Source organism: Chenopodium album, chromosome 12, assembly GCF_948465745.1.
Source record: "Chenopodium album chromosome 12, dcCheAlbu1.1, whole genome shotgun sequence".
NCBI classification, from domain to species: Eukaryota; Viridiplantae; Streptophyta; class Magnoliopsida; order Caryophyllales; family Amaranthaceae; genus Chenopodium; species Chenopodium album.
In genome coordinates this window covers 54,796,004-54,940,182 of record NC_137845.1, presented here as the reverse complement: position 1 = coordinate 54,940,182, position 144,179 = coordinate 54,796,004, and the positions used below count along the sequence as shown (strand labels likewise).

The window sequence follows — 144,179 nt, the reverse complement described above, 5'->3', positions numbered from 1 at the left end:
CTAATTAAACAATTAACTTACCCATGTATTAAATTGTGACTTGTTAGTAGTTATAAATTTATAATAACAATAATGTCCATTTAAAAGAACTTTTGCTATATTTTATACAGTTTTATTTTTCTGGTAAGAAGCCCCATTAAGCAATTAACAATGATTATGCCCAATCGTTAATTATAAGTTGTTACATACAATGGATTGCATTACATTAGTATAACCACCGGATAAGTATCAAACTTATAGATCGAGAAAAGGATTGGATAAAAGCTCTTTGTTCACTTTAGAATTGAATATATTAATATTACTCCATTTAATTATCTTAAATACAAATTCTTATATGTAGCTGGTTACACTGTGTGATTAGGGTTGCTTATTCAAAAGCTACTTATTCCTAGGTTACTCGATCCGTCAGGGATTACTTATTTAGGGGTTACTCGGTCGGTCAGCAGTTACCCTCACACAGAAAACACGCTAATTGACCGACTGAGCAACCCCTAAATAAGTAACCCCTGAATAAGTAATCCGGCGAAAACATAAGTTCCATTATTACCTACAATAAACACAAGTATGAATTCAATGGCCATTACACTATTTGCCAGATGGTTAAATGGTAAGACAAAGTATAACATATTGTAACTTGTAATGGTGCAAGATATGCCTCTCTACAACTCTACCCTCTCATTATATGAGAAAGTATGTCTAGTAACGCGACTCATTAAATACTTCAGTGGAAACTTGTTTGTACTAAGTTATATTTTTGGTAACAATTGGATACCAACAAATACTAAATTTTGATTAGCACTAATAAAGCTACATTTTGATACTAAATAGATTTCAATTAAGCACAATATTTTTCATAGTGTTCATAACTATTGGTGTAGGGGTGGCAATGGATCGGAGGTGGGTCGGGTGATGCGTCATCCGCCTCCATCCGCCAAAAATCCATCCATCACTCGACCCATCCATCACCTAATTTTCCTTCATCCACATCCGATCCATCCGTCATCCATGGATGAATCGGGTGGATCGGGTGATAATTCGGGTGAAATATATATATAAATACAACTTTGCACTTTAATAATTAAAATTGAGATTTGAAAAAAAAAAATGATCAATAAATAAAACTTTTATACATCCTTCTAATACTCGTTCCTTTTTACTAAATTAAAAACAAATGTCAATTCCTAACACTACAATAGACAATAATTTATTAAAAAAATATTTTTTTTTATTTTTTTTATATATAAATTTAACGGGTGGATGGATGGGTCGGGTGATGGATCGGGTGCTGGGTTGGATGTATCATCATCCGTATCCGACCCGATCCGTCACCCAACCCATCCATCATCCATCCGTCATCCGCTTAAGTTCGGGTTTTCATCCATATATTTGGATCGGGTGGATGGTTATCCATCGGGTTTGGATGATATTGCCACCCCTATATTGGTGTCCTGTTGAGCTCGATTTATTTGTTGTTTGCCAAAACTTGTGTATTCTATGTTATTCCGCTCATTTCCCAAGATCAATGGAATATGGGATACAAAGCTGACAAGGGTATTGTTTGGTCTACCTTGTAGTATATTCAAAGGTAAATAGTTAGAGTTTCAAACCGACTATTTATGGCCAGGATGTTGTACTACCTCCATTTCATATTATTTGCAACGATTGAACATTTTTTCTCTCTACTTTATGTCAAATCGTTGCAAATAATATGAAATGGAGGTAGTATTTTAGTTAATAGTGCTTGTAACATTTGAGTTAATAGGGCTTCTTTGTGTAGTTCGACGAACTTAGCCATAGTTAATACTTCTTATATTCTTATACGTAGTATTAAGCATATGTCCAAATAAACAACATTCACTAGAATCATCAAGTATTCTCATTATTTACATAAGGCTAAGCAACAAGCATAAAGAGGTTGCTAACTCCATAACTCTACTTTTTTCCTGTTTTTGGCACAAGTACACTTACAAAACTACAAAAGTACTCGAGTAGAATGTTGTTGGAAGATTAATTCAAGTTGTTGAGATCTTGAAAAATGTACACACTTTATTCGATAGAAGAATGTGAATAAATTTGGTTTGCTGGTCAACTTAATATTTTGAAGACCAAAATTGGTCAAAATAAGTTGTTTATGATGTCAAATAAAATAGAAATATGCTACTGACTTTTGACAATTATATGTAGCGTAATTTGTCAATGACATTGTACCTTACGCGTTTATACCCCATTAGTTTATAAGCCTAAATTGTTGAAATAAACTATTGAGTTTGAGTACATCATTTTCTAATAGTCGTTAAACTTGTTTATGAAAATTAAACTAAACTTTATAACTTGCTTATAACTACTAATACCATTGGTTACGAAGGAAGTAAACAACTGTCGATATCTTTGGTCAACAACGAGCATAATATTATTGGTACCAGCAAAGTTTAGGAGGTTGATATTTCAAATGTATGAAATTAAATTTTACTTGCCTATTAAATGTATATATTTCCATAAATATTTCATTGTCGTAATAATATACTACATCCGTTCCCGAAAGAACGACCTATTTGGGTTGATTTTGCGGGTATTAAGAAAGTTAAATAAAAAAAAGAAGTAAAAATATATTGGAAAGATAATTTTACATGGGGTTTGTAAAAAAGTAGAGAGAGAAAGTAATAAAAGTACATAGAGAAACAAAATTTTATATGGGGAAGCTAATTTTGCACAAATATTATTGCAAATTGGTGAGGATTTTAATGCAAATGGGTCATTCTTTTTAGGACTAAAATTAGGCCAAATGGGTCGTTCTTTCGGGGATGGAGAGAGTATGTTGCTTTTGGTACTTACCATTCAGCCGACGACGATGTCAATCATAATTAATTATTGTTTAGAGCAAACTCATTAATTAATTGATTTGAGTCATAAGTTGGTTTAAATATTTTGATTTAAAGGGTTATGAATCATCATATATAATAATAACTAATATATAAAGCTAAACTTTTAGCCAGGTTACTAGGCAGCGACACTTGGCGTTCCAACTTTTCGCCAAGTGTCACGCCACGTTAGATAGATTTAAATAGATTTCATCAGATAAAAAATTAGTTTAGAATTCTATTTGGATAGAATTTTAGGATAAAATTGTAAGCTTAGAGTTTTATTTTTGATAAAATACCAATATTTTAGAGGTACAAATCATATAACTGATATATAATGCTAAACTTTTAGCCAGGTCACGAGACAACGATACTTGGCGTTCAACTTTTTGCCAAGTGCCGCGCCACGTTGGATAGATTTAAATAGATTTCGTAAGATAAAAAAGTTAACTTAGAATTCTATTTGGATAGAATTTTATGATAAAATAATATACTTCACAATCTAATATGAAGTAGAATTTTATTACTATGTAGACCTGTCAATTAGGGTCGGGTCATGAATCATCTTGTATTGGGTCATTTCAGGTTACGAATTAAGAAATGTTCAACCCTTGCCCAAAGTTTTGGGTTCGAATCAACCCATCGTGCTTTGAATATTTATTTTATTTAATTTATTTTTTATTATTTAAATGTATTAAATCGAACATTTTGTAACTAATTTTATATCAATGAGATGTTTTAAAATTTGACAAATAGATTATAAATTTATCTTAAAATTCAATAAACAACCCGCACATCGCACAGGGCACAAAACTAGTTTTCAATATTCCTATTCGACTTTGATTTCTTGACATGTAAAACCCTTTTAGAAGTTTAGTGAGTCATATTACTTTCAATAATTTTCTCCTATTGGCATGTAATAAGAAATTAAAGACCGATACAAATCATAAAACATTTTTTTTTTCTAATATAATCTAAATTATCCGTTCCCTATATGAAAAATATTGCATTTTAGATTTCATTGTGTAGATAAAAAGAAAATAAGATTTTTTTTTTCTTTTTAGCTTTTAGATTTTAGAGGAATTTAAATTGTTCAATTGTCACATCATCATCATACAAACCCCTCACCTAGTAAGTTTATTATCAACAATATATAAGATTTTTATGCATTGGGGTCATGGGACAACTGTCAATGTAACGGTACATAATAGGGTTGCTTAAACACTTGTCAAATTGTAAAACAGAAGGAAATAAGAACCGATTTGTAAACACAAACCTCTCCTTTTGTAACTTCCATCAATAATAAGGATTTTATCCATAAACTTGTAAAAAGGTAAAACAAACCTCTACGTGAACTTAAGGCCTAATCTGATTTATTGAACTGAGCTGAACTGAGCTGATTGGAACTGAACTGAACTGAACTGAATTAAACTGAACTAAAGTAAACTGAAAATAAGCTGAAGAGAACAAACCCTTATTATTGTAAATGTTCTAACATTGCTAATTGGGTTGCCTTCATATAAACATATACTATACGTGGCAAAAGAGAAATCATAATTATTACTCCCTCTGTCCCTAATTGTTTGCTCCACTTTCTTTTTTAAGGTGTCTCTAAAAGATTGCCCCATACTACTTTTGGCATGTTTTCCCACTTGCACTCTCTCTATCTCTCTCCTCATTGATATTTGTGTCAACCCATGTGCACCATTTTTTGCCCAAAGCCTTAATAAAGTAGATTTATAGTTTGGGGCAAACAATTAGGGATAGAAGGAGTATTCAAAAACAATAATAGTATAGATATGCGAGAGAGACGTTACAATCTAGTAGATGACATGTCTGAAACAATGTCTCTTTGTGAGGCAAAAGTCGTCTAATTCTTTGATGTGGATTAATGATATGACAATTTCACTTATTATATTCCTCAAGGAAAACGTGGGACATTACTAGTTTGTTTCTTTGTGCTTAAAAGCGAAAAAAATGAATAAAATTTGTGTAGTATAGTAAAAAGCTATCTCCTCAACATGTTCCCGTTCCTTCTTGTAGCAAACACTAACCAGGAGAATGAGGAGAGAGCACTTGTTGAAAGTAATTCTTTTTAACAGAAAATGTGATTACAATAATACAGTGGTACACCAAATTATTATACTAGTATGTACTTAGAGACATTAAGACATTAACACACTAAATTATTAACATAGTGTTGACAGATTATGATATTGACCGGTAGATTTTCTCTATTTTCTTTCATTAGGTCATAGGTCTCAAATTCACCGTCTATGCTCTCTATTTCCCTCCATTGTTCCTTCAATTCTCTCCAACATATGATAGATGGAACTTTATTTTTTTTATATTAAACAATTGAGTATATATTAATAAATTTGCCTCTTATTATGTTATGCAATTACAAAAACATAACAACGATATAATTCAGCACTATTCCTCTTCACATTTAGTTTAGCTTAGTTTATTTTATTCAGCCAGTTTTCTTTTGATATTTTTGTTCAGTTCAATTCATTTAACAAAAAAAAGGCTTTTATAACTTAAATATCTTAGATTTAATTTCTTCTCCCCTCCTCACAAAGACACAAATTGGCTTGGCAAAGAGATTGATTTAATTACTGTGATAGGTAGGCCAATTTTAGAATTTGTATAGTATAATGTACCTACAAAGGAAAATAAGAATATATCAAAATACTTTGTTTCTTTTGGTTCTACCTACATTTCGGTGGTGGGTGGTGGTTTTTGCCTTTTTGGGGTAGGTGAGTAGTTTCAACTTTCAAGTGGTGGTTCTATATTTGATCATGGAATCTCAAGTTTATACATGTAAATTTTAACACTAAACAATGCAATGCCAGATTTTAAACTTTGAAGCAAAAGAAAATATTAATAAATGAACACTATCAAGACATTGCCCAAACTTAAAAGCTAGTTTATGTTATTAATACAACAGTTGAGGCTATAAGTGTTAACACTAAAAATGGTCTGATGCAATTTTGTCAAATTATCGGGCTATTAAATAATTTTTTGTAAGGATATAAGTATTTCGTATGATTAATATCAACAAAAATACTTTGGAGTACTAATATCAATTTTATCAAAAAAACTTTACAGGTCTTATTTCACTTGGGGCCATGTGCGATCGGCCGCCCTGTACATGCTTAGAACTTGATTAATACCCATTAGCGCAAATAAAATTATTTACCATTTAACACGTTATAATATTATTTTTTTCTACTCTTTCGATATTTATTTATTTATTTATTTTTGTTCACCCTTTGGGATAATCCGGAATTGGGGCTCGACTGGAAGGTTAGGTTGCAATCCCCTCCCAATTATTGTTGTAGAGGATTGAACACGCGGTCCTCCCAACCAAGTGCAGCCCCAATCACCATTGCAGCAACTATCAATTTGTACTATCTCGAATTCATAATACTCAATTCCTTCATCCCCCAAGAATCCATCCGTCATCCAACCCATCTATCACCATTTAACTTTTCATCTACATCCAACCCATCCATCATTAGCGGACGAATCGGGTGAAATAAAATACTTAAATACACCATCGTTTATTTATAATACTAATATACATAAACTAAGAATTTGATATGTAGTTGACAAAATCTTTAAATTTCCCAATATTCACATTATTATACAAAGTGTAAGTAATATTACTGCTATATATAAAGTATTTGCTTGTGCAGTACTACAAGTAGGTAAAAAAAACATTTGTAAATTATTAAAAATTTTAAGTGGATGGATGGATGGGTCAGGTGAGGGATGGATGACGCTCCACCCAAATCCGACCCGATCCATCCACCATCCATATAAAATCCGTGTTTTGTCAGGTTTTCATCCATAAGCTTCATAAGCTTTTGAAAGATTATTATATACCCAAATCAGAACTCAATAAGATCAAAAATTTTAATTTTACTATTGCTATACTCTGATAAACATAAGGACCGTCAAATTTGACTTCCGACAATTTTAAGTACGAAAAGTAAGTTCTATTGATCCTTCAGGTGTACAAAATGGAAGGTATACCAATGTATGGTACGTGGTATACCTTATGTTCGACAATTTATTGGAGCACGTCTCTTCTACATCTATCATGGATTACTCGTATGAGTTTGTGGTACAATAATCTTGTTTCAAGGTAATTCAGACATAAACTTGCATCCTTTTGTACATGTAAGTATCTAAATAGCCAATTCGTACATAAACTCACATAATATCAACTTCAAATAATGCAAATTTCTATACTCAAAAATAAATGCAAGAGATGGTACACTCCCTTACTCTGCTAGGGAAGCAATAATGTAAAGAAGGCGGTATTTGCCTGTACAAAATGTTAGTGGTAAAAATTGTTGTATAATCAATCATTCATCTCTATGTGAAAGCCATTGTTATTATTTTGCCTTCCCTTTCGATAGCTGAGACCGTCTCAGCAATTAATCTCCTCCAAAATAATTGCACCCCAAAAAAGATTAATTCATATTTACTTAATTTCCCATATTAACCCAAAAATCCTCAAGATAACAGTCCTGTTTCCAAGTCCTCAGTTTCCTCAGCATCTTGTGTTAGCTCTTCGGACCTCTTAGCCTGGTGTTTCCAATCGGTCCTAATCAACGTGTATATCATCATGAACATACACGCGGCTTGAGCTGCAGCTAGCCCAAACCACAGACCAATGAACCCAACCTTGAGCCAAAATGCCATTGCAACAGCAACAGGCAAGCCAACCAAATAGAACGCGACAAGGTTTATTTTAGCCCCGATTTTAGTCCTTGCTGAACCTGTCAAAACCCCACAAGCAGCTGTCTGAGGACAGTTTCCGATCTCACAGAATCCTAAAACAGGAAGTGCCACAGAAATTAATGACAGAATGTCAGGGTCTGAAGTGTACATCTTCCCCCAGATTGATCTCACCACTATAGTTAACCCGAAAGCTGTCACACCCATAGTTAACCCTGACACTAACCCAAGGACAGCCAATCGTTGTGCCTTACTTGGCTGGCTAGCGCCCAACTCATGGCCTATACGTGTTGATAAGCCCATGCTTAGCGCGTGTGGAAAGACATACAGGAGCCCTGTTGTTTGTATCAGTATCCCCATTGCCGCGACACTGGCCTTAGGATTCTGCAACAGTCCACAGAGAAAGAGCATAATTTCATACCACCACCATTCTAAGCACACAGATAACACACTTGGTAATGCTAAACTTAGCACCATTTTCCAACCTTGAAATGGGGAGAAAAGAGTTAGACCGTGCCACGGCTTAGGCTCCATGTTCGAACAGAGAAGGTAGATGAAGATACTGAGGTCCAAGTTAATGGTGTTGCACGCCGATCCTAGTGCAACACCTTTAACACCTAATTTGAGGTATATAACAAAAAAGTAGTTGATTGGAAGATGTAAAACTAGGCATATTGTAGTAGCAATAGTTAATGGTTTTGTGATGCATTGTGTCCTAAGGAAGGACCTTAAGGGGTGGAGGTGAACCTGAGCAATGAGCTCGGGTATGGAGAATCGCAAGTAGAGTTTAGCAACATCGATTATGTCTTTGTCTTGGCCAAGAAACAAGAGGATAGGCTCCATGTTAAGCCAGAGGAAGGATATTGCAATCGCGGTAAGTAGTAGTAGGCAGAGTGTTCTTTGAAAGGTTTGGCTAATAACTGACAGTTTCTTGGCCCCGAAAGCTTGACAGCAGATGGGTTCCATTCCCATGCTCATGCCTTTTATGACTGAAAAGCCGGTGATGTTGGCAAAGCTGATAGCTAGAGCTCCTCCTGCTAGTGGCGCGTCTCCTAAATGGCCGAGGAATAGCATAGATATGACAGATTTCGAGTGGAGCAAGAGTGTCATTGTTGTTACAGGACATACAATTTTGCCAAGTGATCTCAGGTCCTCTGCAAGCTGCATCATTTTATACAAAACCATATTAACTTAAGCACACATCACATACATTTATTTGTGCATTATATCAATTTAAATTGTGTAGTATGTATTATGTAACGATTGCAAACTAATGTGAATTTCTTTCTGTTTTCTTCATTCATCTCATCATTTATACACCTATATTAATTGACTATTATGGATCAAAGAAAAATTATTTTTTTGACTAATCTATAGTAATATTCACTTTAATTCAGTTATTTGGTACCATGTTAAGTGGGATGAGAATGTTGTTGCCCATAATTTAGCCCGTCTATTACCCATGTCTATTAACCATGTAAGGTTTCTTTGCATGTATGTCTTGATGGACAAATTATTAATATAAGACGCCTTTGGTTTTGTCTTAAAAAAAAAAAAAAAAAAGGTTACTGACATAAGTATGTAACTTGGAATATGAAATGGATTCCTTAGTTTCTTTGGACAAGATATTGTCTAGGAAAACAAATATTTTTCGTAATAGGAAGAAACTTAGTAGCATGTAGAAAAAGAAAATTCAAAGCAATCAAATTTTTAGATCAATTAAAGTCAAGGAAAATCAATAATTACTAATTGGAACTTCCTATCTAAATGAATAAACTTAATATGGGTGTATATAGCTTGCAACAAACATAGAGAGATTTATTTTTAGTTGGGCAAAAACTTTGTTAATTTAAGGTTGAACAACGTAAGCACTATTAACTCTATTCCAGCATTTTGATAACATGTTGTAAGTTGTAACTTATACAATGACCAAGTCATGACCAAGACTTGAAAACTGTAATAAGTGATTTTATTATACAAATTTACCCTCTTTGATTAGACTGCATTGTTTCTTAATTACAAGATTTTTGTACCAATTTGGTTTACAAGATCAACCTAAGCTACTTAAGATAGAGAAGGCAAGAGTGAGGTCGGATAGGGAACTTCAGTCCAATACAACGTATTATAGTTTATTTTTTTTATTTTTTTTTTTTTTTTTTAAGGCATTATACTAGCCATGTAACACCAAGGAAGACATGAATGTTTATGAGTATCTTCGTGATAAGCTAGATTCCAAACTGCTTATAAATAAACTATTGACACAAATAATATGCTTGTATAATAAGTTGATATTACATTCTGGTACTTATTTTTATATTTTTGGTCAAACTTGGTATGTGAATAATGCTGAAGTCAAATTATTACATGCAGGAGACAATGTGGCGTAAATGATCTAGGATTTCTTATCTTGAGAAAACGCTAATCAATCATCTAATTGACCAAAAAAATTTCTAAGCAACTAGTAAGATAGCTGTGGTCACATGCAACAGATCCTATTTGCCTCCACTTTGCATTGTTTCTTGTACTCGACGATGTGATGCTTACGTGTAGATTATTAGATTTCCAACTGAGTACACTATTTTATTCTTGAATTTTCATATTTTTGCTTAGAATAATCTCATGTCTTAAAAGTCAAGTGTACAAAAATACTAACATAGGAGTTAATCGATTCTTCCACGTGCTTAAGGCTAAATGACATCATCTGGTTAATCATCATCTTTAGGTTAATTATCTTTCACTCTTTTATTTAGTTAATGATAAATATTAATAAATTGATTTAATTATTTGACAGTTTGACAACTAAAAAGAACGTACTACGGTGTTGAGTATACACGATGATGTGTCTTATTTTAAACCCAAAATAACTATAGTTTGTTTCAATAGATATATACCAGTATATTGTCTAATATTAGTTGCCTAACAAGTTAGGCAGATAGACTTTCTTCTATATATATTTATTAAAAGACTTTAATTTGTAATTTATGCATTTGAATTTGATGTTGACCACTAACTTAGTTGTCCCATCAACTAAATAAGTTGAATAATTTAACATGTTAGCTTTAGCAAAACATTTAGTATAATATCTCCCATTTATATGCTTTAAAGAACACTTAGTATTGATTTAATATAGGATTTAATATATAATCAACTAACTAATTAAGTAATATTGCTAAGAAACATATAATGGGGGGGAAATATAGAAATTCGATGCCGATACTCTTGCTTGAAAAGGGTTGGGAAGAAGGAAATTTGTGTGTATGGATTTAATGGTGTTATTCTCTATAGGTGGTGGGCGGCTCTTTTTGGGCTCTACTACTTCTTTTGCTGTAGCTTCTTGGCATCTTATGGCCTTTATACAATTCTGTTTGTATTTGTGAAGATTAAATTGAAAATTCCTAGGTCACAAATTCGAGCTCCATCACACCTATATTTAGTTGGGAGTAGAGGATTATCTTACTTTCTCCCTCTACTCTCAAGCAATGACTAACGTAATTGAACTGACTGACCAGTGAGAGGTGTTGGATTAGTAAATTTCCTTCTTACCCAAAAAAAAAAAACATAATACAAACAATTTTATACATACATGTTAATTTTTTAAACTACATGCAACAACTTGATTTTTGCACCATTCACATATTAGATTTGCTTTCTAATTTTAATTAGGGCGAGTAATGCATAAAAGAATGTGAATTCACAATGTCGGAATGGATAAACTATGTTATTACGGAATATGTAAAATGTTGTCGGATTAGATTCACGTACATTTTCAAAATGTTCACTATTTTTTAACTAATACGACATATAAAGATTTTGATGATCAAAGTTAAGTATCATCAATTATAAAAGCCAAATTGTTACATGTATTTAGAAACGAAATATCTATGATAAGATTCCTTGTGTATATTAGAAAAGAAAACAATGATAAGCAACCTTTTTTTTTTTTTTTTGTCAAACTAAATTTACTTATTATTTTTTTCGATAATACAAGATGGAAAATATAGTAAATCATAAGTTAAATTCAATTATGTATTGTTAGAAAATGTCTCAGTAACTAGTTTGGTAATTTGTTTACAATATTTTCTAAAGTTGATTAGATTTTAATGTAGTACCAATATATTTTGCAAATGTTGTTATATACACTTGAGTGTACAATGCATCTTAGGTATTTTTTGCTTATTTTGAAGATTAAATTAAAGAATGATTATAGCTCATTCAATCATTAAATGAGCAAAAAAATAATAACCTTAGTGCATCTTGCTCTATGTGTATATAAAAATCTCTCCATTTTCAGAAATTTTGAGATGAAGGATAACCAATGCAATTAATATAATTGTCAACAATTCACCATTTGTCTTCTAAAAAAAATCACTATATGTAAAATTATCCTCTAATAAATATATATATATATGCTACGTACGAAATCATTAGGAACACTGTATTTGATAGGTACATTGCACAGAGATTAAAAATTGTTTAACTAGTCTTCATACAATGAGAAATATTATGATGCGGTTTAATTCTGCTAAAGATTTTATCTTATTAGTTACTAATCTAATGCCAACACATTGAAGATCTTCAAATTTTCTTACCACTTATTTTGTTGCGTAGACAAAGCCACATATTATAGCACAAAATTTGTAATAACTCCATTTCTTAATTATTATTTGCAACAAAGAAATCTTTTATGTCTTATAAATAATACCCTTTTGTAGCAAATAATAAGAAACGAAGGTAGTTATGCTTTGAGTCTCCACGTTACTTATAAGGACCAAATGTATGTCCACAAGTACACGGAAAAGAGAGTAAGAGACATTTTCATGATACTCCGTATTTGGCAAAATGGTAACATCATTTACTAATCTATTCATATCACTAATACAAAAGTTTAACTTTTCAGGCATGAATGAATAATTGAATACTTGCAAAACAAGTTAAAGCATATTAACTCTAAATTATGTGGTAAATAGTTCATTAGTTTGGTCTCCCCCTAAGTTTTTTCCCCAATTTATGCCATTAGTTGCACCAAATTTATTATGTTGACTTTGTTAGGGGAAAAAAAGGTTACTAGGGACTTAATTAATCATAGATTTCATTTCAAACATGTTATACATTAATCTCAATATGCTAGTCAAATTTGTGACATAAAATTTCTTAATTAAGCTTACTTCAAAGAACTTTAATTTCATTCATCTCATTAGAAACCTCCACAACTCCACCCTAGCTACTTTGTCAGGAAGTGAAATTACGAAACTGCCCATGGATAATATGACAAAAGTGATTTCAGTTACTAAAAGAAGGGCCCACATTGCCAGCTCCTAGAATAGAATGGGAATAATGATAAATTAAAGAGGGCAAATCTGGTAATAATTAAGGTCAAGGGTACAGTAATTATAGTGTTAATTATAATTAAGAGAATAAGTTCCATAATTTTGAACACTAAAAATATGAAAAAGGTTACTAAGTAGGTTGCTCCTTTTTATGGGTTCATATCAATTAGTGCTACTAATGAAGATTCTTAGTCTAATTTTGAAGGAATATTAGAGGACTACTCCACTCTTAAAAAAAGTATGGCCCATATTATTGTTTACTAAATTTAGTACTTAAATTTATTTTTATATTTATGGACTAAAGGGAAACAGCGTTAGCTGTCTACTACTGAGCAGGAGCGCTTAGCCATAATAAAGCCTCTAGGGTATGGTATCCGGGTAGTCGGGTTAGGGGTCGAATTCTGTCTATAATCTATATCGTTGCTCTTTGCAAGCCTCTTGATATTTCATAAAAATTAATGAAGTTTCTAAGTTTGTAAAAGATACATAGAAAATAAACAAAACACTTGAAAATTTAATAGACATAAACACCCCTTAGGTTACGCAAATGTGCAATTACGGCTTGGTGCTTTGGTAGTGATTTTGGGTAAATGGTAATTTCATTGAAATTGAGTTGTGGGTTTTTCCTACATTTAGTAACTATAATGAAGTTTATTGTAAGATATAGATAAAATTTTAATGGAATAGTGACAAGAAAATTGCCAAGTATGATTTTTTATTTTTTATTATTATTTTTTTAATATCAAACTCTTGAGCAAACCTAAAGTCTATGTAACTATATTATTAGATTAACATAATAAGGTCATATAATATTAAAAAAGAAAAAAAAGATATTAACGATAATACCGCAACATCTTTTTAGAGGAATTTAAAATCCCTTACACATTGACAATTCTTTTACTTATTGCATAAATAAAAATAAACTAATAAAGAAAGAAAGATTTAATTAAAAAAATAGAAGAGTTAAAAAAGAAAAAGAAAAAAAAAAGCTGTTAATTACCTCACTCAATGGGAGACGATGGAGGATGCCATGAAGAAGTCTTTGATTGCTGCTATCATGATCACATTCTTGTTTATCTTCCATACTAGGTTGGATCAACGACTCGCTATCAATAATCGCTCCGGATTCATTTGCGGGGCACATATCTTATCGGGATTTATACTGCGTTGTTGTCGTCGTCGTCGTTGTTATTGTTATTATTATTATTGTTATTATTATCGATGTTGTACGGACTAGAGAGAAAATGACAGTTCCGTGCCACGGACTGACTTAAAAGAGATTTTCCTAAGAACAGGAGAAATTTTTATGTTAACTCAAGAATGAAAAATTATGCAAAAATATTATTATTATTATTATTATTTTCTTAAAAAAAAAAAAAAAAAAAAAAAAAAAAAAAAAAAAAAGAGGAAAACAGAGAATGGGAGCAAAAAGAAATCAGGAAAATAACAGAGGAAATTAAATTAGGGTAAAGATAAGAAAATAAAAATATATAAATATATAAAAGGAGTTACAATTATGTGGTTACATATGCCATACTATTATGTCTGTATTTTTGTAGTCAAAGTAATGACATAAATGAAAGATTTTGTTACCAAGATAGTAAATGGTAATTTAGTGGGAGATTAATACAAACCTTTGCACGAGACGAAAGTAGCCAGTTTCCTTGGTCATGCGGGGTTTAATAATATCGACAAAAGGCGAGGTAGTAATGGTACTATTGGTACTTTTGTTGGGATGAATTATGGATTTATGGATATAATGTTGCCAAGTTTTCAACCCATTTAAGGGTAGCAGAAAATTTTGGTACGAGAAAGAAGAAAATGGAGGAAATTAGCCACTTAGATATAAGAGAAAGAGATATATATAGAGAGGGGAAAACTTTCTTAAAAAAAATTTTAGGGTGGGACTAAACACTTGATACTACTAGTATGTGTTGCGGCAAACAAAGGTTTCAATGTATATATATTAATGTATAGAGTGCTTTTATATAAAGGTTACTATGATTCCACTCTTTGGGTTTTTTAAAAATGTAAATAAATGATTTGAGGTAAGTTTTGATACTATCTTTTGCTATAATGTATCCTTTACCAAGAATTCTTAAAAATTTACTAGACGATAAATTATTTTAATGTTTTTATAGGCCATTTCATTCAATAATATCTATCAATAAACAATAAATTATTGAGTACTTTTACTATTCGGGCTATCGGATGTAATATTAATACTTGGTCAATTTAGTCAATATAAATTCGTCATAAATTGCTAAATCATTTTAATCTAGCTTAAGAAAATATTTTGTAACTTGTATACAACGTTTTTTTTCTTCTTCTAAAAAGACATATATAAGGAGCAATACAATAAACGAAAGAAAACAATTTGGTTTATTCTATTATTGTAATGTATTCCCTCAAAAACAATTTATAAAAATTTATTATATGGAGAAAAGTATTAAAAAAATTATTCTAATTCATAGAATAGAGAATTGTCATATATGAATTTGGGTTTATATGAGATTTTTTATTTGAAAGATAAACAAAAAATTAGTAAAATTAAATAGATAAATAAATAATTAAATGGGTTTTAGAGGGAAAATTCCCTCCAAATAAGTTTCACTTTAGTTGATGTAGATAGTTAGCAAGTCAAATTACCTATTACAATCATCAAATTAGAAACAACTAGTACAATTAGTGAACTAGCAGCTAGTTCCTCCGTTTTTTTTAAGTATTTCGACTTGACTTTTGCACTGATCACATACAACACTTTGACCAATGTTAATGTTTATATGTAAACATACTCATGTGAATGCTAATAATTCCTCATTAGAATTATCTCAATGTATAATAAAATTTATAGTCATTGATAATTAAAAATAGTATTGGAACACAAAGAGTAAAATTATCGAATAATTATCAATCAGGATCTATTAGTCTATTACTGAGTTGTCTTGCCTTATTTGTGTCCCTCTTCCATCTTTTCTCCCAACTAGCCCCACGATAAACAAATGTATATGTCTCGAGCTTTAATAGAAAGAAGAAGTGTTAAAATTAGGGGGGAAAGAGGAAAAATTTTGAACCTCAACTTGTCGTAATTAGCTATTTTGAGTGGCTATATTCAAATAGTTTGAGAGTAAACTCTATAATATTACTTTAAATATATACATACAAAATTTTATAATTTTTTAGGGATATATCGATAATTACTTTATCATGTTGTGTGTTAACGTGTCATTCTCCATACCTCAAATTATGTTTGAATCATATTGATTTTAAAAAATTTGACAAACGTAATTGTTAACAGCGAATAACAAATATTGCTTAGAATCCGTAATTGATTGATAAAATCTGAATTTACTAATTGTGGATGAAATTGAAAGACCATGAAAGATGCTTCGTTACATTAAACCTATATTGCTACATACATTCCAATATTAATAAGAGCTCATCAAGTTCAAACAAAAACAAGTTGATGATAGTAAAGAAGAGGTGACTATATTGAAAATAAAATATTTGTTTGCTGATCATCTTACTAAGCAATACCATCCATGAGTATATATAGATATATACAAAGTAATATACTTCTCATGTGAATTTTATGTCAATTGCTTATGTATTGACGTAATGTACAATATTAGAATTTGAGGCCATTTCCTTGATAACTTACAATTCAAATATCTAACTTGGGAGCTTGAAATGGAATCTCAATACTCACCTAAAGCCAACACAACGCATTTGTTGTAAGGTTTCTCTTGGCACAGTAGTGGAAAAATTCGACTCTTGTGGTTTGGCTCCCGGATTCTTAGGAGATGGTTATGCTTTTCAATCCCTAGGAGTGGAGTCGTATGATTGGTCTTTTTTTTTTTTTTTTGCAACAGGATGCTTTCGACTTTCTGGTGTATTGTCACTACACTACTTTCACCGAGATAGCAAGTTTCGGTTCCCTTCTTTAGTGTTCGCTTGCATTATCTGTTCTTCTCCAAGGTTTTGGTTCGTTTGGCAACTTTTGGTCCAAAAAAAGGTTTTGGTAAGAACCTTTTGGTTATCCAGGCTCCGAGGTATTTGGTATGATGCACAAGGGTGTAATCATTCACTTCGTTTTCTCTCTACTGGTTTAGCTAAGTGGGTTTTGTTGTTTTTAGTCTCTTATTTTAAATCTCTTAAGTTGTAATTTCCCCTTTATGAAGTTCCTCATTGTAAAGAAAAAAAAAGAAAACAAGAAAAAAAAAAAAAAAAAAACGCATTACAACATTTAATAGATATAACTAAAACTAAGCGGGGAGGTCATGACCAACCTCCTACCTCTGTGGTTCTGCCACTGTAAATCAAAAGTATAAGACACTAACATTGATCAAACTAGAGTTACTAAAATACATAATTTTGATAAACATCATAGTAATAAAAGATTTTTTTTAAAGGTGGGGTTTGAAAGCCTTTTTGGCAAGGCTAAAATAAGCTAGAGGGAAATTTTTACCATTCATAACCACACGGGCACACATGTACACAATTTGATATGCACACTTTTGGGCATTCTCCAATCCGCATCTTCTCATAGTTGCTTTTTCTTTTTTGCTTTGCCCACGTGAGTTCCATGCCCCAATAGTATCACTTAAGGCCATGTTTAGCCGATTAAATTAAATAAAGAAAAAATAAGTTCATATCAGATTAGATAAAGAAAAAATAAGTTCAGATATGTAAAAACAAATTCAAATCAGATCATCATTTTATGTGCGGTTTTTTTTATCGTTAAATATCTTTAGTTTTGTAATGAAAAAAATTATGAAAAATATTAATAAATATACATTATTACGAATCTAACATGACCCCACTTGATATTTTTTTTAATCAATTATCATACACATAAGGTCAAAGTTGTTCAAATCAGACAATCAAATCATATCAGACCAGTACAGATCAAATCATACCAATCAGATAAGCAAAAATAAAGTGAACTAAACAAGTCCTAAATGAAAAAAACAACGTCCACTCTTTCAAAACAAGTAATATAAGAAGTTTAAGTGCAAAAAAACTTGTAGTTTTAATGAAATGGTTTAGAAATTTTCATAATTTCTTTTTTGCAAATTCATTTGTTACAATTAAATTACATGACATGAACTTATGTCCAAGGATTACCGCTACTTTCTCTTCCTCTCGTTCACTTTTAACAACTTCATTGTTACATATAATTGATGATAACAATTAAGAGAGAATAGTGAAAGATTTGCAAAAGTTTTAACAAGCTTACATGGACATAAGTTCACATTTAAAAGATTCATATTTTACATATGATTTATGGTATTAAAGAGAGAATAGCGAAAGTTTTAACAAGCTTACAAAATCAAACTAATACAAACTACATGAAAACACTTAAATGAGCTAAACTAGCTCTTACAAACCAACATAAGCAATAACTTAAAAACTTCTTGTTTGAAGGATCTCGGTTGCTTGAAACCAAATTCACTTGTCTTGGATCATACTTCAGAGTCGTCGCAAGAACTAGTAGAGCAGTTGAGAGAAGGACGGAGTAATTTTTGTTGTTGATGAGCAAACCACAAAAAGACTAGGATTAACAGCAAAAGGGTTGGTAAAAAGGAAGTGTCAAGGCCACACCGGGTGAAAAGAACCGCATCTTGTGACACAGTACCGTAAAAAGGTACTCTTGTGACATATATGTATATAAGTTCACATTTAACATGTGAATGTTTTACCAATTTTAACATGTAAGTTTTATATATTAATTCACATGCATATAATAAGTTCACACTTAACATTTGAATGCAAACTAAGAAATGATATTTGTAACTTAATATTATCTACTAAATTTATCATTCATGAACACACACCAAATAGCTACTCCTAGTTATATCATTCCTTGATTAACTTTAGTCGTAGTCTTAGTGTTAAAGGACCAACAATTCAACAAAAAATTTTAACTAATGGTTGAAACCCATTAGTGATTTATATAGTCTATCATGCTCCATCACATAAAAGTCAATGAGTTTGAAATGTGGATGCGACTTGAGTCTCCCCATGTCAAAGAGCCAACACAACAAAAAGATTAAACTGATGGTTAAAGTTTAGGATTGATTTATGCACTCTATCACTTAACTTAGTTTTAATTTTAACTTATGCTAAATCTTGAACTTAATAAATTTTAGTAAATAATAAGTTTAATAAGTTCAAGTAAGTTCACATAAGATATGTTTAGTTCAAATAAATGAAAATCAGGTGAATTGAATATAACTAACATCTACTAGACTAAACTAGGAGCACGAGAATGGTGCTTGGTTCTCGAATCAGTTTGAAATATCGGAACTTTTAGAGAGGTATTATTCTTCGCTTTATAATTGTCATGATACTTCTCCTGCCCTTGGTCAATGCCTTTGGGAAAGTCTGGAAGTCCCGACTTTGTCGCCTATGGATTGCCAGTTTCTTTTACGTCCTTTTTCTTCAGTAGAGATTAAGGATGCTATGTTCCACATTGGTAATGATAAATCTCCTGGTCTAGATGGGTTTACAGCAGGTTTCTTTAAATCTCATTGGTCTGTGGTTGGCCCTCAAATCATTGAAGATATTCAGTATTCCTTCGCCCATGGTTATTTATTGAAGGAATGGAATTGTACCTTCTTGGTTCTCCTTCCCAAAGTTGATCATCCGAAAACCGCATCCCAGTTGGATTTTGCAATGTGCTTTATAAATGCATTGCGCAATGTTTAACTAATAGGTTAAGGCGGGTTTTACCTTCTCTGATTTCGGAAACTCAGACAGCCTTTGTTCCAGGTCGGTCAATGGTGGACAATAGTCTTCTGGCCCATGAGTTGCTTTCCTATATGAAGACCTCACCTTCCAAGCTTTGCTCGGTAGCTTTGAAGCTAGATATGAACAAGGCCTATGATAGAGTTAATTGGAACTTCCTTTGGGAGGCTCTCCGTCGGTTTGGGTTCCCCCCGTATAGGATCCACATTTTGCAATAATGTGTCACAACGGTTTCGTACCAGATTTTAGTTAACGGGGTTCCATCTCAGTCCTTCCATCCTAAATGTGGTCTGCGTCAGCGTGACCCTTTGTCTCCTTATCTTTTCGTACTCTACATGGAAATCTTCTCCTTGATGCTTCGTCGGGATGAGCGGAATGGTTTATTTTAGGGCTTGCGTGTGTCCAGGCAGGCTCCGTCAGTTTCTCATTTATTCTTTGCTGACGATGCCTTATTGTTCTTCTGTGCTACTCATTCGGCTTGTGAAAACATCCTTTCGGTGATGGAAGAATTCTGTTCGGTGTCTGGTCAGAGGATTAATCTTCATAAATCCTTCGTCCGTTTCAGCTCCAATACGCTTGAGGACTATCACGATTTTTTATCTTCTACCTTGCTGATGCAAGCTCGCTCTTCCATTGGCACATACTGGGGGGTTCCAATTGATTTAGGCCGTAGTAAATGTAAAGACTTTCAATTTATGTTGGACAAGATGGTTTAGCGCATTTCGTCTTTTGCTTCTCTCAGATTGTCGCCAGCGGATAAATTGGTAATCATAAATTCGATTTTGGTGGCATCTTTCAATCATATTCTCTCTGTTTTCAAGGATCCTTCTTCCATTTGTGATCGAATGGATGCTCTTCTCTCCCATTTTTGGTGGAAATCTGGTAAGGAGTCCAGAGGCCTGGCTTTGACCTCCACCGCTTTATTGCACCTTCCTAAAGGGTTAGGTGGCCTTGGTATTCGCCACTTTTATTCTTTCAACCAAGCTTTGCTTGCTAAGCAATCTAGGCGCCTTATGCAGCATCCTCAACTGCTTGTCTCCAAAATCTTGAAAACAAAGTATCCGAGTTTGCTTACTTTTAAACCTTATCTTGTTCTTGCCCTTCTTGGGGCAGTAGAGGTTTGTTAGAGGGTAGTTCAGTGTTTTCTAGAGGCTTTGCGTGGAAAGTTAGGTCCGTAGTTAATATTAGTATCTTGAATAATTGCTGGGTGCCTGGGGTGCATGTCTCTTTTAAAGATTCTGTTCCTGAGGTGGTAAGACCTTCTTCTGTGTCGGAGCTTTTATCTCATTGCGACTCTTCTTGGAAGTCTTCTCTTGTTCGATACCTTTCCCTCAGCTAGTTGCTTTTGCTACTTTGAGCTTGGAGCGTCCAAAGCAGAAGATTGATGATTTCGTTTACTGGAAATTCACCCGAGATGGATCTTTCACCATTAAATCAGCCTACTCCGTCTTGCATTCTCAGCACACTTCGGCAGTGACTAATATATTATCTTCAGCTTGGTGGAAGCGCCTATGGGGTTTGCCTATCCTTCCGAAATGGAAGTTGTTTGTCTGGAAAATTTTACATAATGCTCTCCCAACGGCGGCATTACTAGTACTACAAGGTTTACTCATTGATCCTACTTGTGTCTTTTGTGGCTTTGCTTCTGAATCGGTTGAATATCTTTTTCGCGATTGCCAGTTTACTCAAATGATTTGGGATAGGGCTCCCTGGGGCCCTCTTCCGAGGTACACTTCTTCCACTCCTTTTCATTTATGGTTCGCAGATGTTGTGATGAGTTCTGCAGCTTCTAAAGACTGGTGTTACTTGGATAATTTTTTTGGCCTTTGCTAGGCGATTTGGCTAACTAGGAATAGTGTTAAGTTCCGCTCGGAGGTGTACTCCCCGCAATCTATTATGGACTTGGCCTCTAGTTGGTGTAACAGAAGTAGGGAGCCCGCCAACTGGCAGTTTTCTCCCCATCCGGGGTTCCCCTCTTGTCCCCTTATTCACGTTCTGCGAGGTGATTCTGGGGATGGTTATGATATTTCCTTGCTTTTTGACAGTGCTTGGGATCAGGGTACTTACAATGCTGGGACTGGATGGTGTTTCTGGAGCTCTTCTTCTTCCCGGTATACAGGTGGTGGGGCCAGGGCTTGTATGGCCAGTTCTGCTATTCATTTTGAGCTGTTAGCTTGTCTTTGGGGTCTTAAGCATGCTTGTCAGCGGGGGTATGATCAGATTATGCTAAATATGGACTGTATGACTATTCCGCAGATGCTTTTAGCTTTTGGTTTCACGGATATCTCGGTGAGCTGGATTCTTGATGAAATCCATCACGTTTTAACTTCTTTTGTAGCTTGCTACATCCGCAAGGTTCCTAGGTCTTCTGTGCTTGCTGCTCATTCTTTTGCTGGTGCTGCTCGTCGTAGGGAGATCCTTTTTAATGTTTTTTTAATGCTTTTTTAGTCTCCTTTGTCAAAAAAAAAGGAGCACGAAGTTCAGCTATTATCTCATAATCTACAGCATACATGATATGCATGGCACAAGTTAACAGGCACTAACATATAGTAGTGTACTACTCCGTAGTATTAAGGTGTCTTCATTGTTTTAGACACCAGAAATATGTTTCTGTTTTTTTTTTTTCTGCCCCTTGAATTCAACTCTTTTATTTGTGGCAATTGACTAATGTACCACTTAGCATTAGGCTTTTGTAGATAGACAAGATAGTATTAGATACCAACATGAAATGTCATTTTCTAGAGCCTTGATGATGGCAAATAGCAATAGCAATATGGAAAAGTCAACATCATTTATATGGTTAATTCTCTATTTTAGAATACTTCATCCATTTAATTTTTGACACGTTTTGCATTTTACTCTATTCAAATAATTTACTTGACTAGTTTTGATGATCTATAATCTAGGGAAAAAAAATTAAGTGACATCATATTAAATTCGCCTAAAATTGATTTGAGTGATTCTGGTCAACTTCTAGGGTTGTAGATCTATCAAATACGTGATTCCTTATTATTCAAAATTAAAATTGCAATGCAAATTTCATATTATTCTAATAATGGCTTGTTTTCTTTCCAGCAATCACTTAATTATATCATATCATATCACAATTTTAATCAAGCTTTATCATAACTAATTAATGATAAAACATCTAACTATAATGTTCACATAAATGTATTAGCAAAGCTAGGAGTACAAATATGATTAATTTTTAAATCATTTATGTTTTAGACAAGCTAAACACGATATATATAACTCTAATAATAAGGAGAGTAGCTAAATCCATCTTGACGACGGAAGAAAAAACCATTGCAAAATGAGCTAAGAGATATTATTGCAATATAAATTTATAAAAGACTAATAAAACTATAAATTTATCAATAAAAGTAACAACAATTGGGACTTATTACTAATTAAATCTATAAATTCCTAACAAAAACATTCAATGGAGGATTATACATATATGTTAGATTTTGTAAAACTTCTCAACTTCGAGTGTTTTTCATTGATTTATATATATATAAGGTTACAAAAATGAGTCTTAATCGTGTTAGGAAATCTCACAAGATAATTATACAATATTCACAAAATATATCTTTCTGAATATCTATCATAAATTCTATCCCACCTCCGTAGTCGTAGCGGGAGAAGGACGAATGCTAAGACTGGATATGAAATCCAAGAATAGTTGTCGAGGTAGGCCTTTCGTGAAGAAGTCTACAAATTGATATCGAGCAGGAACGTGCAAGACTTAGACATGACCTAATGCCACCTTCTCTCGGACAAAATGAATATCCATTTCGACGTGCTTGATGCATTGGTGCTATATGGGATCATGAGACAAATAAATTGCACTGACATTATCACAATAAACAGTAGTAGCCTACCAGAGAAGGCAATGTAACTCTAGAAGTAGATTACGAATGAAGCCAACAAGCCTCTACAACAACATTTGTGATGCCCCTATATTCTGCATCTACACTTGATCTAGATAGAGTAGGTTGACGCTTAAAAGACCAGAAAATGAGATTGTCTCCTAGAAAGCAATAGTATCCGAAAGTTGAACGACAAGTATTAGGACACCCGCCCCACTTTGTGTCAGTATAAGTGATCAAGTTCGTAGGAGCTGAAGGATATAAATGTAGCCCTTGATCAATGGAGCCCTAAATGTACCACAAGATGCATTTCAATGCATCGTAATGTGCCTCTCTAGGGTCCTGCATGAATAAACAAACCTGCTGAACGGCATAAGCAATATCAGCGCGAGTAAAGGTAGGGTTTACAATTGGAACTACTCAGCTAAAAGCTTAAAAGCTAATGATTGAGGCATAGGAATATGTTTTATACTCTATGATGCCCTCTTACAAGAAAGCCCATTGGGCTTGAAGTGTAGATGTAGCATGGACCCTTCACATGCCCTGCACTTTTTTATTCAACTTTGAAAGGAAGAATAGTGGATGAAATTCAATTTGAACCCGAGATCTTTGTGTCACATGGCTCTGATACCATATTAACGGATCAACTCAACTAAAAGTTTAAATTGATGGTTAAGGTCCAGGAATATCTATTATATATTCTATCAATATACATATATTAGGTGGTAGGGTTTGAATACATAAAAGAGAAGAACATATCAAAAGAAGTGATATGTTCTCCATTACAAATCTCGTCTACATCTATCACAGTCTTTTACAGTAATTAATTATTAACGCTTTTACATTCTATGCACCAAAGAAAAAGGGACTACCAACATAAATGGTATGTAGATAAGTTTTATACCATATAAAAATAAGTGTTGAGGGGCCTTTCCTCTTTGACTTGGAGTAGAATACTTAATGCCCATTAAATTTTGTCAAGTAAAAAATCTATTAGGATTTCACTAGCATGTTACTTTTTCTTTATTAATGCCTTCGATTCTCCATAACCAAACTTTTGAGGGTCCATTATCAATTGTTCATGCATTATCTTGCTCTTATTTTGTGTGGAATCGCACACATACTGAGCAAGAAGAGAATAAATCATCACCAAAATACTAAATTAACCGATATTTTATTTCTAATAAACTTTAGTTATTTTTATTTTTTATGTTTATTATTTTTGAGAGAATTAAGGCGCAATCTCATATTGTCTTTAGGAGTTCATTATGAGTTGTGGAATGTGGTCAATGCATTATATAATGCAAGGTTTGTTCATTGTGTCGTCTTCTCAAAGATTCCTCGTATGAATTCTTCAAGGTTACGTACCTTCATTTCATTTTTATTTTCTTGGTTTTAATTATTCATACTTCTAGAGTTCTAGGTGTTCTCATATTTGTTTTTAAGAAGGTAACATTAAGATTGCATCCTACGTATGATCATGTTGTCCCGTAATACATTGGCGGTTAAAAGAATAAAAGTAAGTTACATATATGCGTGATACTTACCAGGCTTACGGGAGATGTAAAATAAAATGTAAATATATTGGGTGAGACTAATTAATATTTCAATTAAAAATCGCATGCAGCTAAAGTAATTCATTGCCATTGTGGCATCGTTGGTTGAGCATAGCATTTTCAAACAACACACGACAATGTTCCATATTGAAAAAAAAAAGTTAAAACACTTATTAAAATTAAGAGGCTAATTCTCCTGTTGTCATTTGAGTTTAGAACGATATAATGTACTTTCATTTGGTGTTATAAAGTGGAATCTCTTTAAACGACGAGTGTGACCCAAATTTATATTTAACATTATTTGATTATATAAATAAATAGAAGTATAAGAAAATGCATGTGCTAATAATGGAAGAGGATATATCACCTGAGAAGAAAGATACTCTGAATTCTTTGGGAAGTTAGTGGGTGCATATTAAAAAATTTAAGAACAAATTAAACCTTCTACTATATATATATATATATATATATATATATATATATATATATATATATATATATATATATATATATATATATATATATATATATATATATATATATATATATATATATATAGTAATAGATAAATGCATGTATATATATTTTTTTTCTTCTTTTTTTAACATTCAACTCATAGTGTGTAGATAAAAGAAATAACTACTTTATATCCCATCATAAATGAAAATTATACAAAGTATTAATCTACGCCTTAGGCCTGTTCACATTTACTTAATTTCAGTTCAGTTCAGCTCCAATCAGTTCAGTTCAGTTCAGTTCAGCTCCAATCAGTTCAGCTCTTAATATTCATAAAATATTCAGTTCAGCTCTCTCATAAAATATTCATTTCAGCTCAATTCAGTTCAGTTCAGCCCCAATCAGTTCAGTTCAGCTCCAATCAGTTCAGTTCAGCTCAATTCAGTAAATGTGAACAGGCCCTTACTTAATAATATCTATTTTATATCTACTCTAGGAAATATACTTAATTCTGTATAGTACAATCATTCCATTTTTTTCTCCATTCTAACAAATCCCACTTTGAACTATGATGTAAAGAATTATACTACGTTTACAAATAGAATTAAAAGTTATCAAATACAAAGTACTTATAATTTGGATCAAAAAATATTATAGTTTAACGAGGGAGCTCTAGCTTATCTTCATGATAAACAAAAATTGTTTATCTAGTGGCAGTTTTGTAAATCAATCAACAAAATATCCCTGTTCGTATGACATTTTCGTAAATAAATCAACATTAGTGGGACTCTCGCATTTAATAAAAGTTGTTGATTTATTTATAGAATTGCCACTAGATGAACACTTTTTTGTTTATTATGAAGATATATAAACTTGTATTTTCTCTAGTTTGACTAAGTCACAATCACTGTAAATGCGATCAAACAATTCAATAAGGAGGAGGCATTCCTTGTCTCCATGAAATGTTTTCAACTTGTCATAGCAGACTTTCTGGATTTTTTTAGTTGTAAATTTACAATGCTTTGGCTTATTTACATTTTTGTTAATTTATAACAATTCAATCATAAATATATGCGTGTAATCTATCAATGAGTAACAATTATATAAGTTGTAATTTATTAAACAACATTAAAACGAATCTAACAAAATATCTCATGTGGTACAATATGTCAATATTATCAATAGCTTAGTTTAAAACATTACAACTAAAAAACAGGAAAAGTGTTTCATTTCAAATGTACTTTTCCCCCTTTGTTTAAGTTTAACGATAAGCATCATATCAAAAATTGATTTACCATTTGGCCCAACATCACATTACTGATACATGTAGTTTTCATAAATTTCATCTCTTAACTGCTTGGCCAAAAGCAAGTTGACTAACGTAAGAAGGCCCATTGGTACTATCTTTAGTTCTTTTATCTTATCTTGTGTATTTTTTGACAACACTTTACTTGGCAGTTGGCTCTTAATAATATTTTTATGGCCTTTTAGACCACCTTTTCATCTTTTTCAGTAAAAAAATGTGGGTGATATAGTGATACCTATGATTTGAACTTCTTCTCCAATAGAAAAATTGCACTTTATTTTGCAATTCATGTTACATTTTACAATGTTGATGTTTAGGGAAGGAGGAGACATTAATGAACTATGAATGGATTGGAAACTAGTAAAATGATATCTTCTCCATTTCCTTGAGAAAATGGATGGTTAGTTTTCTAATGAAGGGTTCAAATGGACATGGTGAAATGCGAAAATAAGGGTTTTCAATAAGGTGTCATAATATGAATAAAGACAGGTAAAAAAAACGGAAAAAAATAAAGTTAAATAAAGCAATGAAATATCGACAGTATAGAAAGTTAACAAAGAAATTGATATTAGTATGAGGACAAGTTAAGATCATGTAAAATCCATATGAAGAAATTAAAGAGTAATCAACACATCTTGTGTATGGCTGGCCTGGCTACACCACATGACCACTTATAAAAGAATAAAGTAACCCCTAAAATATTGACTGAGTAACGCCTTTAACACTGCTTGAGTAACCCCTAGAACACTGATGAAGTAACCTCTAAACAATGACTGGGTAACCTCCATAACACTCACGAAGTAACTCCTACGATGGCATGCTACACAGTGTGGCTAGCCACACATAAGAATTTGTGAAGAGTGAACATGAACATAACCACAACCCAACCACGATCTAATGTTAGTATTTTTTTTTAGCACCCCTAGGCCCTAGTCCACCCATTTATTGTCATCTCTATACTACAAAGCATATATCAACATTCTTTCACGAACCCTTTTGAATAAGCCCTTGCACCTTAAGAATAACGTCACAAAATACATGACATACTTGTCAATTTGTTTGTTAGTTTTACTTTCTTTTCAAAAGAAAATAGAATTAGTTACCATTCCTCAAGCGAGCAATAAATCTCCAAACTCACAAAATATTTGGATCCCTTACCCAATTGGTGATGCTTTTATTTGGAGTATATCAACATCAATAAGTACATTACAACCAACATAAAAAGTACACAAATGTTGTGAAAGAGAATAAAAGTCTTAATCTAGACACTATTCCTTCTAGTCTTTTACAACTAATACGAGTCTTGAACATATTTAAAAAAGCCCTATCTTTGAATTACCTAACCTTCAATTTTACCTCCTCTCTCTGTTCATTTTAATCCTTAATATGTACACATACAAAATGTTAAATAATGATAATTTAAATTAAAATTATGAGAGTAGATCACAATGGCATCCATTTTGAGCAAGGTTTCAACGTAACATGATTAATAAATTCAATGTATTTCATCATTTTTTTTTTTAAGACTGGTCTAAAATCTGTTAAGATTATTCAACCCACCTCAGTTTAGTAGGCAACACCTCTTGTGAGTTAGGAGTGATAAGGAAAGAGTAAGGCATTTCTCAGTTTCTCACCCCCAAAGTATCGACAGATTCGATATGAAGTTTGATTCTATAACTTATTTTTAAGGCTATGAGTTAGACCAAGTAATTCTTGGTATATATTCATTAAAATGATAAGATCAAAGTGCTTATCTTATCTTTGCCAACCTAAACGTTATTGTATGCATTGTGGTTACAATTATGGGCACAATTGAGACACTGTAGAATTTATTTATTAGTTAGTGGGCAAACTTTTCTTGCTTGTACAATCAATAGTAAAGTAAAAGCTACTGATGGATCAAAGTTAAATTATTTGTTAGTATTTGTTAATACAATCTCATATTCTCTTTGTCACAAAAAGAAGCTAAATATATTTATAACACTTGTTAATACTAAATAATTTAATATACAACCACATGAGATGTACGTGTCTTAACTCCTTGTGACGAATATAGTTTATAATCCTGGCCTTTGGAGTATTTTAGCTTAGGGTTGGTTACACAGGATTGTCTGGAGCTCCGGATCGGACTAGGTTCATGTGAGGTCCGATCAAACGATGAACAACAAAGGCGCATAACAACCGGACTAGGTTCATATTAGGTCCAATCAAACGATGAACAACATAGGCGTATAACAAAAAATTTGCTTGAATTGAGAAACATACATACACCACGTATATGAACAATTGTGAGGTTATTTGAGTGCGTGACAAAATCATTGGTGTATTCACCGTTTTATTTTATTGCTCTCTTTGTAAATTTTGTGAGACCATCTTACCCTAGAATTGGAATTTCTTATCTAAGGCTTCATTTGTTTTGAAGGAAAACAATTGTCATGGAAAACCACTTTTCAAGGAAAACAATTTTCAATGGAAAACATGATTTTAAAGAAAGTTTTTCTTTGTTTGTTTGATTAGAGTAAACCTTATTAGGTGATTTTAAGATGGTAAGACGGTCTTATTTATAAATTTGTACATTCGGAGAAAGGTGTTTCATGAGTATTGGAATCTTTATCTTCTTATTATGAATAATGTTGTCTCAAAATAGGAGATTGCATTTGTGCGGAAGTTAGGAGACCAGCTTATATATAACGCTATTGTGCTGTCATATTGATACGGATTATATATAAGATATGCTAAGGATGTTATAATTTCCAAATATGTCACAGTCACAAGCATTATATGTATATAGTTACATACTGTTAATTCATGCTGTTCATATCAAAAATGCTTCCAGAATTTCTTCACTGTTGTTGATAATGGCGGGCCAAATTAGTGAGTACCATGATATTTGATCAAAATCTCCAATATCTCACTATGACGGACATTATTCGACATTGACTCGATCTGTTGTAAATTTCCTAATTTGTGCATGTCGTTTGTACCTATTTTTAAGTAGTCGCAGCCTTGCAGGGTACATTGGATCGTGGTTTTTATCTATATCACTCAAGCGCCTTTAAATTGATCTATACTGATTACCTTATTGAATTACACCATTTAAATTTTAAGAATACCGGGAATTATAAGGTAACTAATGGCGTTATTATATTATGAATTAAACTAACAAATTCATCCTAAAAATTACTTTTACATGGCAAGTACGTACACCAATTGCATTATTTACACCTGGAACAATTATAAGTCAATAGAGTATGGACTACTTGCTTGATTATGTGTGACCCAAACCAACACGAAACCAAATTGAGCAACATACTAAGCTACTCAAATGAAGTATGAGTCGATGTCTAAAATACATGACCCAATTTATAAGACATATTTTCAACCTTCTACACCAATTGTCAAGCATAGTATGAAAAGTCTTCTCACCCTTTTTATACTTCAAACTAAAATCTTACGAGTACTATTTTTACCATTAATATCTTCTAATTATATTTTATATTTTTAGGTTATGTGTTTGATAAGCGCAGAATATAGACAACAACATATAAAACGTAAAATTGAGAAATAGAGTAGAAAAATAGATGAGATGAACACTCAGATATATACGTGGTTCGGTCAATATGACCTATTTCCACAGAGTTAGGAATAATATTTTCTTAGTAGCTTTCATAGAGGATAAACAAGAGAGATAACAAAGGAGATACTACACTCTCCATCTCACAAAATATTTAAAGTGGAGTTACATATAGGTTTGAATTGGCTAAGCTAATTTAATAAATATGAGCACTTAAGCGCTTAATAATTGTCCACCTAGTTGTTTCTTATATAACATAAGGAAACCCTAAATTATTTCCCAATGATATCGTCATAAGACTCATAAGCATACCTAAAAATAGGAAGCAAAAATGTCTTTACTCGACTAGGCACGGACGTGCTATGTAGGGCATATGATAACTTTCTCGTTAACACGGTTAATATTCTGAAACGGTTATAACTTTCTCGTTTCTTATCGGAATTGGGCATATGACCTACCGTTGAAAAGCTCTTAAAACAAGCTATCACCTCCAACTAGAATCATCTTAAGAACACTTTTGGATTGAGAGATATGTGCATTTGAAGTTGGCCTTTTGCCATTTCACTAGATTTCAAGTACAATTAACACATATCATACATAACTTTGAAAATAAAGTTTGTAATAATCAAATTAAATTCTGAAATGTAATTCTATCACTTAAGGTCAATATAACTTTTATAAATTATGACCATTTAATCAAAAACACCTATTTCCCCTCTTCTAAATCAAAGTTAGCAAATGTTGTACTCCTATCATTTTTACCGAAGGATATATAGAACTCTGAATTTAATTTGAGACCCACATCATAGCCTTAAAATAACTAATTAACTACACGATTACTCATATACTTGTATTACATAATAATTTTATTTTTTCATTATTTAATTTGTCATGTTAAAGAAAGAATATACTCTTAAGTATATTACATTACAAAAACACCTAAAAATAAAAAGCACTTACCTGAAGGTACCATATATGTACGGCGTGCAAATTAAAAACAAAATTGGAGCTTTCCACTCTAAGTGTGCATGTCCAATAAATAGCTCTTAACATGATAAAACAAGAACAATAGGACAAGAATTTATTCTTTTTTTTTTGGAATTTATTTTTTTTCAAAAGTGAACAGTAGAAAGTAATTTTCTTTATATATATATATATATATATATATATATATATATATATATATATATATATATATATATATATATATATATATATATATATATATATAGTTATTTATTTATTGTTAAAACAGTACAAATTACTATTGTGGTTTATGAAGAAAAGGAAAATGAATCACATAATATGAATTTGATGTGATCGTTTAACGATATGATGCAAAGTGATCAAAGTTACACTAATACTTCTTTCTAAAAAAAAAAGTTACACTAATACTAATAGTAACTAGGCCACTATTTAAGAACAATTTAGCCCTCCCTTTTAGAGCTTATTCTGCCATGTACATGAATTATTGTACGTCCATGCAATGCATGCATCTTGACTAGTAATAAGCATTGTAAAATTTGAATAATAAATTATGATGTATACGGTACGAAATTACAGTAGTTTAAAATTAGGGTCTGTTTTTATTTATTGAACTAAGTTGAATTGAACTGATTGTAGTTGAATTGAACTGAATTGAAATCCATATCTTGGTTCAGCATTAACATATACTTGTATTATACAAAATATTTCAAAGATTGTGAACATTACACAACACATAGCTAGTTTTTATTTATTTATCTATTTTAAAATTCATTCAACTACAAAAATGACCTTACATTAATGTATGATTGGAGGTATGCTTGCAATCTTATATGTTAATAACTTTTGATCTATCTATAATTCTATATATATTTTCAAGATGAGGATTTGCATTATGCATGATGCCCAATCTCTTAAAAAAAAAAAAAAAAAAAAAAAAACTTAATAGGAATAAAAATGATACATAGGATAAAAAAAAAACACCCCCACCGTCCGATATTATAGTTCTCGTTTTCCTATTTTAGAGACCTAAAATATTGTTCTTGTTTCTATTTTTGGATAGTAGGTAAAAATCATTATACCTTTATTTTTTTTATTTTTTTTTTTAACTTTATTCATTGTAATTCTTAAATTACCCTTAAATTTTCCACATGCTTTGTACTTTTTTCCATTTTCTCTCTCTAACTTTTGTCTATAATCATACTTTTCACCTTTTTATGAAATTCATTCACTTTCTCCTCTCTAACTTTTGTCTATAATTATACTTTTCACCTTTTTTTTTATGTACTTCATTCACTTTCTCCTCTCGTTTCTTAAATATCGGTGAAAAAAAAACTAAACAGGAACTATATAACTATATATTGGGACGGAGGGAGTACATTGATTTGTGTAAATGTGATTTTGTGTAGCATATAGGATATACAACTGTTGTACAAATCCGAAATTTATTACTCCCTTCGTTTTTAAATATTTGCTCCATTTCTCCATGTGCGGATTTTTAGGAGAAATTGGAAAAAGTAATAAAATATGGAGGTAATGGAGTAGGTGGAAGAATAAAAAATTGTAAAAAGTAAAAGTAGTGGAGAGAATTGGAGGAAAGAGAATATGAAATTAATAAAATATGATTTATGTTGGGTCCTCTAGTGGGAGAAATAAATTAAATATTGTAAAAACTTTCCAAATAAGGAAATAGAACAAGTATTTTAAAACGGTCAAAAAAAGAAAGTGGAGCAAATATTTAAAAACGGAGGGAGTAATAAATTACCTTCCGTCCCTTTTTTATAGTCCCTTATGAGCATTTTTCACGGGAATTAATAAACACAAATAAGAATAGTAAAAGTATATTGAAAAAGTAAATTGACATTGAGTATGCAAAAAAATAGAGAGAGAAAATATTAATATTAATGGTTGTTGGAAAAAGCAAATGGGGTGAACATTTTGGAACTAAAATTTGTCTATAAGGGACTATAAAAGGGGACGGAGGGAGTATCTCCTAAAAAATGGTATACTACTTGCCACTTATATTACATGATTGTCAACTTGTCAACTTCAGTATGGGCAGTTCACTTCATGTGGATGAAAATATTATGTAGTCCACAAAAAACTTTATAACCTGTGTAATGAAAAGTAGAAATTTTGAATGATATAGGATGTCACTTGCTACCTTTTTAGTGCTTCCTATAGAGGTGCAAGTGTGTTTTTGGGTCAATTTCATGCTCATCACCCATCGTGGCTTTGACATGTTTATTTGGTTGTCCAGAATCTCGGCGAAAAGGTGAGGTTTCAAAGAAGAGATAATCCCCAGCTCCGATCCGTTTCTAAAACTTTTTCTTATTTTAATATTTTTTTAATGACAAGGGACAATGATATATGGTTTTAACGCAGTAAAATACTTCTTCTTTTTTAAATTTACTTGTAATACACCACTTCGGGCCTGTTCACATTTACTTAATTTCAGTTCGGTTCAGTTCAGTTCAGCTTTAATCAGTTCAGTTCAGTTCAGTTCAGTTCAGTTCCAATCAGTTCAGTTCAGTTCAGTTCAGTTCAGCTCTTAATTTCTCTCTCACATAAAATATTCATTTCAGCTCAATTCAGTTCAGTTCAGTTCAGTTCAGTTCCAATCAGTTCAGTTCAGTTCAGTTCAGTTCCAATCAGTTCAGTTCAGTTCAGTTCAGCTCAATTCAGTAAATATGAACAGGCCCTTCGTCATGAATTTTAAGGAACATATAAGATTAGATAACGGATAAATTAATTGATATAGTTTAGCACATAATAATAAAGTGTAAAGTTCTTATATTATAATTTTATTTAAATTTTATACTACAATAGCTTAATTCGTCCATTTACCTTTTCAAATTACTTTTTTAAATAGTGTGTTAAAAAGGTATGTTGTAAATATAAGAAACAGAGGAAGTATTTGACTTATTATTTTGACTTTAGCTAAACTCTCATTACCTAAAAAAAAAAAAGTCATTGTAGTGATATAATATTATTTAATTAGGAATGAGGAGTTTATAGTCATTGCAAGAAAAGCTAAGTGTCTTTGTTACATTCTTAATTTTCTTAATAAGGGAAAATTGGTCACCATTATTATTGCTAGCTAATTAAGAAATTCAACTTTTCATCCAACATAATAGAGGCACTTGTTTACTTGGCCTCTTTCATATTAGTGGAGATTTGCTCGTGGAAGTTCTACTTAATTAATGTGATCAACTAAATTATGATTAACATTTCCATTATCGTGAAAGCTCTAGAAATTACAACTTCTTAAGTATATATGTGATACTATAAGTTCCAATTTATGACTAATGGAGTAATGGGTGTGTACTATGAATGTTTTCGTGCGTACGTGTTTGTTCATAGTGTTTTAAATGACAATTACACATACAAAAAATTCGATCAACTTCTCATATTCATTATGCTCCGTAATATTTTTCTCCTAGACGGAAATTGATTACCAAATCTCCTTCGAAATCTTAGTAATAAACTAATAATAATAAGTAGATAGAAGTTTCTACACATATAAAAATTGTATTTTTTGTTGACTTTAAAAAGGGTTTTACCTTATAACATCGAATGAAATCAAGGGTTCAATCCCTACCAATTACGATTTCAAGGAGTGGAAAAAAAAAATAAAAAACTAGGATTCTCTTATCCTTCCCTCAAATTCCCACTAGACGAAAACTACGTAGTACTCCGTATAAAACACCAAGAGGCCGGATTTATAATACAGTATCAGTAGATTCGACAAATCAAGCTTCCACCATTAGTTGTTTTTGTCGTGATCCATGATTACGTTATTAATCTTGATTAAATAAGTAATTAAAGTCTATTTTTAGAGGAATCTGCAGGAAAAAAGCCCGTACATACAGTTACATATACACTAGAGCTCTAAAGTCTAAAGAGTCACCAGCAAATAATACGATGATTAAAAGGGTTGGATCGTCTGTAAGCTCATGGAGACTATGAAGAGTCAAGTAATTAATTATTTCATGACCTCTAAATTAAGAACAATGAAGATCCACTATTTTCCCTTCCATTTTTAATATATGGAAGCTAATATAATTATTATCATATTTGAATACAGCAGGTTTTGTGTGTGGCTGGCCACACGAGATGCCCAGCTAACACACAAGTAACCCCTTTCAACCTAGCAACTCCCGATCAAACTAGTAACCCCTCCAACCTAGTAACCCCTAACCAACTTAGTAACCCCTCCAACCTAGTAACCCTTTGTAGCAGCTACCACCTTCGCACCTGACCACCCACTCCTCCACCGCACTTGACCACCTCACCTTCCTCACAACCCGCATCAGTCTCAGGCCATCTGACCACCGCACCTTCCTCACAACCCGCGTCAAACTCAGGCCACTAGACCACCGCAACAACCTCCTATCTCACACATCTCACCTACGTTGAAATTCACCACAAAGAAACGAACAAAGACGAAGACGGCGATAGTCACCAGTTCAACCGCGAAAACTTGTTCAATCGGAATGAGTTGATGAATTTGTACCTGAATCTCTTGAAATTTGGGGGAAATGTTAGGGTTTGGAGCTTCGAAATTTGGTTGCAATTCCTCATAATCTCTCATTCAAATATGCAATTCACCACAAAGTAGATGAAGACGACGTCGGAGGCGAAGGTCGATTTGGCTGATTTTGTCGGCAAAGACGAAGACGACGACGGAGGAGGTCTGGGTTGGTTTGGAGCTATGAGGAGAAAATGGAAGAGAGGAGAGGAGAGGAGAGGAGAGAGAGAAATTTTTAAAAAATTAAAAAAAAAATTATGGCTAGTGCGGCCAGCTACATATAAAACTTTGTGATTTGAATAACTAGCCACACTTTAATAATTAAAGATACCGTGATATAAATGGTTTTAGATTTAAATCAATTAAGTGTAGTACTATTACACCAAGTACATGTGTTTAGTGGACGGGCTAGTATCCAAGATCTTAAATTGAATTCTGTCTAATATAATTTCCCCACATGACAATCTATACATCTCATACCTAAGCATACAATACAATTTTGCTCAAACATTATAATCATCTTTACAATAGTTATATAGCTATTCCAATTCATCATCATCAATTATTCAATCTTAGTAATGTAACTAGTACTCCGTATGATATATATACTTTCACGATTAAATGAAAATATAATCAAGGAAGACATGATATGGTACGTGTACGTGTTCGATTCAATTTATATTTTGCCTTTGCCCTATGAAAAAATGTTGAAGCATTTTCACATATTTCAGCTCACCTATAGGTAAATCGGACAAGTTAACTCATTTCCACCATGTCAACTTGATTTGGGTATTGTTGTTGAGTCAATCAAATTAAGTTCGCATCTAATTCTAATCATATACAAACTACTGTTCATTCATATGTTTACGAAAACAACTACAAAGTACAAATCTTAGTCTTACAATTTTCAAACGAGGTTAATATATATAAACCTTAGTCTTACAAATTTCAATTGAGGTTCCCACAAGTCATGTTAATTTTGTCAGATTTACCTATTTCTTATGAGTAGGGAAGTACATAAGTCCAAAACTGTATTGGACCGGGATCAGAATCTCTATTTTTTAAGGATTGGTGACCGAACCAAAATTGTCTTGTCCGATTTTAGCCTAGATCTAAAAAATAGGTCTGGTCTGATTTTGGACCGAACAGACAAGACATGAAACTAGAAATCCTCTATTTTAAGAATCGGGGACCGCACCTGAATCTACGGAACCGATCCGGTCTAGTTCAAACAAGTTCGGTTCAGGTCAGGTTTTAGGTCCGGGTCTAGAAGTGAACACCCCTATACCGAAACCATAAATACAAAATCTAGTCCAATTTTTACCACTACTCTCACAAATATACAAAACTGGGCTTAATAGGCCCAGCCCAAAACATTCGTAACCAAAACTCCAAAATCCAATCTACCCCTTCATCTTTAAACACAACCTCTTTCCATTTTCCTTCTTCATTCAAAAACCCTAAAAATAAAATTTCTCAGCCGTTGAGTTTTCAGATCGCCATAGTTAGGGTTTTGAAGCTTTCATCGTCATGGTTCGTCATTTTTTCGTTTTCTCTCTCCTATTTTTTCTGTTAATTTTAATCGTTGTTTGTATTTTCATTGATTTCTTTCTCTATTGTTTTTTCTGTGTTTCAGACGTTCAAGAGGAGAAATGGAGGTCGCAACAAACACGGCCGTGGTCATGTCAATTTCATTCGCTGCTCCAATTGCGGCAAATGCTGCCCTAAGGTCTTCTTCTTTTATAATTTCACTAATTTTGTTCTTAATTTTGATGTTAATTATACTACTTTTAGTTAATTTTTTTTTGTATAAAAGCTCTCCAATTTTATGTGTTTTTATATAATGCTGAGATTTAGTTCGATATTGTGATTTTTGAGCTGATTTATTTATTGAAATTTTGGCTTGTTTGATCCAAAGATTATATTTTTTGAGCATGTTAATTTAATTTTATTCATGTTTATAAGTTGCATTAGTTACGAAACTGTTTCGATTTCATTGATAATATTTTGAGATTATATAATGATTATATGGACATCGTGAACTAGTTAAGGAATTGTTGATTTTAGTTTTTACATTCTTGCCGATGTACGATTCATGTTAGCAGACCCCAAATCATTTTGGGGACTAAGGCTTTGTTGTTGTATCGCAAAGTTGAGTTATGGTCATGATTTTGAGTTAATGTCTTTTTGGAATTCTGTTTTTTTGTTGTTAAAGGACAAGGCAATCAAGAGATTCCTCGTGAGGAACATTGTGGAGCAAGCTGCAGTTAGGGATGTCCAGGAAGCCTGTGTTTATGATGGTAATATTTTTGTGTCGACGTTCTTGTGTGCCGGTTTTTCATCTTTTTGCCAGTTCTTTCCCTTTCTGAGGAATGGACTAAATGTGAATTTTGATGTATGTATTTTAGGTTACACTCTTCCTAAGCTCTACACCAAGATGCAATACTGTGTCTCCTGTGCCATTCACTCACATGTTGTCAGAGTTCGATCACGTGAGAAGAGAAGAGTCCGTGAGCCACCACAACGTTACAGACGCAAGGTATTGTCTATAGTCTTGACTCAGTAGTTAACCCTGAATAGTTTAGTCACTGCAAACTGCTTGAATCTTGTTTATGAACTGAATTGTTCTAGACTACATGACCCTATTCTGAAATTCCTTCCTATGTCTTACATGTTCAGTCATATTTTGCTCTCTGCATGTAAGATATGGCTGTTCTTATTTGACTGTATTAATCAAGTCCTGAACCATCACATTCTCTTCTTTAGGCTGTATTGCTTGTGTTGATCTGGCTGTTAGAATTTAGATAAATAGGTTTAATGCTTCCTTGCTTTCCTAGTGCAGTCACAGTCCAATTTTGTACGAGTATTGTTTTAGGAGTTAGGAGGGTTGATATGTTTGTGTAACTTATCAGTTTGTTATATTGGTCTTATCCGCCTATCTGATAGGGTGCTGGGCAATTGTAGAAACAGGATGGATTATCTGTTTTAATCTGTTCTTTAATAAACACGCCGTAGCTGGTGAACTCCTGTTTTATTACTGTATAATGTGAACTGATATAACTTGACACCTCATTCCCCTGCGGTCTGCCGCCAAAGTCTTTTGGTGGTGTTTGCCCATGTCTTTTTTAATGGTAGTAGTTTTGTAGGATTTGGAAGATCATTAAATAACATATGTTTCTTTTCATTGATCAGGAGGATACACCTAAGCCTGGTCAAGCACCAGCTCGCCCTGGTGCACCACCTGCTAGAACTTGAGCAATGTTTGTCTCCTGAGGTCTTGTGTGAACATTTGATTCTAGAAATTCATGTCTAATGCTTTCAGCTGACAGATTTGCAATGATTTCAGCAGTACGTTACTCGTTTTGTTGTTAGTTTTAAACTAGTTCCCGGTTTTGGGCTTTTTTTGTACTTCTGAAAGACTAATTTTCATTCATAATTTTTGCTGGCTCTTTGGCCTATTTTGTTTATCATTCCTTATTAGAAACTTACATCAAATATAGAGGCCTATTGGCGTATTGCAGTGCAGTAGTCTTTGAAAACAATGCCTATCTTCGACAAATACAGGGGCTTAAAGTGTTAATGTGAAATTCATAATTGAAACTTTAAGCTATCAATTATCAGAAATGACCTCAATTAATTATTGTCTACTCTTCAGAGAATATATAGTTATACAATATGAACGTATAATACTTGTGCATAAGTACATTTATTCGGCTATTCCTTGACGCAGTGATAAAATGATAATTCATATTAGCAAGGCTGTTAGGGATAGTGGCGCTCTCCTAATTCGATGCTTTAAGCTCTAATGTAATAACCCGCCTAATTTGGCCTCTTATAAGATTTCCAAAATTTTCAGGTTATCTTCTAATTAGCATTATTAACCCTCCTGCAATTTTACCCTATTTCTCCATTGTTCCCAGTCAAGGGGTTGATATTGCCCATCTTGATCATCGAGCAGATGAATTGATCGAAGAACATGCTTTGGTTACGACAATAATTATTGACAAGATCTGTAGTGGTGGGAGATCGAGAAGTTGAATATAAATCTTGATCTGTGATTAGGAGGCCTCCATTACTCCGAAGATTGACGAAATAGCTATTGTCAAATGTTCTGGGGCTTCCAAGATCAAGCTCTGTCTCAGGATCCATTTCTCCAGTTTGGGGGCAAGTTTCTTGCAACTTCGCCCTAAACCTGGGCTTCCAGGAGGAACTGAATTATATAGCCGAGGTTTCATTATCGAGCAGTGAACACGTCCAATCGTATGAGGTACCTACACTCTCAATAGTCAATACTCGTTAATGACGTTACAGAAAAATGCTGATACATAATTCAGACCAGAATATAGATTTGGTGCAAGTGTGCAACAAGCGACACGGCCTCTTATAAGATATGTGTAAGACGATGAGAAAATTTCTATGTATAACAAATAGCAAAAGGGGTAAGTCATAAAATTTACACAAATTATAGGTCTGGTCCAGCAACAAAGACTTGTACGCTATGATCCTTGACAGAAGGCTAATTGTTAGTTGAGACAAACACTACAAGAGGAGGGGGGGTGAATTGTATGTGACTACTTTTGCGGAATATAAAACAAAATGTAAAGAAATTTGCAATACACACAGAATTTACGAGGAAACCTTTCAGAGCCCAACTGGAAGTAAAACCTTAGCCCTCTAAGGGATTTCTAAAATCAAACCAACTCACTATAATAGGACAAACACACAAATTACAACCTATTATACTCAGACCTTTACTCACAAGTTCCAGACTGAACTTGCTACACGGTAGGACCCTATCCTACCTAACCTAAGTCCCTAACTTAGATTCACTCGTACTCCCTGAACACTCTAACACTCAGCTTCAACCTTGAAGCCTACAACATTGTATGCAAAGATATAAATCACACACCCAAGAACCCAACCAATACAAATAATTGACTTCTAGTATATGAAAGGTAAGCTATGCATGAAACCCGAAACTAATATGACAAAGTATTGACTTGGCAAGCTTACACAATAAAGCACACTTCGAATTCTTCATGCACAAACTCACAGAAAATTATGAAATGAGATTTCTACAATTTATACAAGACTTGCTCGTATAGAAAGTAGGGTTTTCAAAAGATAAATATGTTATTTTACCAAAATCTCAAAACATGGTTTTAATGTAAATTTTTTAGAAGAAAATCTTTTTAGAAAAATTTATCAAAGATAAATCATCAAAATCATCTTTTGATAATTTGTTTTTAAGAAATAAATCGTTTTAGAAAATCTTTTCTTAAAAACTTGTCTTTTTAAAGTTTCCTATTTAATCTTGCCAAGCTCTTTTGTCACGTTTCTAATAAGTCTCACGTGTAAACTTAACAAACGTATTTACAGCAAATCTATAAGATAAAACCTTAACAAAACTAAATTGTGTTCGTCAATATATTGTATTCCAGGATACTTGGGCTTCACTTAGTCTAGGACTGAGTTCCTGCTGTCACTTCACTTCCAGTTCTCAATTGGAGCTTCGCAGGCCAAGTTCTTGTGAAACTTGCTGTCTTCAACGCAGGCCAAGTTGAGCTTCTCAATCTTGCTGTCTTCAAGTTCCTGTTAAGGAACTCAGTTAGTTCCAGATTGGAACTCTTCTCCTATCTTGTTTAACTTTCCTTGAGATCTCTTCGAGTCTTCATACTTAGGTTACTCTTCCACTTTCAAAGTCTAATTCACCTGTTCTAATAACAATACTCAAAAAAATCTTATTAATTGAAGTTTGCTACTTTGTATTCATCATCATCAAAACCTTTAAGCTTCAACACTAATAATGCAACAAGGTCAGTGAGATCGAGGCCTTTCTTGAAGAATTTGGAGGCAACATTGTTCAAGTTAACATAGGCAAAAGGAACATCTACGTCGGCTTTTGCTGGAAATGCCGCAGTACCATCCTTCCTTCCTAACATCACAGTCCATGAAGGTCCTCCTGACTGCAAGAGTGATTTTAATGATGTAGTAAGATCAACAATTTAACAAAAAGTACATAACACAAGTACTTTATAAGTTAAAGTTGATTATCATTCGTAGATACAGCTGATATATGCAATTTTATACCAAGGAAACCGAAGTCTCAGCTGCTAGAGTCACGATATCAGCACAAGACACAACACCAGGACAAGAAGCCTCGACAGCAGACTTGATTTTGTCTGGAACTTCGTAGCCTCTTGCAAACTTCAATCCTGGCGAATCTTTCTCCATTTTTGTGGTGGGACTATTGTCCAACAAATTTGATGCATCACATCCTTACACACCAACAACATTCCATTCAGTGTTATAATCTATGTTTGGAAATATACCATACACTGATTGCGACCCAAATCTCGGGAAAAATGCAATATAAGTGCATGAATATGCATACATTTACAAAGCAATCATGGTAGTGTTGTCGAATGAGGGCAGCTGCGATGTCAGAATCGGATAACATAGCCTCTTGTACCACATTTCGAAAGATAGATTAAACGTTCGGGCATGAAGTAGCATAATAATCCGGCCTTAGTAGAGCAAATGAAGACGGTATGGTAAGCAACATTAACAACACCAACATATTGGTAGCATCAACAATTGTTATGGAATTGAATGATCTCATTTTTGTTTGCCTATGTCTTAGACATTTTTGGGGCCCTGAGCAAAAATTTAAATAGGGGCCCTGACCCTAAACTACAAAGTGTAATTAATACGTAATTTAGCAACAAAACATTTTACCCCTGATTATTGGATTAATAATTTGAATTATTTGATTATTATTTTTTTACCATCGCGTATTAATTAAAATTTTGATGGCATCACAAAATTTGAAACGAGAGAGAAGAGGGCAATAATATAATCCTTCTATTTCATAATAATCGCAACACTAACACATACATATGTCAATGCACAAATTTAACTATTAATATTATTAAGAAGTATAAAATGTAAATATAATGAATATATATAAGTTAATCCAAAAATATTTTACATGACAACATACGTTTTTTATATATTGGTAAAAAGTATTAGCATGGTTATGGACTTATGGGTATAATTAGTGATAATAATTAAACTAAATATGTCTCATATATTTCTAGTATTTAAAAAAAAAAAAATCAAGAATCAGGTCACTTCATTATTGGAATTTCAATTGAAGCAGGGCCGTCGCTCATTGTGCTCCCCCTAATAGACGGCCCTGCTTCAATTGAAATTCCAATAATGAAGTGACCTGATTCTTGATTTTTTTTTTTTTTTTAAATACTAGAAATATATGAGAAATATTTGGTTTAATTATTATCACTAATTATACCCATAAGTCCATAACCATGCTAATACTTTTTACCAATATATAAAAAACGTATGTTGTCATGTAAAATATTTTTGGATTAACTTATATATATTCATTATATTTACATTTTATACTTCTTAATAATATTAATAGTTAAATTTGTGCATTGACATATGTATGTGTTAGTGTTGCGATTATTATGAAATAGAAAGATTATATTATTGCCCTCTTCTCTCTCTCGTTTCAAATTTTGTGATGCCATCAAAATTATAATTAATACGCGATGGTAAAAAAATAATAATCAAATAATTCAAATTATTAATCTAATAATCAGGGGTAAAATGTTTTGTTGCTAAATTACGTATTAATTACACTTTGTAGTTTAGGGTCAGGGGCCCCTATTTAAATTTTTGCTCAGGGCCCCAAAAATGTCTAAGACGGCACTGTAAATATGTTTTAGAATCATTGATTAATGAACTTTAACACTATGTTTAAATAGAGAGAAATAGAGGAAAAAGAAGAAATCAAAGAAGGAAGGATGCATAATTTTTTGTTGGAGAGTTTTGAAAGGAAAATGGAAGTTCACTTTCGATCTCCTTCCCTTCATCTCCCTTTCCCTTAGCATCGTAAGAGTTACGAGAAGTTGGGGTGAAAACTTATGACTTACATGGTAGCCAAAACTTGAAAAATGAACTGTATCATCTCAAAGACTAAATAAAAGGGAAACTGTAACAAATTTTCATCACCAAAGGTCATCACTCCTCACAAGTAATAATGAAATTAGTACATAATCATAACACTTAATAATACTCCCTCTCACTCTTATTTATTGCCTCAATTTCATTTTTAGTCTATCCCTTTTGTTTTGTCTTATTCTATTTTAAAACATATGGGACCATACCTTTACTCTCACAATCACCCCCATTGACCACAAATCCAATTCGAACTAATTCATCATATTGGATATGCCATTGAATGGTACGTTGAGACGATATCTTGTTTGATTGTGGATTTAACAAAAGTGAAGCCATCTCCGAACCTGTAGAAAGCCTCTACTGCACGAGTTAAATTAAGTATTCGATCATAGACAGGCTTGGACAAGTGATCATAGTCGTTAGGGCATGGGTTGATGAGCAACCCTTCATTAACGAGATCCTTCCATGCATCATCAATAATTTTCTGGAATATTTGTAACACTTGTTCCTTACTCATGTTATAATCCTTCATGTAACATTCCACACTTGTCGCTAGGCGCACACCTCTAGCAAGCTCTGCCTATTATGTAAGAGTACATGTTAAAGGGAACCAAAGTCAGCAACGTATGAAGAAACATATAGAAGAAATTCCATCAATACTCTATGCTAGCTGCAGCTTTGTGTAATGACAGTGCACCAAAAAAAATGGCAAAAATGACCTAAATTTGCGTCAAATTGACAAATTATACCTTATAAAATTTTATTTTGAAATTAACTACTTTAAGGTATATACAGTTTGTGTTGTTACTTGTTAGCACTACATTGAAATGGAAATCATCCAATTTTCCGTTATTGGCGCCCATTTCCTTAAAAAGAAAATCATTCAATTTGACAATTAATTAATTTGCCGTTGGAGTTGCTTTAAAATAATCAATCACAAAAAATCCTAAAAAGAACATGAGATAGTACATTCTCTTATTATCTATAAATTTGCTATATAAATGAAAAACATTACCATGCATGCTCTTTTATCATAAAGTCGTATATATTAACACAAGCTTGTGTTCTTTGATGGATATTATTGTGAAAATAGTATAGTACAGTAGAGGAGGATGTACCATGCAATCATGCATGGTACACCTGAAAGTACATTACATAAAAATAAAAGAATATTGGGATAAATTTAATGTTCTTTTATTTGTATGTAATGTTCTTTTATTTTATATGTAATGTTATCTTTCAGAAAACGTACTTTATATATGTTCGTTTGTAATGTATAATAAATTATTATAAAATTAATAAAAAAAAAAAGCATTGAGATAAATTTAATGTTATTTTATTTATATGTAATGTTTTTTATTTTATATGTAATGTATTTTTTCAGAAAACATGATGTACTCTATGTTCGTTTTTCATGTATAATAAATTATTATAACTACAATTTTTTTATATGCCCATTATTATATAAATTGAAAGAATATATTTATATGTAATGTTTTTTATTTAATATGTAATGTATTTTTTCAGAAAACATGATGTACTCTATGTTCGTTTTTTATGTATAATTAATTATTATAAGGAAATTTTGTGAAAAACTACCTATTATAGTCCAGAATTTGCGAGAAACTACCTATTAAAAAAATGTTGTAATTGACTATCTAATTTTTGAAAAATGTTGTAATTTACTACCTTAGGCCGGAATATGAAGTTTGACCAAAATTGTCCAACGTTGAATTGGACACGTTGATTTGGGAAAGAAAGGGGTCATTAAGTGTCACGTGATGGTCACATGACCAAGTCAACACCTGAGAAATTTGGTATCACTTCATATTCCGGCCTAAGGTAGTAAATTACAACATTTTTCAAAATTAGGTAGTTAATTACAACATTTCTTTTAATAGGTAGTTTCTCGCAAATTCTGGACTATAATAGGTAGTTTTTCACAAAATTTCCTTATTATAACTACAATTTTTTTATATGCCCATTATTATATAAATTCAAAGAATATATTTATATGTAATGTTCTTTTTCAATAAATATGACGTACTCTATGTTCGTTTGTAATGTATAATAAATTATTACAATTACGATTTTTTTTATATGCCCATTATTATATAAATTCAAAGAATATATTTATATGTAATGTTCTTATATTTATAAGAAATATTTTTTTATTTATATGTAATGTTCTTTTATTTATAAGTTATGTTCTTTTATTTATACTTAATGTTCTTTCAGGTGTACCATGCGCATGGTACTAGGGGTGTGAAAAAAAACCGTAACCATTTACCATAACAATTAACCGGTATAACCGACAAATTTAATAGGTTAATTAACCAAATCCTTAAAATTAAACATTTACGATTAACCGAACCGTTAAATTTAGCGGTCAATGCTTAAGGTACGGTTACGGTTACAAATCGTTAAGATTAAAAAAAAATATTTTTATTTACTTTTTTGTGAAAAAATATACTCCCTCTGTGTTTTAATAAGTGTTACACTTACTAAATGCAGCCGTGTTTAAATAAGTGTTACACTTGCTTTTTTTAGCAAAAAACTACATTTTAATATTATATCTCTCTTATCTCATGGTCCCCACCTAAACCTACTTTTTTTTTTTTTTTTTTTTTTTTTTTTTTTTCTCTCTCTCTTCTCTCACATTCATTACTTTTCAATAAACTATTAACTCTACTATATTTCTTTTACAATTTTTTAATACTCTAACTACCCCACTTACCTCTTATTTTATTTAAGTCAATTAAGTTGTCTAAAACTATATGACGGTCAAAGTGTAACACTTATTAAAACACGAAGGGAGTATATAATTATGTAAGTTTCTTCTAAAAGAATTTTTATCGGATTATATCCAACTAATTGAAACTTATTTTATTGTTTATATTAAGTATGTACTAGGCTTGGAACTATTAGAAGAGCAAAAAAGTATTGATTTAAAATTTAATAATGGTTCGTGGTTATCTAGTAACCGTACCGTTAAGGAATGGTTAATCGTTGCGATTAACCGTTCCTTAAGATACGGTAACAGTTCTTAATTTTTAGTAAACAATCTAACGGTTAGACGCACCGTTAAGGCTTAATGTGAACAAGCCCTGCATGGTACACCCATCTGTACGAATTACAGATTGACTGCATTGACAATATTGCTCACTTTACACTCTTATCCATAGTGGCGGATCCAGAGGGTACACAGAGGTACAACTGTACCCCATTCTCCAAAGGGAAAAAAAACACTGCTTATCAAAGAGACCAGTTTTTACAATTAGGGGGTCTCTTAGGTTCTGCTAAGTTGAAAATTGAAATGCCGGCATTTAGTAACGCACTAGCGCGTGTCCGCTGCTATACAATCCAAAATGAAAGAGACCAGTTGTTGTAAATAACCGGTCTCTTAAGTGTTCTTTATTTTTACATTCGTCTTGGAATCATTTTTTTTTTTTTTTTTTGAAACTTGTCTATGGGATCCTAATATCCATCCTATATGCTAGTGGTTGTCAGAATTTTCTTTTTACTTTGTAATTTATTTCCAATAACACTTATATAGAATATACTTCATATTTCTTAAAAAAAAAAAAAAACCTTCATATGAGGTATTATTAGTAGTGCTGTCAAATTTCAAACCGAAACCGTTTAACTGCCCGAAACCGACCGACCCAAATGAGAACCGAACCGATTAAAAACCGATTTTTTTGAAACCGAAAACCGACCCGAACCGTATTTTAGTAAACCCGAAACCGAATCGACCCGAATAATGTTAAACCGTATAAGAACCGAACCCGTTAACAAACCGAACCAAATATAAACCGAACTGAAAGAAAACCGAACCGAAAAAGAACCGAACTGTATCTAACCCGAAACCGATTCCAACCCGAAACCGTTTAAACTGGCAAAAAAACCGTTTACACCGAACCGTTAGCAAACTGCTACCCGTTTGCACCGAACCATTTAAAAACCGAACTGAATGTAAACCGAACTGGTTATAAACCGAACCGTTTATGAACCTAACCGCTTCTAAATCGAACCGTTTACAAACTTTTTTATATAATTAAATGGATTTTTTTTTTGACGGGAATATAGTTAAATGGATTAAATATTAGAATATTTTTTTTAAAATAGCAAGGCAAATCATTCATTAAGGTCTTAAGGTTAATCAGTGTTCACAAACAAGAGCAAAACAAGCCTCAGGTAGGGCGTAGGGGTGTTCAAATCCGGGTACCCGCTTTTTCGAGTAGTTCAAAAGTCGGCCCATGTCCCGACCCGAGAAAATCAGGTACATGGGGTACCCGATTTTATTAAATCCATTCTACCGAGATTATAATTAATTAAAACAAAATTATAAAAATAATACTAACAGGCAGACCAGCAACAATTACAAAGCCATATAATCCAAAAATCCAAAAAAATGAAGGATCTTGTAATATTTTATCATAGGAAAACCACATTAACAATTAATAATGAACATCTTCCTTAAAACTCATAGCTAAACTGGACCCATCTCAAACCATGAAAACATCTAAATTAACACTACAACTTGCAGTCATCGTCATGTGCTTGTTTGCGGCGAGATCTTGTACTCGCGCAGTCACCGGCTTGCCGTTGCGGTAGGATATCCGTCGGACGTCATTTGACTATGTGAGAAAGGGAATGAGGGATGATTGTGGTCGACGGCAAAACTATAATGATTTTGGGGGTTTCAAAACTAGAAGAAATCAAGAAATTCGCTTGTCTGTCAAAGAATACACAAGAAATGAAGTAGAATTAGAGATAGGAGAGAGAGAGAGAGGAACAGCAAGAGAGGGAGAGAGAGAGAGAGAGAGAGGAACGGCGGAGAGAGAGAGAGGGGAAGATTGATAAGTGATAACTCTAATTCCTAATTGGGTTTCAAAAGGGTTTCATGTAAATCTAACCATTGATTTTTTAATCTATGGTTGAGAGTGGTGATCCGTGTGTGTTGTGGGAGAAAGAATCTAACCATTGATTTTTTAATCTATGGTTGAGAGTGGGGATCCGTGTGTGTTTGTGTGTTGTACATTCATCTACAAAAATATTATTCCCTCAATTCTTTAGTATTTTTTTTGCCCCATTTGATCGGGATCAGTGCCCAAGACACGTATTAAAACATCTACTGGTATATCTTTATTTTCATACACGTAAAAATTATAAAAACGTTATATTAATAAAATGTATAAATAGATAAATTTATAAAGATCACTAATGAGTCTATAACTTTGTACTAATACATACGAATAACGATGATACGAATATTTAACTATGAGATGGTTAGATGCCATGTGTTAATAATGTGTACATATGATCGGTTGAACTAATCAATATTACCTTGTTAATTAGTCATTAGTGTTTTCTTTCATTATACAAATCAAAGCACTTTGTAATATCTTCATAATTTCATGAAAATATATAATGATAAATGAGTCATAATTATCAGTCTTGTTGACTAATCAAGTATCGAATTACCAAATTGCAAATTTTCATTTCACAAGAAGTCAAGAACTCATCAAATCATGATTATGATACTATGCGTAGTATATAAATGATTAAATAAGAAGCATATAATAACCTAATTGTAAAACAATAATACATTAATACACTAACTCTTATAATCTACTTCGTAATAAACTAGTAAAATCAGTATGACTAAACTTGAAACAGAACATAGTATGTATTTATAAAATCAATGAGAATTTGTTTATAATATGATGCCTAAATAAGAAATGATTCGCGACTTGCCGACTTTATATAAAACTTGTGAACGCAAAAGGTTAGCAAGTACTATCAAATTTCAAACCAAAACCAATTAACTACCCGAATCCAAACAACTCGATAAACAATTTATTTTTTGAAACCGAAAACCGACCCGAACCGTAATTTAGTAAACTTGAAATGGAACCGATAAGAATAACGTTAAAGTGGTTAAACCATCAAAGAACCGAACCAGTTATAAACTGAACCGAAAAAAAACCGAACCAATTAAAAACTGAACCGAAAAAGATTCGAACCAGTTATAAACTGAACCAAAGAAGAACCGAACTGTTTCTGACCCGAAACCGTTTCCAACCCGAAACTGTTTGAACCTGGATAAAAACCGTTTACACCGCACCGTTAACAAACCGCAACCCGCCTGCACCGAACCGTTTACTACCCGGACTGTTTACAACCCGAACCGAATTAAAACCGCTTAAGAATAAACCGAAACCGAATCGAACTGATAACTATTTAAACCGAACCAAAACCGACCCGTGAGACAATTAAACCGATTCCAAACCGACCCGATTAACTACCGAACCGATTTCAAACCGAACCGAAACCGAACTGTCAAACCGTTTTGACAGTGCTAATTATTAGTTATAAAATTTACTAGATGAAGCCCGTGCGATGCACGAATCGTTTATATTTTTTTTTAAAAAAATATATTTTATATTTATGTTTACATTTGTTACTCCGTATTTTATTAGTTGTCTGTAATATGTCATTTTTTTTTAAAATATTAGTTAAAATTCCTAATCTCATAAGATAATATTTCGTATTTAATTAATGTAACCATTAAAACCTCATTGGTCAATTATGCTTATGCGACACTTTAACTAATCTTAGGTGGCATAATCCTATTGTAGCGTTTTAAAAATATTTATCATATGTGGCCTAATAATTTTTTAAAAATAAAAATCCTATGTAACATATCATTTATTCGTATTTTCTTTTTTTAAATATTAGATAAAATTCCTAATCTCATAAGATAATATTTCGTATTTAATTAATGTAACCATTAAAATCTCATTGGTCAATTATGCTTACGTGGCACTTTAACTAATCTTAGGTGGCATAATCCTATTGTAACGTTTTAAAAATATTAATCCTATGTGGCGCTCTAATAATTTTTTAAAAATAAAAATCCTACGTGGCGCTCTAAAATCTCGGGAAAAAAACTCCCCTTTATATATATATATATTAGATTGTATTACGTATCCTATAAGCGTATATATCATTGATTATACTAAATTAAATTATATATTACAATAAAAAAAATCTATAGTCATTAACTTATAATTATAATTGGGCTAATCTAAAACTTAATAAAAGTGTCACCTATAATTTATATCATTGGTGATTATATGTTTTTGTTCAATTGTGTACACGATTTAGGGGAGATTAAATACATGCAATGATTAATAAGAGTGGAATTATAACTAATTGAAATTCTAGTTTCTCAATTTTTTTTTTTTTTTAGCAAACCTAATTCCGTACCCCCATACCTAAATTCCTGGATCCGATTGCGATGAATTGATGCCTTACCTCGCCGGTTGCCATGTCATCCATGACTCGGGCAATGTTTGAGGAAGCTATGGTGGCCTTGTTATATTGCAGTAACTGTATATATGGTTTCGCTTCTGTGACCTCTTCCATACCCATCAAGGAAAGAGTACCGAGTATTTGTATAGCGGACGTATTTCTCCCGTTAAACATGTATTCCTCAAATGTTGGCTCATGTCTTGATTTGATCCATTTGATCTCTGTGTAGTAGTTTCTTATCAATCTTTGCACCTGAATTGCGGTACATATATACAATATAAAGGTTGAGAGCTTTATGAACAAAAAAAAATAGGGTCAAAGGATTCTTAATAATGATAGACAAAAATAAGGCATTGCATTATATTACTTGTTCTCTTGTGAAAAAAATCACAAATGGCTTTCCGATGCTAGTCATCTCCTTGGCAACATCGTCTAAAGTATTGATGACAAACTCGTACATGTTTTTCATATAATCTTGTGGAAACTTCTCCATTGAATTCAAGTCCCACCTGTATATATAGGTAGAGCTGTCAATTCGGATAAATGGGTCGGGTTTAAATAGGGTAAGTGTGGGTCGGGTCAATTCTGGTTAATGTTGTAGCCTATGCGGTCGGGTTTGGGTTGGGTCATGCTTGAGTCGGGTCACGTCGGGTCATACATCTTATCGGGTTTGGATCGGGTTTAGGTCGGGTCAATAACAGGTCGGGTTACATTCGAGTCATGTGAATAATAGGTCGGGTTCAACAGGTTAAAATGATTTAGGGTCATTCTCGGGTTCGAGTCGGGTTCGGTTCAAGTCAATAATTGCGAGTTATAATAAGGTCGGGTCATACTCGGGTTTGAGTCGGGTTCAGTTCAAGTCAAAAATATGCTGGTTATAATCAGGTCGGGTCATTTTTAAGTCGAGTCATTCTCAGGTTCAAGTCGGGTTTGGTTCATGTCAAATTGCGGGTTGCAATTAAGTCGGATCATGTTCGGGTTCAAGTCTCAAATATTGGATTAATATATTCTAATAATTAGATATAATTAGTCTATGTAAGGAGTCGTATGTTTAAACTATTGACTATTGAACTTAATTATCATAATAACTCCTTTACACAAGCACACAACTACACAAGTGACGACGTAACTATATAATTATACTTTGATCAATATTAATAAGGTGGTCTAAATTGAATTTAAGGTGATTTGAAATCGGATCAAGTCAATAACAGATTAGGTTGAGTTTGAAATGGGTCAGGAAAAGTTCAGGTTGAATTTGGGTCGGGTGAATAACATGTCGTGTTGATTTTGGGTCGGGTTAGTAACAGATCGAGATGCATTTCGGGTCGGGTAAATTCAGTTCGGGTTAGTAACAGGTCGGGTTAAATTTGGGTCGGTTAAGTAACAAGTCGGGTTAAATTCGAGTCGAGTTAATAACAGGTCGGGTTACATTCGGGTTAGAACAGATTTGGGTCAATTTCGGTTCAGGTCGGGTTCGATTCAAGTCAATAATTTACGGGTTTTATTCAGGTCGGATCATCTCCAGGTCGGTTCATGTTCGGGTTCGGGTCTCAAATACTCGGGTTAACTCGAGTCTAGGGTTGGTTTCAGTTTGGGTCATATCGGGTTTGGGTCACCATTTTTCTGGGTTCAAACAGGTTGGTTAATAATCAGGTTTAAAAAAAAAAAAACAAAAACTTCACTCAAATTTGACATGCATAGATTTTAAACACAATGTGCACAATTGAGATATAATTTTCATTCCTACTTTAGATCGAAATATATTGTATTCATCTCGATCATACATGAAGTGTAGACATAAAGTACGTACCTTTCGAATGCATCGGTGAGACACCCGAGCTCCTCAAAAGTTCCATATGCATCATATGTGTCATCTATTACTCCGAGAAGAACATAAAATTTGGCGAATAATATTCTAGCAAAAGAATATTGAGGTTCATAATACACAATAGTTGACATGTAGTGAGATTCAACATATCTCTGCCTTTTATAAGGAAATTTTCTTGCTAAATCTAAGTTTGTACACCACCTGTGAAATAGGCAAAATCATCAAAATAATTAGACTTTAAGGCAATTCAGATTATAGCCTTAATTGCCTTTTACCTTTTTTTTTTTTTTTTTTTTTTTTAATTTTTTTTTGAAGAAAAATTGTCTTTTCCTTTTGTTAGAGTCATTAGTAATAATGCATTAATGATTAATAGAATAACATACTACGTGTATTAGTGTATATACTGTACTAATATAGATTTTTTTTTCTTTCTAGAATGTTATATTAATTAATTAAGTGGTCGTATGTAAAGATGGATTAGCTACTAACTCCTTGATTTGGCTCAACTCTTGGCAATGTAACAACTGCAACCGATTGAATTCAAGCTTTGCGAGTTGAAGAAGCTTTTCATCGCGATACTCAAAATCTTGCTCGTAAATGTTGATGAATCGTCGTGATTGCAACCTTTGATTTCCACGGTGCAAGGGCTGCTTCAATGCGAGGCGAGCTTGCTCAGAGAATGTTGAAATGGAGTTAAGAAAATCGGTAGTGAAAGTAAGGGCTTCCTCAAGAATGTGTTCATCATGTATCCTTAAATGGGCAGCCTCATACAAGCTTAACATGCCCCTTTCATCGCTCCTTAGTGATTCTTTAAACTTGCCTTTATTATTTGTAAATTTGTAGAATACATCTGCATTTGTGTTGCAATTCTTTTAGTTGGATGATACTTTATTTGCTCATTAAATATAAAAAAAAAAAATTAAAAAAAGAAAAAAAAAATACTCTACACGACTACACTCATATAAATTTATTTCTAAATACTGCATGCAAGCAAACTACAATCATTTAATTTTTTGAATGGAAAATTTGTTACAATGACCTTTTATATTATATCCTCTATTTTATGAGAAAGGACCTTTTAAAAAAAGGTGGCAAAAAGGGACCAAAAATGGGTTTTTATTTGTGAGGAGGGACCTATGCCCGGAAAGTGAACGTTGACCGCCACGAAATGGCAGCCACCACCTTGCTCTTCCATGAAACCCCCTCCCACCCCTTTCACGGCATCCGCCCCCTTTCCCCTCCCGGAAATTAAACCCCCTCCCCCACCCCTTTCACGGCAGCCTCTCTTCCTCACCCATTCATGGCAGCTCCAGCCACCTTCATTTCTCGAACTCGACAACCCCTTCCTCTAACCCCACCGCCCAACAACCCCTTCCCTTAACCTCCGATTTGAACCCCACCTCCCGTACCCCCTTCTCGTCTAACACCGCAGCACCCCTAACCTTTTTCGAAAGTGGGTTTCTCGGTTTGAGGGTGATTTTGAGGTTTTAGGGTGGTTTTTGATGGGTTGAATGTGCGGTTTTGTGGGTTGGGGGATTTTGAGTGTTGGTGGTAGTGCTGATGACTATCTTTCATGTGGGGGGGGGGGGGGGGGAGGGGGAGGAGGGGTTTCCAGGAGGGGGTGGTTGCCATGAAAAGACTAAGGGAGGGGCTTCGTGGAAGAGTGAGGTGGTGGCTGCCATTTTGTGGTGGTCAACGTCGGATTTCTTTGGGCAACACTCACTTTTCGAGCAAATGTCCCTCCTCACAAATAAAAATCCATTTTTGTCCTTTTTTACCACCTTTTTTTTAAAAGCTCCTTTCTCACAAAATAGTGGATATAAAAGGTATTTTGTGACAAATCACACTTATTAAATTGTAATGTATAAATTAAATATATATTTCTTCAATTTAATCAATTTGATGGTTTTTTTTTTTTTTTGTTTTGGGGGGGGGGGGGGGGGGGAGGGGGGCACCATACTCAAGTTCAATTAAATCAATATATAACTACCACCTATTATTAGTTCATTACGTATCGTCTCACCCATGTAGGTATATATATATCACAAGCCATAGATAATTCGATTTTAATTTGGCTGAAAGGTAAAAATAACACAAGAATTGAACTAATAAGAAAGCTAATAATCCGTAAATGTTTATGACATGATATGAAAAATGACACAAGAACTGAACTAATAAGAAAGCTAATAATCTGTAAATGCTTATGACATGATATGAAAAATGACACATGAATGACCTGATAATACGTGACTTGATCTAATAATAAAGGTAATAACTCAATAATTATCCTAATCCCGACCTTATTTGAATATTGAATTTGGTCAACTCAACTCAAATTCAATATCATCCAACCTCGAAAAAGATTTGAATTAGAATTTACCCAATACTTAATTGTCCAAATCAACCCCATCATTTAACACAGTGTACAGTGCTCATTTTTCATGGCAATTTATTTTATTGTTGCTACTCGTAGATTGTAATTTTTTTCTATTTTTTTTTTAGAATCTAGATTGTAATTTTTTTTAACAATGGTGCATTGGTTAAATATACTATGTCTATAATATAATCCAATTCTAACAAGCACAGACGAAAAAAACTGCAAATATTAAACTCGGGAAGAAGTAGTAAAAAAAAAAAAAAGGCAAACATACCATAAGGCATATTATATCCATGTTGCCTGAAAATTCGAAAAAACAACGCTGTATCAGATAAATCATAGTCCATATCAAAATTATTTTTCTTAAATTGTGTATAAAACTTGTCTAATAATTCTTTAATTTCATTCTCAAAGTAATAAGGAAACCCTAAACGTTCCACAACATCAATCAAACGCATCTCCTGACGCAGATTGGTTGAATTATCCATCATCATTAACCGCACTTCATCCTTCAGTGGCTTGATTTCTTTTGCATATTCATCCATACTCTTTTAAAAAAAAAATAGAAAAAAGAAAAAAAAAATCGTTAGAATCACATCAATTTGTAAATAATCTTTAAAAATATTATAATAAAAATAATACCTCCATTTCATATTATGTGTAACAAAGGTATTGACAAAAAGCAAATTTGTTTGTAAGTGTTAAATGAAAAGAGAAATACTTCGGGGTTTTTCTATACAGTAACTCTCTTGCTTTTACTTTTCTACGTTGTGTCCCTCCATATATCACTTTTCACATTACAACCCGCATGTACATTTAGGTTCCATACAGTAACCTTGTCTTTATCTTGTCGTTAACAATTCTATTACTGGGGCCACCCACACTCCACTTATTAATTTTTTATCGATTTATTGTTAGAAAATGTTCTGATAAAGGTTTTGAGGGCTATTTTGGCACTTAAAGATTCAAATTGAGCTCACATTTGGCAAAAAAAAAATATATATATAAATATCTCGTTTTGTGTATGAAAAATATAAACATGCAAATTGAGACATTTTTTAGTACGCAAAACGAGGCATTTATATATTTTTTGTCAAATCTAAGCTCAATTTGGTCCCTAAAGGATCAAAATAGCCCCCAAAACCTTTAACGGAATATTTTTAAACATGCAAATCTATAAAAAAAAAAGTATTAATAAGTGAAGAGTGGGCCTCACTAATGAAACTTATTAACAGCGAGACAAAGGCAACAATATGGAACCTAAATGTACCTACGGGTTACAGCGTAGAAAGTGCTATATGGAGGAGCACAATATAGAAAAGTGAAACCAAGAGGGTTAATGTGTTGAAAATGTGATGACGAGGAGAGAGATAGAGAAATCACAACTTAAAAAGAAAATGAAACATTTGTTACACATAATGTTTAGAAATCATTTTTAGTACATGTTGTACATAATATAAACAAATTTTTTTTTTTTTTTTTTGACAGGAACAGAATTAGTATATTAATTGAATATTAGTAAATTACCTATTGACACAGAACAATTAGGACCTAAAATAACTTATCAATCATGTTAAGAATTCAAATGAAAAGATTATAACAGTACTTTTTTAGCATGTAATAATGATATTTAATTAGATACTCAAAAATATGTATATCGTGGAGACTAGAGAGTACTTAATTGTTGCAATTAATCTAGGACACTGAGAGAGTAATACCGATAAGTGTTCTTAAAAAATTACCCATATTAATTACTCAGTTACTTTTATTCTTAAAAAATAACCTATATTACTCAGTTACTTTTTTTCTTAAAAAGTTACCCATATTACTCAATTACTTATACAGTAAAAAGTTAAGTAATACCGATAAGTGTTCAAGAGTGAAGTTGTCGAAACGGTCACCCCATATGTCCGGGGGGAAATGAGCAAGAGGTCTATGCCTATCTGCCTCTTCTTGAGAAGATGTTGCTCCATTCGACGTGTTGGTAGAGGAGTAAGAACGTTGTCGTCGGTAATCACATTTGGCCACAAAAGTCTGGTATTTTAGTAAGGGAGCACCATAGCATTGAGGGGCGGCGAGGGGTGTCGCACACTGGTATGAGCACGGCGGTGTGAGTAGTGCAAGAGGGAATGACATGGCTATGAAAATTACTGAAACTAAGGAGTGAAGTTGCTCTAGAACGAAGCTAAGATAGAGAATATTTATGAACTATTAATTGAACAATAAATATGGACATTAAAGTACATAATTAATACGTAATATCCAGTGCCCATAAGGGGTTTTAATTTGAACCGCTTTTCATTTGCGTTTTTCTGCTAGTGTAAGAGATAGGTGTAAAAGGCTGGATAATTTTAAAAAATGATTTTTAAAAATTAGATTATTCAAAGAAAATAGAAAAAAAGAATGGATTATTTGAAGTATAAGTATATATATATATATATATATATATATATATATATATATATATATATATATATATATATATATATATATATATATATATATATATATATATATATGAGGGGCTAAATATAAGTATTAATAAATATACTCTTAAAAATTATAGTATAAAATTAGGAATTTATGACAAAAACACCCGTTAATCTGTTAGTGTTTATATATTTTTTTATTTCCTAACTTTATACGATTTTTTAGTATATATTTAATGCTTATATGTAGTGTTAAGGACTATGTATAGCATTTTCCGAAATTAGTTTTTCATATGAAAATGTTAAAAACAATAGATTATTATGATCGGATTATTTAGAATTTATAGAATTATCGCATTCCTGCCTACAATAATTATGACAACATGAATCATGAATGTGAAATGATTATTTTAATCTGTCAATGTCAAAAATTGATCAAAGCACGGATAAATACAATAATTTGTCAATGCATGCATGACTGACATATTGTTACATACTCATAGAGTCATAGTGAGCATCTTCTAGATATCAATGGCTCCACGTCAAGATTTGTTCACCATGACTCAAGTTTAAAATAAGACCTCACTTGTCTGTCAAAAAAAAAAAAAAAAAAAAAAAAAGACCTCATCTAACTTTACCAAACACAACTCTGACATCCAGATTAGCACCTCTAACCCTCTAAATATTACTTTATAAGTTCACTAGTTTTGTGCCCGGACGACGCCCGAATTGTTCACAAAAGTTTAATTAGGATAAACTTTTTGACTTGAATGTTCATTAATACGGTCATGGTATGATATATAGACATACGACATCCTATTGCTTATTTATAAAATAATGCACTTTTTGTAGTTTTGTTTGTAAATAGATATCTGTGTTATTATTGACTTGAAAATATTGTTATTGAATTTAAATTATTTTTACTACATTGAAAGTATTTTTACCAAACCATGCAAAATTTTTACGGATTAAAACTTATTTTTACCGATTCTCTATTATTTAGTCTAAATTAAATATATATTATAAATGAATCTTATTATTTTAAAGAAATTTTGGAAATGAATTTTATGATGGAAATAAAACCGAGTTATAGGATATTTATTAAAAATTATGATTACTTTTGTATATATGAAATATTAGAAGTATAGTGATAATAAAACTCTAAACATTTTTATCTAAAAATCTATACAAAAATTGCTTACTTAGCATCACATGTGTCACAATAATACCTACTTGTCGCCTACGTGACGTGACACTTGGCAAAAAAACTGGAATGTTGTCACAGTCACTTTTGGGTCGACCTAGGCAAGGCCGTCGACCACCCCGCATAGGCGCGCAAGACCTTTAGGATCCCACTTGCCCACGCGAGCAAGTGCGTACTCGATTTGCGAAGAACGAGCCAAGTGAGGCTAGAGTTCCTCACTACCATGTCTAAGGCTTGTGAGGTTATCAGGGATAACCCCCAAGTGCTTAGGCCATGGTGCTAGCAAAGCCTTGGTCAGCTAGGTTGGCCAGCACGCGCGCGACCGCACTAAAAGAACCGCGGAGTGTTTGGACGAGCAAAGCTCCATAACAACCTTTGATAATTATTGAGGGGACTTATTAGGGCCCTAATAGATCATACATGGATATAGGGCCAAGGTTGGGTTCAAGGATCGGGCTTGAGAGCCCATTATTGTGTTACTGTCAGTTGGGTGTTCACTAGTATTTCATAGCCAAATCAAAATAGAGCTCTTTAGGGGGGCGAGTGTTCGCTCAAGCTAAGGGTCAGGGGTTGGCTTGAGGGTGGCCTTAGGGTTAAGGGCCTTGGGCATAGTCTTGGACATAGGATGGCCTATGGAGACTATAGCACAGTTGGATGGCAATAGTGGACACTCGATAGGACAAACCGACTTGGTAGTCCCGACTAGGGTAGGTGTGGGGCGACTAACAAGGGCTTGGGCTTAGTGCGGGCACGCTAGCTAAGTGGTGCGTGGTTTGGCTAAGGGATTCTCTTGGGATCATGTGAAGGTGTCTCTATGGTCCACAACTATAGTGGAGACCATAGTTGCTCCGGCATGGAGGAACAAGTGCGGACCGGGCCAACGATGACTATGAACCATGGGCTTGCGTGGCTATGTGCTGGATGCCGAGACATGGTCTTGGCTTGATGATTGGTCTAACCAAAACTTCCTTTAGTGGACTATTTATAGTAGGGACTCCTTGACGGTTATGCTTAGTCATCGTGGTTGCATGCGGTTGCCTTGAATCTAGGGATTGGTTAAGTAGTGGGGCTAGTGGGCGGTTGAGGTAATCACCCACGCACGTTGCACCACTCTCTCTAAATTGTCGGGATGGTTATGCTGAGGTGGCACGTGGCTAAGTATGGTTCCTAAATATAGGAGTATAGGACCATGATGTTGGTGGGTTGACTAACGGTTATCTTGACTGTGTATTTGATCGAGGCCAAACGGGAACGCGGTTAAGCCACTAAGGGGGTGGTTCCTATAAAATAGGAGCACTAGAGTAGTGGCCAAGTACGTGGGTAGTTATTCAGAGAGAATAATGCCACGTCATGTGGAAGTTACACCACTCACTTAGTGGTTCCTAGAAAATAGGAACACTAAGGGAGTGGGCAGTTACACTTATCAGGTGGTTGAGCGCTACATATGCACACTGATACATGCCTCCTAAAATATAGGAGCATGGCATAGTGGGGCTTGGCGGTTACCAAGCAGTTGAGAGAATAATGTGGGATGTGGGTAACTCCCTTGACACGTGGACAAGTCCAGGTTCATCCAAATAACCAAGCAAGTGGTGGGCAGTTACTAGATCATGGGTGTAGTGGGCATAGTGGGAAGTTATTCTATCTGGCTGGACTTTAGTCAATGCCTATAAATAGGCCAAGGCATTCATTTGCTTGGCATCGAATTTTGGGAGCTCTAGAGAGAGATTCTAGAGAGAGAAACTCCTTGTAATTTGTAAGCCACGAAAATAATAAGTGTTTGCGTTGTTGTTGTCTTGTCTCTTGCTTGTGTGCGTATATCTTTTGTTGCTTGAATGTTAGGCTAGTCTAGACTCGGTCTAGGCGCCATCACGAGAACCTCCTAAGTTACTAACTTAGAAGAAAAAAAAAACGAGTCCACAAAATATCCCGTGACATATGCCAAGTATCGCTGTCTCGTGGCCTGGCTGCGAGACCGGCTTTATATATTATTGATATTAACAAATTTTCTTATGTGATTTGCTAGGCTGATTTTTTTGGGTACACCTACCTATAACACTACTAGTGACATGCTGGACAGTTATTGATGGAAGTTTCTTTCAAATCTGTTTTCTTCTAATGTGAACTCTAAAACCGTATTTTGACTTCGGTGATGCTTTAAAATGTACTAAGATTGATCCGTAACCAACTTAATTTTTAAAGTTCTTATTTATTTAGATTTAGGGTCTGTTCTGATTTACTGAACTAAGCTATTAAGTTAAAGAGAACAGGTCCTTAGAAACTCAAACCCACAATGTATAGGAATGAGAAACCCAAAGAGGAGGGTGGTATGGCTCATACCACACCTCTAAGTGTAAAACCATACCACAGCTCTAGGTATTCCTGAACAACAACTAAATACAAGAAACTTCCTTTGTTTTATTTTTTTTAAAGTTTAATTGATCGATACATGTGTCGAGACGTAACTTTAATCATTAATATCTTTAATTGTCTATTTATAAATATTATACCAAAATTAAGTTATGAAATTAGACATGGTGACTAATCTATGGACATATCATTTATTAACATTTATTTATTTTGTAATAGTAAAATTTAAGTCAAACGTAATATGCGAATAGTGCAAAAGTCAAAATGATGTGAGCAGCCCTATGAGCCAGCCCCTATTTATATCCTATATATTAACAAAGATATTTTTATATAGAGTGAGCAAAAATTGTTAAAATATTACAGCTTCCCTTTAGTGATGATGTGGGTTTACATTGTCATACACTCCATCAAATAATGTTGAAATTGCTCAAAAGTGATACCCACCTCTCTCCGTTTGACAATGGAGCAACGAAGCCAAAAAGAAATGAAGGCCCACCGATCTCCTTTTGACAATGGAGGAACGAAGCCAAAAAGAGATGAAAAAAAAAAAAAAAAAAACACCTTTGGCAATGGAGATATTGAACGAAGCCAAAAAGAGAAACCCACCTCTTTTCTTCGCAAGCATTCTCTCTACTCTGCCTCATAAACCTCCACTGTAACGCCCATCATCCCGACCCAACCCCATGCTCAAACAACAAGGTGGTAGTCTCAAACACTACCATTTTCGACACGAATGGCGGCTTCGTCGCTGAATTAAACAAAAACCCTAAGTAACATGGAGTAATTAAGGGTATAATTATTCCCAAAGTGTAAGTATTTAACTCCTCCATTATTTTTGCTGAATTAAAACTACAATACCGCCATACACAAACACAAACAACAAGGTGGTAGTCTCTAACACTACCATTTTCGGCACGATGACGACTTTGCCGCTAAATTAAATGAAAACTCTGAGTAAAATGGAGTAATTAAGGGTATAATTATTCCTAAAGGGTCTCTTTCATTATTTTTGCTGAATTTAAACCACTATTATTTATTAAAATTTATTTTTACTAACTGAACTTACATGTACATCTAAATTCTGAAGTATACATGCATTTGAACCACTTCCTTATTTTGGATGTTTTAATTTACTTGCTCCATTTTAATGTCCGTGACATTAGAGCAAATGACTACAGAGCAAGTAAATTGGGATGGCAGGAGACTGAGTAGCTTGCATACAATTTGAGTAATGGTCAGAATCAGATTTTTTGGGCGACAGATTTTGTCTAATGGTACTAAAGAGACCTGAAAATTAAGTACACAAAATCTACGTCAGCTCCTATACTTTTATACATATCCCTGTAAAGTGTGACGTTGTCTTTTGAGCATAACCATGTCGATGATTTACAACCACAAGAATTGCTAACTGATAAAACTACAGCTATGAAGTATAATTTTTTAAGATTTCCATTATTCGACTTTCTCCACTCCACCTGCCATATTGTTATCTGCAACAGTTTCTCTCACAAACCTGGAACATCATAACATATATCAAACTAGAACGTGAAGACATCGTTTTAGAGAAGATGAAAAGATTTCGAAGCATATTTATAATCTCAGTGACTGTAAATCAAAATGAAGCAGGACATTGTACCTTGCTATCTTCTCTTTAGAAGATTGCAAAATATAGATTGACAAAACAACTGTTAGCAGAAGACCTGTTTAAAAGCACCAAAAGTCAGTATAGCGATTGTCTGGCTAGATAAACCATCCCAATAGAATAGGCCGGATTATATTGCCCTTATTGATACCCTTAAAGAGGAGTTGTAAATTAAACTATACAGGTGTAAGTAGATAAATAATAGTCATAGTAGGAGATAATTTTGGTAACTCAATTTCATAAACTAACCCCAAGAATATATGGTGCATTATTTAGGGAGAGGAGGGCACTTAGTTTGACTTGTCAAACAGATAGCCAATAAACTCTCTATAATTGCAACAATGTATAAGAGCTTATATAGAGTGTCTGCTGACCATGCTCCCTACAAAAGAATAAGAAACCAAATCTATTCTACTTCACGTGAAGGGGATTTGGCCACCCCTGATATGCTTGAATCGAGTAGGTTTTCTTGATTCATTTCTAAAAGAATTCTGAGAGTTGAATAATAACTCCACAGAAACGCACAAATTTTCAATAAACATGCAGCAAAGTAATTGTACATAACTTCACAATGTTTGATGTCCATTTTCTTCTTGTGTTCTAGTTAAAGAATTGGACAATGGAGCTTTTACTTAATTCACTTTGAGAATGCACAATAAAGCAGTTGATAGAATCCAAAATATATACCTGAACCAAAGAGGACAAAAAATCCAGAACTGACATCTATCTCAGAGTGTTCTTCCCTGTAATGCATTACAAAGCACATAAATCAATCAAAAGGGAAACTTAAGACGGGTTGGGAATCCAACAATAAGCTAAACAAGATATGTCATCTGGAATAGCAAATCAAAACAATGCAACAGAAACAGCTAGGATGAAGCCCAAATAAAATCAATTGACCAATAGGAAAAAAGAAGGGAAATACGTTATTTATTTTAGAGAAAAGTAAAATAAGATTTTGAAGGGGCTAACATTATAGACCATTCAAGACAAATGTAGGTAGGCCATTTATGTAAGGTAAAACCCAGATGAATACATCTGAACCATAGAGTTGGAACTATCAAGCATCAAATGTGTGTTCCATAACAGATAATGGCATCACTTTTTCGAAAGAGGGATAATCAACTGTAATTCATATTGTTGTAGTTTATAATTGCAGTAGATTTAAAAATTTGATGGCTGCATGACTTCTTGCACTAATGATCATTACAGTTATCCAGGAAGTTTAGTTCCCAACAAGTATATCTGTGAAGATCCAAAGGAAATCTAGAATGCATGTCTGTAGGGGATACTTAGGAGGACATTTCGAGCTTTGGTCTCTGACGAAGAGAAAAGCTTCTACTGGAGTAATGGCTTTAATACCTCTTTAATTTTTTTAAAAAAAAAAAAAAGGCAGTGATAGTAAATACATTGGATGCTATTGTTTCCTTCTCTCACTCTGGCAGCTTGCTTGGGGAGATTTACCATGAAAGGAATTTGCGAAAGGTGTCAAATCAGCTAAAAGCAGCTTCAATCTTTTCATTTTTATAACAATATATGAGGCCACAAATGAAAGCAATATCAGACTCATTTCACAGTACAACACTACTAATAAGTGCCCCAAGCTCAAAGCTGATAGGGTCTAAGATGCTTCTGATAAGTAGATCTCGATTTATCACCATCACAAATAGCCTTTCCTCCAAATGGGCAACATTTTACTACATCAAGGAAATGAGGAATATTATGAGGTGCTTCCCAACCCTATATTACCCAACAGAGTGGACTTTGTAAAAGCCTATGATTTTAAGTTATAACAATGGGACCTTCATTTTGGATATACTCTTTTGCTTTTGAGAGGATCATCTAGTGCAGAACACTTGTCTCTTCTGCAACAAAGGCACAATGGTATCCTGTTATAAGAGTAAAGCACAAACAAAATCCCTCAATTTTGGTATAAGTAGCATTTTAGTCCCTCATCTTTCATGTATGGCAAAAATCTCCCTTTGACCACCTAAATGACTAATCAAAGTTGAGGGACTTCCCTGATGACTAAGCAGGGATGTAAATGCGGAAAAATTAATAAATAAATGTGACCGAAGCATTCCCTTACAGTTGAAGGGAAAATTCTACAAGATGACCATAAGACCAGTATTGCTCTATGGTACAAATATTGGGCTTCTAAGAAGAAGCACATTAAAAAGATGGAGGTTACAAAAATGCGCATGTTAAGGTAGATGTGCGGGAACACTCTAAAAGATAATCAGAAAGTAGGTTATTCGCAAGAAAGTAAGTGCGGCAGGCGTTGCAGACAAACTAAGGGAAACTTGCCTGCGTTAGTTTAGGCATGTAAGACGGAGACCTGAGGGTGCACTGGTACGAAGAGTATAAAAGTGGGACCATGGAGGGGTTAAACGAGGGATAGGGAGACCGAAAATGACTTGGTTAGAAGGAGTTAGGAAGGATATGAAGTACATGAATTTGCACGAAGATGAGACATTGGATCTGTTTGGCTCATGTCATGCAAAAATTAAGCAAAAAAAGGGAATGCTATCAAGCCTTAGGAAAATGTAGGAGTGATGAAACCTTTGCAGCGTATAAGGAGGCTAAGAGTAAGGCAAAGGCAGCTGTTCGTCAAGCGAAAGAAAAGGCATATCAGGAGGTTTATGAAAAACTTGATTCCAAGGAGGGAGAAAGGATCATTTATAAGATGGCAAAGAGAAGACAAGAGGCAAGGAAGGATATTGGCATGGTGAAGTGTGTCAAAGATAAGAACCAAATGGTCCTAGTGCAAGAGGAGGACATCAAGGACAGGTGGAAGGGGTACTTCGATGAATTATTTAATGGAAGTAATGGAGTTGTGATAGGAGATACCTCTGTGAGTGATGAAGAAATCAACATGGAGTATGTGCGAAGGATTAGGAGAGTAGAGGTGGAGATTGCACTGAGGAAGTTGAAACCTAAGAAGGCGGTTGGCCCTGATGGGGTACCGATAGAGGTGTGGAGGTGTTTGGGTAAGATTGGTATTGATTGGTTAACAAACCTTTTCAACAAGATATGGACGGTTACAAGGATCCCACAAGATTGGAGGAAGAGCACCTTGGTCCCGGTTTATAAAAACAAAGGAGACGCTCAAGATTGTTCTAACTACCGAGGAATTAAGCTTATGAGCCACACTATGAAGCTGTGGGAAAGGGTGATTGAACAAAGGTTGAGGGCATACACAAGCATTTCAGATAACCAATTTGGTTTTATGTCTGGGAGATCTACTATGGAGGCAATCCATTTGATAAGACAAATGATGGAGTTTTATAGGGTAAAGAAGAAAGATCTTCATATGGTCTTTATTGATTTAGAGAAGGCATATGACAAGGTGCCAAGAGAGATACTTTGGTGGGCAATGTTGAAGAAAGGTATCCCACGAAGGTATGTAGACCTAGTTAAGGATATGTATCGGGATGTGTCAACAAATGTGAGGACATGCGGAGGGTTGACAAAAGATTTCCCTATTACAATCGGATTGCATCAAGGGTCTGCATTAAGCCCTTTTCTTTTTGCAACGGTTCTAGATGAATTAACTAGACCATTTCAAGATGAGGTTCCATGGTGTATGTTGTTCGCGGATGATATCGTTTTGGTGGATGAGACTAAGGACGGGGTTAATGTTAAGTTGGAGCAATGGAGGCAAAGGTTGGAATCTAGAGGGTTTAAGCTAAGTCGGAGTAAGACTGAATATTTGGTATGTCGTTTTGGCACTCAGAGGGGGACAAGCAATGAAGTGGTGAGTTTGGATGGAAAGGATTTGACCATGAGTGAATGTTTTAAGTATCTTGGGTCGATCATCCAGAAGAATGGTGACATTGATCAAGACGTAACCCACAGAATTAAGTCAGGGTGGCTTAAATGGAGAGCGGCCACGGGAGTGTTATGCGACCGCAGCATTCCCCTACAGTTGAAGGGAAAATTCTACAGGACTGCCATAAGACCAGTGTTGCTCTATGGTACAGAATGTTGGGCTTCTAAGAAAGAGCATATTAAAAAGATGGAGGTTACGGAAATGCGCATGTTAAGGTGGATGTGTGGAAACACTTTAAGAGATAGAATCAGAAATGAGGTTATTCGCAAGAAAGTAGGTGTGGCAGACATTGCAGATAAATTAAGGGAAAATCGTCTGCGTTGGTTTGGACATGTAAGACGGAGACCCGTGGGTGCACCGGTGCGAAGAGTGGAAGAGTGGGATCATGGAGGGATTAAACGAGGAAGAGGGAGACCAAAAATGACTTGGTTGGAAGGAGTGAGGAAGGATATGAAGTGCATGGATTTACGTGAGGATGAAGTTTTGGATCGTAAGGGATGGAGGAGAAAGATTTATGTTGATGACTACACGGAATAATCATATTTGGTTCATGTTAGCCGACCCCACTTTTGGGATTAAGGCTTTGATTGATTGATTGATTGATATATGAGACATTGGATCGTAACGGATGGAGGAGGAAGATTTTGGTCAAAGACTACACGGAATAATCAAATTTGGTTCATGTAGTCGACCTCACTTATGGGATTAAGCCTTTGATTGATTGATTGAAGGACCTCTAGGTTTACGTGGCAAGAAAAGAAAGTTGAGGGACTTATATGGTGACGTGGAAAAAAAACACCCATTTGTTGATGAGCGAAGGACTGATTTCTGGCCCACATATTTTGGTCTCTCTTCTCCGCCAACTGTAAACGATGCTCCCTCGCTTGTAAACGGTGGTTCCTCGTCGAAGGTCAAAGTCGTTACCGCCTGCCCGCCTCTCCCTCAACGACAACTCAAAGATCTCAAACTTACCTTCCCTCCTGATTCGACTTAGTTACGAAACTTGCTCTTCGATGCAACTTACAATCCATCAATATAAGCGACGAAGCCCTTATCTTAGTCTCTCTTCGGTGCCCAGAACCCGACTCACTTGAAACTCTAGGGTTGCCACAAGCTCACCGACCTCGGAATCGCCACGTTCACTCGGAACTGTAAGTCCCTGAAAAAGCTCTCTCGTGGGTCATTTGTTTTTGGTGCTTAAGGCCTAAAAGCTGTCTTTGAACACTGCGTTTTGCTAAAGAAGATTTCAATTAAGCATCTCTGTGGGATTAAAAAAAATGGCGATTCAAAGGCCGACATAGAGCCTATTAAGCCCGGCTTGCATCTAAGTTTTTAAAGAGTATTGTGTCATCGAGATTTAGTTTCTTCCTAGTCCTCTTAATTAGTTTGCTTAAAAGAAACAAAATTCATTTCAAGTTTAAGCTAATAAGTAAAAAAAAAAAAAACTAAAACAAAAGTGTTTTAGAATTTATGCAAATCTATCAAATCCAAGTCTTATTTTTCACCATTTCAATTTATGGGGCCGAATTTCCTATAAGGTAATTTAATTATGAATTCTCCTAAAAAAAATACTTTTTTCTAACAAAATTATTTGGACTTTTATTTGTCCACATGTGAAGCTAAGCCCTTTAAGTTTCCTTTGTAATGGTGTTTTTTGTAACGCCAACCTATAAATTCCCTAACTTTCTTATTTAATTTCTATCCCTTACCAAGTACGCCTAGAGGTCCCAAAAATTTTTAATTTTTTATTTATTTATTCGTCCAAGTCAGCATTTAGATCTCTTAACTTTGCTTAGTCTTTCTATTCCAGGTGATCACGGGGACCTTTATGCCACACTAAAAAGATAAGGGACTTAAATGCTACTAATACCAAAGTTAAGGGACTGTATTTGTGCTTTACTCTTGTATAAGAGGCCAAAGTTCTTAATACTGCCTCCGTTTCATATTATGTGCAACATTTAGTGAAATCGGTTGCTACACATTATGTGCAACATATGTTTTCTTTCCTTTCTAAGTTGACATTTCTCTCTATCTCTCACCTCATCAAATGCACCTCTATCTTTCTCTCTCCATTTAACACTTACAAACAAATTTTGCCTAGCAGTCGAGGCAAACTCATTTGTTGCAAATAATATAAAATAGAGGCAGTAAATGAATAATAAAAAAGGTGAAAAATACATTAAGGAAAGAAGACAGGTGAAGAAACTAAAACTAACACTTGTGGAAATACACTCAAAATTTTACTACAAGGTGATCAAACAAGTTAATTTGCATCTAAAGAGTGAGATGACATATGAACCAAATAATACCTAGGAAAGTTTTGTTAAGCTTCTAAAGCCTTCAAACATGGACAATTAAAATTTACAAAACAAAACAAAACCTTAAACAAATAAGGGAAAAGATTTGAAACTTTAAAGGCATAATGATCTTAAGTTTAGAAACCAATACTAACCAAGTATATCTGACAAACACATGTTTTGGCCAATGCTGAGGATCCCAAAATTGCTTACGTATATCTGGATGAATTTCAACATCTGTAAGGAAAAAAGATCAGAGATGTAAAATGTCCAGAAAAACCCATGAAGTGCTTAATTTCATTCTTCCACCATCTAGCAAGAACATTTTACTCTAATAAGGAAAGTTGCTAGACATCACTATGACAATCCATTATTCCAGGCAGTCTTCACTAGATTCACAAATCAGGATCATGAAATAAATGGATGATATCATAGCGTAAAGGTGGTTGTCAAGGACTGTTCTAATAACAATTAATAGAAAAGTAAAACTGTGTTCTGATGCTTTATTCTACCAAATACAATTCATATATCCATGAGATTGACGACAATGTGAATGGAAGATTTGCCTCATGCTTTGGAGACAACAATATAGTAGCAATAGTGCATAGCATTTTGTTGGCATATTTTCCAAAAAAAAAAGGTAAAATATAAAAATAAATAAAAACAAGCACACTGAAGCACAATACCAGATTGAATTTCATACATATTCCTGTCCTTTAGGATTACAAACTTGAAAATTACCACAATAAATGTTCATCAGAATACTAAGTATGACAAGAACAACAAAGTCTCTTGATTCTCTTTACTTCTATGAAGCATTTAAATTGGGTTTCTATTCTAACTTTATAACTATCTAGTAAGGTGATAAGTGGATGGCTAGTGGATAGTCTTCTTCAAATTCACAAGACATTCCCTAATTTTTCTTCCATCAAACAAGAGATTTTGTCTTGCTGATAACTTGAAACCAATCTCTTACGAAATTTCAGATATACATAATTTAAAGATGCTTGATTGCTAATGTCAAACCCTGTCCTTTAAATAATAATTTATATAAGGATCGCTCTCAATGATTTCATTTTAAGGTCCTATACCCCCTTTAGAAGGCAAGCTACAGCTAAAACCACCAAAGCCACCTCTCTACCTAAAACAGTTTTACAAACCACAGTCTCTAGCATACTAGCATACTCTCCTTTAGCCGACAAACAAATCTCAGGCTCTTAGTTCACAAAATGATTTTACAGCATATACATCACAACTTGGCATAACAAGGAATGCTGGACAAGCAAATACAAAAGAGTAGCACTTAAACCCCCTTTACATAAAGATAACCCTCCATCATCTAAACTTTAAGACTCTACAACAACAACAACAACAAAGCCTTAGTCCCAAAATGATTTGGGGTCGGCTAACATGAATCATCATAAGGTACCGTCCGATAAGAAAAGGGATGTAACAAGATAGTAAATTGAAAGAGTTTGAAAAAAAGGTGTGTAAAATGAGAAATAGCAAGAGCATCCAAGTAAAAATTAAGAGAGGTTTAAAAGAGAACCAAGAAAAAAATTCAAGATAGTTTTAAATGAATGATAAAAACGCATGAGTAAAAAACATAAAGGTTTCAGAAAACTTCACCAAAGGAAATCAAGGAAGTTCATAAAACCACGAATTGGGTAAAATAATAAACGTAATTACTAAGATAGAATAAACAAAAGTATATGTATAATCATGACACATCGTTGAGGTGAATTTTCTCCCTCCGCACCACCCTATATCCAACACCATACTTTCCTTAATCCCCAAAGCACTCATATAATTCTCTATCACCTCTTCCAAGTTTTCTTAGGTCTTACCCTACCCCTCGTGATCCCAACACTTTGCAATTCTTCAAGCCTCCTCATAGGAGCCTCACTCTAAAGTCTAAACTTTAAGAATCTAACTTCAGAGGGGAAAAAACTTCAAGTTCGCACCAAATAATACCCTAAAACTTAAGAAGCTTCGGACGAATGTCTTAATACGGGAAGAAAAAAAACTGCAAAAGATTCTTAAATGAGGTATCAACATTGATCAATGAGACTAGATGTAATGAGTTCAAATATCAAGCAACACGTGCCACTATGCCTATCTCTAAGTCATCCAAAGTCTTGAAATTTAGAAAAAGCATCAACTGTATTGTTAATTTGTAATGACACTTCATCTCCTCCCACCATGTAAAAACAGAAAATGAACCAGCAATACGATCATACTCCATCCCAATCAATCAATCAATCAATCAAAGCCTTAATCCCAAAAGTGGGGTCGGCTAACATGAACCAAATTTGATTATTCCGTGTAGTCATCAACATAAATCTTTCTCCTCCATCCCTTACGATCCAAAACTTCATCCTCACGTAAATCCATGCACTTCATATCCTTCCTCACTCCTTCCAACCAAGTCATCTTTGGTCTCCCTCTTCCTCGTTTAATCCCTCCATGGTCCCACTCTTCCACTCTTCGCACCGGTGCACCCTCGGGTCTCCGTCTTACATGTCCAAACCAACGCAGACGATTTTCCCTTAATTTATCTACAATGCCCGCCACACCTACTTTCTTGCGAATAACCTCATTTCTGATTCTATCTCTTAAAGTGTTTCCACACATCCACCTTAACATGCGCATTTCCGTAACCTCCATCTTTTTAATATGCTCTTTCTTAGAAGCCCAACATTCTGTACCATAGAGCAACACTGGTCTTATGGCAGTCCTGTAGAATTTTCCCTTCAACTTTAAGGGAATGCTGCGGTCGCATAACACTCCCGTGGCCGCTCTCCATTTAAGCCACCCTGACTTAATCCTGTGGGTCACGTCTTGATCAATGTCACCATTCTTCTGGATGATCGACCCTAGGTACTTAAAACATTCACTCATGGTCAAATCCTTTCCATCCAAACTCACCACTTCATTGCTTGTCCCCCTCTGAGTGCCAAAACGACATACCAAATATTCAGTCTTACTCCGACTTAGCTTAAACCCTCTAGATTCCAACCTTTGCCTCCATTGCTCCAACTTGACATTAACCCCATCCTTAGTCTCATCCACCAAAACGATATCATCTGCGAACAGCATACACCATGGAACCTCATCTTGAATTGGTCTAGTTAATTCATCTAGAACCGTTGCAAAAAGAAAAGGGCTTAATGCAGACCCTTGATGCAATCCGATTGTAATAGGGAAATCTTTTGTCAACCCTCCGCATGTCCTCACATTTGTTGACACATCCCGATACATATCCTTAACTAGGTCTACATACCTTCGTGGGATACCTTTCTTCAACATTGCCCACCAAAGTATCTCTCTTGGCACCTTGTCATATGCCTTCTCTAAATCAATAAAGACCATATGAAGATCTTTCTTCTTTACCCTATAAAACTCCATCATTTGTCTTATCAAATGGATTGCCTCCATAGTAGATCTCCCAGGCATAAAACCAAATTGGTTATCTGAAATGCTTGTGCATGCCCTCAACCTTTGTTCAATCACCCTTTCCCACAACTTCATAGTATGGCTCATAAGCTTAATTCCTCGATAGTTAGAACAATCTTGAGCGTCTCCTTTGTTTTTATAAACCGGGACCAAGGTGCTCTTCCTCCAATCTTGTGGGATCCTTGTAGCCGTCCATATCTTGTTGAAAAGGTTTGTTAACCAATCAATACCAATCTTACCCAAACACCTCCACACCTCTATCGGTACCCCATCAGGGCCAACCGCCTTCTTAGGTTTCATCTTCCTCAGTGCAATCTCCACCTCTACTCTCCTAATCCTTCGCACATACTCCATGTTGATTTCTTCATCACTCATAGAGGTATCTCCTATCACAACTCCATTACTTCCATTAAATAATTCATCGAAGTACCCCTTCCACCTGTCCTTGATGCCCTCCTCTTGCACTAGGACCATTTGGTTCTTATCTTTGACACACTTCACCATGCCAATATCCTTCCTTGCCTCTTGTCTTCTCTTTGCCATCTTATAAATGATCCTTTCTCCCTCCTTGGAATCAAGCTTTTCATAAACCTCCTGATATGCCTTTTCTTTTGCTTGGCGAACAGCTGCCTTTGCCTTACTCTTAGCCTCCTTATACGCTGCAAAGGTTTCATCACTCCTACATTTTCCTAAGGCTTGATAGCATTCCCTTTTTTGCTTAATTACTGCTTTCACCTCTTCATTCCACCACGAAGTATCTCTCTGTACCGAAGTTCTTCCCCTTACTTCCCCTAAGACCTCTTTGGCCACTCTTAGGAAACAGTTCTTCATTCGTAACCAAGTCATGTCCGGATCCACCTCTCCATCCCAATCCGCTTCTTCAATTACCTTTTCTGTAAAAACCTTAGCTTTTGCATCCCTTAGGGTCCACCATCTTATCCTTGGTTCTTCTTGTCTAACTTTTTTCTTCGCCTTCTCTTTCAGACGAATAGTCATTACCCTCTAATCATACTCCATCCCCTAAAACTAAAATCCTAAAGCCATTTGAAAAAGAGGCTTATAGACCTATAATCTCTAATCACAACAGAACAGTCATCAACTAGAAACAAGCAGACATAAGCAAAATGTACAATCTATTACATTACGCCATACTTTTTAATATGCCAGATATCATCTTCATAAGTCACAATAATTCTACAAGAGTAATGCATATTGTTTAAAAGACCTAAGAGTCTAAGACCCATTTATCTCACAATAAAAAACATGTAGCAATGTATGATCTCCTTTTCAAAAGCTTCCCTCTCCTATCCCTAAAACACCTAAATAAGGCTCAAGTCATACCCTCTCAACATATGTCAAAAATCAACTTCCTCTAACAAAAGATTCTTACATGAAAAGGTGATTTGGCCAACATTAACCTTGCATCCTAGTCAAACAATTATCTTCCTCAACCTATCATCATCCAAGAATTGACTACAAAACCTTTATCATCAAATTGTAGTATAAAATAGCAATATAGCATATATAGTTGAAGCACTTGCTTCCATCTTTTGCTAAATGTTGCAGCTTCACATCAGAAGTAACTCCACCGGAATATTCTTCAAGCAAGACACTTTCTCTCAAACTCATCGTTTAACAATCCATCATCTTCATGAACTATCATCAGCGTTCATAGTCCCTCCTTTTTGGATTCTGATATGAATAACGCTTCCACAGTCCACCACTGCGGCTTCTCCTAAACATACTCCAACTTCCTAATGCCAACCAGACATCTTACAATCACTCCACCATTTTCTAAAACAAAAATCCTTTTACTCAGTGCTGAAGCTAAGATGCTGTTTAAGTCCTAGAAACACTAAAAATTACAGCACTGAGCTTAGCTACACAGAACTTTGCTCAAACTTTTGAGATGGAGACCGGGGGCTTCTAGAATAGGAATAAATGTTGTTTTCTATCAAAATAGTAATTCCATAGCTCAGGGCATTCTGACTTGCAACAAAGTCCTAGTTAAAACTACATATTGTTGCACATACAGAAGGAGAACTAATACTTGTGAAAGTAGTGAAGGCAATGTTGAGATCATTAAGAGAAGTTAGTCATGTAGGACTGAGAGAAGGCTATAAAAATAATTATTTTGTATCGTAAGCGTTGCAAAGAATGAGCAATATTGTAGTCCATCCGCCACATAACAAGCTCTCACATTCAACGTATATTATGCTACGTCATCCACATATAATTTACAGAAAATACAAACAAGGTCAATACAAGATTTGTATCTTGTATCTTGAAAGTGACATCGTAATCACGGAGTATATCAGACCACCTTTTAAAAAAAAAAAAAAAAAAAATTTATTAAATATCTACAAAATATAGAAATAAATACAGTAAACTAAAAACCCTTATAAAGCCACTGTTTACTTCATGGGAACTGAGGAAGAACTGACTGAGATTATAACACTTAATAAAAGGATCACTTTTCATGTTCAATAACTCAACATAAACCACTGTCTAATAAACATATTGAATATCTAAGGCATGCAAACACCTATTGATGTCAAACTGGAAGAAATACAGAGGCAAAAGCATTTGAACCAAGAACGAGGATAAGGACTGGAGTCCATGAAACTATGTGTGAAAAATCTGCTAAAACAAACCGGTAAACCATTCAAAATAATATAGAGGATACATTTAGCACAAATCAGTTGTATGGGTATAGATAAAAGGAAAATGTAACCTACAATGATGAGGCATATCAACAACTTTTGCAGTTATGCCAAGCAAATCACCTCCTGAATACCTCTGCATCAAAAAACACAGGAAGACAAGGTCAAAGGTTTCTCCAACTAGGATAAGCTCCATCATAGAAACTTGAAATTGCAACTCCACTCATGATTCCAATCACCAAGCCTTTCTTTCACCAATACATAAACTCCTTAAGTATTAATTTCACATATAACCAGCCAATTTACAGCTTAATAGCGTTGATGAAAAAAGTGAATGTGAAAGTTGGCCAAAACCATGAGTCCATGACAATCATACCAAAACAGCACAGTAAATAACAAGTTTAGGCAGAGTTTACAACCCAGTTAATCAAGTGGCTTCACACACTCAAATAAGTATCAAAACATCTATTAAATGGATTTAACTAGCATTGGCCTAAACATAAGCAGCTTCAACCAATTACCCATTAATTAAAAATAAAAAAGAGGCACCCAAAGAAATAATAAAGGTGAATGTGGAAGTTGGCTAAGTAACAAAGAATGCTAAAGATGGACCATACTTTACATGACACTATAAAGTATCAACACATATGCGCCTTTCACATTCAGCTAGATCATTATAATTTCCATGCAAAAAATAATATATTCACACAAAAAAAATGAAAAATAAAATAAAATAAACAGTTGAACAAATAAGGTTCAAGTACCCTACTTCAGGTCGATCCGCTTTGATTCAGGGTTGACATTATGATCCCTTGAAATAGATAGGCTTTGTTAGAATTAAGGGGTGCCAACCCATTTGTTATCAAAAGAGCACAAACTGTTTAATGCAATCTCTTTGCCAGCTCTAAGTCTATTATGAGAAACAGACTACATCAAAAGCAAGTAAAACTTAGTGACACAAACATCGAGAAATAGTTAAAGACAATATTTGGCACAAGCTTAGACACAGACGCATTGTGTGTGCAATGTAAGTGGGCATTGTGCTCCATAAGACCATATATTTGTAACAAAAATTGTTTAAGAGAATTTGTTGATAAGCTTTACATTTTTTGGTGGTGTTACAGATAAATCTTATATTTGATGTAAAAGCTTGAAAGATTGTATCTTATAATTGATTACATATGTTATATTTTAAATTTATACGTCCACATAAGAACTTATGATTTAATATTGATGTCAAAATTTTCAGCATAGAATCAATAGAGGGGCAGGTGCGTATAACAATTCCATGAAAAAACTTGTTGGGAGAAAAGTAAATGTATTGTGAGCTTAATTATTTTCAATTTCCCTTTTTACCTTTAAAGTTTTTAGGGATATTAGAAGGGGCATTTTGGGAAGTAAAATTAATAGTACCAAAAAGCTCTTTTGGCTTTAGATCTAACACATAGACATAAATTTACTCACACAAGCCAACTAGGTATCAGAAAAAGATTAATGCAACTGTCTCACTAAGCTTTACATTTTTTTTTCCTTTTATTATATGGGAGCCAAGCTATGCCTTGGCAACCAATTCTAAACAACATCATCTCTATGAATACAAGGTATGGCCGCAGGAACTGCACATGCCACCTTCTCAAACTCCAAAAATGGAAGCCTCATCCAAGGCACTAGTAATAATCAGTACGTACCAAATGCATGTCAATCATTGGAACCTCAGAACTCTTCCGATTAATGATGTAAAGCCAGGGAAGCTGAAATTTTTCTCTCCCAACTTGGAACGTTCTACAGAAAGCAATAAGAAATCAGAGTGGGTAACACCCCAAGCAGTAATAATAGTTAAAAAATCAGGAACTCAATTAAAGGACAATCAATCAACAAGGAAATACAATCTAGAACAATCGATGACAGATAGTCTAATGGATTACTAGCCAATCAACAATCTTGACATTTGACAAGTATTGGAGCACCCAAAAAATCCAGTGTTAAAAAGGCATGATGTCCACTTAGGAGGTAGATCATGGATTCTAGATTTTGAGTGTATGAAGTGAGGATATGTGCCAGCCAAAGCAAGGTGCACAGCTCAATTGAAGGATATTCATCATGCACATGATATATTGAGTAAACAAGCTATAAAATCATAAAACATTTCAAAGAGACCATCAGCGTAATAAGTATTGCAGCACATTATCTAAATGTAGATCAGGAGCTTTTTCCACCTAAACAAATTCTAATTGCTCGCAATATTTGTCAAGTTTAGAGCAAAGAGCCATCATTTCATGTTTTGAATGTTTTAACACTCGAACCATGTGGTGCACACTTATCTTCTGATGACAAGGATGCAACCTTGATGCAGGATAGGGCTTGTAAATGTGTAGTGAGCACATGCGGAGGTTTGAAATGAGAAGGGGAACTCTTTCCTGTTGGTGTGTTGAGTATTGAGCAAGAGCAAGCAGGCACAACTGGGCTGAGATGGCAAGAGGACTTTGCTGAAGCACAATCTGTATATTGGTCTAACAACACTCAAGTACATAAAGCAAGTGGTGTGAACTAATCATAAATCCCACAAAAAGAGGCTTGTCTGCAAGATAACTTCACAGCAGTAACGTTACGGAATATTAAGCCTAATAAACTTCAAAGTAACACTACACGGCATAAATAAAGTATATTTACGCAACAGTGAAGTGGGTTCTAAACTTCTAACACATCTCCTCCTCTAGCACCAAGTATGCCTAACTGCCTATTTATGTTACTCAGACTCGGGTACCCATGTCCGACACGGGTACGTGTCTAAGTATCCGACTCGGCTATTTTGTGAAAAAATTATATGATTTTGAACTAAAATGAAGTGTCCAAGTGTCATACCCATATCCGAATGTCAAGAATCCGACACGGGCACTTGAGGTAAAATGTCAAGTGCCCCTCAATAACATCACTTAATTGATATTGGGACCCAAGAAAGTGATTGGTTCAAAATTGCCTTCAAATGCTATATTACATACCTAAGTACCTGACTCAAGAATACAGAACATTCTAGGATATCTCAGAATCCTCAAACAGCTATAGGTTTATCCAGCTATACCTTCAGGCTTCAGCTAACACCACATTCCACCCAGTTGAGCCTAAAGATCTTCTCTTTTCATCCTCCTAAAAATCTACTTAACTTCTTTTTAGGGATGTCCAAAATTTCTTGTCACTTTATAAAATAATAAACTTAACCCACCCAATCCATGTGATGTGGAACCTCAAGCCCCCCTCTCCCCAAAGGACATGCTTTCTTTACTTTACTTCAATAACTTATTACATATATTTGTCAAAATCAGATCAAACTAGGCCGGAATATTTTTTATTCTATTTGTATAATTTACAACTTATTACTAATTATTACGAAGTATTACATATATTTGTCAAAATCAGATCAGACTAGACCATAGTGCAAAGAATTTGGTCTTTAGAAAAACAAAATAAAAATAACAATATTTGAACATCTGAACCACAGAAGATCATCTATGAGCTTGATACTCATCCCAACTTCCGACATTTAAAAGTGTGTGCAGGCTTCCTGCGCAATCAAGTCTTTGCCATCTTGCTGCCTTCTGTCTACTAACCAGGCCATTTACCATACTCTGAAGCTGATTTGCTGATTATTAAATTTCTTGGTGCTAAAATTAGAATACAATTCACTAATTTGCCCTCACACTAAACCTTATTAGCCATTAATCTACTCGATTTCGCTCCTAGAATCCAATTGTACAGCTACTTGCAAGAATAGGGCTTAATTGACCTTAAACAACACCAATCAAACTCACCAGAATCCCACTTTCTAAAACAATGCTCAATAATTGAAATAGCAAACCGAAAAACTCGAGAAACATAATAAAGCTAGTACAAGCTTACATTTTATAAGGATCAGCACCAGTGTATCCAGTTGGCTTCGGAATAGGAATCAAAACCTATGCAACATTCAAATCAGTGAAATTACAAAATCAGTAACTAAATTCATCACCCAAACATTCAAAGCAAGAAATTAAATTCATTAATCAAACAAAAACCAGGAAAAAAATTTAAAAAATAAAAAGGGCATGAAATTACCTCTCGATTAACAGCAAAAATGGGGCAATGACGACCAACAATATCATGCCAAACAGTCCTCGACTACAATCAATAATCAATCAAGAAAGTCGAAGAAAAAATCAGAAATCATCGACAAAAATTGCAGTACTTTTGACATAAAAAAGGAGAGAGAGAAAACAGACGGAGTGGTATTGACCCATCCTACTCAGGGGGACGATGTCGCCAGGTCTATATGCGGCAGAGAGAGTAGCCATTGATAGCAACATTATTGAGATTGCAGCAAAGATTGCTGCTCCATCATCCGCCATTGTTGCGATTTTCAGAGCTCGCTACTTCAACTTGGCTCTCTTCTCCTATGCTTCAAAATTAAAGAGAGATCTTCTCTGCTTTTTTTGTTTGAGCCTGAATTTACATTTGTTTTCGAGCCTTCGGCTTGGTTCGAGTTTTGAGGTTCGTGGTCGAATTTGTGTGGTTCGGATAATACCTTCATACCGAGTTATGTTCACTTTTTATTTTACAAACTACTCCGTAGTTATTGGATCGGGCGATACCCGAATTATTATTAATTTATTACTTTAATTGAAAGTGGTGGTTTTTTTTTTTTTTGGTAAGATGATAGCTTAAATAGTTTGTTCTTTGTATGAGCTAGTTTGAGTATAAGAATAATTTTTTGCATTAAAATCAACTCGTTGTAAAAAAAAATTGATAAATCAAATCTTTATACTTGTAATAAATTTGGTCAAAATATATACTACTCCATAATGCACAAGAATCTTTTATTACATAATTACGAAGTACAATTTTATGAATTAATGCACAAAATAAAAATGGAGTAAATGTTTAATTTCTTACAAACTTTATTATTGTGTAATTATTAAGGAGTTACATTCTAAGGGGAATTGTTATGCATATGAAGAGTCTATCAATTAAGCTAAACATTAATACATAGAGGTTAATGCATGAAGTTATTCAATCATTAATGGTATGGTATGATTTGACAACACAACATGTCTTACCATGAGCTTTAATAATATATATTAACTAGCTAAAATCCCGTGCAATGCACGGTTGTTAAACACTTTTGAAAATAATATTATAAAAATTATATAAATAGAATGACTCATATATTAAAAGGTGTATATTATTAATAAAAATCTGCAAGAGAAAATATTTAAATTACATGTAACATTTATAATGGATAGTTTAATATTTTTGGAAAGGAATTATATTTTATATAAAACAAATATCATAATTTAGATACAATTTTTGATTTATTTTTTTATTTTAAGAAGGTACTTTTGGAGGGAAAATTTTTAGTGCAATATTGACAAGTGTCTTTTTTTATTCGCTTTTAGTATTATGTAATTGATGGCAAAATTGTTGACACATGGCAAAACAACATGTCTTGCCATGAGCTTCATTCAATAATATATATATATATATATATATATATATATATATATATATATATATATATATATTGATTAAAATAACTTCTAGTAGTGTACTTTCTTTTATACGTGGCTTATCGTATTGTGTAACGGACTACATGCAAACTACTTTTTTATATGGCTCTAGTATTTGAATCTTCATACCTTCAATCATTCGGATAATACTCTCTTTAAAATTACTATCCGAACCTTCATACCTTTAATTGTTGAATAATAGTCTCTTTCAATAATAAATTGAGCATCATTTGCATTTAGCGCGTTTTCAATGTACCTGTCACATTATGTGGCCGACTGACACACACCTAAATACTAGTTGGGTAACCCCTGATTAAGTAACCACTAACCGATCAAGTAACTTCTGACTGAGAATAACCCTTGAACAGGTAACCCCTGACTGACCAAGTGACCCCTGATCGATTGAATAATTCCTGACCGAGTAACCCTTAACTGATCGGGGTAACCCCTGACTAACCAAGTAACTCACTAACCCTTGACCGATCAAATAATTCCTGACCAGTAACCCTTGGCCAATTGATGAGTAACCCCAGACTAACTAAGTGATCCCGAAACAAGTAACCCCGACCACATATTAAACTTAATTTTATATGTGGTTGGTCATACCGTGTGACCAACTATTATAGAAGTCAATTCGTTAGTGCTATGGGGGTTACTCGGTTAGTGTTATAGGAGTTACTTGGTCAATATTTCATGAGTTACTTGGTCAATGTTATGGGGCTACTTTTTACATTATATGGTCAGCCGCACACAAAACGTATTATTTGTTGTTATTTACTACATTTTTTTTTGTAATAAATGACATTTATTATGACATTGTTTGATGGAGTGGACTCCATTTTTTTTTTTTTTTAATTATACAATACAGAGTATAGATAATTATACAGAAAAATGAAATTCCAAGCATATATGTCTCTAAATTACTTATTCGAAAATGAGAATAGTACAACTTCATTATTAGAAAAAGATGATGTGTATGAAATTTAAGAATAAAGATATCGCCTAAATTATTAGAATAAATCAAACTATGAATTTACTAATTTTTCTTTTATTTATTCAATTGTTTGTAATATCGGAGTAATAAATTGGATAGAAATGAAATAGTTCGTAAAAGAGAACAATACGATGACAAATTCATAAAAAAAAGGTAGAAACAAAATATATAGTAGTTGAGAAATTTTCAATGATTTAATCAAATAATAATTATTTTATGAGTTGCTAAATAAAATAATAAAGTATCAAAGAACGCTATTCACATTTTTAAAAAATTGTTTTTATTATAAAAGAAAAATTGTAAGAAACCACCTTTTATAACACTCTTTTTGTGAAAAAACACCTTATAAAAATTTTCTTGTAAAAGCACACCTAAAACCAGATTATTTTTGCGAAGTAACACCTTAACCTGGTTTCACGACTTTGACCCTATTTTCCGACGGGTTGACCCTTACGTGAGGGTCACGTTCTCAACCTCTCCCTCCTCAAAACCACCAACACCATTGCCTAACCAATCCCTGCTGTCGACACCACAACCTAGCCGCCACTAAAACCACCTCTCAGCCGCCGACACCACCACTCATCAACCTATCCGCTATCATTGCCTACCCAAATCACTCTAAACCCACCGGAAAAAATCCCTTTTCTTTCTTTAATTTTTTACCCTTTTCCCCCTCCAGTTAGACTTTCTCTCTCATCTATTCTTCCAAGCAACCCTTGAATATTTTCAATTGAAGGGGAAAACTCTATTGTTTTGCTCGATTTGCTGCAAAGAACCTCAATTAATCTAATTTTGAGGTAGGTAAGTTGTTAAAGTTGATAAAATTGATTCTTTTGTTGTTAATTTTTTCTAATTGGGGAAAAAAGAGAGGGGGGGGGGGAGCTGCTACCTATCCTTTGTTCTCCTCTCTATTGGTTGTTAGGGAAGGGTACACTTTCCCATGCGAATTTGGGTGGTTTTGGAGGCGAGTGAGGATTTTTACGGGCGGGTTTAAAGTGATTTGGGTAGACGGTGACGGCAGCTATGTTGATGGGCGGTGATGTCGGCGGTTGAGAGGTGCTTCTAGTGGTGGCTAGGTGGTGGTGTCAGCGGCTGGGGTTGGTTAGGTGAGGGTCAACATCGGAAAACAGGGTCAATGCCCTGAAACCGGCCTAGGTGTCATCTTGCAAAAAAAAATCTTGTTTTAGGTGTGCTTTTACAAGAAAATTTTTATAAGATGTTTTTTCACAAAAAGAATGTTATAAAAAGGTAGTTTCTTACAATTTTTCCTATTATAAATGTAATCTTTTACTCCATTTGTCAATATTTAGAAGATAATTATTTAAGTGTTATTTTAATTGTATTGCACTTTTTGATTTGTGTCACTAAAATGCACAATAATTGCTAATCTAAACAAAAAATGTAGATCCTCTCATCAAACCTAGCCACTAAAGTAAAATCTATAGATTAATACATTGTATTGATGGATGGTAAGCTTTAAATTTTCCCTCAATTAATTTCTTTATTATATAAAGATCACTATGTTAATCCATGTAGGGTCTATACAGTTTCTTTGAATTAGAAATTTATTTTTTATTAAATGCTCGTCTTACATTTTACTTAAATAGTTTTTGTTGGCATAAGGTTGCATAGTTGAAAGTCGATCCTGAACCTCAATTATTAACTTTTATAACTTTTGCAACTATACATTCATGGAGCTCCATAACGATACAAAAACATCTAAAATTATTCAAATTAGATCAGAATTGATGCCATTAATTTAGAAGTGTTTAATAATTACGGAGTATATCTATCTATACTTATATATTAAAAAGCGTTCCTACAAATGTCTATGCGCCGCGTCATCCCCCCTTTCTTTATGCCACGCCATCTTTACACAACTAGCATAAGGCCACATCACCACTTTACAATGTGTCATCACCACTTAAAAAATTATTATTCCACTATTAGTAAAATAAAAATTGTTGGGTTTCGAAAATTGTATCTTTAGGAATGAAGCTAAATCTCCTAACCATCTTAGCCAATACTCATTTCATGTCATATATTTATATGAATACACTTATATCTCCAAATAAAATGGTTAAAAAAACCAAAAAACTAAAGCAATGTGGGCCACGTAGTCATTTTGTTTTAGAGTTTATTACACCTGTCCAAATATTCATTCATTGTATTCTTACCAAAAAATAAAAGAAAAAAAATTGTGGATCATAGGATTGCATGTTCTCAGCTTCAAAGGGATGATGATACGCACATGGTGGCGGACGAAGCAACGAATAATCAATTATCATACATATATGATGATGGAAATTGTAGTTGCAATAAGAGTCGGAAGAGGGTTTGATTTCTGATTGATGGTTGAAAATCACCAATTTAATTACCGCCACCATGACGGCACACCGTCATAAATTTTCTGTTGAGATAAGCGATTATAAAGACCCCTTAATTCTCTCTGAACATAGTGTAATTGAGTATGCAATTATTTCCAACCGATTAATTGTAATTCTTTCATACTCCTTTTTTCATTTGGTGCCATTAATTCAAAATTAATTAAAATTCAAGTAAATAAGATGTAGAGTTTGTAACTGAAATGTAAAGTATACAATGATTTTTGAATTGATGTTCCGACTATATATATATATATACATATATATATATATATATATATATATATATATATATATATATATATATATATATATATATATATGATCTGTTTTCTTGCAGTTTCCACAAGGCTTGCTTATTTCCTTCAACAGAGCTTATTAGTGTTCCTTTATGTTTACTCGTATAAATTTTGATTCCTCAATTTTATCAGTTTTTTTAATCTTCAATATCTATTTGGTTTATCTATATATTTTGATTTATTTTGTTTTTTTGGGGTATTGTAGAATTGATCCTTAGGGTTCTTATATTTGGAAGTTAGGAAACCTTATTGGTAAGTCAATTTATTTGAGAATAGCAGTTGTGAGTCTTCAAAACTTATAATTTTTTGTGTATATATATTTAAGCAATGGATTTGTTAAGTAATGGAGTACTAAGTAGAAGAATAGACTACTTCATAGATGAAACATTTATTTTATCTTCTATCCAAAGCTGCACTTATTTATGTGATGTGAATAGGCCTACTCACTAATAAAATAAATGCATTTTGCAGGAAGCCATCACACACTAACCAGAACATCTTGGGGATGACAACACAGGAATTACTGAAACCCAAAATACTCCAAAGAAGAGGAATCGAGATGAGATGTGCTCCGTAAGTTAAACATCTCAACACAATGAATATCAGTTACTAAAAAATGACCCACAATAACATGAAAAACGTAATATCTGAAATACAGAGAGAATAAGAAAAAAGATGGAGCATCAACAACCTGGACAGTTATAGCAGCTGGACAGTGAATGGAACACAAAAATGCGCAAAAAAAACGGAGAAACAACAGGCGCAGAATGGAAGAAAAATAAAAGGAAGCTAATCAACAACTTGCAAAGAATGGAGCGTTAGATATTGTTTCTCAATACTCTTTGTTCAAAAGATAATCTTTAGCAAATTTCAAAAACAAAAATAATGATGAACAAGCCACTTGCACAGAAAGAGAAAGAAAAAAAAAACTTAATCAAAGCGGTGGTATTGTCTTCCAACACTATTTGACTGAACATAATCTGTAACAACTTTCAAATACACAAAACCATGATGGACAAACCATTTGCTCAACAAAAAAAAAAAAAGAAAAAAAAATCAAAGCAGTAACCCGGGGCATCGAGCGGGTGACACACTAGTTGATATTTTAAATTTCGTAAGGAATAAGTGTAATTAAAGTATGACTTTTGTTATATAATAAAAAATCATTCCATCGAACCCATTAGAACAACCCGACGGGGTTGATTCAAGTCCCCTTTACCCTTAGATTGTATTTAACGTAATGATGTAGTAGGAGTGGCTTTACCACGTTTTATTTCCCATAATTTTTTTTGTCTTGTTTCTGGGGCCTGTGATATGGATTTTAATGGATATAACCTTCAATCGTAGTTGAAAGGTTTGGAATCTTGAGTCTCGGTCAAAAAACGCTAAGCAACACGAGCTTTAAACCTAAACTAGGCCAAGAATACACAAGCATAAGCTTACGTAAAACTTTATAAATTTCAAATTGACAAAACTTCCTTTTATTAAGAGCCTAAATGTCATTATATAGGCTACAAATAAGTACTAAGATTTCTAATTACATTAGAATTCCTGGATAAATCAACCAGCCAAATTCCTAAACACACTTCTAACAAAGATAGAACTATTTAAAAGATAAAATTTCCTAAACTTAATCCTAAACTCAAAAACTAATCAAAATAAAAGATTAAAATAAGGAAATAAATTCTAACCGCTTAAAACAAGAAAAACCCTTTCAAGTGAAAGGTAAAAACTTGTAAGCAAAATCTAAAATAACAATTAAACTACTAAATATCAAAGGTTCCAAGAGGGGTAAGATTTTCCATTATTATTCCATAGCTTGACCCCTCGTTTGCATAAAAAAATAAAAATGAAAATAAAAATATTATTCCTTAGTTATCTCAGTCACACACATGGACCAGCTGCTCTATAATTATGTTGGATTACATTCTAGTCACTTGTGTGCCATTAATCATTTGACTATTACTCATGAGAATGTTATACAATATTTTGCGTTATTTACAAATGCAAGCTTCATGCATGCCATGCCTATTTATAGGAAAACAACTAATTTCTAGAGCTTTTTAATCTTCTCATCATTAGACTACAATAGGATGCCAGTCATGCCACCATCTATAATATCCTACACTCGTACAAACATCAAGTATGTGCTACATACTGGGGTGAGCATGGGACGGGTACCCGTACCGTTAGTACTAACGGTTCGGGTACCCGATAACCAAAATCCCTAAAAGTGATATCCATAACCCGAACCGATAAGTTCGGGTACCCGGACTTCGGGTACTCGGATTTTCGGATCGATTATCGGGTATCCAATAAGATATCCAATAATGATAATTAAACTTAATTATGTAGTTATTTTGATATAATTTACCACTAATTAACAACAATATCATATGATTTTGACCAAATTATTAATAATATTACTAATAATTGATATTATAAAGTAATTATGAAGTAAAGTAAGATTTTAGATTTTTAAAAAATAGATTTAAGTAGGGAAAAAAAGCAAAAAAAATGCTTATCGGATCGGATCGGGTAACCGTTAATTTTAAAATGATACCAAATAACCATACCCGATAGCAAATTATCGGAACGGGTACCCGAACCATTATGGTTATCAGATCGGGTACCTTAATTTTCGGAACGGTTACGGATCGGTTTATCGGATTTTCGGTTTTTCGGGTAGTTTTGCTCAGCCCTTAGATAGTTCGACTATTTCCCTATAATTTTATATCCATCCTCAATGCTTGTAAGTTTCGATCCCATATTTAAACTATTTATTCAAGTCCACGACTATACTAAAAATTATTAGGTGACTTGGTCACTTGGATTATTTTCCTTGACACCAATTGACAGATTTGACACCATATTACCATCATTAGGGTTAGTCCCTTCATCCCCAAGGACTTATCCTCCCATTCATGTGATAAGGTAGGTAGCCTTTCATGTATCTTAACGTTAAAAAAAACACAAGAGTATTGACAAATGTATCTAGTTGTATTCTATTAGTAGTACACTAGATTAGTCTCGTGCGATGCACGATATTAGAAATTTCTTTGAAACATGGAGTATATATTATATGTACTCATATTACTTAATTACCTCATATAAGAAACATAGAGTATGCATTGGATACAAATAGTTAGTGAAAAAGAAAATTAAATAAATTAAAGAGCGTAGATAAATTGAGAGGAGGTGAAATTAAATTTTTAAATATAATGACATCATATTTTATTTAGGCGGGAAAATTTTTCTTGTAAAGCTGCCATGTGGATTATATGATGTCAGCGGTTGCTAATTTAGTTATATTTATAGATTGTTTGTGTGATGAAGCTTATTTTATACGAGTAATGATTTAGCTTTTTAAGGGAAGTAAAATGCAACCCAATTGGCACAAATACATAATATTGATACTTTGATTCTCCTTGTTCACTAAATCTTATTTGAATTGTGACAATTTGCTATATCAACATATTTTATAGGATCAAAGTATTATTATCATATTATATTGGCAATACCAACTATAGGTTAGTTGCAAAGAATAGCACAACCTTTACCGGGTGCACTCTATAGCACAAAGTATTAACTTTGGTGTAAAAAATGTCATAAAAGCCACCGGAGATCGGAGATTCTGCCGGAAAATTATATTTTTATTATTTTAATATTTTTAACCAATATTCTCCCTTTTTTTTAATTTTTTTCTAATTTTATTTAATTACATCATTGTACTTGGTAAATGCTCCATAATTACTTTTTAATTTGTATAGTGTCATATATTATACAATATATTATTGTTAGGCACAAATATAGTTGAATATATAGACAGAACTATCAAAAATTTTACTCCAAAAGTTATCGCCAACAACCATATGTCATGTTCAGCAAAATATATTCAAAGATTCCTCACCAAAAGTAGTTCAAAGGCTTAAAGTACATTAAAAATTAACCCACTACTCCCCCTTTACAGTAAGACAAAATAGACAAAAAAAATAAGGCATCTTCTATCTTCCACCCATGATAAAAGATTAACTATGCTACTGCCTTTGAAGCTTGAGTGCATACTTCAGATTGAGAAACCTCGGCCTCTGTCAAAATGAAGTTTGTGCCTTTCCTCGGCCTTCCCCTACCTCTCTTTGGAGCAGATTCTGTATTGGTTGGTGGCTTGGACTTCCTGGTCACAACCTTACTAGCTGCTTGAGACTTTGCTTTCTTTTGCGGGTTGGTTGCTTCATTAACTTGTGCATTGAAAATGGTAAGTACATGTTTGCAGAGATGATTGATTTGGTGTAATAAAAATTTTAAAAAATATATAAGTCAAGTGGTTACAGTTTGTTTAGAGCTTGATGCAATGTCTATTGAATTCATAGAGCATTTTCTCTTGTTATGTTTGGTTAACTTGCACAAGCTGCATTTCATTTGTATGCCATGCTTACTTAGCTTGCCGAGTTTATCTTCTCTTTCATGAGGTGCTTTTTTCCTTGCTGTTCTTGGTCTACCAGCACCCACCTTTATACCTGGAGGATGCAAGGGAAAATCCACTTGCTCCCAATGTCTTTCTCCTCTTAGTGGATTTATTGATCCCTTATATGTTTCCAAGTACATTTTTTTTAACCTTTCATCTACATAGTCTTCACACAGTACTCTCAACCAATTAGTACAAGCTATAACATGGGAGCATGGGAAACCAGTTAAGTCCCATCTCCTACAAGTACAAATCCTATTGTCCAAGTTTACAACCAACACTTCCATACCAGTAAGAACTTCAAAACCATTTGTATGAGATGCAAGCACAATACAACCTTTAGCATATTCTTTGTTATTTTCCAATCTCTTTCTTATTCTTGGACATATGTCATCCTTTGACCTCTTGGTCAGAGTTCTCTTCATGAACATCCTCTCCATCACCGCCCTTCTCATATCCTCTAGCATGTGCATAATTGGTTTTGATCTAGCCTCTAAAATCTAACCATTAAATGTCTCGGCAAGATTGTTAACCACGAGATTGCATTTTGATTCTGTCCTGAAACCATATCTGCAAAAAGAAGGAGGGTTTATCTTGAGGAAATCCTCGAGAGCAACAGCTGATAGCACACCCATCTCTTGAAGTGCAGTGTCATAATCTGCCCGGGTGTATGCATAGAAAGCTTTCCAAAAATTTTCTTTCAGTCCATCCCCCCCTATGTTTCTTATGCCATGGTGGGTAGATGTGTCTTGCACAGAATCTGTGCTCCACTTGTGGAAAGTTGAGTTTCACAGCTCTTACAATAGACTGCACAATTAAGTGACAAAATAAGCCTTCACAAATTTACAAAGGTTGTAAAAAAAATGAGTAAAAATAAATACATATACGTACCTTATGTTGATCAGATATAATTGTGCAATCCTTTCCTCCAAAATCATGCATATCTTCCTTCAAACATTCTAGAAACCAAAACCAAGACTCATTATTTTCCGCCTTTACCACAGCCCATGCTATGGGGAACATCTGGTTGTTCCCGTCCCTTCCAATTGCTGACAAAAGTTGCCCTCCTAAGAATGTCTTAAGAAAGCAACCATCCATACACAAAAACCTTCCTACAACCAGACATATATCCCTCTCTTAAAGCAGGAAAGCTAATATACAATCTATGAAAAACATGCTGTCCATCTTTCTCTCTTTCTTGGGTTTGTAGCTGAAACTTGAATTTCTCATCATTGCTCTTCAATTCAGCTAGGTAAGATGCAATTTTTGAGTAGTGATCAAATAGATTACCATGTAGTAATCTGTGAGCATGAGCCTTGACCCTATAGCAATTCCATTTACTCAGTTTCACCCCAAACTTCTTCATCACATCCTGCTGTAACTCTTTCCTACACCAGTTTGGGGTGTCTTTAAATTTCTGCAAGTACTCTTTAGCTAACCAAGTGGACTTAGCTTGCAAATTCTCATAGTCTGCCCTGTTACATGTGTGCTTTGGGCTGCAAGACTTCACCATGAATGACTTATGTGGCCCATCCCAAGAACCATACAACTTCCATGAAAAACCAGACTTGCATCGTACCTCCATTTTATTCGATCCAGTTCTAATCCACCTAATACTATATCCAGCATAAACTGCATATTTGTTCACCATCTCTTTAAACATTTCGGGTGAAGGAAATTTGAGACCAACTTGCCATATAAGCTTCTTGAAGTTGCAATTCATGTCAACCAATGGCATTTTGTTCTTTTTTTCCATACCCTCGTCATCTACGTCACTGTCAACATCCAAATTAGGGACCTGATCAATATCATCATCATCATCTTCATATTCACTTTCCCAGCCACCTGAGATTGAAAAGCTAAGGTTCTCCTTGACCTTCGCACTCCCCGCTTCATGATCATCAATGATTTTTTTGTAATGTGATTCCCTTTAACTTCTTCATACTATCTAAGTATTCTTCATCACTAGAACTAAATTGTTCAACATCAGTTTCTAAGTCATAACAGGGATCGTCACTAGCATTATAATTGTCATCAAGGCTTGGATTGGACAACTCATCTACATCATCATTAAAATCAGGGTCCAATTTAGAATTATACTTTTCATCCCTAAGAGATGGAGCTTGTACAAATTTAGTTCTTGTTCTCCTTCTAACATCAGTTTCCTTTCTTTTTGGAGGTAATTTCAGCCTAAGGGTTGTCTTGCAGATTTTTTGGGTGGTGGGCTCACAAGTATTATCAACATCAAAAGGCTTACTTTCCTCATTGGGGTTTATAGGTGGTCCAGCAAGTTCATAAATGACTTCAGGTTCATCTACACCATGAATCAAATATAACTCAACCATTCCATTATCTGAACCCACTTTACAAAAATCCAACACTTCTTTATCTTTAAACACCCTTACCAGACCCTTCTTCAAGTCTAACCCAGACAAAAGATAGTAAAAACTACATTGACTATTATACTTAATTCCCACTTCTTTTACCATTTCAATTATCTCAAAGTAACTCATGTAATCACTATCAACATTATCCCAATAATGTGTAGAACCACCAACATACTCCCAATTATCAAAAAGTGAACCACCGTGGTATAATTTGACAGTAAAACGTTCCATAACCTAACAAAACAAACACAACAAACAATTGACATTCAAAATCGAAATCTAGCAACACAATTTTATGCAAATTCATCCAAACAACACATCAAGTTCAACAAATAAACATAACACCAACTAATACCCTAATTTTATCAAATAATGAAAAAAAAAGACAAGCAACCAACTGCATATATTAGAGAGAGAAATTGGGTTCAAAATTACCAAAATACGAAAGTCTTGTGCCGACCCGATTGCCTAGCATTTAAAGATTCATCTTCGTATTCTTCTCGTATACCATGGTGTATGATGGAGTACTAGGTTAGTATCAATTTTAATAATTGGGGTGAATTATAATAAAGGGGCTCTTAGTACCGTAAAGTAGTATATAGGATAGAAGTAATTAAATAGGCGAGGGTAAATAAAATAAAAAAAGGGTAAAATTAGTTTTAAAATATTAAAATAATAAAAATATACTTTTCCGGCAGAATCTTCGGTCTCCGGTGGCTTTTATGACATTTTTTGCATCGAAGTTAATACTTTGTGTTGTAGAGTGCACCCGATAAAGGTTTTGCTATTCTTTGCACCCAACCTATAGTTGGTGCTATTGAGGCCAATTTTGCCTATTATATTTGTATCGAGATAGTTTTTAACATGTTGTTTACACGGAACATGATGTATTTAGACGAACGCCGACATGGATTGATTAGACATAGGGCGTGTTCGGCGCTAGCTTTTGAGTAGCTTTTAGGTAGATTTTAGTGGTTTGACCAAGTCAAACCACTACTTGACAAAAAATGTGAGTGTTTGGCAAAGTAGTGATTCAGGTAGCTTTTAGTGGTGGATGTAGCTTTTATGAAAAGTTAGGATTATTAGCTTTTGAAGTTAGAGGTAGCTTTTGAGGTAGCTGTTAAAATTTAATGTATAGTTTTAAAAATAAAATATTAATTCTTATACGTAACATCTAGTCAACCACTACTTTATCGAACACTCATACCTAAATTATCTATTTTCACAGCTAACAACTTGTTGGCAGCTAACTGCTATCTACATAGCTAACCGCTACTTTCACAGCTAACAGCTACCTACGCAGCTATATTTTGCCGAACACGCCCATAGGGCATGTTCGGCATTAGCTTTTAAGGTAGCTGTTAGCTTTTAGACCTAGTCAAAACACTACCTTAAAATAATATTAGTGTTTGGTGAAGTAGTGTTTTAAGTAGCTGTTAGAGGTAGAGGTAGCTTTTGTGTAGCTGTTGTTGAAAGCTAAAAAAAGATATCTTTTGAAATTGTAAAGTAGCATTCAACTTTTTTTTTTTTTTTTTTTGTTTTATTTTATTTTTTTTCTAATGAACTTTTTTTTTATTATTTATTTAATTTTTATATTTTTGACTCAGTTATATTTGTTTCAGTCAACCATAATATCAAAATTTTCTATTCCATATCCCTTTTTTTTTCCTTTCATTATGAGGAGTATTTTTTTCTATCTTATTTTTCTAATTGATTATTTATTAGCAATATATATTATACTATATAATATTTAAAATTATCAAACATATGATACATAACACGTCACATTAATAATAATAATAATAAGGAAAAATTGCCCGAAATAATCCCACCTTTGGGGCGTCCGCCTAAAATAATCCCACCTTTGGATTATTTTTGAATAATCTGACCTTTATACTTAATCCGCTCATAATGGTCCCGAGTGACCAGCAATCGGTTGGAGAGGTAATTTTATTTTTACTAGGGTGACTTCACGCGAGCGTTGCGCGCGGAGTAGTTTGGTAAACCTTTTCAAAAAAAATTGATGGTGTAATTACGTTTAGATTAGTGTATATTCATTTGGATCACACGCGATATTACAAAAGTGTGTCCCAATTTTATAAAATTTGTTGATTTTTTTTGTTTAGAAGTTTAACTCCGATTTAAATTTAAAGTATATATGACTACATGTAGCTATTTTGATACTTCCTCCGTTTTTTTTTTGTTGACACGGTTTGACTTTTACATTATTCACACAACACGCTTTGACTCGCTTTTGTGGTTTATAGATACGATAAAATATATTCATGTGGGATCTTATTTGAATCGTTTCAATGTATATTTTATTAATATCCACTTTTTATAATTTTACAATGTTGATAATTAGAGATATTAATCGTTAAAAACATGTGTTGGCAAGCGTGATAATATAAAGGGGTCAACTAAAAAAACAGAGGAAATAGGATTTAATAAATCAAATTACCACACAAACCCCAAAATTTCAGCCTAATCCCCATGATATCCAAAACTTAGAGCCTGTTCACTTCAACTTAATTTCAGTTCAATTCAGTTCAGCTCCAATCAGTTCAATTCAGTTCAGCTCCTAATTTCCCTCTCTCATAAAATATTCATTTCAGCTGAGTTCAGTTCAGCTCCAATCAGTTCAGTTCAGTTCAATTCAATTCCAATCAGTTCAGTACAGTTCAACTCATTAAATGTGAATAGGCCCTTACATCGTAAAAAAATGTCAAAAATAAACCAACATGAACACCGCAAATTTTAAAAATAAACCAAGCTCGTGCCCAATTATGTTAATTAACCGAGTCATCTTTTGCATTTATAAATATATTTGGCGTGTGACCCAATCGATCATAACAATCTCAATTAGTATTGTAATTAAATCATAAATTCAAAAAATTATATTCTTCAAATTCTTTAACCTAGATCCTTATGTTAAAGGTCATTTCTTGCATTTGTGCAAAATTAGTTGACATTCTATTAAAGTAGAATAAGTGTTACAATTTCTAATCATTGTTATATATTTTTTTTTGTGGTTTGTGTTTCTTTAATTAGTTTTACCTGTGCAAAAAATGGAACACTGGAACGGGGTGATCGGGATTGATAAGGTACTACATACTCATGTGTGGTGTGGGCGGTGTATGGCAAAATGGTAGTACGTGTTAAGATTGTTCCTAATAACAAAGGCAGCGGAACCACACCATCTTATTGCATCTTACATGGTACACTTGAGAAAACCAAGAACATCATGGGTACTATTGAGAAAATCAAGCTGCCATACGATATTGCGGAGAATCAAATATTCAAAATACATTATTCATTAAAAACTCTAACATCAATATGAAAACTACATAGAGTACAAAGCATGCACTATAAACGTACATTACGTACCTCAAAATCAATAAGCAAAAAACACATACTCTTTTTTACCAAATACCAACTCCCAAAAACTTTAATTTGGGGTCAAACCTTAAAAAATATGGAAAATGTTATAAATAGCCCTTAGGGCTACATATAATCATTAAAAACGCACTAAAAAATTGTGTAAAGTTAGGAAATCATGAAAATATAAATATTAATTACACCGATTTACGCGTGTTTTGGTCATAGATTCTTAATTTTATACCATTTTCAAGAGTGTATTAAATGCTTAAATATAGCTCTTAGGGCTACATATAACATTACCCAAAAAATATTTACCTTTCTTTGGGCCCCTTAATGTGGTGGGCTCGTAGACCAAAGACCAAGCCCCACCTTTACTCATCTCATTTACCCTGTTCAAAGCTCATGTACTCGTCTCATTTACCTAATCTTGAGCAGCAGTTTTCCTTCTCTTCATTTGAGCCGCAATTCTCCTTCACTTGAGCAGCAATTATCCTTCGTTTCAGCATAATTTGGCGAACCAGGACTATTCTAGCCACCACTGCAAATCTTGCAATCTTTAAGGTATTTTACTGACATTTTTCTAAGCTTTCTTTAATGAGTTGCATTTGTCAATTTTTAAGTTTGTTTTCCTTGAAAGTAGGCAACTTTTAAGTTTATTAATTACTTTACTTATTACAATTTTTTTTAAAAAAATACCTTTTTATTTATTTATTACTTTTAAGTTTGTCTCATCTAGCATGCTGTAGTAATGTGTAGGAAATTGTTTGGATTTATGCATACCCCTGTTATAAATAATGTTTCTTTAATTAGCTGACCAGTAAACCCTAATTCTACTCTTTTTTTTTTTTTTTTTTTTGAGGAATTATACTTGAATACACCGTCATTATTGTTGATTTGTTTTTTTGTGTTTATTTTTCTGTATTATTGTTTACTTATCACACAATAAATACCGAGTACTTGTTAAGAACATTTTAGAATTATCTCATATTTGATAATATTTCCTAAAATCTACTTACTAAGAACATTCTAGAGTTCTATGTGATAGGATATATTCTGGGAAGGTTTACTAAAATCTAGAATTACCGTAAGATAAAGTTTGACGGGGATTGGGAACTTTTCGTGTGTATTATAATTATTGATGCTGGAGATTACGAGATTGTGTTAATGCATTGAAAGCCGTTGAACGTAACACGAGATTGTCTACTGTAAAATTATTATATCGGGCTAATACGAATGTGTTTTGGACTGGATTTGTGGTTGGTCAGCTAAATAACTTAGCAATAGTAATGACAATAGCCCAGACTTTGAGAAACATTCAAGATAGAACAGGTAATCTATTCCTTGTATGTTTTTATGTTGAAAATGGTGAAAGTAGGAACTATGAAGCCACAACTCGGTTTGTACAGGAAGAAAGTGAAATTCTTCTATTGACTGTTAGTTTGGAGTCGGGATTAACTATGTACCTTTCCTCATTTTCGTGGTCAACAGAAATCAACTCTTCAACAACACCTCGAACTTTTTCAATGACTTTAAATCCGTCCCTGTCAAAAGAGTAGCAAGGTGGTGCTAGGCTTTGTTTGGCTTTTGTCAACTCTTGCTTAAATCTTTTTATTTCGTTGACAATATTAAAAGATTCAATTATCCTAATATTTTGATGACCATCTTTTTTCGTCATATTATGATGTAGGGCTGCAAGACTAGAACCATATTTGAATAGGAAACTAAGATGTTGAGTTGATATATACGAACCATATTATGATGTAGGGCTATATATTTGATATATAGCAAAAGGCAACGAATTTCTTTAGTTTGGCAAAGGAAAGTAGAGTACAAGAAAATCACAATTGCCAAATCTCTTTTTCATGTACTATTGACACTTACTTAAGCGATGCTACGGCCAATTATGATCAGAATATGGTGGTTTTCGAGCATGACTTGGACCTAGTGCCCGGTTCGTCAGGAGCGGCTCTAGTGAATATTAATGGGCGTATTGTCGGCCTGCAAACTGGAGAAGTAATTAGCAACTATTACTTAGTTGATGGGACTTCATTACTCAGGGCTCGTGATTGGGCTGTTGAACATCAGGTTGGTTGATGGGACTTCATTACTCAGGGCTCGTGATTGGGCTGTTGAACATCAGGTTGCTACTCCTCGTGTTGAGTTGGACTGGACTCATGTAGTAACAGTTCCGATACGTACATGTCACTTAAGGTATGCCGTGCATACAAAGTATTTGGATGGGATATTGCGAAGTAAATTGATTGTTGATGATGAAGATCAATCATTGAATGGGATTATTGAAGCATACATGAGGTCCCTATTAATTAGTTGAGCCTCTCAACTGATGAAGATCATCTTTTTTTTTTTTTTCTAATTTGTTTTATATCATTATCACTTATTAGTTGGTTAATGTAGTTTCTTTTAATGGTTGTTTAAAGTATTTCTCTTATGTCAATTACGAACTATGACTTTTCTCTTGTGCAAAGTATTTCAGTGTGTTTCAATGTGCATTTCACTCTATCTCTCTTTTACATGCTAACAACACAGTGCCGTAGCTAGTTTATTGTTTATCATACGTTGATCAGTATTCAGAACAAGCTAAGAACATAATTACTAACAAGAGTAACAACTAACAAGGCTTTTTAAATTTATTTATTGTTTACCATATAAAAATAGATAGAGAAAAGGTCAATGATTCTCAGTGATTAGGCAACTATTTATAGAGTTACAAAACCTACGATTAGGTGGTTACAACCATAAGCAAAAAGATATACACTTAAACCTACTTAAAAAGATATCTACAAAAATAACAGTATGAAGAAGATAAATATTAGAAAGCTTGACCATAGGTCAATCCTTATCATGTACGTAGTATTACTTAAAAATGAACCAAACTCATGTTTTGCAAATTTAAGAAAAAATTATATAACAAAATTTTGCAAGTTTACCTTATAATACAAGTAGATGAGACTTCTCTTTTTTATAATTCTACTATTCTATTCATAAGGGTATTATGTCCTAAATTCCTCCGTTTCTAATAATTAATTGCAACCAAATGGTTTGATACAATTATTACAAAGGAAAATGGTCTTTGGCGCACATGATTAGCCAATGAGATGTTTTTTTAAACAGTGAGATGTTTTTTAAACAGTGAGATGTTTTTTTTTTTTTTTAAAAAAAAAAAAAAGATTAACCAGTGAGATGTTTAAGCTATATGCATATATACTTAACGGTTTAAAATGAGGGTATTAATGACATTATGGTTACCCAATATGGTTTGGTTGCACTTAATATGAGGCTACATCTGAATAGAGGTGAGCAAAAATATTGGGTACCTGATTCCGGACCCACCGGGTCCAGAACTGGAATTAGTGCAACCAGTTTTGGGTCCGGGTCCAAAAATCAGGAACCGGTTATAACTGGTTCCAGTTCTTGATTTTACGAACCCGGTACCCACTGGTACCCGAAACTGATTGCATTGCTTAATAATTATGTAGTTCGTGGCCCATCTGAACATATGAGACATAGTTATCTATTGGGCCTTATATTTACCTAGCCTTAAAAAACAATCTTTTTGGTATACGAAGTAGAGTTTATAGATATCAGTGTTCTGCATTGCACACATCTCACTTTTAGACTTTTAGTAGGTGTCACATTAAGCTACAAAACGTGCTTCAAAGGGATTTTATACAAGATTTTGCGTGGAAATTTTAATGATCCCTATATCATTCAATTTGGATCGGTAGAAATTGAAAAAAAAAGTATTGGATATGAAATCTTCGTAGGCCCCGTTCTTTAGAACTGCTCTGCTTTGCTTTGCTCTGTTCAAATCAAATCTGCTCTGCTCTACTCTATATTCAAATAATAATTAATAATAACAACAATAATAATTAATATTCAATAATAATAATTAATATTGTATTGATGATAATAATTTATTATTTTGAATAATTATAATAATTATTAATATTAAAAATAATTATAATAATTATTAATATTAAAAATATTTTAATAATTATTAATATTAATAATAATTAATATATATTAATCATATTAATAATTATCAATAATAATATTTAATAATTATCAATAATAATATTTAATAATTCTTTCAAGTCACCATGGCCATTCACGAAAAATATTCCTTTTTTCCTCCCACCCCCGTGACAAAATTACCATGTTCATTTCTTTGAGATCCAATTTTTTTGGATGCCCACTCAGCTCCTGAACAAGGCCAACTGAAAGCAAAACAGTAATTGTTATAGGACAACCAAAAAAACAAAACACATCCCTAACCAAACAAGTCCAATCAATAAGAATGACCATTATATTAAGGAAGATTACCATTCACAAAACCTCTTGTCAACAACAGCTACATTATCAGCTTCGATGCTAATTTCACCAATATGACCACCATTTGATTGAATAACAACCTGATGCAAATTTAAGATATCACTAACATGCTGACCAGAAATGCAAGGCTGAACAATAGAGTAATCATACTCACTTTGAAACTTTCATGAACCATATTAGATTCACCACTAGCAGTCACCATACAGGATCTGTCGAACAATAGCTGGAAATACTTCCAAGGATAAAGAACATTAATTATAGATAGCACACAGCTTAAAACTGCAGAAACCCAATGATATTATTTGTCCTTCAGAATTTGTAAAATTTCATATGAACAAGTCACTTCCTATAATCCAAACTTCTGAACCATGGCAAACAAGTGGGTGAAGCAAAAAATATTTCTTGTGACAAAATCACTTTGCTATGCGTAGTTTGTGTTCATTCCCATCCCTCTGATGATCACTAAGTACCTAACCATTTACGGAAAAGATAAGAAAATATATTGATATTAATAAGCTCTATCAAGAACTTATCATTTCAAGTTATTAGCAAAAGGATTGAGGATTTGAGATCAAACTGCTTGAAAACCGGGACTACATATATAGGGAACTAAAAGTCTATTATTCTGCAGCAAAGCAATAACCACATCAAACACTGGATCGCAAGTCTCAACTGTGGAATATGACTGCCAGCTAACAAAATAAATATCCAATTCCTATCCTTGTCTTTATCTCAAGCTGGTGAAACATCAGCCCATGGAACTGGAAAGATCTTGCTCATGTATGATATGCATTAAAAAGTTGAAACAAAGGATATTTTTACTATTTTTCAACAAGGCCCTCAAGTGGGAATAATATGAATGGATCCAAAGATGTAAAAAAAGCTAAAAATTGGAAAATTTTGTGTTGATTATGTTGCTTTTTAAAAGGACTTCGAAAGAGAATGAGATGACTGCCATGATTTAAAACTGTAATTTTACATCTATATATATCAATGGCTCATAAATATCATACCTGCTTGGCAGAATGTATCGCAATTCCATTACAGGTAGCAACTAAATCACCAGGGCATACACCTTTTTCATAAGCAATTGAACCTTTATATACCTGATATTGAAATAACACCCTTCACAGCATTCAAGATATGCAAATAAAATTTAATTTCCCTCCACTTTTTTTTTTTTTTTTTTTTTTGGTTGTCTATCGTTTATATGAAAAGTATTTATAGCCTATAATATTCACCTTCCACAATTGTATTTTTTCTATACACACTCAAATAAAATATTTTTTTACTTATTTATTTTTCCTTAGGTAATTTGGTTATAAAAATGAACAAATAAGTAGTATATTAAGATACTATAAAATTTTTTAAAGTATATAATTGTTAAATTTTGTGTTAATGTTATACTTTACTATACAAGTTAAATTTAGTATTTTTTTTTCCCCTTTCACCAAAAAAAAAAAAGTATAATTTAATAAAAATCGTGCATTGCACGGGATTTTAGCTAGTTCCAAGTTAATCTCCCATCACAACTTTATGTATTTACTAGTTTAGTTCCCGTGCCATGCACGGTAATTTTCAATAACTATTGTTTGGGTCCAATTTAGCCTATTTGGGCCCGGTCCATAAATGATCCAATTGCAAGCCCAAGTCAAAGGTTCAACTCTCCAATCCATGCCAAGTTAAAGTCAAGTCAAAGCCCAATCAACATGACAAGCCCATTTGGCTTTAGGCCCATTTCTCCCATTGTGCAAAGGTATAAAAGCCATCAATTGTACCATTTTACATTCACTAGTTGTGGTATCGTAATTTCTTTATTGCAATTAATGATAAAGTTTTGTCAAAAAAATAATAATAAAGTTGATTTAATTTTGAATATCTTCATTATTATAGTTAGATAAGTTTAAGTCTAATTTGTATAGGTTTTTTTTTTTTTTTTTTAAAAAAAAGTCTAATTTGTATTCGCAACATATGCATGTGATACACTACTTTTGAATAAATCTCAATATTAGATTATTTTTTCAATTTACATATATGAAGATCATAAAATTTACATACAAAGATCTTGTTTTTCAATTTGTATGAATCTCAGTTTTATGTTTTATATGAAACATAAGGAAGAGAGAGAGAGACAGCAAACAACAAATGAGGTGTGCTTGCCTTAATCAATTCAATAACCTGAACTAATAGTTCCACACCATAGTATAAGATCACATCAACTCAAAAACTCAAATTAATAGTTCTAGACAGTAGCGTAAGCTCACATTTATTCGAAAACTTAAACTAATAGTTCCGGACAAACATAAGATCACATTAATTCAAGAACTCGAACTATTAAGTTCTAAGCAATAGCAAAGCACATACCGCCCTCAACATAATGAATGGTTCAACATTTTAATCACTTTAACTCCATTGCCATTCTCAAAACCACCAAAACGAAAGACCCATTCTACACCAAAAAAGAAGAAAGAAAGAAAATGTGCATCTTGATAAAAACCTGATTAATTTGGTCAATTTTGATTAATTACTCAAATGTAGAAATAAAATTCAAAAACAAAAAGGGGAAAAATGCTCGAATTAAATCAAACATATATAAGTAAATTTCTTACGGAATTAAAAATTAATCAAACAAAATTTATTACAAATTTAAGATTATGAAATTCATCATCTGTTGTCTCTTCATTTCCATTCTCGTTCTCATTCTCACTCTCCCCCTTTTCCATTTTCCAATGCATATGATGGACCAGATTATGGGACTCCAAGCATGGCTTCATCATGAGCATTCTGGATTTTATCCTCAATCTTTGCCTTCAAAATGACAAGAAAGTAACCTCCATTAGGTAAGCAACTATACGTCAAAATACAGGAAAAGTATGCAAATATTGGGGAAAAACGAAGAGAATAGACCAGAATAGAGAGAAGAAAGAACAAGTCGTGCACTGAATTTTTTTTTTGCAACTTTGGAATATTTTATATCTTTCTTGTGTGGAAGTATTAAACATAGTATTGAATGAGTTTAATATCTCACAAATAATACCCAAAGTTGCAACATGGAAAGAATGTTGAATTCAATTCACAATTAAACATGATTTATCATAAATGTAGTATTAAACATAAACATGATTTATCATAAATTAGATGGTCAAAGTGTGGAAGTATCTCAAAAATAGAAAAGATCTACATGATTTAGGGCACAACTCAAAATCAGCCATCCCAAAGACATAGAACCCTCTCCATTGCTTCCCTAAGACATTCCTAAGTTAAAAAGAAGGAAATTTCTAACTTTTTTAAATTGTTGATTTATCCCTGAAACTACATGACCAAGATTTTAATACAAAAGACCAGTTGATAAACATAAAGCACATGCACTGTGCATTCCTCGGCATCATTGAACACCTTCCAAGCGACTGCTCGTTCATATGAAATCGGTCTTCCCATGCTTGACATACAGTTACCTCTTTGTAGGCAAATGAAACCCTGAAAATAGCACAAGAAAGCAAATGATAAATACATATTTAAGGATCAAGCTGAAATTTAACATAAAGTAGGATCAAGCGAAACAGGGGAGAGGGGGTTTAAATGAGATTACACGAAGTATTTCTTACACTGACCTGCTGCATTATTTGAAGCTACTCAGTGAAGAGGGTTTTACGGCCCTGCTCATCGAAAAATTATAAGAGATTTTTCTTGCTTCTTCATTTTCAATTGTGTGTGCAAGAGGAAAAATGACTTGACCCCCAACACATCCAGTACGAGCAACTGGTATGGTACAAGGAGCAGCTTTGACAGCAGCTACTGCATAAGCAACAATGCCGCTATCAGGCCATTCAGATCGATGTTCTCGCAAGAATCGAAGCAGTACTGCAGGAGGCACATTATGCAACATAGTATTGAAGGAGAAGATGAGATAATGGGGCAAAATTTACGCCTAAAACAGAACAAGAAACACAAAAATATGCATTTTAATTTAGATGACTAAAGCTAACATGAGTCCATGACCATCCCTATTACACAAGTAGAGTTATGGGTCAATATTCAATAGGTAAGCAGCTATACGTCGAATTTTTAGAGTTCTGCTTTCAGTCACAAGATTTGCCCACCCAAAAACAGCAACAGAATTATGATTACGTTTTAAGAGTAGAGTACCTCTAAATATTTGAACTGAAGGCTTTTACCAATATGCTTGACCAGTGTCGCATCAGCAGCAGCTAAAGGCAGCAAGGGAGTATAATCTTAGTTTTACTTAACTTCACATGATCACATCAAATGCATGGAAGCACATATGTAGTACCGAGTATAAGGCAATTGAGGATAACATTTAAAAGTTAAAATGAACTACAGAGAACTTTTACTATCAGTTTCAATCCTTGGTGCCTGCACCCAGATGCAGAGTCATCATCTTTCATGTACTACAATGTGTCCCTGAAGTCTACCTGACTAAAGATTATCCACTTATCAATTATCATATTAAACTATTTAATCAATAAACTTTTGCCACTCTTTAAGTCTATAATGAAAACAGACAACGTGAAAAAAAAAGCGTAGAGAAAATGATAAAAGAAAAGCTCATACTTTATAGTTTTTATTACCAATCTTGAGCAGATTGAGCCAGAAAAGAATGAGATATACCTTCAAGGGGGTTTTAATACAAAAAAATAATTGAGTATAACTAACTGCCTCCTCCGATGATCAGCTACATTTTACTCAATTATTTGACGTCAATGTCTTCCGTAAAAAAAATCATTAACATAATTGAAATCACTAATATATTTATATATCATTAAGCTAAGAAACTATAACTTTGACTAAATCACCTATTGTGAGTTTGATGAATTGTAAATTTTAAAATATTTCAAGAGTTATATAGAACCTGAGAAGAGAGGCATAGAGAGGGTTAAGTTGCTCTCCCAACAAGGCAACAAGAGTAGAAACACTAAGAGCAATATGCCATTTATGGTCCACCCTAGAAAAGTCACAAAAAGTTATGAGCACCAAAATTAGCAATTAACAGTAATTCATGAAAAATGCAACAATTAGCGCAATAATATACACAAATTCGAAAACACCACTCTTATTAAAAGCATAATGATATACAAGGTACAAATAAATTAATATAATGTTATTCACAGAACATAGCAATTCAAAATCTTTATCTTATTTTCAAAATCCTGATCCTATTTCAAACCTAATATGGAGCAAATTAGCATTTGACCCATTATATTAGCATAATGGTATATCCAAAGTACTAATAACTTCCCACAGATAAGAAATCAACATCATAAAGAACAATAAAGAGGCTAGCATTTTAAAAAAGATACCTGAGCCATGAAGAAGAGGGTTTTGAATTCGTATGTATCATCACTGTACTTCTCAAAGTACTAAATTTGACAATCCAACCAGCTTCTCTAGCTCATTATTATCACAATGTTTAGGCAATAGCTCGTCGGGGTCAGTAAAGATTTTAGGTCCTCCACATCTCTAGCTAACTCTCCATTACAAGATTCTAAAAATTTGATAAACTGACTCAATAAATAAACAAGAAACCCTAGATTAATCACTAAAATTCCAAAACAAATTGAAAGTAGAAGAAGAGATTACGATCGAGGTAAGGAGCGAATAAGATGAGACCGTTGGCCATAACGCTGATAATCTGCGAGCTTGAAATCGAGCTGATAATTACGTGAAAGAATGGAATCGAAGAACAAAAAGTGAGAAGATTTAAGGGAGAAAACATCACCAACAAAAAATCCAAAGAACTCCAACGAAACCTTGCTAAAGAGAGAGAAAGAATAATGAAGAAAGCAGAAAAGTGAAAGGGCAAAAAGAAGGTCAAAAATCAGGGGCAAAACAGACCGCCCACTGTCTGTAAGCACAGTGTTCCGCGTGCACTGTTCATAAGCACAGTAGAAAAGCTCGGCATATTTATAGAAAGAGTTCTAGATTCACATTAGCCTCAAGCAATTAATTCTCTTGCATAACTTTCTCTCTCTACACATTGTACTGACTTCGGCAACGGAGGGGCCTTCCTCGGCACAACCCCCGAGGCCAATTTACGTGTGTTTGCTGTGTAGGAAATCCTCGGCCCAACGTCAATTGGACCGAGCCCAGTCTTCCGCCACTTTAGAAGGACCTAGCCAAAGGTCCCATTGTTTTACCTGAAACTATTTGGCGCCGTCTGTGGGGAAGACTTTCAAAAAATCTTTAAGCTAATCTCAATCGTTCGACTCTAGTCTTAGTGCAATGGCCAAGAATCGCAAGAACAAAAAATCAGACAATGGCTCTTCTCCAGCCAAGAAGGGCCAAATGACGCCGGGGAACAGGCCATTGGATCCTCCATCCCCGTCGCCACCGCCTTCGCCGAGCCAGCACTCCTCTGGGGAGGCCAGCTCGGGAGGGGCATCTCGAGAGAGATCTCAGTTTCCCTCCATCCGCTCTCAGCATAGGATGAGCCCACCTCAGTCCTATGCTAGGACCCAGTCAATTGCTCGAAGCCAGCCTTTTGAGCATTCATTCCCACTCTCATTCTCAGCTGAGGACTCCATTAACGGGTCCCAATTCTGAGGAAGTAACGAGAGCCCTTGCGGTCCTTATGGATGCCATGAGGGCCCAATTCATGCCACCTCCACGCGATCGGTCATCTTCGCAAACAAGGCATCAACGGAGGAGAATCGATCAAGGGGGAGGGAAACCTTCCTCTTTCAAGGAGCTGGCCGAAGGATGGGAGGAGGATACCTGGATAACCGAGCGAGAAAGAAAAAGGAACTCGCCTTACTTCATGGAGTCTGACACCCAACTCGTTCAGAGCAAAAGCAACAAAAGCAGCAGCTCAGCCTCTCGGCCAGAAACTGCTCGTCGAAGCGCGCTCGACCGTCTCGGCCATAGGGAACCGAGTATGCACAACCGCCTCTCCTTCCCTGATAATCCTGAGGCCCAACCTTCCCAGCCAGGGACGAAAACCACTCCTACCTCTCTGAGAGGGCGGAGCGCGGTCCCTTCGGCCAGGAATAAGGGTAAGGTCGTGATGCTTCCCACCAGTTCTCCTTTCGAAAGATGGATATTGGAAGAGCATGTGCCGACGGTTAAAATCCCGTCACACATTACTTATGATGGAACTTCGGATCCGAAGGACCACATTGCCTCTTACGAGGAGCACATGCATCTGAACCCCAGGTCCAAAGCGACTTGGTGCAAGTACTTTCCAACTACTCTCAAGGGGGTCGCGCAAGCGTGGATCTCTAAGGGGGTCAAGGAAGGTTTTATAACAGGGTGGGACGATCTGTCCACCAAGTTCAAAAGTAAGTTTTCTACGGTAAACCGCCGAGAGAAGACAACCCCAGAGCTCATGGCTCTGTAGCAGGGGGAGGCTGAAAGCCTCCGCGACTACTCGCTTCAACAACGAGTCGTCCAGCATTTCTCTGCTGGATCAAGGGTTGACCGTTTTTGCTATGCAAAATGGCCTTCAACCAGACAAGTTCCTCGACTTGATGGTCATGCATCCCCCACAGATCTTGGAGGAAGCTCTGAACGCTTCGGACAAATTCATCCGAGCTGAAGAGTGGAACAAGGCAAAATCCCACCCTCAAACGGGGGCTGGGAAACAAAAACAACATACTTCGTCTGAAGGCCAAGGCCAGAAGACGAAGGGCAAGGCGAAAGCCTCGAACAAACTTTGGCCAACGAGCCGAAGAAGGAAAAATCTGCACCTTATTTGGGCAGATATGAATCCTACACTCCGCTCGCCCTCCCACGCGCTAAAATCTATAGCGTGACGAAGGGGGAGCAGAGTTACCGAAAGCCGAGACCACTTCCACAGTGGTATCAGCAAAAACATAAAAATCAATGGTGTGAGTTCCACGAGTCACCGGGACATAACACCGAAAAATGTATCCAACTAAAGGACCAAATTGAAGATATGGTCCGGAAGGGATATTTGAAAAAATATATCGCGGATCACCGCGAGAAAAAAGAAGCTGAGAAGTCTGAGAAGGACCCTCGGCAAGAAATCGACTTTCCCCGGAAGAACAGCAAAGCTTCGGAGGAAAAATTTCCCCCGATCCTTGTCATTTATGGGGGGATGTTGTAGGGAATATTTCAAGCCATCCTACACTTGAACCCACTGTGATCATACACTTAAGCATGGTGGCGTCCAAAGGGAACGAAGCTAGAGCAAAAGAGTCGCCAACAAGTTTTAGGAACTTGTAAACCGTTCACAGGGTGAAGGTTACACCCCTTAACGATCCATGAGATCGTCAACTCCAATAGGTCTGGAACCATGACTGGTGTTCAGGGATGAAGGTACAAATCCAATCTAAAAGAGAAAGAACCTGCCCTAATAATAGGCCTCTACTTTATTCTTCTCGTATTCATGTGCGCTTTTTGACTAACATGCAATCAACAGATTAACCCTAAACCTGTTTATCTATGTTGGTTGAATTTAATGCACAAATAAAACTATTATTGGCGATCACTTGAATTATAATCATATTAGCCCTAAACAAGATTATTAATTATCTTATTAAGCGTGATTACAAGTACAAATTCCCTTTAAACATGCATAAAAGGTGTGATCAAGCAATAACAATAATAAGCATCAAGCAACATAATAATCACAATCATCATAATTATAAAAACAATAATTATAACAATAATAATCATGTTAACGCTAAAGCATAATAATAGCAAGATCCTAGGCATGATACTAACAAGATTAATAACAAATCCTAGCATGTCACTAAACATCAAAGATCAAAGCTTTATCCCTAGCATGATACTAACATGCTATTAGGAAAGAAAATAGGAAGCATTCTTTTAATCATACTTGATTAGAAATTACCCTAAACATGATACTAGGAAGCAATAAAACATCCTAAACATGATACTAGGAATCAACAAAACAATCTAAGCATGATTTCTATAACAAAAGATCAATAAAGCAATTAAATTACTTACTTCGATTCCTCGTATCTCTTTCTAATAACAAAATACACACGTTAGTAACTTCAAGGAAAAGTAATAAATCAAACAATTAAATTAAATAATGGAAATAAAGATTTGGGACCAAACCCTCAGAAATTATAACCTTTCACGTCTAGGACGAAGGCAACTTCGAACTTGGCTAGGTGTGTCTAGTGCTAATGAATGTGGAATTTTGTTTGTGAAATGTTGGTTTAGAAAGAGAGAGAGAGTATCAAGAAATTCTTGATGAGAGTTGGTGATTGAAAAAGGGAGGTTTAAGGACGCTATTTATGATGAAAACAGTCCGGATATGATAAAAAAGGAATCGGAGTTCGAAAAGGAATAAAACACGACGCTGTCGCAGCAATAACCTCTGTCGCCACGTGACAGAGTGCAGCGCCGCGCGACAATCCTGTCGTCCGGCGCTGCAAGACAGTTTTTGCAGATTTTGTTTTTATCATATCTTTTGATCCACAAGTCCAAATAAGACATATAATATGTCTTTGGAAAGATCTTGAAGTCTACTTTGCAACCAAATTAGAATCAGATTAAAATCTTTTGTAGATAAAAAGATATGGCCGAAATAGTGGAAGGGTTTCAGTATTGGATAGAGTTTCGTATTCCATTCATATCTTTTTCGTTATAGCTCGGAATTAATAATATAATATATCATTGGAAAGATAATTTCAAGATTTATCCAACCATATAAGATTTGGATAAAGATTATGAGGCACAAAAATAATATCTGACTGTCTTTTCAAGCCCCATCCAACTACACTATTATTGGACCCATATCATGGACCAAAATAAATTGGAATGCACGTTTTTCACAAATAGGGTAAGAAAAGAAATATTTTCAAACAAAAAGAAGAGATATTTTAATAAAAACACATCCTCATCACTAGACTTTCCACACTTTCAACTCGTTCGATAATCAAATGACGTGAAAGGTATTCATCACTGGGTTTGGTTTTGGGGAGACACATTTGGGTGTCTACAGATGTGTTCTCGAAAGGAGCACAAACGTCACCTATGGGCTCTGACCCACCAGGTGAACAACGCCGACATTCAACCTCCTCAGTCGTCGGTGCCGAGCATGACGTTCTCAGCCGCCGACTGCCGGGGGGTGACGTTCTCTCACGAGGATCCTCTAGTGATTGTTGCTACAATCGCCAACCACGACGTCTCTAGGACTCTCGTGGACGGAGGCAGCGGAGCGAACATTTTATTCCGAAAGGCCTATAACCAGATTAAGCTAAAGCCCAAGCATCTCACGCCGGTACCCTACCCGGTATGTGGGTTCAACGGAGCTTCAACTTATCCCGATGGGAAGGTCCTTCAACCTGTCACCATCGGCTGTGAAGAAGCATCCAGGAACGTCATGGCCGAATTTTTGGTCATTGATGCTCCTTCAGTGTACAACGTGATCATGGGGAGACCCTTGATTCACGAGATTCAGGGGGTAGTCTCCACATACCATCAGATGATGATATACGTTTCAGACGCCGGCTACCCCGAAAGTGTAGGAGATTATAGGTACTAAATTGCGGAAAATATATGAATCATATTCATAAAGCACCTAAACCAAGGATCTCATGCATAACACATAAAGAAGTAAGAATTATACCTTTGAAGCGTGATTCCACAAGTGATCGAACAAGAACAATAAGGAGAACAAGAACCCCACGTGTGATTCTTGTACTTAGTCCACGAGCACGGATTAAACCTCCACTAATGCTAGTTAGTTGTGACTGAACACTTCAACCAGCCTTCAACGGAGATTTGAGCCACGAACACACCACAACACCACCCACGTGCCACCCGGGGAGGAGGGCCGTACGGACAGGGAGGAGAGAGAGAGGGCCGAGTAGAGAGAGAGAGAGTTAGGGTTTTGGGTAGCTTGGTTGCTTGTGTGACAATTCACTGTATGTCAATTGTTATGTCATGCAACCCTAGGCATAGTTTATATTTATAGATCATATCTAGAAATAAAACCATGTCAAGTCCAAAACCCATTAGACTCTTCTAACTATCCAAGCCCAATTATCAACATGGTATGTCATGAACTCATGAGGCCCAATAATGGGCCTCTAACTTGTTTAACCCAATACTCTTATGTGTGACCTTGTAGGATCCACTCTATAAGGCTTCGGGCCATTAAGCTAGCCCAAAGATCAATTGTCATATCTAGCACCAAACATTGACGACCCTATAGAATGAACTAATTATCTCCATAATCGTGATCCTTGGTATATCTAGTAATTGCACTTATCGAAGACATAACTCCTTCAATCTCCCACTTGTCTGAGACAAGTGCGCAATATTCAAATTCCTTAAGTCAATGTGTGTCAATTTGATAATATGATTGCATCTCATGTCGTGATCATATTAGAATACAAATCTTTTCTTGAAATACTGAGTTAGATTCACAAAACAAATGATTACTATGTAATGCATTTGAGCACGGCCATGAATTTTCTGAATTCTCCCTCTTCAAGGGGCCAAGACACATTCCTAATTAAATAGGTAGACTCTATCCAATCTTGTGGCAACCAAAGCTCCCACTCAACTCATCAAGCAACAGGGAAACACCCTTTATAATCCCCAGTTACGGCTGGACGTTTGAGTGTACCACAGTTAAATCAATCATTGAATGGAATCAGTGTTCCACTCATGTCAAAGGAATCCGCTAATATATCTGGAAGTTCTATACTTGAACTTCAAAGTAGGTCTATAGTTCGATCATGCATCATTCATGCATATCCATGTGATTGACCGAGCATCATCACTATGCTCCTATAGCCCATGAAACTGCACTATCCAATCAATCTTACATGCTAGTCCAATTTAAGAAATCATTTATTTCCAGTTTAATGATTCTAAACTAGGAACTCAAATAATATATGGATTTTGTTCACCTGTGGGGTTTCATTCACCAGGTCATCAACCTGATGAGCCCATCAATCCATAATTATTTTGGACATTTTATTTAACATCGAAAAACCATAATTAAATAAGAGAAATAATAAAAATTTCTGATTAAACATAATTCTGCAAATGAATGTATTACATATGTAACTTATTTTTCTCCAAAAACAAATACAACTTCTAATTACATCATTTGCCTCAATCCAGATTCATTAGCATGTTTCTCATGCTTTGGAAGTGGAAGGGGTTTAGTAAGGGGATTAACGATATTCTCATCCGTATGAATTTTGCACATCTTGACATCTCCTCTGTCAACGATCTCTCGAATGAGGTGATACTTCCTCTCTACATGTTTGGATTTGAAGTGTGACCTAGGCTCCTTTGATTGAGCAATGGTGCCATTGTTATCACAAAACAACTCGATTCCCTTTTGAGCACTTGGTATGATATCCAGCTCGGTTAGGAACTTCTTAATCCAAACTGCTTCCTTAGCTGCTTCAACAGCAGCTAAATACTCTGATTCTGTCATAGAGTCTGCGACAGTGCTTTGCTTCGAACTCTTCCAGCTCACTGCTCCTCCATTCAGACAGAAAATGTATCCACATTGTGATCTGAAATCATCTCTGTCTGTTTGGAAACTCGCATCTGTATAACCTTTGACAACCAACTTATCTTCGCCACCATATACTAGAAACATTCCTTTAGTCCTTCTCAAGTACTTAAGGATGTTCTTGGCAGCTGTCCAGTGTGCTTCTTCTGGATTTGCCAAAAACCTACTACACATACTCAGAGCATATGCAACATCCAGCCTTGTACATATCATGGCATATATGATTGACCCTATTGCCGAAGCATAAGGTTTATCAACAATACGTCTCATCTCTTCTGGCGTGCTAGGGCATTGAGATTTACTGAGTGTAGTGCCATGAGACATGGGGAGAAATCCTCTCTTAGAGTCTTTCATGGAATACCTATCAAGAACCTTATCAATATAAGTCTCTTGACTCAATCCAATCATCCTTCGAGATCTGTCTCGATGGATCTTGATCCCCAATATGTATTCAGCCTCACCTAAGTCCTTCATGGAAAAACAACTCTTTAACCATTCCTTGACTGACTCAAGCATTGGTATGTCATTTCCCATGAGTAGTATGTCATCTACGTACAAGACTAAGAAAACAGTGCTGCTCCCACTAGACTTCTTGTATACACAAGGTTCCTCTTCACTTTTGACAAAATCAAACTGTTTGATTGCTTTATCAAAACGAAGATTCCAACTCCTGGACGCTTGCTTCAATCCATAAATGGAATCTGAAGTTTGCATACCTTTCTAGGATTTTCTGGATCTTCAAAACCCTCAGGTTGTATCATATACACTTCCTCCGTCAAGAACCCATTCAAGAAGGCGGTTTTGACATCCATCTGCCAAATTTCGTAATTGAAAAATGCAGCAATCGCTAGAAGGATCCGAATGGACTTAAGCATAGCTACTGGGGAAAAGGTTTCATCATAGTCAATACCATGAATCTGTCTGTACCCTTTTGCAACCAGTCTTGCTTTATAGATGTAGGCATTTCTATCCTTGTCTGTTTTAATCTTGTAAACCCATTTGCAACCAATAGGTTTTACCCCATTAGGCAAGTCAACTAGGGTCCACACTTCATTTTCACATATTGGTTCCATTTCGGACTTCATGGCCTCAAGCCATTTATCTGAGTTGGGGCTCGCCAAAGCTTGTTTGTAGGTTGTAGGTTCCTCATTCTCCAGTAAGAAGAATTTAGAATCCTCAGTTATCAGAACCTCAACAAACTGTTTGTTTCTGATTCTGGCAGACCTACGTGAGGTAGGAGCAACAATAGAAATATTCTCTCCAACTCCTTGAAGATTTTCGCATGAATTAGATTCAAGTGGGACGATAGGAGTCTCGCTAGTCGAATTAGCTTGCTCCGACGCATGATTAATCGACTCATGCGCCCTCGCCTTTGATGTGGTGTTATCCACATCCATTTGTTGCTCGTCTCGAATTTCTTCGAGAACCACTTTACTCCCACTTGGCTTTCTAGAGAGGAATTCCTTTTCTAGAAAGACACTATCGCGAGCAACAAACACTTTGTTATCTTCGCGATTGTAGAAGTAATACCCCTTTGTTTCTTTTGGATAGCCCACAAAGAAACACTTGTCTGATTTAGGGTATAGTTTATCGCCTTGTAAACGTTTTACATAAGCTTCACATCCCCAAATCTTGAGATAAGACAACTTTGGAACTCTTCCAGTCCATAACTCATATGGTGTCCTCTCAACTGCTTTGGACGGGCTTCTGTTTAGTACTCTGGTAGCTGCTTCTAATGCATATCCCAAAAATGATATGTGAAGATCAGTAAAGCTCATCATGGACCGAACCATATCTAGTAAGGTCCTATTCCTCCTTTCTGACATACCATTCAACTGTGGCGTTCCTGGAGGAGTTAACTATGAAAGTATCCCACAATTTATTAGATGTTCATCAAATTCTTGGGTCAAATATTCACCACCACGATCAGATCGCAGTGCTTTAATTGTCTTCCCAAGTTGATTTTGTACTTCATTTTGGAATTCTTTGAACTTTTCAAAGGCTTCCGACTTATTCTTCATTAAGTAAATATAACCATATCTACTTAAATCATCAGTAAAAGTAATGAAGTAATTAAATCCACCCCTTGCTTTTGAACTCATTGGTCCATACACATCTATATGTATGAGTCCCAAAAGGTCACTAGCTCTTTCACCTATACCCGTGAAGGGTGACTTAGTCATTTTCCCAAGCAAGCATGACTCACAATTTTCAAATGATTCATAATCAAAAGAAGAGAGGAGTCCATCCTTATGTAATTTCTAGATGCGCTTTTGGTTAATGTGACCAAGTCTACAATGCCATAGGTAAGTTGGGTTTGAACCATCTGTTCTTTACTTTTTATGATCAATGCTGTAGACATGAGTTGTATATTCTAAGACATACAAACCATTAATTAACTTTGCGTTAGCATATAACATATTTTCTTTAGAAATAAAACAACATTTGTCTCTTATTTCAAAAGAAAAACCTTCAGTATCTAAAACAGGAACTGAAATAATGTTTTTGGTAATAGTTGGAACATAATAACATTTATTAAGAACCAAAATTAAACCAGACGGAAGTCTCAAATGATAATCTCCAATAACAAGTGCAGCAACTGTTGCTCCATTTCCTACTCGGAGTGTGACTTCCCCTTTTGCTAATGCCCTACTCCCTTCTAGGCCCTGCATGTTATTAACAATGTGAGCACCACAACCGGTATTGAATACCCAAGTTGAAGAAGAGGTAAGATTAATTTCTACAACAAAAACATCAAGTAACTCCTTACCTTTTGTTTTCACTGGTGTATAATGGGGACACCCTAGTGTAGGGCGAAGCCAATCGCCACAATAGAAGCATTCGCTTTGTTTCCTTTTGAGGTACTCCTCAGCACGGTTGAGTAAAAGGTTGACTAATGTCACTGTCGAGCCCTCATAATTATGAGTAAGCCTGACTATATCAAAACCATCGTGGAGTGAGTGCAAGATTATGTCATGTGCGGAGTCATTATCAAATGGTTTTCCAAGGACGTCCATCTGATTGAATAAATCAATCAGTTCATTGACATGGGTCCTTACTGACTGACCAGGCATGAGCTTCTTAGCCATTATCTTACAATGAACATTGTAAGCCTCATACCTTATGCTGTCAGTCCAGGAATAGTAAATCTGAGGGATCGAATTAACGACCTCTCTTACATTGTAGTCGTTGAAGTTTCCTCCTCCACTTCCTAATGCCCCAATGCCACCTCGACAGATGGCACGAAGACATTCACACAAGTTGGTTAACTCATATTGCCTGAACCTTCTTTTCCAACAATTTGGAATAGATTCTAAAATGAGATTCCTGATTTTCTCTACATTCGAAACAATTTTCGCATGCCTTTCAGGATCATAACCTTCAGTATACTTGCCCTCAACAGGTATGTATAAACGAGATTCAAGCTTTTGTCTTATGAGAACATTTCTTAACTCGTTATCCCATTCCCTGAAGTTTCTGAGATTCAGCCTTAAATTCAGTTTCGTTGGCAAAATAGTGTTGTCATTATAGTTATTCATCTACAAACAAAACAAAACGAGGCAAAATTCAATAATTATGTTTAATAAATTTAAAGTACCATAAGCGATTTTAAAACTGGTACCTTTAAAGCATTTATTCAATTTTAATTGATCCCTATTGAATAAAATGATTCCAAGACCCTTTATTTGTGCAATAATTGACCGGACTTTGACCCTACCATCAACTATTACATTTTCAAGGTGAGTAAACTCTTTACTGATTACAACTCTTTGTAATTCTTGGTTGAATAATTACCCACCACGTGTTTAATTATTACCCTTAGCTTTAAGGTTCTAAACTCTTAGGTAACCTTGTTGAGTATAACCAATCAAAAATGTAAAATTTGTTTTACCCCCACTCCCCTAAGATATAATATGACACCCTACTTTGGCATGACCCATCATAAATATCGAAGGTTTCATCGGGTTTTTGATTGGAAAAGCTACCTCAATATTACCGGGACCTAGATTTATTATGTTGTGATTATTTAGTGAACTCTAGCGCATCATTGATGAGTGTCATTTGTGACACCATTTTATGGTCATGTTCCCTAGATTTTAGGTTAGTTCCTTTAGCATTTTTGTGCTTTTATCTAAGTTTTTGGTATTTTGTGATTTATTTCCTCATTGTGTGTTTTGATAGGTTATTGAGCCATGTTGGATGATAAAAAGATGAACAGAATAAAAGAGCCAATGTCAAATGCGAATGAACATATGCTGAGTTCCTTCGGAGGAACTAGAAGACTGACGCTGACGCAAAGGAACTTACTGGCAGTCCGAGAAATGTCCAGATTCATTGCAGCGTGATATTTGGTTACTTGGAGGATAATTCTTGAATATTTACAGCTAGAAGGAAGATATATTTGATAACAAGAAGATCTTATCATTTAGGAAAAGATTTGGCAAAAGATAGAATTTCACAGATTCTATCTAACTACTTTCCTTATCTTGGATTTATCTTCCATATTTTTAGGGATTTCTCTTGGGGAATAATTCTATCATAATTCTATAAAAACCCCAGAGTTAGTCGTCCAGTAACCATCCATTATTCATTCATATCTCCCTTGTGTTCACGTAGAAAAAAACCACCTAGAGGAACTCGACATGTTTTTCTCCAAAAACCCTTCTTCATTGTTCTGTAACATGAGTGAGTAGTTCTTTATGCTCGGTAGTAGTTAGAGGAGGCCATGTAATCAGTAATTGAGACAATTTATTTTGGTTTTAATGATAATTAATTAATGTTTTGGAATATTCTTGAATTACTGTTTTGTTCACATGAATGATGATTTCTTATAAGTAGGTGCGCAACTATTTGTTCGAGTCTGATTTCTATTGCTAATTAATACTACTAAGTCCGTAATTGCTTGGGAATGTTAATAAAGTAGTAGACAATTATAGAGGAGGACGTTCCACTCTATTAATTGAAAAGTAATTCTTGATCGAGGCCAAATCACGTAAGTTCCGGAGTGTTGTGGTTGTCTTGGCTTGATGTTTTCCTAGTTTCTAATGCTGTCAACACGTTAAATTCCTTGCTCGTAGTATAGGGGTTATTTGTTGGTTAGGGTTAGTGAAAGTTGTACCGAATCTAACCATTAATAAGGGGAAACAGAGGAACTTGTTCCATAACTCAAGTTGTTCCTAAAGGGTTAATTAATGTGTCGATGATTTTACGAAGTTCCATGGCTGGAATCTGATTATCTACTGAGTGTTTTCTCCATTGATTGTTTGTTCTTTAATTATAACTCATTTTATTATTATATCTTTAGTTATTTTAGATTAGATTTCTCATATCAACACCCCTCCAAATCGTGTTACTCTTGTGGAACTTGGATCTGGTGACTTGTTACTTTAGACGTACTTTCCTCGTGGGATCGACTCTTACTTGCCCTAGCTATTTGTTAAGGTGATAAGGTTTAATTTTGTGTGCACTTCGACAACACACCAATCATCAAGCAACATAAATAAAATCTAACATGCATTATCTACTAATGCATAAACATGACATAGTATGGCCCCTTAATCCTAAGAAAACTAATAAAGCAAAAAGCTCCCACTTGAACCTTCATGGATCTCATCCATCTTGCTCCTTTGGGCCTTCACTCCATGGATTTCTTGGATTAACTGCAACCTGTAATACTATTCTATTCTATCTACCACTTAAATAAAATAAAATAAAATTACAAAAATACTTAACGGTACGCAGACCGTATTTAGATTACAAAAATACATCACGATGCGCAGATCGTATTTAGAATCTATGGGCCATACTAGTCTATATAGCAATAAATGACATCATATATTATAGAATGTCATATAATAAATCACTCATCATGCTTTCCTAAACTACAACATTGAATGTTCACAATTAGGAAACATGGCTCCTAAATATCTCGTATTTTAATTAATTACTGTAATTAGATAATATCATATATTATTCATAACCAATTATAAAATATCATATACTTTAATTTAGGTATGAGATAGAATCAAATCTTATTTAATTATGGAAGATAAATCATATTTATTTTCCATGATTATCCTAACTAATTTAGGAGATTCTATCCTAATTACTTGCCAATCACATATTTTAAATCAATTAATATCCTAAAATAATTATGGGATAATCACATTATTTAATCAATTATTATCCAAATAGAATCTTTTTCTCCATAATTATCCTATCTTAACAAAATTAACAACTTTAACTTTGTTAATTATCTTTTCAAAATCAAAACTTATCCTTTAAATTTTTAATTTTGAAAATTGATTTTTATCCAAAATAAAATAATTTTTTTTGAAAAACGTGCCAGCCACCGTGGTGTGGCCAGCCGAAGCCACGGTGGCCGTACACCTTGCGGTGTACCCTGCCCTGCAGCGACGCAAGGACAGCAGCAGCAGCACACGCAACAAGGTGGTGCACTGCTGCGCTGCCCCTTTTCGACCCCTGCCCAGCCCGCCCTCCCTCCTGGACCACCGCTGGTGCGGCAGTCGCCGTGGCTGCGCCACCCAACCGCGGGTGCCGCACCTAAAATTCCTTTTTTTTTTAATTTTAATTTAAAACAAAACATTTTTATTAAAATTAAATTAGTGTGGTCCTTCTAATTTTAAAGTTAAATCATATTCAATTTCAAAATTAGGGTTCTTCATGAATTTAATCCCAATTCAATTTAACTTTTAAATTAAATAATTTGATCATGAAAAATTCATAATTTAACATGAAATCAAATAGATTAAATTCTTTAAACACATAACTTTCGAATTAAATCAAAATCAAAAAACACAAGTTTCACAACTTAGGGTTTATGATTTCGAAATTTTCGAAAAAATAGGGTGGGGGTTCGAATTTTTTTCGAATTAATTAGGGCAATTTTCGGATCAAATTAAGGCTAATATGGAGCAAATTAAACAACTTTTAATGATTCTATATTGTTAAATCACATTTAATATAATAATTGACCCATAATTAAATTATTCTCCCTCCTAATTGAATTAAAATTGTGGATTTTCAAAGAATTAATACTCAATATATGTAATTGCAAGAGGCTAACTAATACCACTGTAGGACATTATAGGTACTAAATTGCGGAAAATATATGAATCATATTCATAAAGCACCTAAACCAAGGATCTCATGCATAACACATAAAGAAGTAAGAATTATACCTTTGAAGCGTGATTCCACAAGTGATCGAACAAGAACAATAAGGAGAACAAGAACCCCACGTGTGATTCCTGTACTTAGTCCACGAGCACGGATTAAACCTCCACTAATGCTAGTTAGTTGTGACTGAACACTTCAACCAGCCTTCAACGGAGATTTGATCCACGAACACACCACAACACCACCCACGCGCCACCCGGGGAGGAGGGCCGTACGGACAGGGAGGAGAGAGAGAGGGCCGAGTAGAGAGAGAGAGAGAGTTAGGGTTTTGGGTAGCTTGGTTGCTTGTGTGACAATTCATTGTATGTCAATTGTTATGTCATGCAACCCTAGGCATAGTTTATATTTATAGATCATATCTAGAAATAAAACCATGTCAAGTCCAAAACCCATTAGACTCTTCTAACTATCCAAGCCCAATTATCAACATGGTATGTCATGAACTCATGAGGCCCAATAATGGGCCTCTAACTTGTTTAACCCAATACTCTTATGTGTGACCTTGTAGGATCCACTCTATAAGGCTTCGGGCCATTAAGCTAGCCCAAAGATCAATTGTCATATCTAGCACCAAACATTGACGACCCTATAGAATGAACTAATTATCTCCATAATCGTGATCCTTGATATATCTAGTAATTGCACTTATCGAAGACATAACTCCTTCAAAAAGAATCGAGGGCAGCCAAAAGGAGGCCCGAAGGTGCAATTACCTCAAGTCATCCACTAGTCGTTCGGAAGACAACGATGATGAGGATGAGGAGGAAAAAGAAAAAGAAAGGGGGCCAAGTATGAAGAAGCTGAAAGGCCTAAGCGCTTCGGCTCAAGGTTCTCTGGCTAAAGTAAAGCGGCCAGAGAAAGAGAAGGCTAGTTCTTCATCTGGGCCTAAAGACTCAGAGAGCAGCCGAAGAAAAAGTCTAGGAAGCCTGCTAGCATTGACAGCAAGCCCGATAGTGAAGAATCTGGCCCCATAGTAATAGATCTAGATCAGCACACTGAAACGGTTGAATTGACCGAAGGGGACGCTGAAAAGTGTGTTACAATCGGGCTGGATCTCGATCCGAAAGTCCGCGTTGAACTCATCCAACTCCTTCAGGACAATCGAGATGTGTTCGCTTTCTCGGCAACTGACATGCCTGGAATTGATCCCAACCTCATCTCTTATAAGCTTAATGTCGACCCCACGTGTCGGCCAATTAAGCAAAAGAAGCGGAATTACTCTACAAGGAAGAACCGAGACATCGCAGCCGAGGTCAAAAATTGCTGGATGCAGGCTTCATCGAACCCTGCCAGTATCCAGATTAGCTGGCAAATGTGGTGATGGTTCATAAGGCAAATGACACCTGGAGAATGTGGGTTGACTTCACGACCCTAAATAGAGCTTGTCCGAAGGACTTTTATCCCTTGCCGAGGATCGATCAGCTGGTCGACTCAACAAGTGGGCATGCTCTGCTTAGTTTCATGGACGCATTCTCGGGGTATCATCAGATCTTCATGCACCCCCGACGAACGAGCTAAGACGGCATTCGTCACTAACGCCGGGGTGTACAATTATAAAATGATGCCCTTCGGATTGAAAAATGCGGGTTCAACATATCAAAGGCTGGTAGATCAGGTTTTCACCGATCAAAAAGGCCGAAACATGGAAGTCTATGTTGACGATTCTATCGTCAAAAGCAAAGAAGAAAAAGGGGGCAGGAAAGGGATGAGCAAATAGCAAAAAAAAAAAAAAAAAAAATGCTAAGTCAAAGTTGGGGAGCTCACTGAGGTCCTCAGCAGAGCCGCGTCTTCTGTTGTTCCTGCTCCTTGTGCTGCAGCAGTTCCAGAGGGCCCTTCACCACTCTCAAAGACTTCAGCTACCCGGGCTACTTCCTTAGCAGTCCTAGCAGCCTCTTCCTCTTCAGGGATAAGTCGGCAAAAAGGGTCTCGATTGTCCCACCAAGGCTTCTGCTTCAGATATTCAGCAGCAGACTCAATCTGGAGCTTGTTTGAGTGAAGATGCAGAGGGCGATCCTTCGGGTCAGTTATTGAAGGAGCGTTGTTCAGTACAGTTCTTTTAGCGCTGATCCCTAAACGCCCGTAGTCGATCTTGACATCAGCCTCATGCAACTCTAAAAAGGGAAATTCAAACAAGCTCAGTATGTTTGTAAAAATACTAAAAACGCTGAAACATAAAAAAGCGATAAAGTTAAAGCCCTCGGCCGCAGCCGAAGAAGCTCACCATCTCGGAATTTTCGGCTGAGGCCGACGGTAGCGAGAAGTGGCTCCTTGAAAGCGTAAAAGGAGTCTGGCAGCCAGTTCTTCGGCACGAACTTTAGCCGGCCCGTCCCCCCAGGATTCTCCTTTTTCCCGAAGAGCTTCAGCTGTTTGTAGTTTGGGTGCCTCTTAGCACCAGGCTCTTCGGGACCAAGATCTTGCATATCCGGGTCCGGTTCAAACAGATATCTGGGGGCCCCGAAATAGTAGGGGTGGTTAGGATCCGAAGGGGCCCTGACCCAGATCCACTGGCCTCGCCAGTCCTTGTCTGAGGAATCGTTCGGCCACATAGTCAGGTATTGCGGGTGACTCTCGATCCGCCACCACCCAGGACCGTGCTGGCCATACCCACTCTGGGAATTCTTTACCAGATGATGCAGCCTGTTAAAGCAGTGTAAGTTTGGCTGAAGGCCGTAGAACTGGCGCACCCAAAGATATGTCATCACCCTTCGGATGCTGACAGGCGTCAATTGGCACAGGGAGACCCTGTACTTTATCAATATATCCCTGACGAAGGGATGCATGGGGAACCGAAGCCCATATTGCAGCTGCTGAGTGTACACTCCCACATATCCTGAGGGTAGACGATGAATTATGTCCGTTGCTACAGGCATTCGGCACTAGTACCCATCCTGCTCCAGAATGCCGTAGAACAGCTCGATCTGTTCAGCGAAATGGTAGGTCTCAGCATTCCTGACCCACCAAGAATATGGGGCATTCTTTATCATTGACAGAATAGCATCAGCATTCTGCCATTCAACGGCCCCGGGGGGCAATTCCCAAAGCGCGACGGCCGGAGGTTCTTCCTGCCTTGAAACGCCTGTCTCCTCCGCTCCACCGGGGGGGGGGGGGGCTGAATTGAGGGGCGTCGCCGGAATTCCTCGTTCCGGGTCGGCTCTGAAATTTTCCCCATTCCAACTGTCTACTCGGTCCCTCGGATGCCGAATTTGCCGAGTTTGCCGGGGTTGTCGGGGCTGACGTACTCTGCCTCTCACCATGACGGAAAGTCAAAGAAAAAAAAGGGGTACTTTGAAATTCGAGGAAAATCAAAGAAAAATTCGAAGAAATTACCTTAGTTCGAGGCGGAATTTACCGATCTACAAGTTGGTAGCAACGAATTTCGGTTTTGAAGTCTTGATCTTGGGGATTCAGTGAAGTTTCGAGTCGGAATCGAGGGTTTTTGCGCGAGTTGGAAGTGTGAATTTGTGAAGAAATGAGGAGGGAGAGTTTAGAAATCCGGTTATATTTCCAGAAATGGGAATTCTAGGAGTCCGCGCCCTTAATCTCTCTTTAATTACTCATTAAGTAACCGTTAAACACACTCCCTCCAAATTAATTACCCATTATCCGTTTAACTTCTTCAATTATTATCTAAATGACAGTTATTTCCTTAATGACTATTTAAAAATTTAAATCTTTTGATTTAATTAAATCATTTACTTCCCTCCATTTTTTATTAAATCCAAACCCGACATGTCATTCTTCCAAATCGGGTGGGGGGGGGCAAGTTGTTTGGGTCCAATTTAGCCTATTTGGGCCCGGTCCATAAATGATCCAATTGCAAGCCCAAGTCAAAGGTTCAACTCTCCAATCCATGCCAAGTCAAAGTCAAGTCAAGGCCCAGTCAACATGGCAAGCCCATTTGGCTTTAGGCCCATTTCTCTCATTGTGAAAAGGTATAAAAGCCATCAATTGTACCATTTTACATTCATTCACATAAGCCTCAAACAATTAATTCTCTTGCATAACTTTCTCTCTCTACACATTGTACTGACTTCGGCATCGGAGGGGCCTTCATCGGCACAACCCCCGAGGCCAGTTTACGTGTGTTTGTTGTGCAGGAAATCCTCGACCCAACGTCAATTGGACTGAGCCCAATCTTCGGCCACTTCAGAAGGACTTAGCCGAAGGTCCCATTGTTTTACCCGAAACAACTATTATTAAACTACCATTATACTACAATTTTTATCAACATTTTAAAAATATAGTTGATAAATTTTGATTAAAATTAAGGATTACAAAAGATATGTTAGATATATGAACCCTTTATTTAAGCACAAAGATACCGGTGAAGCTCTGTGGGTAGAAGGCAGGTATAATCCTCCATAGTATTGGATTCGCAAATGCAATCTCTAAAAAACCAGGAAGACACACGTTTATCAAACATAGTTTAGGATTATATGAACCCTTTATTTTCTTTGTACGTGACTTATCTGCTTTCTACTAGCCCTGATTCTTTAAATCCATGTGTCTGTTGATTCTATGTGAGTTTGCAACTTTGTGGTAAGATTACTAAGCTATTCTTTATAATTTCTTCATTGATTTATAGAGCTAGGTATTTGTGTATTTAAAAAAGTCAAGGAAATTGAATATGTTGTGCTAATAGTTGGGTACATTGATGATGATATAACCATGAATTGACATGATCGTGATTCAATGTAAGCTTGACACTGCATGGAACTTTGGCATATTATCTAAGAAATAGCAAAAGGGAAATGCATGGTTAGAACAATACCATTTGCAATTTGCAAATAGACCCTGAAAGAAATATGTGAAGTTGGAATGTATTTATTTCTATTTTTTAATGCGAATAGAACAATACCATTTGCAATTTCTTTTGTTACAGTATCTGACAGGCTAAAGTCGTAATCACCCAATAAAAAATAATACCTAAATCCACTAACTATGTAGATAGGGAAGAAGGGTCGAACCACAGGGAAACGAGTTAATTTATTCCTAATTAATTAAAATAATCTAGATTATCAAGTAACCAATTTGTTGCTATAAAAAGGGAACTAACTACGAAGATCAAGTTTAGGGAGAAAATCAATAATAAGAAGGCATAGGGTCACAGGTTCACCAATAATTAATATTCCGGGATAAAGCAAAACAATCAATAGTTAACACTGCACAAATAATATGATTAACAGGCTCTCGCAATTTATTAACCAACATGGATCTAACAGGCTCTCGCAATTTATTAGATCTAAGTTCCTATTGAAAATAGCCTTTAATATCAAATTAACATCTACTCGATTCATCAATTCAATATTGCTATACTTTTACAATCAAATCACATCTGCTCGATTCATAATCCAATTGTAAAGAATTAAAACAATTCAATAAGAAATTATCATGCAATATTAATAATCAACAATAACAAATTATCCCTTCATATTAATTATGGATCCCCATAAACCCTAGAATTAAACTACTCAGACATAATTAAAACTAAACTAATCAAAGCAATTAAACAAGTCATAAAGAAACAAAGTAATAAAATTGCTGAAATTAATAAAAATGAGAAATCGTTACCAAAGTAATCGGAATTAAAGAGTTGAGTCAAGAACAAGAGTGAGTTGTAAGAGAGAGTAAACTAGAGAGAGAAATAATCTAAGTAGAGAGAGAAAGTCTAAGAGAAGAGGTATTAAGCAAAAGCATTAAAATCGTACTTAAACAACAATCTAAAATTACTCCTAATTAGAAACTAAGAAATCGCTGAAGATGTCTCCCTAGAAACACGTGCCCGATCAGGCGAAGGGCCGCCCGATCGGGCCCGCCTTTTTCTTCGCACATCTTCTGAACAGCCGCGCCCGATCGAGCCAATGCTCACCCGATCGGGCCCGGCTTCTCCTTGAAGCTTGGAACTTCGATTGGGCTTACTTCTTAGCCCAATCCGGATATCCACCTAAGGTCTTGAATACTCGGTCCAACGCTCGTATTCCACAAGTCGAGCCCTTAATCACCGGCTTGATGACTCTAACCGGCCTTGGGCTTCAAAAACGGTCGTGCTCCTCCAATGTCCGTAGTTGCTACATGAAAACCCGGGAAAATGCTCCAAAAGTGCAATTTCCTACAAAATTCAACCAAAACTACGAAAACACTAGAAAACACCAATTAGTAATAAAAGTGGCTCTAAAGAGCCAAAAACACTACTAATTATGACCAAGGGACGGGGGTAAAATACTATATAAATTAGACACATCAGTATCACAAGTTGGAATAAACTTTAGAATAAACTTTAGAACAATTCTTTTGTTACAGTTTTGACCTGACCCGAATATACTTGACTCAAAATTGACCCGACCCGAACAAACCCGACCCGATATCTGACCCGAAGTTAACCCGAAGCCCAAATCGACCCGACCCATACCCGACCCGAATGTTAGTTGACCCGACTCAGACCCGACTTGAATGACCCATTTGCCAGGTCTATTGATAACTGCTTTTATTGGGGTGTCCAAGTTAACTCTTTCAGGCAAATATTTGCTTGCTCCCTTTATTTTTCTCTTTAGAATTTTTTTTTTCCAAGGAAATGATATATGTAGCCCTTAGGCCTATATATAAGCATTAAATATACTACCTAAAATGGAATTAAGTTGGGAATTCGTTATAAAATCACTCGTAAATCGGTGTAATTAATGTTAATTTAAACTCAATTATTTTTAAAGCTTCTTATACCTAACTCTTAGGCTATGTTTATCATTTTTAGAAAAATATAATGCTATACATAGTTCTAAAGGCTATATATAAGAAGCTAAAAGAGGAAAGTACTACTGTATTAGTGATATATATATTCATTAAATTAATTCCATTGATTTGTGCGTGATTTTGTTATGCAATTCTAAACTAATACGGAGTACCAAATATCAAGGATGTTTCTACAGCGGTCATTTGAAATATGACTACCTTATTATTTTAATGATAAATAATATTAGCGATCCATTTTTTCACACTATAAATTGGACACAATTAGTATTCTAATTTCTAAATGCAAATATAATTTTTGAAAATTTTAGTCCAACATAAAATAAATATTTTTCGAGAAAGTATAAAATAAGAGTAAAAATTATATAATTAACACTAAAAATTTGATAAATTAAAAAAATATTGATAATAATATTTTATAGCAAAAATAGAGTAATATAATTAATTACTTGGATAAAAATATGTTAATTATGAACTATATAATCATTATATATTATGATAGTCATATTTCAAACGACCACTGTAGAATTTTCAAAATATCAAAGGATATTTAATGCTTATTTGTAACCCTAAGGAGTAAGGACTACATATAGCATTACCCTTTTACAAAAAAGGAAAATTTATGTTAGAAATAATTAAGAAAGATAGACCATGCTTTCTCTGCAATACTGGACACACTTTTTAATAGACACAAAATTTAAGAAAAAGATGAGAGTATTAATTTAAGGAATTACAATGATTTTTTTAAAACCATGATATATTTTTTTTAATAAAACATAATGATTTTTTTTTAAAATAAAATTGTAAAAAACGTAATGATTTTTATTTTTTTGGTGTTTTTTATTTTTATTTTTTGGTATTTAGAGAGCCAAATGATTTTTTTTTACACACAATGATATATTAATTGAACAATAATTTACCAAAGAAAAATGAATGTTCATACAAAACAAAATAAATCTATACTACTACGTAATAATATATTAAAAGGCGTTCCTAAAAAGGTCGATGTGCCGCGTAGTTAGTATAAAAACATAAGGATATGGGATTTCGAACCCCCAACCTCTTATAACACATATGACTATTTAACCATCTAAGCCAATATCAACTTATTATTTGTATGGAAAAAAAATCATATAGGTGCAAACCACAAGGTTCAATTAAAAAATAATAAATAAATAAATATTCAAATAATAACTCAATTTTTGTTTGACAATGACAAATGTTGTTTTGAAAAGCCTTTTAAGAAAATTATCAATTGTACTGCTACAACAGTAGCAATCCGGGGCAACGCCCGGGCTTACTCACTAGTTGAATATTAAAAAGCGTTTTCAAATTTGTGTATGTGCCATGTGTATCTTTTCTCACACTAGTACCATGCCACGTCACCAGAGATTCGAACCCAAAACCTTAGGGCTTGTTTGGTATCATTTTTTGTTTTCATTTTCTTATTTTTTTAAAACTAAAAACCAAAAATAGGAAATAAGAAAAAGATGTTTCCACTTTTCTATTGTCAGTTTTCAAAATTATCATGATTTTAATAAGTTTAAATAATTTTTGATTCATTATGTGATATATATAATACACTTTTAAAAAAACAGAAAACAGAAAACCACAGCAATGCCAAATGAATCCTTAATGAATGAAAACAACATGTATTACCATCTTAGTTAGAAATATCAATGTTTTATTAATTCACATTTATATATATAAATATAGATATTAGAATGTAGAATAAAAACATAATAAATCCAAAATAAGTTATTTTTGTCATTGTATTCTAATTTACCACAATATAAAAGTTAACAAGACTTTTAAACCATCTAATATAAAAATGAAACTATTCAAAGTATCACTCGGAGCGAAGCCTGGGTCACACATTAGTTGTAAATTATATGAAAGAATTTTTTTTTTTTTTGACACAAACCAAAAGCTCAGAATATTATTAAGGCATCAAGTTTGCAACATCATTACACAAAGTCTCTTGAATTTCAAGAGGGTACTCTTCAAGCCAAACACGATATATACTCACTAAAATTACAACTTAACTTAGCTATACAATGCGCTACTTCATTGCCCGATCTTTTAACAAAAGAAAAAAATACCCTTCGATAATCTTTCGAGAGCTTCAAGATATCCTTGATCACCATACCAAACTCATTTGAGGAGAAATACCCTTCTTCAAGTGATGAAAAAGTTTGATGTTGTCAGTCTCTAGAACAAAATCTCTAAAGCCTGCTTCCATACCAAAAATAAAGCTTTGCCTCATGCCCTCATTGCCAAAGCTTCGCCAACATCAACTCCAAGATCTCCATGGGAACGCGCACAACAGGCCATCATCACATCGCCCTAGCAGTCACATATAACACCCCCGAACCCAACCTTCTGCTGTCCAGGGAAGGCAGTATCAGCATTGAGCTTATAGAGGCCACTGCAAGGGGCCTTCTACACAGTCTCCAGCAGGATAGTGATTTAAAAAAAAATTGAAGCAATTAACCTTCATAATTCAAACTAATTTATGTTCTTTGTAATGTTTACAATTAAGCATGCATCCTCCTCTCTTCTAGGGTTTCTCCAAAATCTTGGCCGTTTAGGCCGAAAATAGTCTAATATCTTCGGAAATTAGACTATTTTCGACCCTTTTCCCTTAATTTTATTCATTTTTGCTATTTAGGTTACAAAAAATCTACATAAGTAGTGTAGATATTCGTCCGTCTCTTTATGGTGGAGTGTCTCCCTATGGTGGAGTCGTTAGTTTTTGTTAGTTTAGTTGTTTGTTTAGTTGTTTGTTTATTTTCTTTTAGGGTTTGTTTGTGTGTTAGGGTTTATCAAAAAAGTAATATCTTTTGCCCTATTGTCAATTCTTTGGTAAAGATTTGTTCGGGATCGCAACGGTTGTCAAGTTTTCAAATGCGTTCAGGTGAATCAGATGAGAATCATCCTTACGATTACAACAAATCGTTAGACTGTCTCTCCGGAAAGACTATATATTCTAGTGATGTGTGCGAGAGATGTACCACAGTGCAATTAAGATCTTTTCAACGATCGTAGCTTTGATGAAGAAACCCTAATTTAATTCAATTTTATGTATTTGTTAATTTAGATTTCATTTGTAGATGTCGGATGACTTTTTATTAATGAATTGTTTTGTTTAAAATAAAATAAAAAATAAAAATAAAAATAAAAATAAAATAAAATAAAATAAAAAACAATAAAGCGTGCATATTCTTTATAATTATCCATTTATGTTTCATCGTGTTCAACTACATATTCTAAGTTTCCCTAAATACCGTTCTAAGGTCTAACAAAACTCCACTTTTGAATTATTATTGTACGGAGTATATTCTATTATCATAAATCCCTCGAAAATCTCCTTCAATTGTGCTGAATTTCTAACTTCCCTTTAGAATTGCAACGAACCTCTCTTCTAAACTCGACTACTATAAGATAGTTTAAAATGTGAGCGAACTAGTAAAAAAAATTAAAAATCCAGTGAGATAACACAATATTAGATCGAGAGAAAATATCCTACTATTAAGTCAATTGATTAAGAAGAAGGAAAGTTCATAAGAAGAATAATAAGGGTATAATCACTATCCTTTGTTAATTGTTTATATTATACACGCTTGCTTAATTAACGTAGTACAATTTATAGATTATAATTGTGATTTTCATGTTCAATTGATTATTGTTACATGAAGTTTTATGAAAAACTAATTCTTTGGTCTAGATCCTTATGTTAAATGATGAGTGTTACAATTTCTAATCAGTGTTATGTTTTTGTGTTGTTTGTGTTTCCTTAGTTTTACCTGTGCCAAAAAAGGAATACTTGAACGGGGCAATCGGGATTGATCTAGGTGCTACGTACTCATATGTGGGTGTATGGCAAAATGGTGGTGTTAAGATTGTTCCTAATAACAAAGGCAATGGAACCACACCATCCTGCGTCTCTTTCACCAATGGCAACCCCCTCGTTGGTGATTCGGCCAAGGCTCGAATGGGTTCACACCCTACTAGCACCGTCTACGGTCCGTTTAATTTTTGAATGATTTACAAGTATTTTGGTTTGATTCTAAGAGTTATTCGTATTAACACTTTCACTTTATTTAGTACATTGTGGACATTAATTTTCCATTATTCCTTTCTACAATGTGAATATGTGATCATAACATAAATCAAATATTGCATTACAAAGTGTCATAGATAGTTTGATAATAATAGCATTAAATCACTGATACATTGTTAATGTTATGCATCAATATCATAGAGTTTTGCATTCTATATTTTATAGCGTCATATGGATTTTCAATTTAGGCATGTCAACGCAAAATTTATACTGGACTAATTATATATGCCTATATGGTCAATAATACAGAGTAAATTTTATAATTATATAAAGTTGAAAATTTATATATATAAATTGAGAATTTAAGGAAAATTGTATGTGCTACTTTACATGATTTGCACTTTTTTGATCTAGTATTGTTGCTTGTATGTGATGTATAATAGGTGCAAAAAGGCTGATTGGAAGGAAATACAGTGATCCAGTAGTAGGTTTGTACAAGAGATTCTGGCCGTTTAAGGTTGTTAATCATCAGTCGAAGCCTATGATCGCGGTCACCTCCAATGGCGAAGAGGTGCAGTTTTCTGCAGAGGATATCTCTGCCATGGTGCTAAAGAAGTTAAAAGAGAATGCAGAGTCTTATCTTGGCTCGAAAGTCACAAGCGCGGTTATTACTGTTCCGGCAAACTTTAATGTGTCACAAAGGCAGGCAACCAAATCCGCTGGGGAGCTTGCAGGACTTGAGGTTATTCGTCTTATCAATGAGCCAGTTGCAGCTGCAGTCGCGTATGCTTTTAACAGAAAAAAGCAGGACATAAGGTTGTCTGGGCATACTGTTGTGGTGTTTGACTTTGGCGGGGACTGTCTTGATGTGTCAATGGTTAGTATATGCGCGAATAAATTCGAGGTCATGGCTACCAAAGGTGAAGCTTGCATAGGTGGAGATGATATCGACAAAGGACTGTTGGAGCACTTTATGGAAGTGTTTCGAAGGAAGCATGGTAAGAACATGAGTCACAATGCTAGGGCTGTTGCGAGGTTGAGAGCTGCGTGTGAGCGAGCTAAGAGAGTGCTGTCATGGGCTCTTGTGACTACAATCGAAATCGATTGTCTCTTCGAGAACACTGATTTCTACTCTCTTGTAAGTCGTCGACTTCTTGAGAAGTTGAGTATGAATGTGTTCAAAAGGAGTATAGATTGTGTGGCTAAGTGTATGGAAAAATGTAGTACGAAATTGAACGATGTTAACTCTGTTATACTTGTTGGTGGATCGTCTAAGATTCCGAAAGTGCAGCAAATGTTGCAGGACTATTTTAAGGATGTTAAGCTCTTTAAAGACATTAACCCTGATGAAGTAGTTGCTTATGGAGCAACAATCATCTCCGAAATGCTGGCTACAAAGCGAAACGCTATAAGATCTGAGGTGGTTGATTTAGTCCCAACAAGTCTCGGTATTGAGGTTTATGGTGAAAAGATGAGTGTAATGGTTTCAAAGAATGCAAGTTTACCAATCGAGGTGTCTAAGGTGTACACGACTGTCTTCGACAATCAGAAAGCTGCAAGATTCGCGGTGTATGAAGGTGAGAAATATATGATCAAGGATAACAATTTCTTAGGCAAGTTTATTCTCACTGACCTTCCTAAAGCACCTGCAAGAGAGCCTAAGTTCGATGTTACTTTCACTATGAATAGTGCCGGTATCCTGACCATGTCATCCGAGCTTAGAGGTACCATTAATAGAAAAGAAATCACTCTTGCTAGTAGTGAAAGCACGAGTCACGTAATCCAACTCGAAAGGATGGTTGCTGATGCAAAGAGGAATAAGAGTAAGGATGTATCACATGATGTTGTGAAGGTGAACATGTTCAATCATAGCTTAAAGGTGTATGCAAGTGTAACGTTGAAGTGTATTCGTAAGAAGTTGAAGCAGATTCGCTTCCTCAACTGTTTCAATATTCGAGATTGATCGATCAGGGTAGTATAGGAGTCTTCCTTTGATGAACTATATCGATCTGCAGGGTGAATAATAGTTTGGTTAGTTTTCGACATTAGTATTTTCTTTTTTTTTTTTTTTTTTTGTTGATTTTCAATTTGTTTTGTTATATCTTGTAGATTTTTCTCCTTTTGCATTTGTTTGTTTATGTAGGTGTGTTTTTTTGTAGCATGTATCGTTATGCATAGTTGGATAAAAATTTGCTTTGTAAGCAATGATCGAGTAAGGAATCCCTTTATGTTGTTTTCTTTTTTTCAATTTTTTTTCGGAACTTGTTATTATATACTCTCTTCGTTTTTTTTATTTGCATCACTTTGGATTGCACAAAGTTTTAGGAGAGTAATATAATATTGTGAGTGGGTGAATAAATTATTATAATAAAAATAAAATGGGGACCATAAAAGAGAAAGTATGTGAGAGAGGATATATATTTTTATTATTTTAGTGGGGACTTTGGAAAAGAAAGAAATGATAAAATAAGTTAAGTAGGGTTTAAAATAAGAGAGAGAAATAATAAAATATAGTATAAAGTTATCAAATATAAAAGTGATGCATTAAAAAAAAAAAAAAAAAACAAAACAAAACAGAGGGAGTACTTCATAATGTGGATCAATAGATTGTAGGGAGGTTGTTTTAATCTATAATTGCTCTAATCTTTAAGGATTGATAGCAAGTACTTGTATCATTTTGAAGGTGTTTAAGACCATTACTCATTGTTAGTATCTTTAGACGTTAGTATCTTACTATCTTTAGACTAACGAGGAGTTGCATGTTGGACCAACAGGTGGTCTAAAGGTGCATGCCAATTGGCAGTAAAATTGGTGATTCATTTTAAAATTGATCCAATGTATATCAGAAGAATTGCTCAAAATCTAAAATTTTTTTAGTATAATTAATGACAATTTTACATAGATATTATAATAGGTACGTGGTAATAACAATTTATGTTTATCAAGATTTTTGTGAATGTTAAAAAAGTTTGAGATCTTACACATCGTTAATTTTACTCCAATATTTTTTTTTTTAAAACTTACTTCAATATTTTCAGAGTCGGTGAATCATTACACTTTGTTTTGATAGAAGGAAATGGAAAGGAAAGAAGAGAAGAGAAAGGGAGGGGGAGGGGGACAAACTCCCTTATTTGGGTAAAGGAATGGGGAGAACCGGGAAAGGAAGGGAAAGGAGAGGGAGGGATTCATTTTTCCTCTCTCTTTAATAAGCATAATTCCTTCAAATTTGAAGAGATTTGAAGGGAAAATGGAGTTCACCTCCCCCTCCCTTTCTTTTCCCTTCCCTTCCTCCTGTTTTCCTCCCCTTCATTTCCATCCTTATTTGCTATCCAAACAAAGCGTAAACAAAATTATGATTTTAGATGTTAGGTTATCAAACTTAGTCAAAATAACATTTATGAGACGGTGAGATAGGAGTATGTCTCGTATAGTCTTATTGCAATGTAGCTTCCCAGTTCCTAGACTTCTTATGCAGCTAAAGAGCTCATTAAATTCTACTATTGCGATATTGCTGTGTTAGGTGACATAATACTTCGACAATGTAGAAATATTTTTAAGGAAATATGAATATCATCATTAATAAATCGTCATTGTTACAACAACAACCACAATAATTAATTCTAAGTTAAAATCTACAACATCAATATGAAATTCTTCATCCAATTTACCATGCAACTAGTTGATCAAATTCAGTTACAAGCTTTTGCAAGAGATTGTTGTATTTGTTGTACAACTCCTAGAAATGTAGTGCACAAAGCACACTCTTTTAGTCTTTTTAGCATCAAAAACTAGGAAATGTGTAATCTAAGTTTCTCCTTATCTCCTTGCCAAAAGAACGAATTTACAAAATATATTTGCGAATATTTATTGCCATATCTTCCACAAAAAATAGTTTAGTAGTGAGAACGAAAACACACAAAAGTTATTGCCGAATCTTAAAATCAATTCATAACATACCCAGAGTAAGTGATATACTACTAAAGAAGTACTCTATTAAAAAACTTAAGTACAATCCAACTCGATCAATACACAAGATATCATACCACTTTAAGCTTAGCACACTTTTAGTTACTCATTTCATCATTTCATATACAAGTATCCTCTTGTGTAACTACCACTTTTTAATTATCAACCACTTGATGTTGTGGTGTTGACGAACACGTACTATCATAGTAAATGTATTTTCTATTTTCATATCACATGCTTTCTCCAGTATATTGCAATAACTAGACTTTTTCACCATTCATCACGCTTGTTTGACCGTATATTATGATTTATACGTAAAGTAAAATATAGTCATGTAAGATCTTGTTAGATTCATCTTTCACAATATCAATTTTTTTTATTATTATTATTATTATTTTTATTATAGTTTTTACTCTTATATAATTATAGATATTTGGATCTTTTCTAACGAACGCCCCCGGGGCGTTGGATAAGCATTTAAAATAATATCTAAAGTGGTATTAATTTGGGAAAGCATGACAAAATCACGCGTCGATCGGTGTAATTAATGTTCATTTTAATTTAATCTTTCTACTTTTAGGTAGCTTATTCAACGACCCTGGGGCGTTTGTTAGCTTTTATCTAGATATTTAACATATAAAATGTGCTTTAATTGGGATGTGTAATTTCATCCTTGTTACAATATTCTGAAACGGAGGAAGTATACAATAGTTTTCTAATTTTTTTTTTATTTTACAAGGTGACACTTACCTACTAAAAATTGTGGTAGCACCAAAAATTATCACCAGCATTGATTAGTAATTTATTATCGAACTACCACAAGTACTCTCAATTCACCTCACTAATTCCTCCACATTTGCCTATATAACCTCAGGACCTTTTTCATTCAACTCCCACATTTCAAACTCTCATTTTCTTATAAAATCATAAATTTACATTTCTGAAAAAGGTCTCTCATTAGTCATAATACACACACTATGGCTAACTACGTAGTTTATGTTGTTTTTTTCATGGCATTAGTGGTCGTTACACCACGGGCTACTAAGGCCGCGGTCACTTGTGGGACCGTGGCCACTAGCCTCTCTCCATGTCTTGACTACCTCCAGCGTGGGAGTGGCCAGGGTGCCCCATCTGGTGGTTGTTGCTCCGGAATTAGGTCCCTTAACTCTGCGGCTCAGACCACTCCTGACCGTCAGATGGTTTGCCAGTGTCTCAAATCAGCGGCGAAGGCCATGCCAAATGTCAACCTTGGGTTGGCTTCTTCTATTCCTTCTAAGTGTGGGGTTAACATTCCATACAAGCTTGACCCTTCTACTGATTGCTCCACGTAATTTTCCAAACTCTCTCATTTCTTAAGAAGTTGTTAACTAGTAAATTAAATCCCTTTTCTTTTCTTTTCTTTTTTTTCTTCCATTTAAAAAGGTTTAAATCATCTAAGTTCACTGTTTTTAATCGTGAGATATAAGAAAGGTTAATGTAATAATGTACATTACCTTACATGTACAAATAAAAAAGGGTATTTACATACTACATTATTACTACGTACTACGTAGGACATAATTTGTCAAGGATATTACCCTATTTACACTTGAAAATAAAATGTTATACATAACTCTTAGGGCTACATAAGCATTAAATTTACACTTGAAAATCGTAAAAAGTTAAGAAATCATCAAATTATAAACACTAATAACACTGATTTATACGTGTTTTTGTCATGAATTCCTAATTTTATATAATTTCCAAGAGTATATTTAATGCTAATATATAGCCCTTAGGGCTACATATAACATTACCCTATTTATAATGTGTGTGACAAAAATGATGAAATTAATTACTACTCTTACTCCAAAATAATTAGCTTGATGTTAATTATGTTATAGATGGACTTACATTTATTTTATGTATGCCGTCTAAGACTTACACTTAACTTAATTCTAATGAATTGTGTGCATAAATTCGATGCAGGGTTCACTAATAGAAAGAGGAGCAAGCCAATTAAGGTTCGATCTAAAACTCTAGAAATGTTGCGAAGATGAATAAAGTTGGATTATTGGGGATGGATCGGAGCCAGATTTCGTACCAGAGTAATTAGTTTTTCATTTGAATTATGTATGAGGTATATGTTAAGGTTTAGTTTGATGTATGAGGCTGCTTTGTAGCAAAAATGTATCAGTTAATATATGCTCCGGTCTGACCGGAGTATATATATTTTAAGTATATTGAAATAATCTTAGAAAGCTTACTTTATATGGTGTCTTTTTAAATTTTAAGCTAATTTTTTTTCTTTTTTATTATTTTTTTTTAAATCAATGACTATTACGCGAAGTTAGCCTAATCAATAATCTTTGGCCTGATCAAGTCCTCGCAATCATATTTCCTTAATCATTTGTTTCATCTTAGGGCTTTAAGTATCATCCCAAGATATTACAGTGCAAAAATTAAACTTTCTTTGAGCAAGTTATAAAGTTTGTCAAACTGCACAGAAAAAAACTATGTTATCCACCCAAATTTGTAGATTGACCGTACATGTTGCATTGTGAATTTGTGACAAGCAGTCAAGCATATAGCACAGCCGTAGTGTAAGCCTATTATAGTACAAAGCCAAACACAATACATCGTATGTACGTAGTACTAAACAAATGTAATTGACTCGGGTTTTTCCTTTAATGTTATTAATTGTTATATAAAGTTATACTCAATTGATTTGCTTATGTTACATGGATCTATCAATTAATTTAATATCGAAAAGAACAAGTCTTTTGCTTATGTTATATGGATTAATGTTGAAAAGAATAAGTCTTTTGCCATTTTACTTGGAGCATTCACACCAATGAGGAGAATAATTCTCTCTCTACCCACTTTCTCACTCTACCCACCTATTTCTCCTCAAGAGTAATTTTTTTTTACCACATCAATGCTTTAAAAAAACAAACACCTCACCGCTATCTCTCCTACTATTTCCTATACCCCACCACAATACACATCACCTTTTTTATTTTCGCTATTATTTTTTTAACAATTACTTATACTAACAAAAATTGAATATCAGTTTTCTTGTGGGGCCCGCCATAGCACTGTTCACCTAAAAAACCTCCTCAATCTATGCGCTGAATTAATTCTCCTCATGAGGAGAATAATTTCTTCTCATTAATGTAGGCTATTTGGTTTTTTTTTTTTTCACATCTTTATTTGTTCTCACATACACTTTTCTCCTCATTGGTGTGAATGCTTAGTGGCCGACCTTCAGTAAGGCTTACTGAGGCCTGACCCCTGGTACAGCCCAAAATTTTTTTAGTACAAATAAAGCCCAACCCAAAGAAATGAAACATTAAGGACAAAGCCACATAGTATTGCCGAGTGCTTTATTTTCACCATTGCGCTTTTCAACTGTTGGACTTAGACTCCCAAAATAAATACTACGAGTAGTAGATTAAAGTATTGCTGACCCCACTTAGTACGTGACCCTCAATCCCAGCATATATCACCTTTTAAGTTTCTTATTTGTATTTATTTGTCAAGATCGAACACCTATAAATTAATTTTTTAAAAAAAGGTGTGATATAATAGGCAACTAGACATGTATTTATACTACGTATTACATATATCATGGTATTAATTTTCGTATATTGTAGTATTTTACTTGAATTACATATCAGTTATAAGCCAAATTGTTACAACACTTACAAGTACTAAAACTCTTATATGAACAAGTTAAATATGTCTATCGGTTATATAACAAATAGGTATATCTTTAATTGTTACTCATTATATGTTAACTTTTAGAACTTGTTCACATTTACTTAATTTCAGTTCAGTTCAATTCAATTCAGCTCCAATCAGTTCAGTTCAGTTCAATTCAGCTCCAATCAATTCAGTTCAGTTCAACTCCTAATTTCCCTCTCTCATAAAATATTCATTTTAGCTCAATTCAGTTCAGTTCAGCTCCAGTTAGTTCAGTTCAATTCAGCTCCAATCAGTTCACTTCAGCTCAATTCAGTAAATGTGAATAGACCCTTAATGTTATATAAGTTCAATAAATACATTTATATTTTTTAATCACAATTTTTTTGAGAAAGCTGGAAAATAACACTATTATAACAATGATAAAAGATACTACTTGTCCCCTTCGTATAAAACAAATTTGATAGAATATGTAAACCTTTTATTTAATTCGTACTCCATTATAAGCTAAAGATTAGGAATTAATGTCATAAGCTTAAAAATTTTTGGCCCCTAAAAGAAAATTGTTCAAGATTCGCCACTGTGAATGCTCTTATATTATATCTTATATGGATTAATTTAGAAAAGAACAAGTCTTTTGTTGTACCTCCTCAATTACTATCTAATATGTTTTGAGTATCCAGAATAATTTACAATTTTTATTTTTCTCAAAAGAAAATTTTGTAAAGATACCTATGATTTTTTTTTCTTATTTTATTATTAATTTTTTATCTAGCTCCGTAGTTTTCAACAAAAAATGAACCACACAGACTATAGAATAAAAAATAATCACACATTTATTGACAATTGATGTCCAATAGTCCATTACAAATTCGATATTAGGGTCTGTTCTGATTAACTAAACTGAGCTGAACTGAACTGAATTGAATTGAATTGAATTGAACTGATTAGAGTTGAACTGAACTGAATTGAATATTTTATGAGAGAAGAAAATTAGGAACTGAACTGAACTAAACTGAACTGAAAATAAGCTGAAGACAACTGTCCCTTACTATTAAACAACCCAAAGAAAAAAGGGAATTAAAAAAAAAAAAAAAAAAAAAAACCATACATTTGAAAGAGACGAGTGGGATGAGATTATAATAGATCAAGATCCACCAAAGTATAATCAACTATTTTCTTCTTGCTAAGAAGATTCTATTCTAATCTATAACATGTTGATGTTCTTTTTGTGCTTTGCAAGCATTTTATTTGAGTTGTTTGTCTTTATAATGAAAATTATGTAGTCATCTACATTTGTTTGTATAAGGCAGTGAGTGAATCTTTTTTTAATTATCTTGGTTTATGTTTTTTTAAACTAAAATGACTACTTGGATTGATAATGCATTGGAAGTCGTCGAATTTAATAAGAGAAAGTATATTGAGTTTGTAAAATTTTTTAGATTTGTGTGTTTCTACAGCGAAAATGGTCAGAGTTTGAATTATGAAGCTACAATTCAATTTGTAAAATTCTTCTATTGAGGGTCAATCCGGATTTAGAATTAATTTATCATCTTTACTTTAGAGAGTGAGTGGGATATTAGCCTTGGTGACACTTTACTAGTTGTACCTCATCCACGTATATAGGCATGCTGACTTTAATTTTGGCAATGTTGAAGTTGATTATGATAAAAATATATATAGTATCATGTAAGCATAATTTGGACTTAGTATCTGGTTCATCAGGATCAGTCCTTGTAAATACAAACGATCGTGTTGTTAGGTGGTTGAAATTAGGAGATATAATTGACAACTATGATTTATTTAGTGAAGTTCCATTACTTCAAGCTCGTGATTGGGCTACTTAAGATATTTGAGGTCTTGATTACCAGAGTCTCTCAATTGAAAAGAAAAAAAATGACGAATCTAGCATTATTTATAAGTGAGTTCAAGTAACATAAACAAATTATATAAAAATTATTCATTAATTAACATATTACGTGAAATTAGATATATACATATTTAGAATCTTTTACCAAAATGGCTAATTTAAAAAAAAAAAATTTACTAAAATGTCTAATTGTAAATTTTAATTCTAAAGCTAGTTCAAATATTGACTGGGAAGAAAATTTATTTATTTCTTATTTTCCTTAGAACAAGTTTGGTTCACTTTTTTTTTTTTGGTATTTTTAGGTTTATTTTAATTTATTATTTGGGGTTTTTTTTAGTTGGAAAATTTAAAAGCTATATAGATATATATATGTGAAGTCGCTCATAAAAACCTAATTTCAATATCACCAAAAAAAAAAAAAAAAGTCTTGATCGTATCACAAAAAATAGGAATTTAAAGTAGCATTGTTCTATCAACACAACCGTCAATATATACGAGAATAAGGTAATTTAAAGTTTTTTTTTATCCTTTACATGTTCGTTAATTGTTTGCTCTATGCTAATATCGGATAATTTTTGTTATTAGAAAGTTTTGAACAACTTTTAAAGTGATTTTTTTTAAATTTTGTGTAACTTTATAAAAAAAATTGAGAATTATTGCAAAAATATTATGTTGAATGTTATTTCCCAAATTAATTGATATTTTAAATTATGACTTTATAATTTCCAAAAAAAAAAGCCATAATAATAAACATTAAAAAAATAAAAAAAATAACAAAATTTTAAAAAATCTGGAAAAACAAAGAATGTTGGCAAATTAGAATTTAAAGGCCATATATAATGTACGAAATTGCTGGCCTTTAAATTTTCCAACTTAAAAATTAAAAAAAAAAAATTAAATAAACCTTAAAAACAAAATAAAAAAAATCCAAAAAAGTTAACCTTTTCTGTTCAAAGAAAAATAAGAAATAAATCATTTCTTTTCAAGTCAATGATTACGCGAGTTTCAAAAGTAAAATTTATAATTAGCTGTTTTTTGAAATACTTTTGTTAAATTTGTCATTTTGATAAAAGATCCTATTTAGGGGTATAAATTAACAAATTACGTGAAATCTATATATATATTTATTTATTTATTTATTTATGGGTTCAAATAAGAAGGATATTTTGTGCATAAGGTTTGTATTAAATGCGCATATATTTTGACTTAAATGTGTAAACAACTTAAAAAATAACAAAACCAACGCTTTAAAAAAAAATTCTCTTCCATTTTCAACATCTTATATGCAACTTCTCCTGTCATTGTTAGTACTCATCACTTTCTCTTTCACAGAAAAAACTATGTTTTACATCCATTAAATTTCTCTCTCCTCTTAAAGAAAACCCCCCGAAACCTAGAACTTACCGGAGTTCCGGCGCCGCGCGGCCGATCCTCCAACGGGTTCCTCTTCCATGTTTTAAATTTTTTCTTTAGCTCGTGTTCTAGTGTTGAAGTTGAAGCAGAACTAGGCTCCAACGGGCTTCAAATTTCGCTTAGTGCTAACCTATTCTCGCCGGAAAAGTTCTCAAGTTGATATTGTGAGTTTTTCAGTTTTAAAGTTTAACCGGAAAAGTTCTCAAGTTGATATTGTGAGTTTTTCAGTTTTAAAGTTTAAGCTGCTTTGTAAATTAGGTACTAGAGGGTAACAAGGCCATTTTTTCATTTTGGGTTTAAGGTTTCGTTGACGAAACAAGATTCAATGGCTAGCTCTAACACCGCCGACTATGTGTGATTGGAAAGATCAAGTTGGTAAAGGAAGTTAGAGTTAGGGTTTGTTAGTTTTCTTGCGTTGGGCTTTATTCTCGTGCTTTTAATTTTCTCCTCCCATATTCTGTTTTGTGAAACAAAGACCGGCTTCATCTCTTATTGGTTGTTGTGCCACTAGTGATGTTAGTCGAGTTCGACCTTCAAAGTGAAGGTTGCAATTGGAGACCGGTGATATAGTTGGTTGTTTTCTTGCTTGTTTTATGGCTTTACTTATTTTTCTCGGTTTAATTTTAGTTTTCCCTGCTTTAATGGGTCTTTGCTCTGAGTTTGATGCTCTTGAATTCGGATTTCTTTGTTCTAATCGGGGTTTGTCAAGTTTATTTGTGGATTTCAATGGGTGTGTCCTGCTCATGTTTAGATTTTAGGATATGCGATTTTGGTTTTGTGGGGATTTCACCATTGTTTATGGTTTGGTTTGGTTCATAGGATTGGTTAGGATTTGTCGTTTGTTTGTTGTTTCCTCTTTCGATTTTCTCAGTCGAAAGAGTTTTAGAAGGTTATCCCTTGATGTCCTTTGCTTTAACTTAGTAGTGGATTTTCAATCTATTACTTTGAAAAATACATATCTTGACACTGCTCCCCAAAATGAAATGTTTAGGGGCCCCCGAAATAATATTTTGGAGGTTTATAGTATGTCAATGGTCTCTTTCCTTGAGAAAGGATCAATGATACCCACAGTTAAGGGTACTTGAATGGGTGATTCAATGTGTAATGTTAAGCCCTAACCGCTTTGTTTTCTTGCCCCATTTACTTAATGTCATAGGCACTTGGTGTCCTTTTCAGCTCGTTAATATGTTTGCCAAAATTTTTTTGTTGGTAGTCCTCCAATGCATTCTCCAAGTTCAAAGGAAAGTGAAATACTTAAACAGAATGGTGTGTTCCACGTCGCATGCTCAAAGGAAAATGGCAGATTACTCAAACTAGCAAGATCAAATGTGGAAGTACTTTAATTTAATGTATGCTCATTGTAATAGAGGAGCTATCACTAGTAGAAAAACACAAATGCGCACCGAGGAATTCGCACAATAAGGCGAGATTTAGTATAATAGAAATCGCACCGGTTCAAACCAAATCGGTGCGAAATTACTAAAATGGCACCGGTTCAAACCAGTGGGAATTTTTAAAAAAACCCGACCCCCTTTTTTTCCCCTTTTCCTTCTCTTTCCCCTTTTTGTTTTCATTTTTCGATCTCCCTCTTTATTCCCTCCTCTTTCGAAAACACTCCGCAGCCCCCTCCACCACTGTCGTCACCTGCATCTGAACACCGGCTACCCTCCTTCACCGGCCACCGCAAAGGAGTCCATTGCAATTTCTTTCTCTTTCTCTTTCTCTTTCTGGTTCCCTCCTCTTCATTTCACCCTTCTCTTGAATCCACCACCTTCGTCCATCACAGCTGCCATCTGTGCGCACGGGTACCCCCTCCACCATTGCCGCCACCTGCACCAAAACCCGACCCTTCCACCATTGCCGCGTCCTCCAACGGCCATCGCGAATCCTCTTCCCTCTTCATTTCAGTTTCACATGCAAAGGATAGAGTCGCCCCAACATCCACTACAGCCGTCTGCTCCACCTGCGTACAGCCGCTGTCCTCCGCCCTCCGGCTCTCCTCCCCTTCCACCTCCAATTACGGTGGATATCTTCACCTCTTTCATCTAGGGTTAGTTTTAAATTTGTTAGTCATTTTGAACAATTATTTTCAATTCTATACCTATATTTTATTTTGCATTTTGAACAATTATTGGGCATATGAGTACACTAAAGTTAGCTAGGGTTTCAATATAATTTAACCCCAATTTTTATTGCCAGTTAAATTGTCTGTATTTTAGTAAATAAATTAGTGACATTAATCTAAATTAGTGAAATAATTTAGTGAATAAATTAGTGATTAGCAATGTTAGTTTGATTAGTGAATAAATTACTCTAAATTAGTGAAATAAATTAGCAATTATGGTATAAATTAGTGAAATTACTCTAAATTTTAAATAAATTAGTGATTAGCAATTGTTAGTTCGATTAATGATGTGTTATACTTTAGCAATGTATGTAGGTATTAATTAGTTATTAACTTTCATTTTTTCTTTTGTTTTATTTTTTATTTTATAGATTCATATGTGAAGCACAAGTTTAGCTTGAAAACTACATATTTAGCTCAAGTGGGAAGTTAGAAAGTGTACATCCATTGTACTTGATATATTGGTATGAATTATAATTTTTACTAAGTTATATTTCTTTCTCTTTATCTAGTTAATAAAAGTTTTTTCATGCTATTACAACTTTTGTATTGTTTAATGTTAAATAAATGCAACTATAGAATGTTTGCCTATTGGGCCATATTTGGGTTATATTGGATGAAAATGCGGCCTAAAATTTAGTAAAATGCTCCTTTCATGTGATTTCAAGCATCAGACACCTAAAACTATGTAATATTAACATGTTATGAGAAAAAAAAATGATTGCATTTGATAAGAATGTAGAGAATGGGCAAAGTAGAAATCATATAGGCCTTATTTGGGCCATATTGGATGAAAATAAGACCTAAAACTTAGTAAAATGCTCTTTTCATGTGATTTCAAGCGTTAGACACTTGAAAATATGTAATATTGACATGTTATGAAAAAGAATGAGTTCATTTGATAAGAAATGTAGAAAATGGGCAAAGTTTATTTTTCATAACATGTCAATATTATCTAGTTTTAGGTGTTTAAGGTTTGAAATCATATCAAAAGAGCATTTTAACCAAAAATGGCCCAAATATGGCCTATATGACTTCTATTTCGCCCATTTTCTACATTTCTTATCAAATGAACTACTTATTTCTCATAACATGTCAATATTATCTAGTTTTAGGTGTCTAAGGCTTGAAATCATATCAAAAGAGCATTTTAATAAATTTTTAGACGCATTTTATAAAAAATGGCCCATATATGGCCTATTTGACTTCTACTTTGCCCATTTCCTACATTTCTTATCAAATGAACTATTTATTTTTCATACCATGTCAATATTACCTAGTGTTAGGTGTATAATGCTTGAAATCACATCAAAAGATCATTTTATTAATTTCGGAGTATGTTTCATCCAAAATGACCCAAATAAGGCTTATATGACTTCGAATTAGCCCATTTTCTATATTTCTTATCAAATGAACTCTTTCTTTCTCGTAACATGTTAATGTTACCT

General features: G+C 34.3%; 6 protein-coding genes, 1 long non-coding RNA gene and 1 pseudogene across 8 annotated transcripts; 3 read left to right on the top strand and 5 right to left on the bottom strand.

The window, feature by feature from the left end:
- Nucleotides 1-7,385: 7,385 nt before the first annotated feature.
- Nucleotides 7,386-14,081, bottom strand: LOC145572674 (protein DETOXIFICATION 53-like). Its single transcript, XM_081631639.1, has 2 exons — nucleotides 13,938-14,081; nucleotides 7,386-8,771 (listed from the first exon to the last, which is right to left on the bottom strand). The coding sequence occupies exons 1-2, from the start codon at nucleotides 14,079-14,081 to the stop codon at nucleotides 7,386-7,388; spliced, it is 1,530 nt and encodes a 509-aa protein (XP_081487765.1).
- Nucleotides 14,082-19,348: 5,267 nt separating this feature from the next.
- LOC145571404 (uncharacterized) lies at nucleotides 19,349-21,520 on the top strand. Its single transcript, XM_081630441.1, has 5 exons — nucleotides 19,349-19,602; nucleotides 19,656-19,865; nucleotides 20,094-20,397; nucleotides 20,509-20,805; nucleotides 21,023-21,520. Exons 1-5 carry the CDS (start codon nucleotides 19,349-19,351, stop codon nucleotides 21,518-21,520), a joined length of 1,563 nt encoding a protein of 520 aa, XP_081486567.1.
- A 15,826-nt stretch (nucleotides 21,521-37,346) lies between these two features.
- On the top strand, nucleotides 37,347-39,436 carry LOC145572673 (small ribosomal subunit protein eS26y-like). The gene is made up of 5 exons (XM_081631638.1): nucleotides 37,347-37,499; nucleotides 37,603-37,695; nucleotides 38,182-38,266; nucleotides 38,375-38,505; nucleotides 39,159-39,436. The coding sequence occupies exons 1-5, from the start codon at nucleotides 37,497-37,499 to the stop codon at nucleotides 39,219-39,221; spliced, it is 375 nt and encodes a 124-aa protein (XP_081487764.1). The 5' UTR covers nucleotides 37,347-37,496; the 3' UTR covers nucleotides 39,222-39,436.
- A 394-nt stretch (nucleotides 39,437-39,830) lies between these two features.
- LOC145571402 (peroxidase A2-like) lies at nucleotides 39,831-42,588 on the bottom strand (annotated as a pseudogene).
- Nucleotides 42,589-44,211: 1,623 nt separating this feature from the next.
- Nucleotides 44,212-57,616, bottom strand: LOC145571401 (viridiflorene synthase-like). The gene is made up of 7 exons (XM_081630440.1): nucleotides 57,344-57,616; nucleotides 55,755-56,028; nucleotides 53,593-53,953; nucleotides 53,086-53,304; nucleotides 51,640-51,781; nucleotides 51,276-51,524; nucleotides 44,212-44,532 (listed from the first exon to the last, which is right to left on the bottom strand). The coding sequence occupies exons 1-7, from the start codon at nucleotides 57,614-57,616 to the stop codon at nucleotides 44,212-44,214; spliced, it is 1,839 nt and encodes a 612-aa protein (XP_081486566.1).
- Nucleotides 57,617-62,677: 5,061 nt separating this feature from the next.
- Nucleotides 62,678-79,874, bottom strand: LOC145572672 (uncharacterized). Its single transcript, XM_081631637.1, has 9 exons — nucleotides 79,627-79,874; nucleotides 79,463-79,525; nucleotides 79,268-79,323; nucleotides 77,062-77,155; nucleotides 75,449-75,509; nucleotides 69,410-69,491; nucleotides 63,813-63,868; nucleotides 63,120-63,183; nucleotides 62,678-62,996 (listed from the first exon to the last, which is right to left on the bottom strand). The coding sequence occupies exons 1-9, from the start codon at nucleotides 79,750-79,752 to the stop codon at nucleotides 62,936-62,938; spliced, it is 663 nt and encodes a 220-aa protein (XP_081487763.1). The 5' UTR covers nucleotides 79,753-79,874; the 3' UTR covers nucleotides 62,678-62,935.
- A 22,401-nt stretch (nucleotides 79,875-102,275) lies between these two features.
- LOC145572671 (uncharacterized) lies at nucleotides 102,276-104,951 on the bottom strand. Of its 2 annotated transcripts, XR_014096917.1 has the most exons (5): nucleotides 104,772-104,951; nucleotides 104,492-104,676; nucleotides 103,320-104,136; nucleotides 102,785-103,034; nucleotides 102,276-102,650 (listed from the first exon to the last, which is right to left on the bottom strand). It is a non-coding gene; the product is annotated as an uncharacterized LOC145572671 (long non-coding RNA). The 2 variants fall into 2 exon arrangements; XR_014096916.1 differs by having other exon boundaries at nucleotides 104,492-104,950.
- Nucleotides 104,952-127,920: 22,969 nt separating this feature from the next.
- On the top strand, nucleotides 127,921-131,636 carry LOC145571400 (heat shock 70 kDa protein 18-like). The gene is made up of 3 exons (XM_081630439.1): nucleotides 127,921-128,074; nucleotides 129,411-129,635; nucleotides 130,117-131,636. The coding sequence occupies exons 1-3, from the start codon at nucleotides 127,921-127,923 to the stop codon at nucleotides 131,634-131,636; spliced, it is 1,899 nt and encodes a 632-aa protein (XP_081486565.1).
- Nucleotides 131,637-144,179: the final 12,543 nt, after the last annotated feature.

Coding starts and splice junctions, on each gene's coding strand:
- LOC145572673 (XM_081631638.1), top strand. Junction 38,267..38,374: donor GGAAGCCTGTGTTTATGATG/GTAATATTTTTG, acceptor TATGTATTTTAG/GTTACACTCTTCCTAAGCTC. Junction 38,506..39,158: donor CACAACGTTACAGACGCAAG/GTATTGTCTATA, acceptor TTCATTGATCAG/GAGGATACACCTAAGCCTGG.
- LOC145572674 (XM_081631639.1), bottom strand. CDS start 14,081: ATGTGCCCCGCAAATGAATCCGGAGCGATTATTGATAGCGAGTCGTTG. Junction 8,772..13,937: donor ATCGTCTCCCATTGAGTGAG/GTAATTAACAGC, acceptor AAAATGATGCAG/CTTGCAGAGGACCTGAGATC.
- LOC145571404 (XM_081630441.1), top strand. CDS start 19,349: ATGGATTGCCAGTTTCTTTTACGTCCTTTTTCTTCAGTAGAGATTAAG. Junction 19,866..20,093: donor CTTTGGGAGGCTCTCCGTCG/GTTTGGGTTCCC, acceptor GCGTGTGTCCAG/GCAGGCTCCGTCAGTTTCTC. Junction 20,806..21,022: donor CCCTTCTTGGGGCAGTAGAG/GTTTGTTAGAGG, acceptor CCTTTCCCTCAG/CTAGTTGCTTTTGCTACTTT.
- LOC145571401 (XM_081630440.1), bottom strand. CDS start 57,616: ATGTCATTCCCTCTTGCACTACTCACACCGCCGTGCTCATACCAGTGT. Junction 56,029..57,343: donor TCACTCTTGAACACTTATCG/GTATTACTTAAC, acceptor TTTTTTTAAAAG/AGTATGGATGAATATGCAAA. Junction 44,533..51,275: donor ATGACATGGCAACCGGCGAG/GTAAGGCATCAA, acceptor CTTACATAATAG/GCAGAGCTTGCTAGAGGTGT.
- LOC145571400 (XM_081630439.1), top strand. CDS start 127,921: ATGGGAACGCGCACAACAGGCCATCATCACATCGCCCTAGCAGTCACA. Junction 128,075..129,410: donor ACACAGTCTCCAGCAGGATA/GTGATTTAAAAA, acceptor GTGTTTCCTTAG/TTTTACCTGTGCCAAAAAAG. Junction 129,636..130,116: donor CCCTACTAGCACCGTCTACG/GTCCGTTTAATT, acceptor GATGTATAATAG/GTGCAAAAAGGCTGATTGGA.
- LOC145572672 (XM_081631637.1), bottom strand. CDS start 79,752: ATGGCGGATGATGGAGCAGCAATCTTTGCTGCAATCTCAATAATGTTG. Junction 77,156..79,267: donor GGTGCTGATCCTTATAAAAT/GTAAGCTTGTAC, acceptor TGCTTTCTGTAG/AACGTTCCAAGTTGGGAGAG. Junction 69,492..75,448: donor TGTTGATATGCCTCATCATT/GTAGGTTACATT, acceptor TTTTCCTTACAG/ATGTTGAAATTCATCCAGAT.